This window comes from Saccopteryx leptura, chromosome 3 (genome assembly GCF_036850995.1).
Source record: "Saccopteryx leptura isolate mSacLep1 chromosome 3, mSacLep1_pri_phased_curated, whole genome shotgun sequence".
NCBI lineage: Eukaryota > Metazoa > Chordata > Mammalia > Chiroptera > Emballonuridae > Saccopteryx > Saccopteryx leptura.
Genome location: NC_089505.1, coordinates 329,679,896 through 329,824,074, shown reverse-complemented (window position 1 = coordinate 329,824,074; position 144,179 = coordinate 329,679,896). Strand labels below are relative to the sequence as shown.

At 39.1% G+C, this 144,179-nt stretch overlaps 1 protein-coding gene across 2 annotated transcripts; it reads left to right on the top strand.

The window, feature by feature from the left end:
• Window positions 1-34,071: 34,071 nt before the first annotated feature.
• Window positions 34,072-139,597, top strand: CDH17 (cadherin 17). Of its 2 annotated transcripts, none has more exons than XM_066379136.1 (18): window positions 34,072-34,215; window positions 67,922-67,991; window positions 72,996-73,094; window positions 84,413-84,547; window positions 85,388-85,526; window positions 87,871-88,029; window positions 88,137-88,336; window positions 90,625-90,756; window positions 91,080-91,230; window positions 95,420-95,635; window positions 99,399-99,475; window positions 107,459-107,650; window positions 118,786-119,030; window positions 122,240-122,370; window positions 124,691-124,930; window positions 132,713-132,829; window positions 132,957-133,070; window positions 138,712-139,597. In XM_066379136.1, exons 2-18 carry the CDS (start codon window positions 67,944-67,946, stop codon window positions 138,810-138,812), a joined length of 2,496 nt encoding a protein of 831 aa, XP_066235233.1. In that variant the 5' UTR covers window positions 34,072-34,215; window positions 67,922-67,943; the 3' UTR covers window positions 138,813-139,597. The 2 variants fall into 2 exon arrangements, with proteins under 2 accessions (XP_066235233.1, XP_066235232.1); XM_066379135.1 differs by lacking the exon at window positions 34,072-34,215 and adding an exon at window positions 49,436-49,565.
• The last annotated feature ends 4,582 nt before the right edge of the window (window positions 139,598-144,179 follow it).

The window sequence follows — 144,179 nt, the reverse complement described above, 5'->3', positions numbered from 1 at the left end:
TAATGCTACAATAAACATAGGTGTGCATATACCTTTTCAAATTAATGTTCTTGATCTCTTTAGATAAATTCCAGAAGTGGAATTGCTGAGTCATAAAATAGTTCTATTTTTAATTTTTTGAGGACTTTCTATATTGTTTTGCATAGTGGCTATACCAATTTGCAATCACACCAATAGTGAATAAAGGTTCCCTTTTCCCACATCCTTACCAACATGTTTTTGGATTAATGATAGTCATTCTGACAGGTGTGAGCTGATATCTCAATATGGTTTTAATTTGCATTTCTCTTATGATTAGTGACATTAGCATTCTTTCATATGTTAATGGCCATCTGTCCTCTTTGGAGAAATGTCCATCAGTTCTCTGCCCACTTTTAATTGGATTGTTTGTTTTATTTGTGTTGAGTTGTCTGAGTTCTTTATTAATTTTAGATATTAACCTTTTATCAGATGCATGATTGGCAAATACCTTCTCCCATTTAGTATTGTCTTTTCTTTTTGTTGATGGTTTTCTTTATGAGCAAAATAGTTTTGGTTTAATGTAGTCCCATTTGTTTATTTTATTTTTTGTTTGTTTCTATTGCAGAGGAGATATACCAAAAAAAAATTGCTAAGAGAAATATCAAAGAGTTTGCCTATCATCTCTTTTAGGAATTTTATGGTTTGAGGTCTTACATTTAAGTCTTTAGTTCATTTTGAGTATATTGTTGTATACAGTGTAAGAAGTTTGTCTAGTTTCATTTTTAGCATGTATCTGTCTATTTTCCCAACAATATTGAATAGATTGTCTTTACCTGATTGTATATTCTTGCCTCCTGTGTAATAGATTAATGATCATATAGGCTTGAATTTATTTCTGAACTCTTTATTCTGTCTTATTGGTCTATGCATCTGCTTTTATGCCAGTACCATGTTGTTTTGATTGCTATCATCTTGTAGTATAGTTTGATATCAGGTCGCCTTTTTTTTCTTCTTCCTTAAAATTGATGTGGCTATTTGAGATATTTTATGGTACATATAAATTTTAGAATTATTTGTTCTAGTTCTGTAAAAAATGCCATTGGTATTTTGATAGAACTATCTTGAATTTATATGTTGCTTTGGGTAGTATGAAAATTCTAATGACATTAATTCTATCCATGGATACAGTATATGCTATGCTTCCATTTATTTGTATCTTCTTCAGTTTTTATCTTCTATGTCTTATAATTTTTTGAGTACAGGTCTCTTACCTCCTTGGTTAAATTTATTCCAAGGAATTTTATTTTTTTGATGCAATTGTAAATGAGATTGTGTTCTTGATTTTTTTTTCTGAGAGTTTGTTATTTTTGTATAAAAATGCAACTAATTTCTGAATATTGACTTTGTATTCTGCTACTTTACTGAACTCATTTATTAGTACTCATAGTTTTTGGTGTTTCCTTTGGTTTTTTATATAAAGTTCCATATCATCTGCAAAAAATGACAGTTTTACTTCTTCCTTTTCAATTTGCGTGCTTCTTATTTCTTTTTGTTATATGATTGCTGTGGCTAGGACTTCCACTACTATGTTAAATAAAAGTGGTGAGAGTGGGCAATGTGGTATTGTTTCTAATTTAAAAAATGCTTTTGGCTTTTTTGAATTGAGTATGGTGTTGACTGTGGGTTTGCCATGTATGGCCTTTAATATGTTGAGGTATGATCCGTCCATACCCACCTTGCTGAGAGTTCACCCCAAGGCCTGCCACAGCTTGTCCCCTGCTGGGAAGGTTTAGCCACTGAATAAACCTTAGGCAGTACACAAATTTGCTGATAAAAGGTCTCGGAGAGTCACCAGTGTGAGGTGAGTGATATTCACCAGGTTAATGCAGATTTAGACTTGCCACTGGTGCCAGGCTTGGTACCACTCAGCAAGAGGCACACTGAGAGTATTTAAGAACAATTTCAGTAAGGGCCAAGGCAAGCTGCCTACTATAGAAAGAGCCTTTAGTGGTATACAACTTTGTAGGGTGGGGTCTCAGGGCATCATCAACATGGAGTGATTGGTGTTCACCTGGCTAATGCAGATTCAGATTTTGTTGTGTGGAAACATCGGAAAGATAGCGCTTGCCTGCTGGCTTTGTGGGAGAAGGGCTCAAATTAGTCACAATGGCAGATTTTCCTCCAGCCCTTGCCTTAAAGCCACACAACACAGTTACTCCTTGTATATCACTGGCACCCCCTGAGCCGCTGTCCCTTTGTCAGAGCCCAGGGTGAGTACTTGCAAGTGAGTGAGTCTGTGCGCAGGCCCTTTAAACCTGGGTTTCTAGCAGCCTTGCATCTTACCCAGACAGACAGAAGCCCCATTGATTTCCACAGCCAGACATCCAGGGGGCTCTTTTGCTCAGCACTGGTGTTTTGGGTTGGGGAGCCCACTGTGGGGCTGGGATCCCTCATTCTTAAGTGGGGACCTCTGCAACTTAGATATCTCTTTTGATTCTCAACTGCCATACATGGGGGTATAGCTGTCTCTTTTGTATCACTGCTTCTCCTACAAGCCTGGATGTGGCTGCTTCTGTATATCCTTATATCATAGAACTCTTTGGCTAGTTTTCAGATGGTTCTTCAGGTTACTTGTTTTATAATTCAGTTGTAATTTTGACGTGATCATTAGATGAAGTGAGCACAGCAGTGTTTACCTACTTTTCCATCTTGACTGGAAATACAACTACTTTTCTTCACTAAAAAATTTCCCAGAGCTGTTGATATTGCATTGTAAATCTTGGGCAGAGAGGAATAGAGTATGTAATGTTATCTATATCTATTTGTCCAATATACCTTTATATGCATCATACAAGATTCATGTTCCATAGAATGTGTTTTGAGAAACGCTGTCATAGAAAGAATTTTGTACTTGTTTAATAGCAGGTTCAATCCTGGTTGGCTCTTTTCTTTAATGTGAAAATGAGACTCACCTTACACAAAGAGCAAGTGAAGACAAACACACATACATCCACACATTGAGAAGTGGGTCTACTGAATAGACACTTCTCCCAAGAGAACATATAAATGGCCAACAGATATATGAGAAGATGCTCATCTTCACTAGCTAGTAGAAAAATGCAAATCAAAACTACAATTAGATAATATCTCACACCTGTTAGATTGACTATTATGAACAAGACAGGTAATAATAAATATTGGAGAGGTTATGGGAAAAAAAGGAACCCTCATTAACTGCTGGTGGGAATGCAAATTAGTACAATCATTATGAAAAAAAATGTGGTTCCTCAAAAAATTAAGAAGAGATCTACCATGTGACCCAGCAATCCCTCTACTGGGTATCTACTCTCAAAACTCAAAAACATTGGTACATAAAGACACATGCACCCCCATGTTCATTGCAGTGTTATTCATAGTGGCCAAGACATGGAAACAACCAAAGTGTCTCTCAGTAGAGTATTGGATAAAGAAATCTATACAGCGGAATACTACTCAGCCATAAGAAATGATATATTGCCATTTACAACAACATGGTTGGACCTTGAGAACATTAACTGAGTGAAATAAGTAAATCAGAAAAATCTAAGAATTATATGATTTCACACTTAAGTTGGATATAAAACAAAGAATCATGGGCATAGATAAATGTGGAGTGGTTACCAAGGAGATGGGGATGTGGGCAAGGGAGTTGGGGGAAGGGTGTAAAGAGGGACAAATACATGGTGATAGAAAATGATTTGACTTTGGGTGATAGATATACAACATAATCAACAGTTCAAATGCTATAGAAATGTTTGCCTAAAACCTACATACTCTTATTCATCAATGTCAGTCTGCTAGATTTAATTTTCTAAAAAAAAGAGAGACCAAGAAGTGGGTCTGGACTTCCAAGTTCATACTGGGGAGCTAGAAGTCAGGTTCAAGTAAACCTCTTTCATGAACTCACAGCTTTCATGATGACCTCACATAAGCCAAGCTAAAATGCAGTTCATGATTTTTTGGGGTACAAATATTATCTCTGTGATGGGTACATATTTCTCTGTGACACTAAGATGCAAAAAATGACTCATTTCTTTATTTTTTTAAAGAAAACTAAATCTTAGCCCAGCCCTACCTGAGCAGGAGACTTCTATTCCTTTGAATTAGTCATGACATCATGAGACTTAGAGAATGGTCTCCCTTATCACTATTGTTCTTTTTTTTTTTTTTTTCTGAAGCTGGAAATGGGGAGGCAGTCAAACAGACTCCCGCATGCACCCGACCGGGATCCACCCGGCACGCCCACCAGGGGCGATGCTCTGCCCACCAGGGGGCGATGCTCTGCCCCTCCCGGGGCGTCGCTCTGCCACGACCAGAGCCACTCTAGCGCCTGGGGCAGAGGCCAAGGAGCCATCCCCAGCGCCCGGGGTCATCTTTGCTCAAATGGAGCCTCGGCTGCGGGAGGGGAAGAGAGAGACTGAGAGGAAGGAAAGGGGGAGGGGTGGAGAAGCAGATGGACGCCTCTCCTGTGTGCCCTAGCTGGGAATCGAACCCGGGACTTCCGCACGCCAGGCCGATGCTCGACCACTGAGCCAACCGGCCAGGACCTATTGTTCTTTGTAAAACACAAGTACCCCCCCCCCCCACCGGGTGCTAGTCCACATCATGCATTGAGCATTGATACTCTGGATGGGTTCCTGAGATGCCCCACAGTGCTCTTCTTTCTTGACTTTATGCTCAATGTGGTGTTTTCAGTTTGGCTCTCCAAATCTCTTAGCATCCCCTCTTGGCAGGCACCATGAAACCAAACCTAAACTGAAGTCTTGCCTGTGAGTGGCACACTGGAAGCTTATGACAGCCCTGCAGAAGCTGCTCGCCTCCCCAGGCTCTGGGACTCCAACCACATTTGACATTGAATCATTTCTGTTTCTTTTTTTTTTTTAATTTAAGTGAGAGGAGGAGAGATAGATAGACTCCTGCATGCGCCCCCACGGCCACCGGGCAACCCTGTCAAGGTCCAATGCTGGCAACTGTACTATTTTTAGCTCCTGAGGTAGAGGCTCCACAGAGCCATCCTCAGTGCATGGGGCCAATGCTCTCAATCAACTGAGTGCTCTGGGAGAGAAAGGGGGAGGGGACAAGGGGGGGGGGGGGAAAGCAGACGGTCTCTTCTCCTGTGTGCGCTGACCGGAATAGAACCTGAAACTTCTACATGCTGGGTCCATGCTCTAACACTAAGCCAAACGGCCAGGGCTGAATCATTTCTGTTTCTAACTTCAATGCATCAATGCCTCCATCCCTTCCTCTTTTGGCTCTTAGTGATCCAGAACCAACACTTGGGTGAGGGGAGTGAGGACCAATAATCGAACTTCAGTTCCATGGAAGATAGGGGATGAAGAACCTGGGGCTCTGTCTCCAGAAGTTCTAATTCCGTAGCAGAGCGGGACCCAGAACAAGCTTCTCAGGTGTCTGATACAGTCACTTCTGGCTATGCTTTGATGAGCACTGGCCTAGATATTGGGACAAAGGCCTGATAAGCTTCCTGGGGGTAGAAAGAGCTCAGTCTCTTGAAATGCCATAGCTGGTCTCCCAGCTTCCAAAAATGGGCGGTATACTTCTTCCAAAGTAGCAACAACATAAAACCAATAGACCTGGCCAGGTAGCTCAGTTGGTTAGAGCACTGACCCAATATGCCAAGATTGTGGGTTTGATCTCTGGTCAGGGCACATACAAGAATCAACCAATGGATGCATAAATAAGTGGAATAACAAATTGATTTCTTTTTCAAACAAAAAGTATAAAAATAAACAAAAAACAACCACACACAACCAATATGGTTCAATTTTTCATATCCTCATTAAATTTGCCATGACTCACCCGTAGAGCTGTGTTTTAGAAGTCCCTGTAAACACAGAGGTGAGAGTTTGATTATTGTGGCCTGGCAGGTGTTAGGTACAGACAGAACGAAGTCACAGGAGAGCAATATTGATCAAGAAGAATATTATTTGAGGCTCGTTTGAGCTGCAGGAGGTCGTGTCTTAAGGACCACAATCTCCCTGAGCAAAGGTAGCGGAGAGGTTGAGGTTGAATCGGGGAATGGTTGGTGCAGTTGCTGGTATACAGTTAGTCTTGTTCATCCGTCTAGTGGACCTTCTCTTGGTGGTTCCTTTGTTCCTTTGGGGATGAAGATTCCTTCCAGCCTGAGATTAGAACTAACAGAAACTATCATGATTCATGTCCAGTTAGTTATTTTTACAAACTGGCTGTAACTGGCTTGAGGCTAGGCTATTGTTTTATTAGGGTCAGTTATTTTTGTAATTTTAACTGAAACTGGAAGCTGCTGGCAACAATTTTTAGCTTATACCTAACAGCAGGTATTGGCATGATTTTGGCCAGTTGCCCGGTTTGTTATTAACTCTTGGTGCCTGACAGGCGGCGGGCTTGAAGTGATTACTGGCGGAAGGACATGGGGGCTGGGCAGGGGCCTGAGTTCCTGGGAACGGCTGATCTGCCTCAGGGCACAGTTGGGAATCTGTCATTGATTTGAGGATGTTTTGTGACTTTCAAAATGGGTGCCTTTTTATTTTCTGTAGCCAGCTGCCCCCTCTTTCTGCTTCTCCAAATTTCACTCAGGTAACCGTATTTCTATCGTTTCACAAGTCCTGGTGTTTGAGAAAGGAATGGTAGTCCACCAGGACCGTAGCAACCCCATCAAACCCCATCAACTTCAGGTAAGGTGGGAATGACAATTTTTTAATCCAAAACTTAGGCTCAATTGGCAGGGTGATTTGGGGCTCTCTGAAGACTGGTTTTGGCAGGGAGGAGTTGGGACTTTGCCAGGAGCCTCTTAAAGACTCTGGCTAGCCTTGCTTCTCAGAGGGTCATATTTGGAGATGAATGACCCACACTGAATGCAACAACCTTGGACACAGAAAATGGGCTGTGGTGATGCTCTTGGTACTGAGGATGGCGTTTTCTATAATGAACCAAGAGGTAAGAAACTGAAAACCTGGGACCAGCCTCAGCTCTTCCACAAATGTCTTGTCACCTCATGCTTCCAGACTGTTCCCCCTATTAAGTGCAGAGGGTTGGGCTAGTTCTATTCATTCAAAAATAAACGTTTACTGAGCTTTGATTAGACGGCACTCTCTATCCTAGGGGGATGAGACATTAAATAAAGCCTGCACACGACATTGTGAGGGTGATTTCAAAGGCTGCTTCCAGTCTCGAACATTCTGTGAATCTGTAAAATGCTGCCTGACTTGTGGCAGTCTTTGAACACTGTGCTTTCCCGTGCGTTATTAATGCAGCACTGTGAGAGAGGTTGTCCTTACCACTGTGTGGTGATCAAGTGATTTGTCTAGGACACTTGGCTATTAAGAAACATAACTAGATTTAAATCCAGATTTTCTGATCTCAGTCCTGTGCTCTTTGCTCTGTAGCCTGCTGCTGTCTCTGACTCTGCTTCCTCCTCCCAGATTTTCCCACCCACTAAAATAATAGCTATCATTTTCCAAGCACTTACAGCAATCATGGAATTGCACTGCAATCTCATCAGGTACTACTATTTTTTTTTTTTTTTTTTTCATTTTTCTGAAGCTGGAAATGGGGAGAGACAGTCAGACAGAATCCCGCATGCGCCCGACCGGGATCCACCCGGCACGCCCACCAGGGGCAATGCTCTGCCCACCAGGGGGCGATGCTCTGCCCATCCTGGGCGTCGCCGTATTGCGACCAGAGCCACTCTAGCGCCTGAGGCAGAGGCCACAGAGCCATCCCCAGCACCCGGGCCATCTTTGCTCCAATGGAGCCTTGGCTGCGGGAGGGGAAGAGAGAGACAGAGAGGAAAGCGCGGCGGAGGGGTGGAGAAGCAAATGGGCGCTTCTCCCGTATGCCCTGGCCGGGAATCGAACCCGGGTCCTCCGCACGCTAGGCCGACGCTCTTCCGCTGAGCCAACCGGTCAGGGCCTCAGGTACTACTATTATTGTCACTTTACAGAGGAGAGAACTGTGGTTTAGAGAAGCCTAGTGCCTTGCAGAGAGTTACACAGTGTGCTGGTGGCATTTGATCCAAGGCCTGTGGGGCTGCCATGCTGCACTGCCTTCTGGAATCATTGAGAGAGATGATTGAAAGGACAATGGACCCTGTTCTCTCTTGGAGAGCTGAAGGTCCTGCCTTTGGCAAGGTCCCTATTGAACCCCTGCTGGAGGAAGGGGAGATAGCCAGAGGACTCAGAGGAGCTAGCTGTGAAGAGGCTTTGGCCAGGGCCTGCTACTGGGTTGAAGGCCCTGAGGTTGGAACCTTCATGGGGAGATATGACATACTTCCTTAGACCCCTTAGGCCCAGAGGCCCCAATAGGAGTCAGCTGGAAGGCAGGAGCACCTGTCATTTCCAGAGGGGATGCTGTTGCCTGGCTAGGGAAGTTGCTCTGGAGGTTGAGGCCCTCCTTTGCCCCTGTGCCTGCTGTCCTGGGGTCCTTCTTGCCACAGGCCCCAGAAGGCCTTTCTCCTAAAGTCTGTCTTTGTTGCTTTTTTTTATTATTATTATTTTTATTTATTCATTTTAGAGAGGAGAGAGAGTGAGAGAGAGAAGGTGGGGGAGGAGCAGGAAGCATCAACTCCCATATGTGCCTTGATAGGTAAGTTTGGGTTTTGAACCGGTGACATCTGCATTCCAGGTTAATGCTTTACGCACTGTGCCACCACAGGTCAGAAGCATCCTTCCCAGCATTTGGAAGCTCTGAGAACAATTAATCTCTTGGCCAGGCAGTGCTCCCACCTCGGGGCTTCTGCTTAGCCTTATGCCATAGCGGGAAGGTTGAAAAATAGTGGGGTGTATCCCCACTACATAGATGAGGGGTGTAGGTTTAAAGGTGATAGAACTAGCTCACCTAACTAACTACTGACAGAGGGAGTTGGGCCCGAAGCCTGGCCTTAGTTTGCGAGGGCAGGGTGCAGAGCTGGCTCAGCAACATGGGATAACTGGCACTCATACTTTTAGGCACTTTTTCTCATCTACAACAACCCCATGAGGCAGGCAGTAGGGTCTCCACTTTACAAATGATAATTAGCCCAAGGCCACTAACCTTCCGATCCCTCCAGCGTGTCCACTCTCCCTTCTTTCTCCACTCATGCCCTGTGGTTTTCCAGACTTATAAAGTTCAAAGTGAGGTTGACAGTTCATTGGATGTGAGTGAAGCCCAGATGGTTCTTCACGGTGAGTGGCTGCTAATTGGCGCCTTAATTGCCCTCAGAAAGTTGACCCTCCAAGCCCCGGGTTTTAATTATCTTGCAAGCAGCCATGAAAAGCTTAGTCTCATTTGTTAGCAACAGGAAGTGTGGGGGAGGTGCAGAGGCTCCAAAGGGACTTTGTAAAGTAGCTAGCAGGTTGGGAACAGTTACCTGCGGAGTAAGCAGAGTGACCTGAGAGAAATCCGCAAGCTGTAGGGCCCCAGGAGAGGTAGCTTTGACAGTTGGTGAGGTCACCCTCAGGTGACAGATGCTCCTGGATGAAGGTCACAGCCTCCATAGAGATGGGTGTGAGGCAGACATCTGTGAGTCACTGTGAGAGACTCATAGGCATGCCACAAGCAGTCTCTGTAACTGCCCTCCCATAGAATACATGATTAATTATGATAAACTTCTTACAAATGAGAGGCACCAAACTAGATCAACGTGAAGAGAAGGTGCTTCACATTGAATTAATTTTAAGCTGGCCTGTCCAATCTCCTAAGGCAGGGCTCTGCTCATACTGTAAGGATTAAATTCTCTGCCAGGGCTGGAGGGGACTGCAGCTCAAGATCCTTCCACACTGGAGATTGTATTTGTGAGATGTGCAAACCAAGCAGATGGAGGAGTAATGAGCTTAATTGTCATTCTTCCCATTCCCTGGAGACTAGGGAAGGTAAAATCAAGCCTGCTCTTTTGGCATTTAAAAGAGAAATCAGACGGCACAGCTTTGTTTTGTTTTATTCTCAAGGAAGCGTAATTTTTAAGGAGGGAATTTCCAATGTATACAGATGACTTGGATCCTGCGTTGGCACAGAGAGAGGCAGGAACATGAGCTGCGGACTGGGCTCTTTGGGGTTCCCAACCCTCCCTGCGACCTCCAGCTTTCACAAACTATGTCTTGGCTTTCCCCTCCTGTACAATTACAGAGGAGCAGGCTGGAGTACGTGAGGCTTGCTCTGAGCCTCTCAGCTCAGCACAGGCTCTGGAGAGAAGCACCACAACCTGGGGTGGAATTTGATCAGCTCAGCTCCTGATCTGAGGAGCAGGCTGGAGTATGTGAGGCTTGCTCTGAGCCTCTCAGCTCAGCACAGGCTCTGGAGAGAAGCACCACAACTTGGAGTGGAATTTGATCAGCTCAGCTCCTGATCTGAGGGCTCAGTCCCACCAGGTAGGGGAGGGCAGGGTGGTCATAAGAACACCAAAGCACTGGCTCTTGTTGAAAATGGGATGTACAGGATGAGGAAAGCCCAGGGGATTGGTCATGGGGGTGAAGAGTCTTAGATGGTTAAGATAGAATGGGAGAATTTGGATCCGGGGACTTGCAGTCACTTCATTCAGCCTTCAGATAAGCGCAAGAGGCAGTAAAAGACCACAGCACAGGCCTGGGAGTTTGGAGTTTCAGGAATAAATGTTCAGAGCTCTGACAGCTTAATTAGATTTACTCAGAGAGTTCATTAGTCAGACCCGGTTCCACATCTTCCCTGTTGAGTCATCTTGGGGAGGTTATTGAACTTTGGATTAGAAACGGTTTCTCATTTAAAATATGAGGGTAATAAACACCTCTGTTAGGGCGGATGTGCGGATCAAACGGAACAATGCCAGCGTGCTCAAGGGTCTGCTGCAGGTGTGTTCCTGGGCCCGCCAGCCTAACACAGTCACCTTTTCTTTTCAGATCATGATAAACCTATCCGAGACTCATGCCACATACTGTGGCTTGTCCGATAGCTATCTAAATTTTTGGGAAGACTTTTGTTTCCCTCTTGATAATCTCTCACTATGATTTCCTGCCTCTGTGGAATTTTCAAGTCCCCTCTTCATCTCTTTGTCTATGACTGCCCCTATTGTCCCCCAACCCCTTTATTCACTAGGGAAAATATCACTAACCAAGGTGGTTGTGTTTATTGAAGATGTGAGCTAGTTGGGGTGGTTCAACAGGGTTCACAGCACCAATAAGACAGCAACCTAAAACTGAGTATTAGGTATCACCCTTCTAATGTCACTCAGTCAATCCACAGGCCACTTCACTCGTCATCTGTATCAGTTAGCTATTGCTACATAACAAATCATCCCAAATTTAGTGGTCATAATTCTGTTCATTAATAATTGAGGATGAACTATGCCATTGGAGATCTTTGGTCTCTCTTGGACTTTCTGTATCTCATTCCAGATACTTTCTCCTTGTCCTAGGACTGCCCAGCTCTTCTTCCTATTCAAAGAAGATTCTGAATTCTACTAACTTTATTATGCAGAATATTTATTTTTCTTTGTTGACATTTTTTCCCCTTTCAAGTCATGTTCACATCAAACATGATGTTAAGTGTGTTGATTAAAGTAAATTAGTGGTTCTCAGCCTGCCTGGGCATCAGAGTCACCTGCAAAGCTTTTAAAAATACTAGAAAAGAAAAAATGAAGGCAACTCAAAGTCAGCAGAAGAAAAGAAATAGTAAAAATTAGAGCAGAACTAAATGAAATAGAGAACCAAAAAAAAAAAAAAGACTATAGAAAAAATTAATACAACAATGTACTGGTTCTTTGGAAAGATCAATAAAATTGATAAACCTCAGGCTACACTCACTAAGGGAAAAAGAGAAATGGTTCATATAAGCAAATTCCAGAATAAAAGAAGAGAAATTACCAAAACATCACAGATATACAAAGGCTCCTAATAGAATACTATGAAAGATTGTGTACCACCAAATTCAACAATCTAGAAGAAACAGATAAATTCCTAGGACTATACAATCTTCCTAGACTGAGTCACAAATAAGTGAAAAATCTAAATAGACCCATAAGCATGGAGGAAATAGAAACCATTATTAAAAACCTCTCTAAACCTGACCAGGCAGGATAGAACATTGGCCTGGGCTCTGGGACACTGAGAACCCAGGTTCAAAACCCCAAGGTTGCCGGCTTGAGCATGGGATAATAGACATGATCCCATGGTCGCTGGCTTGAGCCCAAAGATCACTGGCTTGAAGCCCAAAATCACAGGCTTGAGCCCAAGGTTGCTGGCTTAAGCAAGGGGTCACTGGCTTGTCTGGAGGCACCCCGTCAAGGCACATATGAGAAATCAATCAAGGAACAAATAAGGGGCCCCAACTATGAGTTGATGCTTCTCATCTTTCTCCCTTCTTGTCTGTCTGTCTCTCTTGCAAAAAAACCAGAAACAACAAACAAAAAAAGTCCAGGACCAGATGGCTACATTTGTAAATTCTATCAACATTCAAAGAAGATTTAGTACCTATCCTTCTCAAAGTCTTCCAAAAATTAAAAGCAGCAGCAATACTCCTTAACACATTTTATGAGGCCAACATAACCTTGATACCAAAACCTGGCAAGGACAACAAACACAAAAACTATAGACCAATATCTCAAATGAATACAGATGTAAAAATCTTCAACAAAATATTAGCAAATTGAATACAATACATTAAAAAAATAATACATCACAATCAAGTGAGATTCATTCCAGGAGCATAAGGATGGCTCAACATTCCCAAATCAAACAATTTAATACACTGCATCAAGAAAACAGAGGACAAAAATCATATGATTCTATCAATAGATGGAGAAAAGGCATTTGATAAGATAAAACATCCCTTTATGTTTAAAATACTGAATAAAATGGGTATGTAAGGAAAGTACCATATATGACAAAGCAGCAGCCAATACCTTACTAAATGGTTAAAAACTGAAAGCTTTTTTCCTCTAAAATCAAGAACAAGACAAGGCTGCCCACTCTCTCCATTCTTATTCAACATAGTACTGGCAGTCCTAGCTAGAGCAATCAGGCAAGAGAAAGAAATAAAAGGCATCCATACTGAGAAAAAATAAATAAACATGTCATTTTTTTGCAGATGATATGATCCTGTATGCAGAAAACCTCAGAGACTTGACTGAAAAACTATTAGAAACAATAAACAAATACAGTAAAGTTTCAGGATACAAAAATCAATATACAAAAGTCTACTGTTTTCCTATACACCAACAATGGAATCAGAAAATGAATTGATAAAACACTTCCTTTTACAATTGCAACAAAAATTCAAGTACCTAGGAATAAACTAACGAAGGATGTGAAAGACCTATATACTGAAAACTACAAAGCATTTTTAAAAGAAATTGAAAAAGATACCATGAAATAGAAAAATATTCCCTGTTCATGAGTTGGAAGAATCAACATAGTTAAAATGGCCATATGACCCAAAGCAATATATAAATTTAATGCAATCCCCATTAAAATCCTAATGTCATTTTAAAAAGAAATAGAACAAAAAAAAATCACCAAATTTGCATGAAATCATAAAAGACCATGGATAGTCAAAGCAATCCTGAGAAAAAAGAATGGGGCCAGATGTTTCATACTACCTGACTTCAAATTATACTACAGAGCCACAATAATAAAAATAGAATGATATTGGCAGAAAAACAGACATACAAACCAATGAAACACAATTGAGAGCCCAGAAATAATACCACTTATATATGGACAAATAATCTTTGACAAAGGAGCCAAAAACACACAATGGAGAAAAGAAAGTCTCTTTAATAAAGAGTGCTGGGAAAATTGGAAAGCTACATGTGAAAGAATAAAATTTGACTACAGTTTGTCACCATGCAAAAAATTAATTCAAAATGGATCAAAGACCTAAATAGAAGATCTGAAACAATAAATTACACAGAAAAAAAGATAGATACTAAACTTATGGAACTTGGCCATAGAGAATATTTTATGAATTTGACCCCAAAGTCAGGGGAAGTAAAGGCAAAAATAAATGAACGGGACTATATCAAACTAAGAAGCTTCTGCACAGCAATCAAAACCAACAACAACAAAAAATGATAGCCAACCAAATGGGAAATGATATTCACAAACAATAGCTTTGATAAGGGGTTAATATCCAAAATATATAAAGAACACACAAAGCTCAGCAACAATCAAGCAAACAACCCAATCAAAAAATGGGGAGAGGAACTGAACAAATACTTTTCTCAAGAAGGCATATGAATGGCCAACAGATATATGAAAAGATGCTCATCTTCACTAGCTGTTAGAGAAATGCAAATCAAAACTACAATGAGCTACAACCTCCCACCTGTTAGATTGGCTGTTAACAACATGACAGGTAATAACAAGTGTTGGAGAGACTGTGGAGAAAAGGGAATCTTCATTCACTGCTGGTGGAAATGTAAACTGGTTCAGCTTTTATGGAAGACAGTATGGTGGTACCTCAAAAACCTTAGAATAGAATTGCCATATGATCCAGCAATCCTTTTACTGGTTATCTATTTACCCCCAAACTCAAAAACATTGATACACAAAGACACATGCACTCCCATGTTGATTGCAGCATTATTCACAGTGGTCAGGACATAGAAACAACCAAAGTGTCCTTTGATAGAGGATTGGATAGAGAAAGTGTATTATATATATATAGAATGAAATGCTACTTTGTCATAAGAAATGATGATATATTGCCATTTATGACAACATGGATGGACTTTGAGAACATTATATTGAGTAAAGCAAGTAAATCAGAAAAAACTAAGGACTATATTATTTCACACAGAAGTGGGATATAAAACTGAGACTCATGGTCATAGGTAAAAGTGAAGTTGTTACCAGGGGGGAGGATGTTGTAGGGGAGAGGAGTAAGGAAGGACAAGTATGTGGTAACAAATAGTGATTTGACTTTGTGTGATGGGTACACAACACAATCAACAGTTCAAATGCTATAGAGATGTTTACCTGAAACCTATGTTCTCTTAGTGATCAATGTTACCCCATTAAATTTAATTTTTTAAATAAAAACATCTACAAAAAAAATCTAAAAACTACATATATGATTTTACACATAAGTGGAATATAAAACTGAGACTCATGGACATAGGTAAAAGTTAAGTGGTTACAGGGGGAAGGGAATAAAGAGGGACAAATATACAAAGATAGAAAATGATTTGACTTGGAGTATTGGGCACACAACGCAATTAACAGTTCAAATGCTACAGAGATGCTCACCTGAAACCTATATACTCTTATGTTACCCCATTAAATTTAATTTTTTAAAAAAATTACTAATGCCTGGGACCTACCTCCAGATCTGGGGTAGTTTTTTGATATTAATGTTTTTAAAAAGCTCCCTAGGTGGTTTTAATATGTAATTAGATTTGAAAATCACTGAAATAAACAAAAGTACTATGTCTCTCTGAGATTAATTTTGCCCCTTTCTTACAGTATGGCTATCTTAGAAGCTATTTTAAAATTTCATGAGCAAATTTCCTGTTTATATTATGTTTATAACATGCCCAGTGTGTTGCAGGTGCTTATTAAATATAAACTATCATCATGTTACTATTGCTGTCATGGGCAATATAGTGGAAGGATGTGGGTTCCAAAGTCAGACCAGTTCATCTCTCTCTGCCTCAATTTCCTCATCTAGAAAATGAAGATAACTAAAATTCCTACATCATATGCAGTATATCTGCATACCTTGTAGGATTGCTGTGAAGAGTAAATGTCTTAATGATTATACTTAGACACAAAGTAAGTGGTTAGTCAATGGTGGGTAGTATGTAATTATTGTTTTATTCATTCAGTACCCCATAGTTTACTAATCTTATCTTCAATTTGGTTTTAAAAGTGTGATGAGAGTGGATAGAAAAGGGTGGGGGTGCCGTTACACAGGAGCATGTTACGGTAGGAAGAATGCAGAAGAGTGATATTCTTCTCATTGCTTGAGAGAGCCCTCAGCTCCACCAACTCTACACTATTAAAAGTATTAAGAAAATTCTCTGGCAAACTTGGGTATCTTTTTTCTTTTCCAAATTCAGGTTGTTTTTTTTTTTCAGCCCAAACATTCATTTTAATGGAGGCCACCTCAAACTTGTGCAATTACTTGAGTGGTGCATAACTGGCTCATTTCAGATGTCCTAGAGATAATGGATGTGGGCAAGGTTGCAAAAATCTGGCAGGAGCCTGAGCTAGGTCCAAGTGCCAGCCTGTGGTCAGGGCAGAAGCACATGGCATGGAGGTACACAGGACAGAGGACGTCTTGGAATCACAGAGTCAGATTCAATAGGACTCCCCTTTTTTTTCATGTGTTCATTTTCCCCATTGTATTAATTTTTCAGAATTTATTTATTTTAAAATTATTTTTATTCATTTATTCATTTTAGAGAAGAGAGAGAGAGAGAGAGAAGAGCGGAAGAGCAGAAGAGCAGGAAGCATCAACTCCCATATGTGCCTTGACTGGGCAAGCCCAGGGTTTTGAACCGGTGACCACAACTTTCCAGGTCGACACTTGATCCACTGTGCCACTACAGGTCAGGTCTTAATAGACCCTTTGATATCTAGACCCACATACAAAGAAATACAATCCTAGAGAATTAAACATCTCCAGAGTCACATAACTAGTGACTGGTAGAGCTCAGATTAGGGAGAATCATGGGGATTTTAACTATTATTGTGTCCTTTTTATGTCAAGCTTATGGTAGGTTTTTATCTTTACTACCTTAGTAAAAAAGGAGAAATTATTAGCTTCATTTTATAGTTGAGAAAACTGGGGCTTTAAGAAGTTATGATGTCACTCAACTAAGTGAAAAGTTAGGCCATAGCATAACCATGACAACACAAAGACTGTTTAAGACATTGGAATGATGATTAAAAAACTCATAAAATTTCTATTCCCTTTGAAACAAATGTTGAATGAGATTATCTCCATGGTATGAGTTTAGGAAGAACCTGAGTTTAAAAAAAAAAGAAAGAAAAAACTTCAAAAAGTGAAAATCAGAAACCTAATTCTGACATGTGAAAATAAACTAGAGCTCAATTTAAGATTGTAATATCTGATAAAATGAAATCATTCTTGAAAGTAGCTCAAACTTAATGTGACCTGAAGTAGCAACATATCATATAGGGCAGTGGTTCTCAAAGTGTGTGCCAGGGCACACTGGTGCACCCTAGAAGATTTCCAGGTGGACCCTATGGTATTCTAGAGAAATATGTGCCTGTTGGGGACCAAAAAATCAACAGGGTTTTTGGAGTTTAGGTTTTGGGGGACAGAAAAGTGAGAAATTGGCTGTAAACTGACAGTCTGCCCAACCCCCCACCTCACTTGCCTGATTAGGTTGCAAAAGGCTGTTAAGCTGTGGTGCTGGATTGTTTACACTACCCCCCATGTTCCGGGAAAGACTGGAGGCAAGTTTCTTCTATCCTTTTTTTGGTGTAAAGTTAAGATAATATGTATGGTGGGGGTTTTCTATACTTAGTAAAATTCTTGGGTTACCTTGGACACATGATCAGAGACCATTGATTTGCTAATGGTCTCACTTTGCCCTATAAATAAAGCAAGGTGTGGTTTTTGGGTGTGCTTTGTTCTTGCCAGCAGCAATTACAGGGCCCTCCAGACCCTGTATTTTCTTAATTCCGCACCGTTCCCACTCAGGACCTGGAATTACTAGCTGCGCTGGTTCTCGGCATGTGCCCAGATATAAAAATAAATATAATTGCTCTATTATACCATTTCATTACGGAAATACCACTCTTTTTGTTAACACATCATTATTATATTTATTATTAACACATCATTATATTATTTTTAGATAAATACACCCAAATAAAATGGATAGATTTCTCAAAAAGAAGCGTGATATTGAAGAATCTGATCCTGAAAGTAAGCGAAAGTTAAGTGTAAATAAAATAGGACTTGAGGGCTGACTGGCAGAATTTAATTTATAGCATTTTCCATCACTTAACACTGAACAAACGATTGGATTAGAAACCCATTCATGGAAGCTTCAAGTGCTTTTGGTTTAACATTAACAGAAGAAGAAGAACTGGCAGCTGTATCTACTGATCATGGATTGATGATTAAACATAAGGAATTGTCTCTTTTTTTTTTAATTTTTTTTTATTTTAGAGGATACAGAGAGAGAGAGAGAGAGAGAGAGAAGGGGGGAGGAGCAGGAAGCATCAACTCCCATATGTGCCTTGACCAGGCAAGCCCAGGGTTTTGAACCGGCAACCTCAGCGTTTCCAGGTTGACGCTTTATCCACTGCACCACTACAGGTCAGGAATTGTCTCTTGAAGCCTTTTGGATTTCTATAAAAGAACAGTATGTGGCAATATCTAAAAAAGCTTTGAACATTTTACTACAATTTTCAACATCCTATTTATGTGAATTAAGATTTTCTATCCTCAACACAATTAACAGTAAAAAGAGAGAAATTCTTCAATGTATTGATGAGGAAATGAGAGTTTGCCTTTCAAATATATGCTCAAACATTGCAGAAATCACTAGGACACATTGGGCTCATGTTTCTCATAAACACAAGAATGAAAAAACTTAACACATTTGCACCGGGACCTGCCGAATTTACTAAATCTTACTAAGAATGTATCTCTCTCTATATAAAAAGATAACTTTTTTGTAGTTTTTTTAACCCTTCTTTTTTTTTTACAAATTTAAAAAAGCATAACTCAAAAATGTAACATAAAAATGTTTTTTTGTCAGAATATATTTAATTTTTTCATATTTATTTCATTTAATTACCATAAAAGGACACTTGGACTTTATTTTTTCTTTAATATTTGACTTAATTGTTATAACATATTTCTCAGAAATTTATATATAGTGCGCCTACAATTATTTGTAGGATTTTAAATGTGCCCTGACTTCAAAAAGTTTGAGAACCACTGATATAGAGGAATGAACAATGGTATCTCATATTTTAAATAACCCATTTGGGTTAAAATTTAACCAGCCAGTACAAGTCACATATATGAAAATTTCTGGAAGTAAGGCATGGATAAGATCTTATTTGATGAAAAAAAAAATGTTGAAATTACAAAATACAGCAGTCCTTCTTTATTCACAGTTTTGCTTTCCATTGTTTCAGTTACTTATGGCCAACTGTAGTCTGAAAATATTAAGTAAAAAATCTCAGAAATAAATAGTTCATCAGTTTCAAATTGTGCACTCTTCTGAGTAGGATGCGGAAATCATGTGACATCTCATTCTGTTCTTCCTGGGATATGAATCATTCCTTTGTCCAGTGTGTCCACATTCTATTATGTTCCCTGCCTGTTAGTCACGTAGTATCTGTCTCAGTTATCAGATCAACTGTCATGGTATTGCAGCACTTGTGCTCAAGTAACCCTTGTTTTACGTAATAGTGATCTCAAAGCGCAAAAGCAGTGATGCTGGCAATTCAGATATTTCAAAGAGAAGCTACAAAGTGCTTCTTTTAAGTGAAAAAGGTAAGTGTAGTACAATAAGATAATTTGAAAGAGTGAACATTTACATAACTTTTATTATAGTATATTATAATTTATTTTATTGTTAGTTATTGTTAATATCTTAATGTGTCTAATTTATAAATTATTATAGGTATGTATGTATAAGAATAAACACGGTCTATATAGGGTTCGGTATTATCTGTGGTTTCAGGCATCCACTGTGGGTCTAGAAATCCTCTCTGTGAATAAGGGCGGACTACTTATTTAGAAAATATATAATTTTATTATTGTCTCTAATATAAACCAATGTATGTGATATTATTGTGCAAAATAAGGGGGGGGTAAAAATGACAAATTTCAACAGCCCTAAAAAGTCTCATAGCTTTAAAAATTATAAAATTAGAATGCAGAGTGTAGAGTAGTTAAGTTTTAAACTTGGGAGTTAAACTTCCTAGTTTCAAATTCTGGTGGAATTACATAACTAGTTGTGTCACTTTGTGCATGTTTACTTACCTTTTCTGGGCCTGTTTCCTTATCTAGAAAATAGCAATAATGATAGTATGTATGTCTCATTGTATCTGAATGAGATCTGAATGAGTCAATTGTATTATCTTCCTCTTAGTGCAGAATTATTGATATAAGAGTTCTTCGGAACATTACCTTATTGCTAGCAGTATGCTTTTTGAATTAACGCAACCACTTTTCTGGTTTCTGGTCATTATCTGCATTGAACTATTGGGATTACCTCTTATCAGCAATAATATACTATTAGCACATGACTGCCTTTGCTTAAGACTGACTGCTTTTGCATTATTTTTCAGATTAGTCATAATTTTTAGAGCTTGCAAATGTAATGCAATGTAATGGACCACTGTTTGCAGCAAGAGGCACTGTGGAGGGGAAGACAGGCTCTCTGTGTCACTTGCCAGAAGATGGTCATGGCAGATCTGGTTTGTTGTAGATGTGCTTCTTGGGTCATACCCCATGGTTTGGTGTGTAATTTTCATGTATGCATCTGGTATACATGTGGTTCTCTCAAGAACTTACCTTAGTACCCATGACTCAGTTCCCTGGTCCTACTTGGAGATCAGGCACTGCAAAAAAAGCAAGAATAGAGTTGTAAGGGGCACAGACTGCTATTCCAACGCAAACATCAACGCAAACTTTAAAAGCAAATAGCATAAGCCTGACCAGGAGGTGGTACAATGGATGGAGCATCGGACTGGGACACGGAAGACCCAGATTTGAGACTCTGAGGTTGCCAGCTTGAGCGTGGGCTCATCTGGTTTGAGCAAGGTTCACTAGTTTGAGCCCAAGGTCGCTGGTTAGCAAGGGGTCACTTGGTCTGCTGTGGCCTCCTGGTCAAGATACATATGAGAAATCAATCAATGGACAACTAAGGTGCTGCAGCCAAGAATTGATGCTTCTCATCTCTCTTCCTGTCTGTCTGTCCCTCTCTCTGTCTCTCTCTGTATCTGTCACAAAACAAAACAAAACAAAACAAAAACAGCATAAGTGATTCTATTATAATCCCCTTCTAATGTATTTCCAAGTCAGTGTTTCTACCCCAGGACACCAAGCCATGAACAAGGATGGTTCTGAGCATGAGGCAAAGACATGGTTTCCCAAGGGAATTTCTGCCGTGGATCACCCAGGGTGCTAGAAGGGGCCAGCTAGAGATCAAAAAGCAGCCTTACTGCTGGCTCCTTACCACTCAGTAGCTATTTGGAATAGCTCTGCCACAAACTACAAGCAATAATTAGTCTAAGTTTGGGGGCAGAAATAAGAGAACAGGTCATCTGCCTGGATGAGAGCCCTTTGAGGGCTTCAGTAAAAATCTGTCAAAATATGACAATTGTTAAGATGATGTGATGGATTGGAAAATATGCAGATGTCTTGCTACCAATAACATCCTCAAATCTCTTTAGAAGAGGAGATATGGTTTGTAGTCAACAGGCTTAGGTGTATATCTCTGCACGAGTACTCCTTCCCATGATTCCCGTAACCAGAGATTCTATCATGGAACATGTCATACTGCACACTTACCATCACAGTTTTTTTTTTCTGTTATAGCTTTTTTCTGAGCTTTGTATTTCCCTTACTTCTGGGGCAGCATGAAGAGAAATCACAAGTGATATGGACTTTGAAAATTTAGATTCTTCTATCTATTAGCTGATGGATGTTGAGGCAATCACTTAACCAAAAAGAGTTCTGTCTGTGAAATGGGGATATGACAATATTTACCTAAGAGGTTTAAAAAATAGCATATTAGGTAAATAATGCCTGTCTTCTGAATCAACGGACTATTTTTTTTCTCATTAAAGAAGAAGAAATATAATCATACCTTGAACTTGATGTTGTGATGCTCTCGTTAGGCATGTGGCCTCTGGAAGAGTTCGACAATAACCCTGGGCTAGGCATTACCTAGACGATTCTTTTCTCATTCTGTGATGAGTCTTGCTCAAGTGTGTGTATGAAACAGTGAGATAGATTGTAATGGTTAATTTTATGTGTCAACTTGGCTGGGCCATGGAGCTCAGATACTTGGTCAAATATTGTTCTGGATATTTCTGTGAATCTGCATTTAACATTTAAATCGATGGATCTGGGTAAAGCATATTGCCCTCACCAATGTGAGGCCTCCTTTAATCACTTGAAGTCCTGAATAGAACAAAAGACTGGTTCCCTGAAGAAGAAAAAATTCTGTCAGCAGATGGCCTTTGAACTTGAACTGCGATATTGGCTCTTCCTGGTTCCTCAGTCTGCTGGTTCATCCTGCAGATTCTGGACTTGCAGGCTTCCATAACTGCCTAAGCCAGTTCCTTAAAAGAAATTTGTTTCCATATAGATACACCCCTATTGGTCCTGTTTCTCTCCTGATTAATCCTGGTATGGAAAGACAATGAGAACATTGGAATTCTCTGCTACCTTATCTCAGCTGAGAGATTTCACTCCCCAGTAGTGCTCACCGCACTTTTTCCATTTTAGAAATACTCTTTTTGTCTTGTGTCTGCTTTTCATTTATTTGCTTATTTAGGATAAATCAAAAGGATAAAACAGGGAATATCATAGGGATTATTAGATTGTACTATGCTCAAGTGCAAATCTTAATTCAAACTAAAACCAAAGAAACACACCCACTCTTATAAAGACAAAATAAAAGACAACTAAGCCTGTTTCCACGAACATGGTACTATTATAATGACTTACAAGGCAAGGATCATGATGGCAGCAATTATAATAGGCTAATAATAACAATACCTGCTACTTAGGAGCCCTAATCAATTACTGGATATGTAATAGGACTTTACATATATTATTTCCTTAAATACAAAAATACTATAGGCTCCCAAATTGTAGTGCTAAATTTCTCCCTAAAAATGACATAGTTTGAAAGGGATGTCATGATCAATTTCAAATATAGTTGAAACTGGTTCAGTTTTAAGCTTGTCTTCTCCAAAATCTTCACGTGATGGAATAAATATGTATGGCAGAGGTCAGATTTATTTAGATTCATGGCAGTAAAGCCAGCGTGGTCAGATAATTAAATTTTCTGGTTATATAGATTTCTTATAACCATATGCAGCTGGGCAGTTGCCAGATAAATTTAATTCAATAAGATGTATTTAACGCTCTGCCTCTCTGGAATATAATTGCGTTTTGATGAGTCCTAAACCCCTTTAGGCTAGCTCACTGACTTTGGGTCATCTTTACAGTCATTGATTCTCATTGGATTGGATCACTACTTTCTAATCAATAGGATGCTAAATAAACAAAGTTTTATTGCATTATTTGCCATAAGGGAAAAAGGGCTGCTTTGTCTATAAAAATGTCATTCATGATTTCTTTTAAAGTTATGTAAAGTGATGGGGGAAGAGGATCTGTAAAATACACTTCCTCCTTTACACACTGTCCCCCAGCACCTGCTAGGCTTTCTGAATGCTTTTGTCCTGGATTTGCTGACTCCATTAACGATTAAGGCATGAGTTGTCTTTTGAACTCACTTGCCTTCTGTAACAAGGTTTTCATCCTTTCCCAGAAGGTGCTGTTGCCTTTATTTCAAGGGCTAAGATTTTCACCCAGGAAATGCTATGTGTATGACCCCTGCAGTAACACCAACTATTAGTGTCTACAAAGTGCTGCCCAATGGCCTGCCATGCCAAGACAGTGGAGAAAAGGTCTTGGAGAGCGACTTCCTTAGGTTAGAGAGCAAACTAAGTCATTTATCAGCTGTATGACCCTGAAAAGATTACTCAACCTCTCTGAATCTTTTTTCTTATCTGAAAAATTGTGATGTTAATGCCTCTGTCACAGAGAAAGGAAAGAGTGTAGAAGGGTTGTGAAGATTCAATGAGGTGATTAATATAAAATGCTTAGCGTATGGTCTGGAATGAGAATTCACAAATGGCAGTATAACTGCTTGTACTCCCCTCACCAGCTCAGATTTCCCTGAACATTAGATATAGAGAACCCCAAATTATGCTGTAAAAGGCTAAAGACATCCCCATAGTACCTGCAAATTCCTGAAACTTAGTCTTAAGTGGACAATAGAACCCTCTCCCCCCACTCCCCCCTTTCAAATGCATCACTGACTCTTGTGTCTGCATGTGTGTTTTTGTTTCACTGTACCCACCTGGCCACACATCCCAGCTCAGGCATTACATTATTTAGGTGCTAGCAAAGGAGAACAGTTCTTATGTTTCACTAATATTTTAGTACCTTGACCTCCAAATTTACCTTCTAATTCAAGTGTCTTCATTTCAATTTTTTGAAAGGCCACATCTAGAATATGAAATATGAGACTCAGCACATAGCATTATAGTGAATAGTCTGTTGTCAGGCAACGTTCCAATTCAAATGTACTCAGTACTGCTTTAAAGGAATAAATGTCTTGATTGTTTAAACAAAGATTTACCACTCACCCATAATTGACCCAGATTCTCTTCTCAAAAACAAGAACAAGAAGGTAGGGAAAGTCAGGATGGGTGTGTGTGTGACTTGAATTTCTCATTTTAACATTCTGTAATAAAAATTTTCAAACATAAATAAAAGTAAAGAGAATAACAGAATGACCTCTATGTACTATCACTCAGCTTGGCAATGATCAGCTCCTGCTCAGTCTTGTTTCATCTAGGCTTCCCTTTACTCTATATCCCTGCAGTTCACCCGTGATTCTTTCCATATGTTTCTCTAAATGGTAAGGCTGCTCTGAAAACCAAAACCACATAACTATTATCACAGCTAAAAAGGGAAACAGGAAGAGGCTCTGACTGGCCAAAGATGAAAAATTTTGAGGACCAATAAGAGTAATGACTGTAAGGTTCCAAGATGGCAACAGAGTAGGTGGACCGCCCAGACCCAGCACTACTCATAATTATCCAGGTCCTGAAGGAGAACAGTGGGAGATTAAGAAATAAACACAGAAAGAAAAAGGATGGGATGGGGAGGCCTCCTGTAGGCTGATGGTAAACAAGAAGAAAAGGGGCAACCCCCCCATTCAGCTTTATTATATAGTGCAGAGAACAAGTCCATTTTTAGAACAAGGAAGTTTCTGATACAAAGTCACATATCTAAGGTATAAACGGGAATCCTCTTGAGAGTGCACCACCCTCCACCATGCAACAACCAAGGGTGTGGGGAAGAGCTTAGTCTTAAAAGGGTGTGGGGAAGAGCTTAGTCTTAAAAGGGTGTGGGGAAGAGTTTAGTTTTAAAAGGGTGTGGGGAAGAGCTTAGTCTTAAAAGGGTGTGGGAAAGAGCTTAGTTTTAAAAGGTGTGGGGAAGATCTTTGTTTTAAACTAAGCCCTAGGCTGTAAGGACTTGGTCAGTTTACAGTCTGTCTCCCACAGTGGGTGTCCCAAATGCCACCTCCCAGGGCCAAATTAGATTATTACTTAATGTAAGAACAATCAGCCTGACCAGGTGGTGGTGCAGTGGATAGAGTGTTGGACTGGGACACAGAAGACCCAGGTTTGAAACCCCAAGGTTGCCGGCTTGAGTCCGGACTCATCTGGCTTGAGTGTGGGTTCACCTGCTTGAGCACTGGGTTGCTGACTTGAGTGGGGGATCATAGACAGGACCCCATGGTCGCTGGCTTGAGCCCAAAGGTAGCTGGTTTGAGCCCAAGGTCACTGGGTTGAGCAAGGGGTCACTCACTCTGCTGCAGTCTCCCAGTCAAGGCACATCTGAGAAAGCAGTCAATGAACAACTAAGGTGCCACAACAAAAAATTGATGCTTCTCACCTCTCTCTCTTCCTGCCTGTCTGTCCCTATCTGGTCCTCTCTCTGTCTCTCTGTCTGTCTCTAACATGCACACACACACACACACACACACACACACACCATTCATCTTGAAAAACCAACTCTGGACTAAACAAAGAGATGTCTATCACCAAGGATCACAAAAGAAGCCACACCAAGACAGGTAGGAAGGCCAGAGCTGCAAAAAGGGCTTCTGAATCTTTTGATGGAACCCTAGTGGTATAACTTCCTTGCTGCCTGGTATGACAAACGTTTTATACATTTTGTGTGCCAGACCTAGAATCAGCAATTTTCCCAAGAAGGCTTAGTTCCTTTTGTGAAAAACAATATTTAAAGATTACAAGCTGGCTTTAGGGCTGCCCATTGCTTAAGAGTTAGTCATTGTTTCTAGGCTGTTTCAGTGAACAGACTGATAAAAAATGTTTAGGAGAAAATACATCATGAGTTGCTGCTAATATTTTGAATATGAACTTAGTATTGCAGGGTTTTTTATTGTTTGTTTTTAATCTAACTTCTTTTCTTTGGTCAGCTAGCTCAGTTGGTTAAAGCATTGTCCAGAGCACAGAGGTTGTTGGTTTGATCCTCAGAAAACACACAAGATCAGGAACAGATTGATGTCTCTCTTTCTCGCTCTCTGTCCATTTTTCTCTCACTAAAATCAATAAATAAAAATCTAACTTCTTTGATTTTTTATTTGTGTCTCTTCTCTTTTTTGCCTAACACCTTGGTTCCAAACAATATCAATATAATTACTTTTGCTTTACTATCTTTTTTTTTGTTGAAATATTCTAATTCTGTCATTCTAATCAACAATCTTGTTTGTTCTTTTTTTTTTTGTAATAACTAGTGCTGAAAGAATAACCTTATATATACATTTTTGGATAATTTTTGCAGTGTATCCATGGGATATGGTTTTAGAAGTGAGATTCCTAAGATAAAGGATAAATATAATTTTGCTAATGTTGCCAAATTTCCATCGATGTGATTGTATCATTTTGCATTGCCACTAGCAATGTGTGAGAGTAACTTTCCTCACAGCCTCTTTAACAGGACATATAGTTTGGGTTTTTGTTAATCTGATAGGTAAGAAGTAATTTTTAATTTACATTTTTCTTATTATTATGTGGTAAACTCATTTTTTTTTATGTTTTAGGGCCATTTATATTTCTTTTCTATAAACTGTTCAGATTTCTTGCCCATTTTTATACTTAAAATTTTTATTTAGTCTCTCCTGACCAATGGTGGCACAGTGGAGAGAAAGAAAGTCAACCTGGGATGCTGAGGTTCCAGGTTTGAAACCCTGAGGTCACCAGCTTGAGCCTGGACACACGAGCTTGAGCATAGGGTCGCTGGCTTGATCAAGGGGTCACTGGCTCAGCTGGAGCCCTTTGGCCAAAGCACATATGACAAAACAATCAATGAACAACTAAAGTGCCGCAACTACAAGTTGATACTTCTCATCTCTTTCCCTTCCTGTCTCTCTCTCTCTTTAAAAAAAAAAATAAAGCTAAAAAAAAAAAAAAGCTGAAAAAAAGAAAAAGAAAAAAATTGTTTGGTCTTTTTTAAAGATTCTATTTTTAGAAGTTCCTTTGCATTAACTATATCAACTGTTTCTCTGTTTTATGTTACATTTGACTTTTTCTAGTCTACCAATTGTTTTTACTTTGCTCCTAGCAAAGTTGATCAGAGGACTGCTTCCAGACAAGACCACTATTTTTTTCTCCTTATGAAGCCAATTTGGTTACTCCGTGAGAAGAGGTACTATGGTACAGTGGAACATAACTGCTGAAGCTGGGTGATGGTACATGAAAGTCATTACATCATTTTATTCTCTATACTTCTGTTTATGTTTGAAAGTTTTTCTATTACAAAATGTTGAAATGGAAAATTCAAGTCACATACTCAGCCTAAAGCATTTGGTATCTGATCACAGATAACACTGGAGAACAATTTATTTTTCATTTTCTGTTACATGAGGTTTTAGAACTGTTTCTATATATTTCTGCATCGCTGATTCCAAATCTGAAATTCGTTTCTTGGTGCATGCTCTAGTTTTTATGCAATTTTAATTTCCTTTTGTTACAGTTAATGGCATGCATTGGTTTTTAAATTGGAGTTAAAGGGCAATGACTCTTGGATTGAACATAACCACAAGGCAATTAATGTTTTACAAACATCACTTTTACATAATTGTAGTTGTTTTTAAATGTAAAATTATTATCTGATAAAAACACCCTCTTATTTTGTTTTAAGATTGAATCATAGCTTCTTCGAGTAGGCATAAATGTAAGAATAGTCCTGATACTTTCTGTTATATATGTGGCTGTTACACACTTCAATGTCAAAGGCGCAATATTTCATCATTTGTGACATGTGCATATATTGCCTATTTTCAAGTTCCCTTTGGAGATCAAGACAAGAATTGAGCTCTTCATATTGTGTGTCATAATTGTGAGGAAATGCTTTGTGACTGGACAAAAGAAAAATGCAAAGGGATGCCTTTTGGAATTCCCATGGTTTGGCGTGAACCTAAGGACCACAGCAGTGACTGTTATTTCTTGCTGATGCAAGAAAAAATGGCATATGATTGCATATTCTAATATTTTTTCAGCAATATGACCTATCCCACACTCTGAGACACTCCCAGTTCTAGTTTTCAATGGTTTTATTTCTTCTAAGGATGAAGAAAGTGAACATGGTGATCAAGTGTATTTTGATAAGATGCATGAGGAAATGGTTGTAGAAACTGAAGGGTCTTCTTCTGATGCCAAGCATTCATTAACCCCTCAGCAGTTTAGCTAACCCGAATTGAATGACTTAGTAAGAGATTTGGGCCTATCAAAGAAAGCAGCTAAATTATTAGCCTCCAGACTTCAAGAAAAGAATGTACTTCACCAGTCAGCTAAGGTATCCCATTTCAGGAAGCGTGAACAAATTTTTGTGGACTTTTTTTCCAAAGACAAACACTTTGTTTACTGTCATGATATCAGTAATCTTCTCAGCCAGCTAGGTGTTACTACTTACAATGCAACAGAATGGTGGCTATTTCTTGACAGCTCTAAACAGAGTCTGAAATGTGTTCTCCTATACAATGGTAATGTTTATGCAGTGGTTCCAATTGGTTATTCAACTCATCTGCGAGAAGATTATAATGACATAAAAATTGTCCTTGACTTTCTGAAGTATGAGGAGCATAACTGGATCATTTGTGTGGATCTTAAAATGGTAAATTTCCTGCTAGGACAACACAATACTTTCACAAAGTATCCTTGCTTTCTGTGTTTGTGGGACAACCGAGCTTGGGAGAAACACTGGACACAGAAGGAGTGGCCAAAACGTGAAGCTCTGGAAGTAGGGATGCAAAATATTGTGAATGAACCTGTAGTTAATTGAGACAGGATCATTTTCATCCCACTTCACATCAAACTTGGCTTAATGAAGCAGCTTGTTCAGGCTTTGAATAGAAAATGTACAGTGTGTCCGTAAAGTCATGGTGCACTTTTGACAGGTCACAGGAAAACAACAAAAGATGATAGAAATGTGAAATCTGTACCAAATAAAAGGAAAACCCTCCCAGTTCAGTGTGTTCTGTGGCTCGCTAAATTCGAATCCATGACCAAAGTGCAATGTGAATATTAGTGCATTTATAACGAAGCGCTACCACATAGGAATAACATTACTTGGTGGGATAAGCAGTTGAAGGAAACCGGCAGTTTGGTGGAGAAACCCCATTCTGGTAGGCCATCAGTCAGTGATGAGTCTGTAGAGGCTATATGAGATAGCTACCTAAGGAGCCCTAAAAAATCTGTGCATGAGCCCACATCAAACTACACTGAATAGGTATGAAACTGGGAGAGTTTTCCTTTTATTTGGTGCAGATTACACATTTCTATTGTCTTTTGTTGCTTTTCTGTGACTGGTCAAAAGTGCACCATGACTTTACAGACATACTGTAAATGCTTTCAACATATTATTTCTGCTTTTCCTGCCTTGTCTTTTAAGAAGATAAAAGCAGGTGTATTCGATTGACCTCAAATTTGAACCCTCATAGTGATGAAGAATTTTCCAGGAAGATGAATAATGAGGAGAAAGCAGCATGGCAGTCTTTTGTGACAGTTACAAAGAACTTCCTTGGCAACAAAAAAGCAAAAAACTATGAACTCCTGGTTCAAAGGATTCTGTTGGCTTTCCACGACATTGGATGTAACATGAGTGTTAAAATTCACTTTCTGAACAGTCAACTTGATAAGTTTCCCAAAAATCTTGGAGCTGTTAGTGATGAGCAGACTACTGCTGGAGCATCAAATTGTCCTCAACACGTACACAAATGCAAGAGCTACAAATGAAAATTTTTGCCTGAATAGAATTTAAATAAGTTTTGCGGAAATATTATGATTAAAATAAGTGTTTTATTATGTTCTATTTTGAAATTGTAGACAAATTCTGATGCAATCATATCTTTTAGAGTGTTTTTTTTTTTTTTTTTTTTGTATTTTTCCGAAGCTGGAAATGGGGAGAGACAGTCAGACAGACTCCCGCATGCGCCCGGCCGGGATCCACCCGGCACGCCCACCAGGGGTGACGCTCTGCCCACCAGGGGGCGATGCTCTGCCCCTCCGGGGTGTCGCTCTGCCGTGACTAGAGCCACTCTAGTGCCTGGGGCAGAGGCCAAGGAGCCATCCCCAGCGCCTGGGCCATCTTTGCTCCAATGGAGCCTTGGCTGCGGGAGGGGAAGAGAGAGACAGAGAGGAAGGGGGGGGTGGAGAAGCAAATGGGCGCTTCTCCTATGTGCCCTGGCTGGGAATCGAACCCGTGTCCCCCCGCATGCCAGGCCGACACTCTACCGCTGAGCCAACCGGCCAGGGCCATATCTTTTAGAGTATTAGTGTATTTACTGCATTATATAACTTACTATATTTTCACAAAGATGATTCCCAAGAAGACATTCTACTTCATTATGTTAAACTAAATGTTGAAAATTTTACAAGATGAAAACCTAAACTCTTGAATTGCAAAAAAAACTGTAGCTTACAGAGAAAAACTAGTGTCAGATTTGAGATCAGCACACTCGAATTAAGTAAGAACAAGTGTTTTTGTGGATGCAACAAAAATTTTGTTTCCCAGTGTAATCTTCTGGGCCTTTTATATCTATCCATGCATCAAATTAATTACCAGCAGAAAGCTATTCCTCAGTGGACTAACCACATTAACCTAACGCTCTGTAGAAGAGTCTTGATTAAGTTACCCTTTATCCTTTGCTTTTTTATCAATGTGGATGTAAAAGATGTCCTTAGAGAATGATTTCAGGATCTTCTGTAAAATCACTGCAAAGAGATTTTCTCTTGTTAGATTTACCCTCTTAGAATCAGAAGTTGGATCTGGCTCATATACTGAGGGAGGAAGGGCTCAAAGGGCTGACTGAGGTGTTTGAAAAGTAACAAACCACAGCTGTGCAGTCTCTTTATCAGCTCCCTGAAATAACTGGCAAACACAAGCAAGAAAAACGAGATATGTGAATAGTCCAGGACAAATAGTTCAAACCTCCTCTCAGACCCCTCCTCTCCCCTCCCAGAGATATGAAAGTCATGTAAGTCTGCAGACAAGGAAGTCAAAGAAAGCTAAAGCACTTGTCATGTGAAAGCTAAAGCTATAAAGGTATATAAGACTCAGAAAAGCAGTGTGCCTTTTTGGTCAAACTGCTCAGCCGGCTAATAAGACCCCCTTCCTTCAGCACTTGTCTGAGCATCTTTGTCCTCTGGGAGTTGCTTCCTTTGTTTCCTGCAACAGTACAATTCTTTTCAACAAGAATCCTGCAGAAGTAGTATTGCATACTTGTATCAGGAAGCGCATTGTGACCAGTGTCTATTTGTGATACGGCAACCGTTGATGGTGTTCGCCTAGATTCATTTCAGTGAGGGCTCACTGAATGGTAATATTTGAATTCTATCATGCTCACTTTATTTATTTATAGAAACACTTCTATCAGAGAAACTTTCTTGTGACCCTAGACCTCCTCTCTACAGAAAACAGCAGAGCTGATTAAAAACTAGAACATTGTTAAGGGAAGCCACCACCAGTTGCCTTCCTCAACCTCAGGAGAACCCAGTTAACCTAGGAAGCTTCTGAAATGAACAGCATTGCATTTGTACAGAACAGTCTGAATGAGTTTATATAAGTATGCCTTGGAGGGAACATAGAAACATATGAAAAATAAAGCTGGTATAACATTAACTACGCGAACATTTGAGAGTTTGTCCAAAGCAACAATTTTAGTTTTGGCGTAAATTCTGCAAAGCTTTGTGAAAAAGTCTTGTAAAAAAGAGTTGGTTATATACTAAAGCCTTTTCTGGTTGGTGGCAATGAAGCCACCAAAGTCAAGTGAGCAGAGAAAAGGTGTGGTCATGGTGTCCAGGGTAGGAGCTATGACTAGGAAATCTCTATAAACCAGGAGCAGTGTACACAGTGGCAAAAACCTTGAGTCAGTACATCTGAGTTCAAATCCTGGCTCTATAATCTACCAAGTAGTGGCCTTGAGCTAGATCATTGACTTTTCTGGGTATCAGTTTCTCAATTTTAAATGAGACCTGTAGATTGTGATCTACCTTTCAGACTGGTATACATTAGAGGTAACATCAACCAAATACTTAGCCCAGGACCTGGCCTAGAACAAACATTCACTATGATCATCAAAATAACTGTTTAATCAGAGTAAATGTAATAGTTAAGCGCAAATTGGGCCCATCCCTAAATCTAGTAGATAAACACTTCAGGTGGCAAAATAACTTCTGGAGCAATTAGATAGGCTACGTTTGAAAACTGTGCTGGGAGAGTTGTAAGCTCCACAAAATATGAAAACACAGTTACAGGTCTATAAAGTCAAGGCAGCTATCTAGTCAGCTATCAGTAGAAATCAGTTCTCGTCATACTTTCAGAAGTTATTTGGCCAGAAATGATACATTCATATCACGCTCATTATGATGTCTGATGGCTCATTTCAAGCTTTCTCATTGATATTTGCTATTTTTTAGTTTTTTAAATAGAAACCTGTACAAGGATTTGAGCTTAAGTGTTTGTGGTTTCCTTTGTATATGATTTGAAGTGTTACTGATTTAATTTTAGTTTTCTTTTTTTTTTTTTTTTTTATTCATTTTAGAGAGGAGAGGGAGAGACAGAGAGAGAGAGAGAGAGAGAGAGAGAGAGAGGAGAGACAGAGAGAGAGAAGGGGGAGGAGCTAGAAGGGGGAGGAGCTAGAACTCCCATATGTGCCTTGACCAGGCAAGCCCAGGGTTTTGAACCAGCGACCTCAGCATTTCCAGGTCGACGCTTTATCCACTGTGCCACCACAGGTCTAATTTTAGTTTTCTAGTGGCCTTTGTAATAACCTGAGATAGGGTGACCAGCTCCCTAATTGCTTAGGCTTGTGACATAGGAGGCTAATTGCTGTTTGTTTCTGGTCTGAGTGTGATTGGGGGGCCCATGGGAAAGTACTCTTAAGAAGGGCAGAGTAGAATTGAAAGGCATTTTAGAAAAGTAGTTAATGAAAAATGTTGGAATCTCCTCTTTCCACTTCCAATATACACTTAAATATCTTGGGGGTACCATTTTTTGACAGAGCTCAGAGCTTCCTAAGGAAGATCCCTAACTCACCTGTTTTTTTTTAACCCTTTGATTAGGCCATTGAAGTTATGAGCACAGAGTAGGGGCTGTGATACTGAAGGTCTGGTCTAAGATTTCCATATCTTTGTTGGTGAGACATATAGAAGTAAAAAAAAATAGTGTTGGGATTGAGATTAAGAGTCCAATTTGTCCATTTCCAAAATATGGTCTAAACACTTTGCTTTAAAGAATAGTAGTAGACTAAAATTTGTTAGATATCTGAATGAAGATGTGAGAAATGAGTTCTCATTGCTTGTGTCAGGCTCTGGAAATATGCCATTGACACTGAGACCCCTGGACTGGCTCCCTGGTAATTCTCCCTACATTCCTTTGCTTCATGACCAGAAAAGAAAAGGACCAAAGAGCTCTGTATTCCAAAGATAGAAGAAAATAAATGTTTAGAGTAAAAGGTCCTTATAAATCAATGTTAAATTCCAGAACAAAGGTCAATAATTCAGCATTGTTTTATTGAGAACCATATGATACCCCAGTAATAGAATGTTCTGTCACGGGAAGGGGTACATTTTAGAAAGCCCACTGAGTCAGGAATTATTCAGTTATTGCTGGGGGCAAGGTGCACTTGGCATTGTTGAACAATATTGGTCATTAGGCCTGGCTTGTCTGAGCTGAGCTGCAGTAAAGCTAACCACTTCTTTTTTTTAGCTCTGGGAGACGGTGAACTTCCTCCAGACCAGCTGAAAGATACTGATTAGATATTTGTCAGCCAAGTGATATTATTGCTCCATGACAAAGGAGGTCAGGAAGAAATCTAGGAGGATATCAGCTGGAGAGAAGATTTGTTCCTGGGACAGAGTGGTTGGTATTGTCAGTTCATGGCAATCTACCTGGGCAGGTTTATCAAGATTCCCAGCGATGGAACTCACAGAAAAGGTGAAGTGGGAGGAATTGCTGGTGGGAATGTTACTGGGGTAGAAGTATTGATATTTTAGCTGTGGATCTGAGAGCTGATCAGTCTGCTTAGGGGACTTGAGCCACCCCTGTCTGCTTGCTGTTCCTTGTAGGTAAGTAGAGTGATGCAGAGACATGCTCAGTGGGCTGTTACTGGAGCTCAGCTGAGGGTAGCTGGTAAGTGCTTTGATTTTAAAAAAAGTTCAGACCTAGAGTCAAACCTTGGAGAATATACTTTTATCTTCTTTGTTTTTCAATTTCCTTATTTGTAAGGTAATAATAATTACCCACAGGGTTGTTGTGAAGATAAAATAAGATACTATGGAGAGTGCCTGGGAAAGGGTCAACATGAACCAGGAGGTTCTCTACCTCAGCTGTTGGCACTGAGGAGAACCTTAAAAATGATTGTTGTCAGGTCTCACCAAAGACCAATCAATCACAATCCCTATGATTCCATGCAGCCAGGGTTAAGAACCCTGGTACTAAAAACTTATTATTTGTATTCAGAAAACTCTTTCAGGGAATAGGAAACAGTGGTAGATTTTGGTTAACTTTTAGTCAAGTCCTGTGTTGTTAACTGTTATTGGTTTTCTTGTATATAGTTGTAATTTAGAGAAGATATAGCCACCTGTCATGTACATTTATTTGTATATAATGCTGTGTAATGCCAGTGGCTGAGGCCACATGGTAGAGGAACTGCGGAGCCAGAAAGCACTGGTCCATTCCTGTTTAATAGAGTCTGGCAATGATGGATGAGCAAACAGGCAGGGGAAAACCTCTTCTCAGGCAAATGAACTACTCACAGTGGCGGGCAGGCAGGGCAAGCACCCATAACCTTACATAGACGCTGACACATGCTCATGCACTAATCAGGCAAAGTACAAGTGAGCAAGCCTAACACGCTGTTTTCCCAACAATCCACCCCACACAGTTTATTTGACAGGTATCTTCTGTGATGGTCCCTGTGTGAGAAGTGAGGTACATTACCTAAACAGAAACAGTATAGACGGCAGCAACCAAATTACAAAGGCATAAGCTAGACCAAAAATGACAATTACAAAGGTGCCTTTCACAATGTCTCCCTGAGCACTCTGCCCAGGGAGTTAACTGGAGACCCACTTCTAGCCCTTTACACCATGGTGCCAACAAGGCCACCCATCATAGGGGGGGTGCCTGTAGAGTCCAGGGCTATGTCTATTGAAACCATAAATTGTCATTGGATGGGAGCAGCTTTCCTGTGCAAGAGGGCCTCCCCAGGTGCTGCCGCTCCCCCCCCCCCCCGCATCAGGGTCTCTCATACAGGGGGTCCTTGGGTTACGATAGTCTTGCAATACGATGTTTCCAGTTTATGACACTCACATCCATAAAAACTTTAAATAATTGAGATGTGAGTGTTTCAGCTTACACCATTAGTGTTATACTTATGGACTACATTGTACTTACAGACTAGCCTGGAATAATTCTTTAAGAAGGTAGAGAGGCCTGCAACAGATCCTGTACCCTCTACATCAGCTGCTTCTCAAGATGAAACACCTGTAGCACAGGTAGAATCCTCTCCAGCATCTCCTGCATGTTCCTTAGGCAATCCTGATTCTCCTGACCCAGTATCTGCAGGTTCTCCTGCCTCTCCAGCTTCCTCCTCCCAATAAGTCACTCTCTCCCACCTTGCAATGCCCCTTCCAGTGTGCAAGCCAACCACAGGAATAAAGGGTAAGGGATTTTTTTTACATTTATTTTTTTTTGTTACTACAGTACAGTATATTTATGTTTTCTTTTTTCTGTAGTTTAGTTGTGTTTTTATGTTCTAGATTATGATTTTTCAACAGTGTTAGGATAGGTAATTTACTTAGGCTAGGGGAATTACACCAGAATTTGGGTTATATCACTGTCATAGGAATGGAACTGTGTCATAACCTGAGGATCCCCTATACTGTCCACAAGCGGCATATCCATCCCACAAGGGAGCCAGTGGCCCCCTCTCATCACAGTCCCTGCTTCAAGAGTCCATTACACCATTCAATGATCAGTCCATGATAGACAGCCCAGCTGTTTGTGAGAATCACCAAAGTCAAGGTCCATTACAGGCAACTAACCATAGAGCTCCTTGATAACAGACCTCAGCACTTTTCCATAAGCACTCTGTCCATTGCCTCAAGCCCCATCCAAACTCCTCAGGTCCAAGCTCACAGGGCCTGGCGGAGTCAAACACACTCAAGGTCTGTGTCACCTTGAGAGTTCTTTTGCTGCTGCTGCTGCTGCAGCAGCAAAAAAACACCTGCTATTTTCTAATGCCAACACCTGCTGCACATTAGAAGGGGACCAGTGGATTGCTAATTCCACATGGGGCCTTAGCACCCCCTCACTCATCCAATTAGGTGGGTTTTTCAGTCTTTCCCCTATTCAAACTGGGAGAAAGAGTCTTGGGGGACCCTCCTCTCCCACAGCTGTTTCCAACAAGTAATACTACGACCATACAGCCTGAATGCCAGCCATTTTCTTGGCAGCTGCCAGGGCTGCCCGCTGTCCCTGCTTTTTCAGTGGCTGGAACTTTTAGACCAATTCAAGCTGCCACCAAAGCTCTAACAGGACTTTATTAGACCTGCCATCTAACTTCTCCCTATCTTCCCCAGCCACAGTCAAATCTACCCACATCTGTGTTCGGGTGACCTTTACAGGATGGTTTCTCCTGTTAGTTGGTGGGGAGGGAGGCAGCACAGACAGCAGCCCTCGACTTTATGATTCCATGCTGTCTCCATCTCACCCAAGTCTGCCACTGTCTGTGTAACTGCATTGGCAGACTTCCCCCCATAGGGGCTCAAAATAGCCATTAGTGACCCAAAAAGGGCTGACAGGTCACTACAGAGAATAAGGTTCCTCATCTCTGCCATAACCACTTCCTCATCTGGCCCACAGGACCTCAGGTTGAAAATAGCATTTCTCATACCTAGTACCTGGAGGACCTGCTTCAGCTCAGAATATTACTGCCTCTGACTCACTGCCCCTGGCAAGTCTCCAGCATTCTGCCAGACTGTAGAAAAGCAGCCATCACCCATTCTAATACAGTACAGTTTCCTGGGTTGTCATGATAGTTCTGAAAGTGCTGCCTCAAAAAAGAGTGCATAGTAATGTTGGCCAATTTCTCCATCTCTGTTCCAGAGAGCATGATGCCACCCACCCCCTATGTCCCACAACCATAGCAACCAGGCTGTCAGGCGCTCAGTGGGTTTCTGCCCAAATTTCTCAGCTCTGCCTGGGTGTAGGTCCAGACCACAGAGTGCTCAACTACCTATAGAGGGGGTTGTGTTTGCCCTTGAGGACTCTTGGCTGCTGGGTTTTTACCTTCTGGGTGACCACCGGTCAGGTTCTGATTCTGTGGACAGCAGTTTCAGCCTGAACTTCCTCCTCAGAAGAGGAGAAGTTGGAAATGCCTACTCCCATCAACTCCAAGCCACTCCACCGGCACAGATGCAGTGCCCACTTCAGCTCTTGCAGCTGCTGGCTCTTGCCTTGAAGCTTAAGCTCGAGCTCTTGAACCTGCAGTTGTTTCTCTAACAACTTTCTTTGCCAACATTCACCTTCTAGGGCAAATTGCAGCTCACAAACCTGTAATTCCTTCTCTAGCAATTGTTCCAGTTCCAGGCACTGTTGGTGCTCCGCTTGCACTTCACACTATAGCCCTGAGAGCAATCAGACTCCTTCTCCAGCAACTGCTGCAATTCAAGCCGCTGTTGGAGCTCAGTCTACATCTCATCCTGGAGCTTTTGACTTCAGATGGCCTCTCATACAGAGCTTTCGGTTTGTGTTCACAGGGCTGTAAGACACACCCAGCCCAACAGGACAGCCACAGGGAACCATATGCTGGAGAACAATGACCACTCCTCTATCCTAACCTTAAAGGGTGTTGGTGGCTTTATGTCGATCTGATCCAAATCCTACCCACTACACCAGATGTAATGCTGGTGGTTGAGGCCAGGCAGGTTCACGCTGGGTTTGGGTAGACCATAGAGGAACTGTGGAGCAGGAAAGTGTTGGGCCATTCTTGTTTAATAGAGTTTCGCAATGGCATACAAGCAAACAGGCAGTGAACACCTCTTCTCAGGCAAATGAACAGCAAAATGGCCCCTCACAATGGTGGGCAGGCAATCCACAATCTTCCCTGAGGGCAAGCACCCATAGCCTTACATAGACTATACACATGTGGTGTTGCCAAGTGCTCATGCACTAATCAGGCAAAGTACAATTGAACAAACCTAACACAACTGTTTTCCCAACATACTGGTTCTAGGCTAATCCCCTTGTTTCTCAGGCTTAGGGAGCTGGATTTGGAAGATGTGGGAATAAAAAACAAAACAAAACAAAACAAAACAAAAATAGTCCCTCTGGAATTCTGTATTTGTGAAACACTGGTCAATCTAATCAGGTTCAAACCAGGAAGGAGCAGGTGAGGCAAGTGGGACCCCATTTATTTAATTAAGTCTGCTCTGCTGGGCCTCCTCTAGGCCTTGTTATAGGGAGGCTGGCAGACTGTAAGCACTCACGGCTGGTAAACTGTACTTTCCTTATTCCTCTGTGTTGCGAGCTCTCCTGAGGATAGGTTTAGGCAGTGGAATTGAGTGGATTGTAGATGTGAGATATTATCGTGTAGCACAAGGAAAATCACAGGCTTAAGATAACAAGGCTTTTCCAGAAATTCTCCTGGGTTGTTACTAGAACTAGGCTTACCGTTATTCTGAGTGGAAAGATTTGTAAGGGGGAAAATTTTGGCCCATTTCTTGAATTACATGTAGAAAAATAGTCTTCTTGTTGGGGTGAGAAGTGAGTTGAAAGTTTATCTGGCGTTGAAGTTCCTGAGCTGAAACAGGGAGAGAGGCTGAAGGGCCCTATGGTTCACCTTATTTTCTCCTTTCTTCTCTACTCAGGGCAAAGACAGTCTTCATGTACTGAAACGTTCTAACTCACATTTTAAAAAGTAGAACATAAAAGGGAAGATCAAATAATAAGCAAAATTGAATGTATTTAAATGAAAAGAGGGAATTGTGGGGAGGTGAGTAAAACGTGACAAATACACAGTGATGGAAAATGACTTGACTTTGGGTGATGGGCACACAACATAATCAACAGTTGAAATGCTATAGAGATGTTTGCTTGGAACCTAGGTACTCTTACTGATCAGTGTCATCCCATTATATTTAATTTTCTAAATAAAATAAAAAAATAATAAATGAAATAAAATGATGAAAAACTTTGAAACATTCATGTTAATGAAACAAAAATAACCTGTTCTGAAGTGACTGGTTTGAGGTGACTGAAAATGTTTAGCCCATGTCTTGTGTATTCATGTCAGGGTGGATTGGTTGTAGGAAATACAGCTTCCTTTTTCTTGGTAACATCTTTATTGAGATGAATTTCACATACCATAAAATTTATTCATTTAAGTGAATTAAACTGTTTTTAGCATTTTCACAGAGTTGTGGAACCATCACTACAATAAATTTTAGAACGTTTTCATCGCCTCAAAAAGAAACCCGTATCTGTCACCCACCAAACACACTTCCTGACCCCAGGCAGCTATTAATTTACTTTCTATCTTTATAAAGTTGCCTATTCTAGGTATTTCATAAGAATAGAATCATATAGTATTTGGCCTTTTCCATCTGGCTTCTTTTACTCAGCATGATGTTTTCAATGTCCATTTATGTTTTAGTATGTATAAGTATTTTATTCCTTTTTATGGCTGAATAATATTATATTATATGAATAAAGCACATTTTATTCATCAGCTGATAAACATTTGTGTTGTTTTAATTTTTGGCTATTAAGAATAATGCTGCCATGAACACTCATGTACAAGTTTTTGTATAAAAATATATTTTTATGTCTTTTGGATAGATACTTAGAAGTGAAATCACTGGATCAAATAATAACTATATGTATTTATGTCTTTGAGGAAACTATCAGACTGTTCTCCAAAGTGGCTGAACCATTTTACATTTCCATTAGAAGTGTATAAAAATTCTGATTCCTCTATATCTTGTTCAATACTTATTATATTTTTTTTCCTCCTAAAGATTATATTTATTGGCTTTAGAGAGAGGAGAGAGAGTGAGAGCAAGGCATCATGGAGGTGGAGAGCAGGAAGCATCATAGTACTTGCTTCTCATATGTATCTTGACCTTGCAAGCCCGGGGTTTTGAACCAGTGATTTCAGCATTCTAGGTGGATGTTCTATCCACTGCACCACTATAGGTCAGACATCCAATATTTATTATCTTTTTTATTATAGCTATCCTAGTGGATGTATCTTAATAGGTATGAAGTCATATCTTATTGTGATTTTGCTTTGCATTTTGCTTATGCCTAATTATGTTAAGCATCTTTTTATGTATTTGTTGGTTATTTGTATACTTTATTTTAAAAATTTCTATTCAGATCATTTGTCCATTTTTCACTGGGTTTTTGTCTATTTATTATTGAACTGTAACATTTCTTCATATATTCTAGATACAATTCTCTTCTCAGATATGTAATTTGTAATATTTTCTCCCATTCTGTGTGTTGTCTTTTTACCTTTTTCTTTTTTAAATTATGGAAGCAGAAAAGCCTGTTTTATTTTTAATTATAGTTAATATTCAATATTATTTTACATTAGTTTCAGGTGTACAGTATAGTGATTAGACACATAATTTATAAAATTATCCTTCTGATAATTCCAGAACACATCTGGCATTATATTTAATTATTATAATATTCACTATATTCCTTATGCTGTACTTTACATCTCCATGAATTTTGTAACTACCAATCTGTAGTGCCTGAGCTGCTGTGGCTATTCTGGGTCTTTTGTGGTTCCATATAAATTTTAGGATTATTTGTTCTAGTTCTGTGAAATTTTTCATTGATATTTAGATAGGTATTGAATTGAATCTATAGGTTGCTTTGGGTAGTATGGACATATTAGTGATATTAATTCTTCCTATTTGTGAGCATGGTATATATTTCCATTTCTTAGTATCTTCTTCAATTTATTTCTTTAATGTCATATATATATATACATATATATATATATTTTTTTTTAATCAAGTGAGAAGTAGGGAGGCAGAGAAACAGACTCCCACATGTACCTCAACTGGGATCCACTCGGTAACCCCTGTCTGGGGCTAATGTTCTTCTTATCTGGGACCACTGCTTTGTTGCTCAACAACTGAGCTGTTTTAGTGCCTGAGGCGACACTGTGGAGCCATCCTCAGCACCCTAGATCAACTTGTTTGAGCCATGGCTGTGGGAGGGGAAGAGAGAGGGTGGGGGTTTAGAAGCAGATGGTCACTTCTGTGTGCCCTAACTGGAAATCAAACCCGAGACTTCCACACACGTGGTGATGCTTTACTGCTGAGCCAACCAGCCAGGATCTAATGTCGTATAATTTTATGAGACTTTTATCTTCATGGTTAAATTTACTCCTTGGTGTTTCATTTTTTTTTTTATGTAGTTGGAAATGAAATTTGTTTTTTAAACTTTCCTTTCTGACGGTTCATTATTGGTATATAAATATGCAACTAATTTCTTAATATTAATTTTGTATCCTGCCAGTTTACTAAATTAATTTATTAGTGCTAGTGGTTTATTAATTTTTAGTGTTCACTCTGCATGATACAGTATTATGTCCTCTGCAAATAATGTCAGCTTTACTTCTTTTCAATTTGGATACCTTTTATTCTATTTTCTTGTCTGATTGCCATGGCTAGACTTCCACTACTATGTTGAGTAAAAGTGGTGAAAATGGACAACCTTGTCTTGTTTCTGATCTAAAAATATGCTTTTAGTTTTTCCCTAGTGAGTATTATATTAGCTGTGGTTTTGTCCTAATGGCCTTTATTATGTTGAGATATGTTGAGGTATGTTCCCTCTGTTCCCACTTTGTTGAGAGTTTTTTATCATTAATAGATGCTAGATTTTGTCAAAAGCTTTTTATTTTATTTTTTGCATCTATTGATATGATCATATGATTTTTGACCTTCATTTTGTTTATGTGGTATATCATGTTAATTGATTTGCATATATTGTACAAACCTTGCATTCCAGGAATAAATGCTACTTGATCATGGTGTATGATCTTTTTAATGTATAGCTGAATTTGGTTTGCTAGTGTTTTGTTGAGGATTTTTGCATCTATGTTTATCAGGAATATTAGCCTATAATTTCCTTTATTTTTTAGTAATGTCTTTGTCTGGTTTTGCAGTCAGGGTAATCTTGGCCTCTTAAAATGAGTTTGGGAGCCTTCTCTCCTCTTGAATTTTTGGAATAGTTGGAGAAGCATAGGTGTTAATTCTTCTTAGGTTGGTAAAATTCTCCTGGGAAGCCATCTGACTTAGGACTTTTGTTTGCTCAGAGTTTTTAAATTACTGATTCAATTTTGTTGGTGATAATTGGTCTGTTTAGATTTTCTGCTTTCTTCGTGATGTAATCTTGGAAAATTGTATCTGTCTAGGAATTTCTCTATTTCTTCCAGGTTGTTCATTTTTTTAATTTGCATATAATTGTTCATAGTATTTTGTGGTAATCCTTTGTATTTCTGTGGTGTCCATGTCACTTCTATTTTATTTCTAATTTTATTTATTTGGGTCCTCTCTCTATTGTAAGTCTGGTTAAAAGTTTATCGTTTTGTTTATCTTCTCAGAAAACAGCTCTTGGTTTCACTGATCTTTTCCTTTCTTAATTGTGTTCTTTGAAGAACAAAAGTTCTTAATTTTGATGAAATCTAATTTGTTTTTTGTCTATTGTTGTTTATGATTTTGAAATTACAATTAAGAAACCATTGCCAAATCCAACATCACAAAGATTTACTTTCTTGCTGCTACATTGAGAACTTTGATCCATTTTGAGTTGTTTTTTCCTGAATGGTATGGGATAGGAGTCTAACTTCATTCCTTTGCACATGGATGTGTAGTTGTTTCATTACTATTTATTGAAAATACTATTTTTTTTTGCAAGGAAATACTTCTTAAGGACATTACTAGAGTCAATCCCTCTGGTGTTTTATGATAGACTCACAAGCAGAGAAGGGAAATTGATATTTATTGAGCTCCTAGTATCCAAGTCACAGAAGTCCTAGGCAAGGTGGGGGGAATCCCAGGCATATGCATTGCTAGTCTCCTATTTGTACCCATGACAGGAATTACTAATCAATCACAGCATACTCTCTGACTAAGCCTTGATGACTGCCAGGATTAACATGTAGGGGTGGTATCCTAGGAAGATCAGTTTGGGAGGAATTAAAATTATAAGGTTAATTTTGGGTATGTTCAGTTTGTTGTGCATATGGGACATGTAGGTAGAGCTGTGGCAATAAGTACTTGGATATGAAAGACTAGAGCTCAAAATAAGTGAGAGATCTGGAATAGAGAGAGAAACTTTAGACGTTGGAGCAGATCAGCCTTCCAGAGTGGGTGACAAGACATCTCGTGAGCCCACACAAAAGACTGTTATAGGACTGGCAGAGAAGGTGAAGAAAAACCAGGCATATTGGCAAGGAATCAAGGGTAAAGGGAGATTCAGGGAGAGCTATTGATAGTATCAAGTATCATGAGAAGTCCGGTAAAGTGCAGACTGGAGAGTGTCTTTGGATATCATGGGGAGGTTGTTGTTCACCTTGAGAGTGAAGCTTTAGTGGGAAAGTGAAGGTGGAAGCCAATGCAGGGGTCTGAACAGTGAGCTGGATGTGAGCAAAGACTCATGTTGGTGAGATCTGATGAGAGAGACAGAGCTAAGTTTCAGAATACCAACAAGATTATTGTGTTTTCTTAGAATTTAAGGAATATCTGAGGTCAAATAAAAAGTTCTTCCTGGCTGGTTGACTCAATGGATAGAGCATTGGCTTGGCATGCAGACGTCCCAGGTTTGATTCCCAGGCAGGTCACACAAGAGAAGTGACCATCTGCTTCTCTTCCCCTCCCGCTCCCCCTTCTCTCCCTCTTCCACTCTCACAGCCAGTGGCTCAATTGGTTCAAGCGTTGGCCCAGGTGCTGAAATAGCTTGGTTGGTCCAAGCATCAGTCTCAGGCACTGAAGATAGGTCAGTTGATTCAAGCATTGACCCCAGATAGGATTGCTGGGTGGATCCCGGTTGGGGCACATATGAGAGTCTGTCTCTCTATTTCTCTTCCTCTCACTTAATAAAATAAATTTAAAAATTAAAAATAAAAAGTTCAGTAGATTGTAGCCCTGGCCGGTTGGCTCAGTGGTAGAGTGTTGGCCTGGTGTGCAGGAGTCCTGGGTTCAATTCCCGGCCAGGGCACACAGGAGAAGCACCCATCTGCTTCTCCACCCCTCCCCCTCTCCTTCCTCTCTGTCTCTCTCTTCCCCTCCCGCAGCCCAGGCTCCATTGGAGCAAGGATGGCCCGAGCGCTAAGGATGGCTCCGTGGCCTCTGCCTCAGGTGCTAGAATGGCTCTGGTTGCAAAAGAGCGACGCCCCAGATGGGCAGAGCATTGCTCCCTGGTGGGCATGCCGGGTGGATCCCAGTCGGGCACGTGTGGGAGTCTGTCTGACTGCCTCCCTGTTTCCAGCTTCAGAAAAAAAAAAAAAAAAAAAAAAGTTCAGTAGATTGTGAGAAAAATGTCTGAGGGGAATGAACATATTTGTGTCTACCAGTTCCAGCCTATATGTACAACACCAAATCAACTGCATCATTGTCTGAGACATTCCTGCAGAAATGAACCCTAAATGGTACGGTAAAATTAAACTCAGGTATGGGCCTTGCTACATAAAGCACAGACTCTCTAAGCTAGTGTTTCTTATAAAATGGTCCCTGTGATCACCTGGTTCAGGAACCCAGAGTACTTTGAAATGTTGATTCCTGGGATGCATCCCATACCTACTGGACCAGGACCTCATGGTATTATTTAAAGCCCAGGTTTAATAAACTCTCCAGGTTTAGAAAGCCCTGGAAGGCATTTGTTAATGTATGGCTCATGATGTGAATATTTACTAACCATTCCATTTATAGAATTTTCCAGCAGTTTCATGACACGGGTAACTAGAGCCATATTAAGAACCCCCTTAGCCACTGGGCAGTTGCCTGGAACAACCATATACAGATAGAGTTAAAATATTTCTGTAATAAGCCACTGTAAACTGGGTCTCCTTCTGTCAAAATAGATAATAGGGGGCAAAAATCCTTTATTAGTTTCAACTATCTTTCATGGATATTTTTAGGTGGCTGTCAGCTAAGATTTTGCAACAACATTATGTATGGTTCTAGTGATTTATTTTGTTAACTAAATCTTAAGTCATTTAATGATCCTTTAAAGAGTTCTGGTTTGGAAAATTGCCCCCAACTTCCTGAAAACACAAACTCAAACAGATTCAGAGACAAATGTGAGTTACATGAAAGTGGAAGCTGTTTTGTTTAAATTGATCAGAAAATGGACTCTGTCCTGGACATTGAAAAGTAATTAGGGAAAATTCTGCTTCAGCCTAAAATGTTCACTAGACAAAGTTATTTTCAGCTCATTCCACTAAATAAATATGAAACAAAAGTTGTAAAATGTTGTTTTGAGAAGGTGTACAATCATTCACCTGTTTGGGTTCCTGTCATCCTTAGTTAACCCTGCATATAATTCTAACTATTTGGAATTAATTAATATTTAATTAATATTAACTGAAAGGAATTCAATTCTAAAAAAGTATTTACTGAGTGCTAATAGAAGACATAATTTCTGCCATTAAGTTAACAAGATTAAGACAGATATTAAATGTTATTAAAATATTATTATGCTCTGTTAGGTGAGGTTTGAGTATTGATAGACTCATGATAAATGATCTCAAAATACATGATATATAGCACACAAATAAAGTGTACATTAATATTGCAAGTACGCCCTGGCTGGTTGGCTCAGCGGTAGAGCGTCGGCCTGGCGTGCGGGGGACCTGGGTTCGATTCCGGCCAGGGCACATAGGAGAAGTGCCCATTTGCTTCTCCACCCCCCTCTCCTTCCTCTCTGTCTCTCTCTTCCCCTCCTGCAGCGGAGGCTCCATTGGAGCAAAGATGGCCCAGGCACTAGGGATGGCTCCTTGGCCTCTGTCCCAGGCGCTAGAGTGGCTCTGGTCACAGCAGAGCGACACCCAGGAGGGGCAGAGCATCGCCCCCTGGTGGGCAGAGCGTCGCCCCTGGTGGGCGTGCCGGGTGGATCCCTGTTGAGCGCATGCGGGAGTCTGTCTGTCTCTCCCCGTTTCCAGCTTCAGAAAAAAAAAAATATTACAAGTACATGGAAAATGGAAAGTTTAGCTTTTATAGATTCTATTTGCTTTTTAGTTTTAAAGAACAACAATATTAACTTTTCCTTATTATTCCTATTATTACTGAATCAGAATTAAACTTTTGAACTACAGTGGTCCCTCATTTATTATGGGGATTAGGTTCCAGAACCCCCCGCGATAGGAGAAAATTCGCAAAGCAGCAAACTTATATTTATTTTATTATTTATATATATTTAAGGCTTTATTTCAAGTTAATATTCTTTTAATATGTTTTAATTAATATTTTTTATATTATTTTGTTTTTAATTTTTTAGGCTAGAAAATGCTTATTTTACCGCAAAAATAATTAAAACAGTAAATATATAAAAATACCTATATACTTCAAAATCCCGCAATATAGTGAAAAATCTGCGATACAAAATTAGATATATACAACTTAAAAATCCATGATACAGTGAGACTGTGAAAAGTGAACCGTGATATGGCAAAGGAAACTGTACCATTAAAATGGATTCCTAAAATGCAGTGGTGTTCACCCTGAAACATAGGGCAGAATATGTATGCATTTAATCTTTGGATTTAAACCAGAAGAATGTATAAACAATGAGACACAGCTCTCAGAGCCATATTAACCTGTATCCTGGCTAGCACAGGAAAAGCATTTTAATTCAGAGATGCTATCACCTGTTAATTTCTCTGATAGGTGGCTTTGGCCTTTTTAGAGTTAATCTATCTGATTATCTAACTGGGAAGCAAGAGGCTATAAGTAGCGTGAAATGTACAAGGGAGCCCAGTTTAGGAACTTGGTCATCTCCCATTAGGAATGAGCTCACTCAGAGGGATTTCTGTCTATGGATTTTTTATTACTCACACGGAGCTGGGAGGAAAATAACCGGGCAGATTCTATAGTTGTGACCACCAAGTTGGGCTTTGAATCAGACAGACCAGGGTTGAAGTCCTGATTCTGAAATCACAGTCTGTGTGACTTGGGCAAGAATTAAACCATCTTTGTGCCTCTGTTTTCTATCTGTAATGTGGACTCTACTTCATGAATATGTTGTAAAGTTTAAATGAGAAAACACATTTTTTAAACCAATTTTCCAGTATGCCATGAACATAATTATATAATATTGCTGAGAAACAATGCCTAAAAGTGATACATATATACAATTAAACACTTTCCTTATTTAAAAGCACTTTTTATAAACATTATTGAAAAGTTTCCAAACAAAAACTTTTAGAGCAATGCTACGAGATGTTTGCCAATGTTTCCAGGATGTGAAACACACAGGTAGAAGCTATTTGATTTTATTGAACAAGGTCATTTTAGTTGGCCAATGGGAAGAAAGAGATGTTAAGAATTTGAGAATTGCTTAGCCTTACTGTCCACATTTCCCTAAACATAGTTATGTTGGCAGTAAGACAAAGGAAGAAGGGTCCTTTCTGGACCTGCTGGTTCATGGGGTGTGCTGACCGCTGGCATGTGACTAGATGGTTTCACTTTCAGTATCCCCAATATAAACGAGGCTTGGAGCAATCATGAAGTCTTCTCAAGGGATCCGGGAAGGAGGAAGCCCATCTAGAGGGTGGACTGTGTTCCTGTGCTTTCATTGTGCCAGATGTACACCTTGAGACAAATGGGAAACACAACACAGCTCAAGAGAAGCCCAGAAATGAATATCAGAAGGTCAACAGAAACATGGAAAGTGTAACATATGTGACACAAAAATATCTTTTCATCTTCAGTATAGATTAGCAAAGTGACTGAGGGGTGTGGATCAGATATCAATCTGAAAGAGGCCTTGACTTAATAAATCTGAAGCTATTTATTGTTTATTTGGAAATCTCATTTTGAGTGGAAAAAATAATTTGCTGTTAGGTAAATCCATTATCAGAATTATGAGGAAAAGGATATTTGTACACGCAGACTTGGGGGAAAAGTCCTGAGACTGAAAATTTATCTCTGTAAGCAGAAAGCAGGGAAAGACCGAAGAAAGGCTGTCCAGCCTAGTGATTAATAGAGTTGATAAAGGAAACTTACATATGTAAGGCATGTCATGGGTGGTTGCAAGATGAAACGGATCCCTGCATAGCTTGGCACGTGTCAAAGAATTATATAGGGGAAAGTAGGGAATAATCATGGGTACTAGTATGTTAATGCTACCATGTATGATAAATTACTTTACATGATTGACCAGGTTAGGACAACAACCTGTTCCAAGAACCAGCATATAGCAGGAGGAAAGGGAGGAGAGCTGATCAATATCAGAATGAATATCAATTACAATCAAATAGTCTCTAAAGGAGTTTTGCTGAAAACAACCCCTCTTCTGGCCTGAGTCCAGCTTGTAAGATAGTTAGTGGTCATGTCATGGAACAGTCTCTCCTCCACAAAGGACTTGGTTTATGTTTTAAGTGAAGGCTACTTCTGGCTATTTCATGCAGACTTTGAAGGGAACCCTAGGATCTCAGAAACAGGTGCAGCCAGATTGTGTCGTTGGTTGTACCCTCTGAGTCATTTCCTATGTCTCTTGTGGCTGGTTATCAATGAACTGCGTCATTGCTCAGACATGGCACCCTGCATTCTGTGTTTGAAATGGAATCTACTCAAATATTTGTCAATTGAGTTTTCTGTTCCAACACTGCTAAGTTTTGTGGTGATGGTGTGGAATATGGATGAAACTCTTGTCTTTGATGCCCTGAAGCTCACTCATACTCAAGAGATAGTTGAGTATACAGAAATTTTTTGCACTTTAACTTTTCCTTGTCTTCTAATTTACTTCTCTACATTAAAAAATTCTGTGTTGAGATGTATGAATTGCAAATTAACTTTTTTTGGGGTACAAACCCATTTCTTTCCTGGAGTAAATGTAATAATACCTTTTATGACATCTATGGTTGCTGAAGATCAATAAAATTAGTCAGTGGTTAATGTTTGACTGAGGTGAAGGGAGAGGCTTCTGGGGAAGCAGAGCATACAGAGTGTTCTCTGGGGAGATACTCTACTGCCAGCAAGAGCCTCAACAGCTGAATGAAAGAAAATAACTTCTAACAAATTTTGGTATTTACTTATAGAAAGGTAAGTGTTGATACATCTTAACTATGTTGATAACACATTCCTTAGAATGACAAAATAGATGGTGGAAGGGGTACTTAAGAAGTCTCTGGACAAATGTATTCCTTGAGGGGTGCTATGTAGTATTGCTGGGAAGGAAACTTTATTTGTGGTATGACAAGTTTTGCTTGCAGAGCATAATTCCTTAAATAGTTTCTTTTTATTCGTCTACTATGTCTTTCACACATTCATTTGATGAAGTGGCTTTGGTTGAATCAAACTTGATAGTAGAATTAAGGAAAAGTTGAGTTTTTATATGTTTAAATGATTACTACCTATTCTCTGTGATTAAAATATGAGAGTGTCTAGTCTTAAGATGTCTGGCTCTTGTATGCTAGAATTGATGTTGGAATCTCATTCTCTTTCTTACAATGTCTTTTCTTAGATGTGGTCTTCAAAACTTGAACATTCTAACTATTTCTCAGAGAATGAGATTCAACTTGGAATTCTTAGGACTGTCTGGGATACCTCAGGGGAGGAGAAATGCATGAGAGCAAAGAAATTTTTCTTAAAAGCACTAAACTAACAATGGAAAACAGAGTGACAGACCTGCTTTCACAATTGAGAAAACAAGGCTTGGTGTGTGTGTGTGTGTATGTTGGTTTCTGGTACTTCTTCCATTTGACTGGTGATTATACCATTTGCTAATGAGTGATTATTTTGAGATGTCAAGTCACATACTGCCTGTAAGTGCTTTCAAAGATTCAGTCCCTACCTCTGTTCCAGTTTTTCTTTATTATGGTGACTTTCTAGGGACCGATGCCCTCTGTGATGGGGATGTGGAGTAGGAAATTGGAAGGACAATATATTCTCTGATATTTGCTTGTCTTTATTTTTCTTCAGAAACTAAGCAAGTGAGAAATATACTGTAAGCAGTATAGTTTAAAAGAAAAAAGTACATGCTTTGATGACAAAGGAAATGGATGCATTCAGCTCTCATCAGGAAACAAAATGAGTCTTGTACTGAGTGAGAGTTTATCATGGTTTATAGGCTATATATAGTTTATGAGTCTTCAGGGTTGGGCCGTGGGTTAGACCAGTTTTATTATTTGCCAGTCGGCAGGTACTAAGCGAGCAGATTGCTTGAACTCTCTGATCATTAATTTTCTCATCCATAAAATGGAGATACTTGCCTAACTATGTAGTTTGAGGGCAAATTGGATAAGCATGTAAAGAACTCCATGCTATTAGTACTCTTTTCCATTAGAAAGTTCAAGTAGGTGACTTAGGTTGAATTGAGAAGTTACTCTTTCATTCTCTAAGGGGGAAAACCCCATAATGCTGCAACAATTTTATATCTTTTATTATGCAAGACATCAACTAATTCTATACTAAGGAAGTGGGGTTTAACAATTCCCCACTTGGGAATTGTTAAATGATAAAACAATTGGGATTTACTTTTTTAAAGTATTTAAAAGCCTCTTATGTTTCATATTTAAGTCTTTTAGTGAGATGTGGGTGTGGCATCGTTTAGAACTTGGTAAGATGAACCCTTGAAAAGTCATTGTTGTTCAAGGTGAAGGTTTCATTTTTGGTACTTCCTGTCTCTCTTTTTTTATAAAAGGCAAAATATGTCCTATGAGCAACTCAACTTCCTGTTCTATTGTCAGAAGCACTCTCTGGAAAGGAGAGTGTGCTCACACTTTACTTTCAGGTCAAGAGATGACTCAGAATGAAAGCTGACCACCATCTTGCTCCTTTCTTCAAAGCCCACACATTAGTGCCTTTATAGGTGGTAGTTTACACGGATAGAAATATATAGATTTATTCATTGGCATAAAATTGCATTTGGTTAGAAATCTCTGGTGTCAAATTTAGAATGTGGCTTGTTGTTCTGGAGCCTATTCATTGATTAAGGAAGGAAAGAGGTCCTGAAGTTTGTTAGAGGAATATCTGTTTACCAAGGTTAACTGTGTGAACAAACAGGAATGTCTACATTAGGTAAAGAGATATTAATAAAAACAATCACTCAGTGGTTGAGATATTAATTATACTAAAGTTGACTTTTCACTTAAGTGTATGCAACAGTCCAAGCTATATTTGTTTATTATGTATATGGCACAAAGAAAACAATTTCTCTTAAAATATTCTATAAAATTGGCCCTGGCCGGTTGGCTCAGCGGTAGAGCGTCGGCCTAGCGTGCGGAGGACCCGGGTTCGATTCCCGGCCAGGGCACACAGGAGAAGCGCCCATTTGCTTCTCCACCCCTCCGCCGCACTTTCCTCTCTGTCTCTCTCTTCCCCTCCCGCAGCCAAGGCTCCATTGGAGCAAAGATGGCCCGGGCGCTGGGGATGGCTCTGTGGCCTCTGCCCCAGGCGCTAGAGTGGCTCTGGTCACAATATGGCGACGCCCAGGATGGGCAGAGCATCACCCCCTGGTGGGCAGAGCGTCGCCCCATGGTGGGCGTGCCGGGTGGATCCCGGTCGGGCGCATGCGGGAGTCTGTCTGACTGTCTCTCCCCGTTTCCAGCTTCAGAAAAATACAAAAAAAGAAAAAGAAAAAAAAAAAAAAAAAAAAAAAAGGAAAAAAAAAAAAATATTCTATAAAATTGACATATTATATTTCCATATTCATGATATTCTGAATCAATAATTTCTTTCCATATTTTAATTAATTTTAAATATTAGGACCTATACAGTTCTTGATGAAGAAACAAAGAAATGAAAATGATAGATTTGTGCTCTTAAAGAATGTTTAAACTGAAGATGAATACGTCTTCCTCACACAGAGAGTCCGTGCTTGGTCTTGGCATTCAGATCTTCCTTGCCTCTCTGCGCTTGCTTTCCTGCCCCGGAGGATGACAGCAGGACCTACTCTAGAGAATTGTGATACTTAAATGAAATAAGTTGTCCAAAGTGCTTAACTTAGTAAATGCTCACAAAATTCTACCTAGTTTTGCAGTTTGAATTATAAAAAACTAACTTGAGTGAGATTTCATATGGTATGGTATTTCTTAATAAACTAGAATTAAACTTATTTTTTCCTTCCTGTCTTGCCCATCCCAGTTGTTAATTATGATTTCATTACAAAAGTCAGAGAGTTAACCTGTCATACTTGAGCATGATTACACATTTTTGTCCATAGAATCTTTTTTTTTTTTTAGAGAGAGAGAGAAAGGAAGGGAGAGAGATGAGAAACATCAATGTGTAGCTGCAGCACCTTAGTTGTTCATTGATTGCTTTCTCATATGTGCCTTGACTGGGTGAGGGTAGCTCCAGCTGAGCCAGTGACTCCTTACTCAAGCCAGCGACCTTGAGCTCAAGACAGCAACCATAGGATCATGTCAGTTATCCCACGTTCAAGCTGGTGACCCCGCACTCAAGCTGGTGAGCCTGCACTCAAGTGGCAACCTTGGGGTTTCAAACCTGGGACCTCAATGTCCCAGGTCGACACTCTATCCACTGCATCAACACCAGTCAGCCTCCTTAGAATCTTGCCTCAAGGTCACCTTATAAAGGAACTAGTATTATAGAAAGTGGTCCCCCCCCATCAAATCTTAATGTTTAAATCCAATGGGATGAGATCTAATCTGGATTTACCTCATACTGAATTTCTAAGGCTAGAATGTGTGATGTTATTATCTTTAAAAAATACTGATCTATATACTTTATAATACACAAAGAAGTATTGTACAATACATGAAGAAACACACTGTCAAACATAATTATGTCACCTTTCATGAGAAACAGTGATTCTTACACTCCTCTTTAGCCCCTGTGATGTTCTGCTAGATAAGGAAGGAAGCAAGTTCTTTGCCTGCCTGCCTCTGCCTGTCTCCTTGGGTTTCTGTGGTACAAGCCTGCACGTTTCAGGGAATTCAATGCTGACGTCCTTACTGGCAACCTGCTTAGGCCGTCAGGGAAGTACCATGGTGGAACAGACTTGTGTTGTATCCATGTATCCACGTGGGTGATTCCCTTCCACCTAGTTTGGATGATACTTCCATCCAGTGCTGGGTTGCTCTGTGTGAGTTTGAGGAAAGGGCTCCTCACCCCAGCTGCCCCTTCCTTCGCTGCCTCTGCGGAGTGTCAGGTAGGAAACAAACCAGTCAGGAATAAACGTTCCTTAGAACTCATTATCCTTTTCTTTGATAAGAATGATTATGCCAATAGTTTATGTTTAAGTTGATCATATAAATTTAAAACATTTTAAGCCTTGAAGGGGAGCCACCTATCCTCCCAAGAACCCATTTACCCAACCATGAATCTAATGATAAAACAAATAATCACCCCCACTTTTATGTATTTGTAAATCCAGATTTTTTATATACTGAAAGACTGGCATGTCTATATTGTTAAGTTTAGCGAGAGAAAAGAAGTGCTGACTTTTATCTGTGTGTGTGCAGAGTGGGGGGGACACCCTCATCTCCTTTTCCTCCTTCCTCCCTCCCTCGCAATCAGCCTGGAGTACTAGGCAGGAGCCCTGATTTTATGACTGTTTATTTCTAGCTTATTAATGGCCGCTTTCCTTGGGTCCCCAATTTGTCAAGAGTGGCAATTGGTCTGATCCTCTGTGGTTTTTCTAAACTTAAAATGATATAATTATGCCAGAGATTTGTGAGTGGGACCAATGGGGGCATGACGATCTGAGCGTTACTTGATGACCAATGGGTTAGTGAGCATTCCATCTGGTCTTTATGCATCTCTGGCCTTGTTTTGTCATTTATTCTGCTCCTAAGCAGTTTACAATGCAGAGGTGAAATAAATGGCACGCAGGATATTTGTGCTGTTTGGTATCGATGAATTCATCACATCCTTTCACCTATGGCATTTGAAAACAAATTTTGGAGTCCTCTCCTTCTGTACCTTCTTTGTTCTTTAGAAATTCATGATTCAACTTTAGAACAGGATAAACTAAATAAATTCCGAGCCCTTAATGGATTTTTTTTTTAAAACAAAAAGGATGAGAGATAACTGACTCTATTTAAGGCTTGCCTATCACTTAGCTTTTTTTAAGGGGAAAAATATCAATGCTTACATATTGAGTTATAAGTTTTGAGACCTGGGACACAGGGATTTCCTGTCCTTACTCAGACATACAGGGAAATGCCAGGACTGTCTAAAAATGCCTCTTGGGAGTGTTGGAGCCCAGCGGAAGGTTCAGTCCGCCTTTAGGTGAACCCTCTGTGATGCTGTAGGTGCTGCATGTATAATAGCTGAATAAAGCTCCATTGAGACTCCTCTGTCCTGGGATGGCAGCACCTTTCTCAATGAAAATTAGAGTTTCCTGACATATTAATTTGCTAGGGCTGCTGTAACAAAGTACCATAGATGAAGTGGTTTAAACAATGGAAACTTATTGTCTCACAGATCTGGAGGCTCAAAGTCCCAAATCAAGGTGTCAGCAGGTTGGTTCCTTCCGGGGACATGAGGGTCTTTCTCAGGCTTGCAGATGGCCATCTTCCCCTACGTCTCTTTGCATCATCTTCACTCTACGTCTTTTTCCATATCCAAATTTTCCCTTTTATATGAGGACACCAGTCATATTGGATTAAGGACAATGACCCAATTTTAACTTTATTACCTTGGTGAAGACCCTATCTCCAAATAAGATCATATTCTGAGATACTTGGGAGATAGAACTCCACCATATGAGCTTTTTTTGGGGGGGAGTGGGAGACACTATTTACCCTAAAACACTTGGCTTGATTAAAATATTGGAGATCACTGAGGTGAAGTTCAGAGGGAAATGAGGAGAGATGATACAACAGAGAAATATATGTGCTGCAGGAGCTTAACCTTCTGGGTGATATTCCTCTGAGAAGGGGAGTCTTGTCAACATCTGCAGAGGAAGGGCAGCCATTGAATAAAAAATGGTAACTCCTTTGAATTTTTGTAACAAATGAAAGGGTACCTGTTGGTCAAATAAGTTTGTAAATATGATATATATGTTTGCTCGCTTGTGATTTTTATTGGGTGTGGGGGACGGGCTGTGGGCAGGCTGGGTTGTTGTGGCCTGAGGTTTGGTTTTAGGACTGAGCTTTTCCCCACACCCTTGACTGATTGTATGATCTGGGTGGTGCACTCTCATGAGGAATCCAATTATGCCTTGGATAAGTGACTTTGTATCGGAGACTTCCTTGTTTGTATATTGGATTAAGGGTTTTGGTTTTCTACTCTATAAAGTGGGACGGACCAGGAGCTGGCTCACTCAGTTCCTGCTGTCATGTTTGCAGGGGCTTCCCTGATCCCTTGCCCTTCATGGGAAAAGCTGGTTTTCTGCTTTTCCCTTGCCTTCTTTTGTGGTTTGCCTGTCTTGGTGAGACACCAATAAATAGGATGGCCCACCATCCTCCGACTCCGCCGTTTCTTTACCATCTGCCCGAATCCAATGGGAACCTGCATGGGCCAGGCGGCTGCTTTGATAGTAACAGCCATGGCTCCTGGCCATACAGTACCAGATGGTAATATGAAGATATTTGTGTCTTTGAAGGGAGATTAATATATGAATAAAAAGCATAGGTGTGGATTAGCCAGGCAGGGTGATCTTGGGCAAGTCTGACTGTTTTTAACCCTCATCTTTTAATTTTTAATCTTTAAAAGGTAAATTTTAATATTACCTGCTTCAAAGGGTTCTTATGAGAATCAATAAGATAATTCATATAGAAGTCTCAGCATGTATGTGGCAAGTTGTTTTCAGTAAATGTTAGCTGCTTTTGTAACCTGCCTGAACACAAATTTAAGACATGGAGGAATTTCAGTGTTCTGAAGGCTGTAGTGAATTAAACAAAAGCATCAGCCTTTGGCAGCAAGACCAATAACTTGATTTCATATTTGTTGGTTGTCCATTGTTAAAACAAGCGGTGGTGCTTTTCAAAACTCCCTTCCCCCCCTAAAAACCTTTGACCTGGGTTGCTAAGGATGTGCTTCTCCTCTCAGATAGTTGCCATAGAAACTGTCTGAATTTAATCTTTGAGTCTGAGGGAAACCCTGACAAATAGCAATATTTCCAAGCAGATGATTGTATCAACTATTTCAGGTAGCTGAGATAAATTATCACTGAATTTTCTGAAAAGCTACTCTAGTCCTTTTCCAAGTAGTGTTTGTGGGGAAATCTATCAAATATGTACGGTGTGATGATTTTAGGCAATTTCAATTATAAATATGGTTTCCTGCCAGCATCCTTATGATACAGGATGTGATATTCATTAGTAGAATCATGTCCATACAAAGAGGAAATATAGGTAAGACTTGTTTAAGAGGTCAAAGTCCTCTTCTGGCATAATTCTCCCTTTGAAATAGTTGGCAGTGGGGATGTTGTTGTGAAGGCTGCTTCTTGAATATTCTCATTATCTGGGCCACAGAAAGCTGGGGATTGAGAATGGAGATGCCTGTAGACAATGTTTAAGGTTGTGACTAAGCAAACTTGGGTGACAGAATGAATTTTTATTTGGCAAACACCATTAGAAATGTGAATTCACTGAGGCCCTGGCCGGTTGGCTCAGCGGTAGAGCGTCGGCCTGGCGTGTGGGGGGACCTGCCTGGGTTCGATTCCCGGCCAGGGCACATAGGAGAAGCGCCCATTTGCTTCTCCACCCCCACCCCCTCCTTCCTCTCTGTCTCTCTCTTCCCCTCCCGCAGCCAAGGCTCCATTGGAGCAAGATGGCCTGGGCGCTTGGGATGGCTCCTTGGCCTCTGCTCCAGGCGCTAGAGTGGCTCTGGTCGCGGCAGAGCATCGCCCCTGGTGGGCATGCCGGGTGGATCCCGGTCGGGCGCATGCGGGAGTCTGTCTGACTGTCTCTCCCCGTTTCCAGCTTCAGAAAAATACAAAAAAAAAAAAAAAAAAAAAAAAAAAAAGAAATGTTAATTCAGTCAATATGAAGCCCATAACTCTCAAAGGTAGAAATTATCATCATCCTTGCTTTTCAGATGAATAGACATGAGTCAGCGGAGGAGTCAGGATCCAAACCAGCCAGTCTAACATCAGGGTTTGCACTCCTAACAACTGCATCATTCTGTGGGAGATTCATCTGCAAATAAATCATGAAACTTAGGCACCAGAGTGGAGAATAATGACTTCTATTTTTCACTGGAAACCTCCTGTGAGGGATAAGAATAAATGTAAATGACAAAAGAAAGGATAAAGGCATTGCTACTTTTACTTTTTAGATTCCATTCCAATTGGTGGCCTGTCAGAATACAAGCTTTTATTTTACATTTAGTTGCTTTTCTATTGTTCATTTTATTTGTATTTGGAAAATTAAAAGTGCTGAAAAAAAAAATCAGTTCGAGATGGTAAGATATATATTAACCAGTTCTTAACCTATTTACCAAGCAGATATTTGTTAGCATATATAAAAATAAAATGATCCTTTTACAACAATTCATTACTTTGCATCAAAATAAATCTCAAATTAGTTTCCTTTAACACTTTATGTTCATTCTAAAATCTATTCTCTTCTAACTTGGACAAATTAATAGGGTATCAATATTAGACAATCACGCTTTATAAATCATTGTATAATTGAATTTAACAAACATCTGTTGAGGGCTTAATATATGAAAGGCATAGTGTGAAGAGCTATAAGAGGTTAAGAAATAACAGTTTTTAAAAAATCAAGGCTTTGCCTTGAAGGATTTTATTTTCTGGTAGGGGCAATAACACGGACATGTAAATAAACAATGAAAAATAAGATGTGGGCAGGAGGGGCTTGGAAAGGAAGGTAATTCAGGCTGGAAATCAGGGATGAGTTCATGAAGAAAGTAGAATTTCCGTTTCAGCTGCATGAAGGCAGACACGGTACTGCTTATTTTGGCATCCCAATTTTTAGCGCAGGATCTGGAACTCATAGAAGCTTTTAATAACAATTCAGTGCTTTTAAAATAAACGAGTACTTTGGACCTAGGTGGGACCTAGGTGGTGAGATATGAGAAGCAGACGTAGAGGTGAGGAAGGATACTCTTAATCCAACTTCATAAAGCAATTATCAATCGTCGATTGATTCCAGGCACAGCCTCGGGCCAGGTGGGGAGAACAGCAAGTGCCAAAGCATAGAGACAGGAAAGCTCAGGGCACGAAGTCCATCCGGGTAGATGGCTTACTGGGTGTGGGAAGGGCGTGGGAGATAAGACCGAAAGAGTACCGGCAAGTTAGGACCCGCATTGGAAAAATTCCTGAGGAGTTTGAAGAGAAAGATTGCCAAATGTGTTGTTATTGTCTACATTTTTACTTCCTTAAGCAAATATTGGTGATGCTGATCATGTTCATTTTGCCAATATAAAAAAATCGGACTTACACTTAAGAATAGAAACTTATTCCTTTACCTATATTTTATATTGCAATACGCTAGAATCTGGGATTGTTATTTGTTTCTATGCATTTCCAAACCACATAAGCAATCTAAACCAGTAGAAATATATTTCCTTTGTGTTTAAAATGACACAATTCTACAGTGATGTTTGGACACATAAACCAAATTAATTCTGAGGCAAAAGCTAATTTTTAAATATTAAAAGAATTTGTCCATAAGGGTTTTAGTCCAAGCTCTTCCTTAAAATAGCTATAGAATCTTAGGGCAAGCTACTTAATTTATAAAGCGTGTATAAACAATAGATACATTTTATGTATCTCTGCCTCTCAATGCCTATATCTACTTCTCTGCAGCTATCATGCCATATAGAGTAAAGGAGGAGTCAAAAGAGTGTTTGGACTTTGGAATCTGACAGATCTGATTGGAAGAATGGCAGTGTCACTTCCTAGCTATGTCTCAGTAGGTGAATTGCTTAACTTTGAACCTCAATTTCCTCATATATATATAATAAGAATAACAATTCCTCACTCATTTTGCCTGTGAAAAACTCCTAACAGCCCACATTTATTATTGAGTAATTGCTATATATTTTCCATCTGAAGAAACAGTCACAGAGATATTAAGTAGCATACCCATGGCCACACAGCTAATAAAAAGCAGGGCTGGGTTAGGACCAGTAGCCGCGGCCACCGTCACAGCTGCCTAGCCCTTGCAGGTTCACATTTAACTGGGGCAGATGGTAATGAAATAGCGCAGTCGGAGGATGGTGGGCCATTTCCCTTTATTCTAGACTTGTACTGGCCAATGAGTAAAAACAAACACAGGGGCACCAAAACCCATTCTTTCCAGTTTTTCTCTAGAATCAAAGGCTCCTTTAGCCTCAGCTACTTCCTTTTCCCCATCTGCATGCCTCTATCTTGCTGGCTGCCTCCTCCCTTGCGACCACGTGGTCTCCTCCCTTCTCTGTAACAAAGTGGTCTCTTCTCTCAAAATGGCCTCCTAGCTCCTCCTCTTTTTAAAACTTTTCAGTGCGAAAGTCCTCCCCCAACATACATTAACATAACCAAGCCCCTTCCCGAGCAGAAAGGCAGTTAACTGTATCATGTGAGAGCATCATCACATGAGCAGCAGTCATTTTTAACAATAAGAGTGAGCAAACCCAGAAAATATACATTTTGTAACTCATTTGCCCAACAGCTGGGTTTCCAGTTCAAGCTTCTGATTCAGAGTCTTCTTCTGCACCACTGTTACTGTGTTTGTAAAGAAACTTCTGTAAGTCTCTGACATAGATGATGATTAGTAAATACTCATTTCTTTCTTTAACTCCCAGGGCATCTGGGAGGCTACAATGGAATAGTACCGGTGGTGGGAGTCAGCCGGTTTGCACTGGTTCGGCAGAACTAACATCTAATTTTTTGTTGAGTTTGGTGAACCAGTTATTAAAATGGCACTTGTAATCAAGATTCTCTCTAAGGTGGGTGCCTAGGCAGCCACCCAATGTGGAAATCACAAATTTACATTTCTTACTATTTTTTAATGTTCATCTGTGCAACAGTGTATTCTAAGCGCCTGTAGTAATATTCATTCTGTCCATAGGTGAAAAAAATTTGATTGAACTATGCTTGTAGTATTTATTCATTTCATAAAACTCATTGTTCCTTTGATGAAATACTACATTTTAATTCCCTCGCATTTGTTACTTCAGTAAACAAACATATAACAGAAAGAGAAAAAATGCCAAACAACCAGGGGTGACAAGCTGTTGTTGGAAACATCTTAAATAACAGTTTTATTGTTTTTTGTCTGGTATTATTTAATGTTTCTCATTAATATTTTTAAACTCTTTCTTATAACATAACCTAGTTTTGTGTACCTCTTTTATTGTTCTTATTTAAGTATTAAATACATGAAATAATAAACTACCTTTTGGTATATCTTTTTTTATACTTATAAGGGTCATAAGGACAGAGAACCAGTTGTTAAATTATTTGAATCCCAAACTGGATAGTACTTTTACCTTTTAAAAGTTCAAATATAAACTACCTAAATGTAAGGCATTTAAAAATTTCAGGGTCTGAGTTTTTAAAGTGGTTAGAATTTATAATAATTTTATTTTTTTAATAAAGTGGTTAGAATTTAATAACCATTTTCTATGCTGAGTATATTAATGATAAGTTCAATGTAGAAAAACTTAAAAAAATAAATTAAAGATGAAGTGAACTAAGATCATCCATAATGCGCCTGGACTGCAGTGGCACAGTGGATAAAGTATTGGCCTGGAATGCTGAGATTGCTTTTTTGAAACCCTGGGCTTGACCAGTCAAGGCATATACAACAAACAATGAACAACTAAAGTGAAGCAACTATGAGTTGATACTTCTCACCCCCCTGTAAAATCAGTAAATAAAATTAAAACAACAACAAAGATCATTCATAATCCCTAAAGGTAATAAAGTAATTAAAATGTTAGTAAAATGAATGCATTTTTAAAAATTGAGATAAATTGTTATATAACATTATATTAATTTCAGGTATACAACATTAAATAATTTGGTATTTGTATATATTACATAGTGATTACCACAATAAGTCTAATTAGCATTTGTTACCATACAGTTATCCTCCTTCACTCTTTTCTTTTTAAAAAAATTTTATTTGGCCCTGGCCAGATGGCTCAATGAATAGTGTCAGCTCAACGTATGGACGCCCCGGATTTGATTCCTCATCTGGGCACACAAGAGAAGCGACCATCTGCCTCTCTCTCCCTTCTTCTCTCCCTTCTTTTCCTTTTCCTCTCCCATGGCCAGTGGCTCGATTGGCTCTAGCAATGGCCCTGGGCACTGAGGATAGCTCGGTTGGTCCAAGCACATCAGCCTCAGGTGCTGAGGATAGCTCAGTTGATTTGAGCATTGGCCCCAGACAGAAGTTGCAGGGTGGATCCTGATTGGGGTGCATGCAGGAATCTGTCTCACTATCTCCCTTCCTCTCACATAAATTAAAAAAAAAGATTTTATTTATTGATTTTAGAGAGAGAGGAGAGAGAAAGAGAGAAGGTGGGGAAGAGCAAGAAGCATCAACTCATAGTAGTTGTTTTTCATATGTGCCTTGACAAGGCAAGACCAGGATTTCGAACCCAGAACCTTAGCATTCCAGGTTGACACGCTATCTATCCACTGCGCCACCACAGGTCAGGTATCCCTTCACTCTTTCTGCCTACCTCTGACTCTCCTTCCCTCTGAAAACCATCAGTCTGATCTCTATATCTATGCATTCTTTTTTGTTTTGTTTTGCTTCTTTTGTTTTTTAGATTCCATGTATAAGTGAAATCATATGGTATTTGTCTTTTTCTGACTTATTTTACACAGCAGAATACCCTCAAGATCCATTCATATTTTCACAAATGGCAAATTTTTCCTTTTTATGGCTGAGTTGTATTCCATTCTGTATGTATGTCTGTGTGTATTACAGTTTTTTTTTTTATCTATTCATCAGTCAATGAACACTTAGGTTGTATCATATCTTGATTATTGTGAATAATGCTTCAATGAGCATAGGAGTGTGTATACCTTTTCAAATTAGTTTTTAAACAATAAATAATCAGAAGTGGAAAAGCTGATTTTGCATCTATGTTCATTTTTTGGGTGTCTTTGGCAGAATTTGTCATCAGAGTATTGCTTATCTTATGAAATGAGTTTGTAAGCATTACTTCTACTACAACTTTATTGTGGAAGGATTTGAGAAGGGTAGGTATTAACTTTTCTGTGAATGTTTGGTGGAATTCACTGGTGAAGACTTCTGGTTCTGGACTTTTGTATGTTGAGAGGTTTTTATTACTGATTCAACATCCTTACTATTAATTGGTCTATTTTATTATTTATTTGTTTATTTATTTATTTATTTTCTATTCAGTGAGAGGAAGGGAGACAGAGACAGACTCCCACATGTGCCCTGACCAAGATGCATGCAGCAAGCCCAATCGAGGGTGATGCTTGCCCATCTGGGGTATTGCTCCATTGCTCAGCAACTGAGCTCTTATTAGTGACTAAAATGGAAGACATGAAGCCATCCTCAGCACCTGGGGCTAATTTACTCCAATTGAACCATGGCTGCAGGAGCTGCAGGAGGGAAAGAGAGAGAGAGAGAGAAGTTAGAGGGGTAGGTGTGGAGAAGCAGATGGACACTTCTCCTGTGTGCCCTGACAGGGAATCAAATCCAAGACATACACACACCAGGCTGATGCTCTACCATTGAGTCAATTGGCCAGGGCCTCAGATTTTCTATTTCTCCCTGATCCCTTCTTTTTTTGGAAAATGGTATATTTCTTTTTTTTTTTTAAACAAATCTTTTTTTTTTAATTTTTATTTTATTTATTCATTTTAGAGAGGAGAGAGACAGAGAGAGAGAGAGAGAGAGAGAGAGAGAGAGAGAGAGAGAGGAGATAGAGACAGGGGGAAGGAGCTGGAAGCATCAACTCCCATATGTGCCCTGACCAGGCAAGCCCAGGGTTTCGAACTGGCGACCTCAGCATTTCCAGGTCGATGCTTTATCCACTGCGCCACCACAGGCCAGGCGAAAATGGTATATTTCTTGAGATTTATTCTTTTTTTCTTAGGTTGTCCTATTTATTGGCATATAATTATTCATAGTTTCTCTTATAATCTTTGCTGGTCAGTATCCCTATCGAACACAAATGAAAAAATCCAAATAACTCTTTCATTTCTGATTTTATTTATATATTGAGCTCTCTTTCTTTTTATCACTGTGAGTCTAGCTGAAAGGTTTGTCAATTTTGTTTATCTTTTTAAAGAATGAGTGAGTAATTGCATTGATTTTTTTCTATTGTTTTTGTTTCTATTTTATTTATTTCTTTCCTTCTACTAACTTTGATCTTCATTGGTTCTTTTCTAATTCCCTCAGGTATAAAACTAAAACTAGATTTTTTATATAAGATTTTTTTTCTTGTTTCTTGAGGTAAGCTTATATCATTATAAACTTCCTTCTTAGACTACTTTGCTGCATCCCATAAATTTTGGACTATTGTATTTCTATTTTCACTTGTTTCAACTCCTTTGATTGCTTTATTACCATTTGGTTGTTCAGTATCACGTTGTTTAATCACATTCATGATTTTTTTAGTTTTCTTTCTGTAAAATTATAAAGAAACAATAATTTAAAATGGCACATTAAACCATATGAACTTAATAGGCATATACAGAACATTTCATCTAAAAGCAACAGAGTATACACTTTTCTCAACTGCACATGGAACATTTTCCGGAACAGATTACATGTTAAGCCAAAATACAGTTTAAATAAATTTAAGATTGAATATTATCAAGCATCTTTTCTGACCACAATGGTCTAAAATTACTTCATAGTCCTATGGGGGTTCCCTTGCACTTAATGAATTGTTTTTCTCTTGCTGCTTTTAAGATTCTCTATTTACTTTAAACTTTTGACATTTTAATTACAATGTGCCTTGGTGTGGAATTTTGGGTTCATCTTTGAAACTCTCTGTGCTTTCTGGATCAGGATGTTTGTTTTGTTTCCCAGGTTAAGAATGTTTTCTGCCACTATTTTTACTTATTATTATTTTTTATTAAGGAGGTAGAGAGACAGACTCCCACACTTGCCCTGATGGGATCCCCCACCCCTCCCCCACAAGCAATGCTCTGCCCCCCTGGGGCCACTGCACTGTTGCTCACAACGAAGCCATTTCAGTGCCTGAGGCGAGGCAGTGGAGCTGTCCTCAGTACCCAGTGCCCAACTGCTCGAACCATTCCAGTCACGCTGCGGGAGGGGAGAGGGACAGAGGGGGAGAGAGAGAAAGAGAGAGAGAGAGAGACCGAGAGAGAGGGGGGGGGTAGGGATGAAGAAGCAGATGATCACTTCTCCTGTGTGCTCTGACCAGGAATCAAACCCAGGACTTCCATACTCCTGGCCATTGCTCTACCACTGAACCAACCAGCCAGGGCTCTGCTATTATTTCTTCAAATAAGTTGGCTACCCCTTGCTCTCGCTCTACTCCTTTTGGCACCTCTATAATGTTATTCTGCTTGATCTTGTCTCATAGGTCTCTTAAGCTATCTTCATTAATTAAAAAAAATTTGCTGCTCTGTTTGGGTGAGTTTCACTACTTTGTCTTCCACATTGCTGATTTGTTCTTCTACTTCATCTAATATGCTTTTGAACCTCTCTAGTATATTTTTCAGTTCAGTTATTACATCTTTCATCTTTGTGACTTCTGTTTTGTACTTTCATATATTGCTATCTCTTTGTTGAAGTTTTCATTTACTCTTCTCCTCAGTTCAGTGAGCATCTTTATGACCATTACTTGAACTCTAATAGGTAGTTTACTTATATCTATTTCTTCTTTTTTTTAAATTTTAAGTTAAAGGAGGGGAAATAGAGAGACAGACTCCCACATGCACCTCGACCAGGATCCACCTGTCAACCCCCATCTGGGGCTGATGCTCAAATCAACTGAGCTATCCTTAGCACCTGGGGCCAATGCTTGAACTAATCGAGCCTCTTGCTGTGAGAGGGGAAGAGAATAAGAAGGGGGAGAAGGAGGTAAAGAGAAGCAGGTGGTAACTTCTCCTGTGTGCCCTGTCTGGGGATCAAACCCAGGACATCCATATACAGGGCTGATGCTCTATTTACTGAGCCAACTGGCCAGGGCCTACTTATATCTATTTCATTAAGGATTTTTCTTATTCTTTCATTTGGAACATATTTTATTATTTCTTAATTTTACCCAACTCTCTGTGTTTGTTTCTATGTATCAAGAGGAAGAGCTTTCTCTCCCAGTCTTGAAAGAATAACCCTGTGGCCCCTGCCTGGGTGACTTAGTGTATTGAGCATCATCCCAGTGTACCAAGGTCATGGGTTCAACCCCTGGTCAAGGCATGTGTAAGAGGCTATCAGTGAATGTACAAGTAAATGGAACAGCTAAGGGGAACAATGAGTTGATGCTTCTCTTTCTCTCTCTCAAATTAATGGAATTTTTTTTTTTTTTAAAGAATAGCCTGTGTAGAAGATGAAACTATTGCTCAGTCTCTTGGTTGTCTCTCTAACATTTGTTGTGAGAAGCCTGGTTCATTCTTGATAGGTTCCAGTTTTTGAAGGTGTGGCAAGACCTGTAAGTGTTCCAGAGGGAGGGATTTCAGTGAGCTCTTAGTTTCAAGCTGAATGGTAGCTAGACCATTGGCACCAGCTTTTTAGGCAGGTATGTTTATACAGTATTGTGGGACCACAACTGTGAACCCTGTTGGCCTCCTGACCGGGCGATCTAGGGGTTTCCCCTTGGTGGCAGTTGCAAAAATCAGGGCTCCCCACAAGTGTATGAGCTCTTTTCTGGGAGGTACTTGTGAGCTGTAGGAAAGGAAGGGAGAGAGCAAAGATGATATCCTCCAGCCTATGTTCCCTGAGGACACTTCCATGTCTTCTAGCTGGGTGGTATACTTGAAGCCTGCCCTGTAGGCTGAAGCTTCAAGATAAGTAAAAAAGTCTTTTTTATAGGAAGACTGAGAATATGTTTTAGTCTGCTGTCTCTAGTGCCCAGGGTATGGTAACCTGCCACCAACTGTCTTTCTGATTGTTTCAGATATGTGGGACTCAGAAATGTAATTCTATCTGGCCACCAGAGCACGCATTCAAGAGGCATTGCCTGTGTGGGCTGCATGCATCTGCAAGGCAATGGGAATGATTGCTGGGGCCATGGGTGTGGCACTGGCTCTAGCAGGGTAGGGGTAGAATGTAAAAATGGTGCTTGCCAGTGCTAAAAAGGTTGAGGGAGAATATAAAAATGATCCTCACCAGCACCCCTGTTCCTGGAGCGGGTTCCAACAAGCTCCTGTACTTCTGGTAGATACTTCAAGATTAGCAAATGAATTTCCTTCATAGATGGTCTACTAGGTGCTTTTCAACTTACTGCCTTTGCACTGGGTCCCCGGGTGAGTGAATCTGCTTGCAAGCCCTTTAACAGTGAAATCTTCACTCCCAATAGCCTTATGATTCTCTTGGACATAAACCCATTGATTTTCAAAGCCAGGCATTTTGGGGACTATGTCTCTGGTGCAGGTCCCAAAGGTTGGGATGCCTCATGTTTTGCACAAGCCCCTCATTCTTCAGGGAGAAGCTCTCTTGTCTGTGTGCTGCCATGCCAGAGATGGCAAGATCATATCTCTTCTACCCATCTCAATGTCGCCCTTTTATCTGTTGTTGGGAGGAGCTGTTCAGCTAGTCTTCAGGTCCTTCCCAGAGGGAATTGATCTGTATGTAGCTACAGATTTGTGTCTACGGGAGGAAGTGAGTTCAGGATTTTCTTATGCTGCCATCTCGAACTTCCTCTGAATGTGTTATTTGTTTGTTTTAATACAACATGAAGGGCAACAACCCTGCTTTCCAGGCCATGTGGCAAATTTACCTCAGATCTTAAAATCTGTTAGTCACAATATGTCAGGGTGAAAAGTATAATTTCTGTGAAATGTCAAGCCATGGAAGAAAAGAAAAAATAATATTGAACAGAAAAGAATAAGGGCAGAATTTGGATTTTTATTTAGTAGATTGAGGAGAAATAAGAAGTACCTGTTTCCTGTAAGTATATTGCAAAGTTAACATCAATGTTTAGAAAACCAAAGAGGCAAAGGGTAAGGTCCTTGAATGAAAGATTATGAACATTCTTGGTTCTTTCTGCTTGAGGAATTTCATATACTTGTAGCTTTGAATCAGAACTCTAAAATTTTACCATCTAGTTACATTGGCATTTGCTAAAAACATAGCTTTCCCATTTATATAATAAGAGTGAAAATTATACATATTGCTTATCATTGAAGACCCTTACATTGCATTATAATAAAGCAGAGTGGTTAAAGAAATGGAAGAAGCATGAGCTTGATTTATGATGTTGACTTGACTGCATTCTTCCATATAGAGTCAAGACTGGCCTCTAAGGATCACATTCTACTATGTTTGTAACTGGATATCATCCAATTATCTTTTCTGGTTGGAAAGACATGATTTTAACATCCTGGTAGCTAATCATTTTTATCTCTGGTTTATTCACAGGAGATTGAATAAAAGAAAACAAATGGCACAAGCCCAACTGCCCTGCTTGTGTCTCCTCACACTTTATTTGGTAAGAAAAGTGGGTGCTCTTTATTTACTAATTTTTTTTCTCTGCCATCTTTCTACCTCATACCAGGGAAACAATGGTTATCATTTATAAATAAAGTTTGTCAAAATTAAATTGTATACAGAGGACACATAGTTTGCCCCAATGTGATATTTTTGATGAAATGATTACAAGTTATGCGTCAGTACTTTCTCCTCAGCTCTTAAAAGCCAATTGCACTCGGATAAGGTTTAAAATGTATCTAACCACTCAGGTTTAGACATCCATGCATAGCTTGGGGAATCTGGAAATAAAAGCATACTGATACATGCCCCTTAATCATGACTTTTTTCACTTTGACCATGAAAAATTCCCACTGAAACACACAAAAAGTTATTTTCTCTATTTTCAATCCTGCTCTGGTCTGTATTTTTCTTCCCATATATATTTTGGAGTTTTCTAGTTAAATTTGTCTTTAGAAATCTGTTGAGCTAACCATATTGAATGACAGGCTTCTAGAGATTGGATCTGGGTGAAACCTGGAGAAATATAAACCTTGAGTTCTGGTAGATAATAAGGTGCTATCCTGATTTTAGTCATGGGACTCATAAATGTCACGCATTTGCCAATTTGTTGTATTATGAAATGAGATATTGGGGAAGCCTTTGGTTTTTCTTTATAAGAAAGCTTCTAGATGCTCACACCTCAAATCTTGGTTCCTTTCTTCTGTGATCCAAAAATAACATGTCAAATTTCAAGACTCAGAGAGTTTCCTAGTTTTTCTAGTTTTCTTAGTTTTAAAATATTTATGGAGTGAAATAGAACTAAACTTGTAAAACTGTCAGAGCCTTACTCCCAGGGTGAGATGTGGAGAAGCAGATAACCTGCAGTTTAAACTTTAAAGACCAGGGATTCAAAGCTTATTGCTTGGATTGCTTAAAGACTGGATCAAACATTCCCATTTAACTCCTGTCTCCTTCCTACGCTCTTAAATGTCATTTGCTATTTATTTTATCATAAGGTTGTGTTGAAGTTAGACTTAGGTTCAAACTTAGCTTCGTGACTTACTAGTGAAAAGAACTTGGGTTACTTAAATGTTGAACCTCAGTTTTCTGCCCTGTGAAATGGGCAGAAAAGAGTACTTCCCTTTAGAATGTTGTGGCAACTAAATGAGATGATGTATTTTTAAAGTCCTCAGATCAGTGCAGGCTAAGTACTCAATAAATATCAGCTATTATTGTTACTACAGCATTTTAAATATTCAGTGTATACCCTCATATGAATGCAGACCTTCATGATGAAGAGATTGTATTTTAGTCATCCTTGCACCCTCAGCACACAACACAGTTCTAGAAATAAGGTAGAAATCAAATATCATGGGCTTATATTAGGAAACAATAATGAGATCAAAGAGAGAGAGAAGATTCTATCACCATAATTTGATATTAGTGGGTTCATCTGCTTTTTGTCTAAGAAGCAGACATGCATTTCTCTTCCTGGATAAAAGCTGAAAGTAAGTTTTTCTTTTCTCTTCTCTCATTCCACTGGGATTTCTACCTATAGTAAGAAATACTGCTTAAACACTGCTGACAGCAAGAGCCTTGCCCAGGAGACAGCCACAAGCACAGCTGTCTCTGCTTGAAGGAGGAAATTACTACCTGTGTGGAGCATTGGGTGGAACACACTTGTCTCCTGCCTTCACTCACCTTTACTCCCAGAACTTTTCTTACGAGGAACGGAAGTTCATTTGACACTTCTTACCTTTAGCATAAGGTTTTCTTCAGCAGAGATGGTAATTTAAAATGGTTGCCAGTCATATATTCTATACTTCAAACGGCTCTCTTGTTATTTTCTGAGAACTGGTTTTCATAAGGGGGCTAAAATCACTGCATGAGTATATTGCAAGGACACTGAAGAGAGAGCAAGTAAGTAATCCATGTTTTGGAAAAGGGTGCTGAATAGGGAGGGAGGCAGAGAAATCAAGGAGAAGCAACCTATTTTAGTTTTGCTTGGTTCTATGCTTCTTCCAGAAGGAAGAATAACTTGGCATTAATACTGTATAATCAATGCAGAGAACTCTTACTGGAAAGTGCAATAAGGGCAGCTACCAGGCAGGCAGACCTGGCACTTCCTCATGTCTTTTGATGGCCTGGAAGGTAGTGAGGCAGCATGGTTCAGAGATGCATCTTCAATTGCAACAGGGCTGGCTTTATTTCACTGTAGCAGTATCAGTGTCTCTGCTGTGGGACTTCTCAGGAGTTAGTCTCCTAATATTGTTGAGGACCAGAGGAAATGATGCATGTGGAGGGTCTAGTTCCATAGCTGCCACACAGAAAACACTCAAAAATGTCAGTTCCATTCTTTTCCCTTCTTTTCTAACTCCTGCATAAATCCTCTGGTCCTTTCATGTATTTCCACTGCACTGTCCTTATCAATTCTGGCAGTATGGCCTGATGACTCATGTGTGCACATGGATTTTGAAATCTTTATAGCCCAAATAGTTATGTTAAAGGGCAGAAAGAAAGATTTGTTGCCCTGATATAAAAACTCAACTTTGAACCTTGCACTGAGATGTATCCTCCTTCCCTGATAGGTAAGCCAGCTTATCCACATAGGAAAAATGCAGGCTGGTTTGTGAGGTTTGTAGTTTTCCTCTGGATACCATCACTGGTGCGATCAACTGACCGTTTGCTGATGTGAGTGGAAAATTGATAAAGGCAGTTTTCTGTTAAGCAGAAGCTCTACAGAAATCACTTCTTTGGTCTTGTAACAAACATAGTGGCACCTGGCCATCAGCACTCAGCTCTTTGTGCCCCACCTTCCAGTGAAGTTAATGGAGCTGGTGAAGATGTAGAAAAGGAGCAAAGGTGATGAAAAACCCCCAGAAGACAATAAACTTAGAAAGGAAGAAATGAACTAGATAGAAGTCTATAGAATCATTGTGTTGGTACAGAATATTTTTAGAGGTCTTCAATAAATAGGGGTTTATTTTCCTTAGATAACAAAAAGCCTGAAGCAGCAATCCAAGGCAGGTATAGCAGATCTGTGATATTATCAGAGACTTGGCTTTCTTTGTGTTTGTTCCATCATTTTCTGAGCTAATTTGTCCCCTCATGGTTTCATGATGGCTGCCATAGCTACAGATACAGGTCCATTGTCTGAGCAAGAACAGAGAAGTGTGAAGGGCAATGCCTGCCATGTCTGTCTTTTTTTTCATCAGGAAAACAAAACCTTGACCAGAATACCCCAGCAGACTTTCCCTTTTGTTTCATGAACCAGAACTGGTTCAATTGGCCACCTTCCTAGCTGCAAGGGAGTCAGGGAAAGAGAGCACTTGACTTCCCAAGGGAGAGAGGTTGACAATGCTGGGGAGAGCTAATCCAAGAGCCTCTCACAACACTGAAGGAGAAGAGACCAAATTCCAAATCCCTCTGCATTCTTCTTTGTTATTGTTCCTTTACTAGACACTCAGTATCGACTTAAGATTCAATGAACCAAGGGATATAGTATAAGATCATTTTTCCCATCACTCTCTTGCTAATTTTTCTTGAGTTATTCTCAGTATTTCCATGGCAAGAATATACTTTCTCTCCTTAAAGAAGTGGAAAACAAATTTTCTCCCGTTCGCACCCACTTCTTACATTTTTCATTTCACCTGTCTTGCTCTTAAACCACTAACTTGCCCTATGCTTCTGATTTTAACTTATTTCACCCCTGATTTCTGCACAAGTAGGAGGTATGAAGAACCATGTAAGGAATAAGAGGAAACCAGCATTGGATATGGAGGCTAAATCCCTCCTCCCAGAGGTTGCCTCTACATGGGTGGGTTTTTGGATGGCTGTCACTTCCTGTGTGCCACCTGCTTCACTCTGCCTTGCATGTCCTCTCAAAGGTGCAGTAATTCTAAGAACAAAGGGATGGAATAAGGGCATATGTTGAATGCTCCCCATTTTTTTCTGGTTAAAAATGGTGGGAGTTACACCCTCCCACATACCCTGGATGCGACTGGCTTTCTGCCAGGTTGTCTATGCTGCTTTTGCTTCCTGTGGCAGGTAGTGGGCATATAGTGGCTAAGAGAGCCAGTTTCAGAATTGTAGGTTTGAATCCTGCTTCCTGCCATGACCTGGGCAAATTACTTAACCTGTCTGCATCTGAGTCATATTACCTGTAAAATGGAGCTAATGATAATAATTTATAGGATTGACTCTGTTTAGGACAGAGCTCAGCACATACTTACTTAAGTGAGCTCTTTTTACTGTTCCAGCCTCCACTTACTACAATTTCAGCCTCATTTTGGGCATCTGCACAGGGTTGTTTGCCTTTCAGGTTCAGGGTCTTTGGATTTTAGAACAGTTGTGGGGCTACAGCTTGAAGTAAACATTTGTGCTTTTATTTGTTTCTAAATGAATATAGGTTGTTAGTCAAATGTTAAAACAGTAAGCTTTTCTTAAAGTTACGGTAAAAATTCAGATCAAATTTGACTAAAATTTACTGTTACTAGTGTCAAGCAAGCATTGTAGTAAACACATCTGCATATTCTTTTCTTTCCTTATAAATTCATTCATCCCTGGGGAGACTTTGAACTCCAGAGTGTTATGAATTTTCTTATAAGCGAATAGAAGTGAAAGGAGGTGTTTTAAGGAGCTGGTGTAAAACCATCTAGAATTTAAAGTGTGAGAAGATCACGCACTTTTGTTCAGTTAGTTCCACGTGTATGTGCTGTGTCAGTGAGCAAGTATCTTAACCTCTCTGAACCTCATTTGTAACACGGGAGTTACTATTCCATTCAAGTAGTGGCTTAAATGGTTAAATGAGTAAAGCAATGCAAAGCTCATAGCAAGCTTCTTGACATAGTAGAGCCTCAACAAATATTAGATGTCATTCTACCTGTTTTGACTAGATTTTATATTGCTTTGAGACAGGTTAAAGTTTTATGTTTCATTTATCAGTCCTGGAAGCCATAATAAGATTAGCAAGTAATATATTCATAATAGATAGTGATGCTAATTTTCTTATCTTTTTAAACAGACAACTGGATCTGGCCAAGAGGGGAGGTTTAGTGGACCCCTGAAACCCATGACATTTTCTATTTTCGAAGGCCAAGAACCAAGTCAAATCATATTCCAGGTAATGACGACTTTCGATCACTGTCATTTTGATTTCTCATGCTCTCTCAGACTTTTACTCTTACCTACTGTGCAGCAGAAAATAAAATAGTCTTGGCAGATCTCATTATCAAGAACAATTTCAGAAGCTAAATTAAACAGAGAGATAGGTGGCCTCAGTCTTGTAAGGCATTGTATCTAACTAACATCCTCTCTTGGACCTCTTTAATTGTGTCTGGGGGGGAGTTCTTCCACCTTGGGAGTGGGGATCTTGGTGCTTATAAGCTCTGCCTCCCCCACAAGGATGGGATGAGAACAAGTTTTGGGAGTGGGATGGCCCTGACCATCAAGGTCTCTGTTCAATTCAGTTGCTACTTGAAGTGTTTGAAAATGTGGGTTCTCTGGAGTAGCGCTGAAATGGCATCTCTGTCTGGCCAAAGGCCCGCTTTTCCTTACTAAGTACTCTGAGCCCAGTCCTGGACCTTTGCCTATGGGATGGCCAAGGCACCCTGAGAAGCTGTCATCTCCATTAGTCATTGGATCTAATATGATAAATCAGATACTTTATCATAAGTAACTGATAAAGATACTGGATTGAGGTGTGGCCTGCAGGGGTGAGTGACAGACTTCAGCTATTAAGGGCTCTGATAGAATCCTGGAAATGTAATGGAGAGGGAGAAAAACATGCTACTTCATTTACCAGAAATCCCCTGGGGAAACCTGCTTGTACTTAGAAGAGTTGAGGATGTTTTGATAAGCTTCTACACTCCCCCATATACCAGGAAATCAAAAGATGGTTGCTAAAACACCTTCTATGGTAGATCTTCCATTGTTTTGTTGGACTGTTTTGTCCACAGAGAGGCTGAAAGCTGCCTCATGCCCTTTCTCTCATTTCATATTGGTGCAGATTCATGCAGAGGGCCCCAGACTATGGCTGGCGGGGGTGCATGTGTCTCTGTCCAGCCCTGCTGTGCAGGCAGTTACAGAGGCCTTACCCTATCCAGTAGGGGAAGTCAGGCAGGGAGGGTGAAGCAAACACTTTGGGAGTCAAAGGCTGAAAGAAATGCACTTGGAGAGGAAGGGAGAGAAAAGTATTCCAGCCAAGGCACAGCATGGATGCCAGCAAGACCAGCACACTGCAAGGGCTGGCCCGAGGCCAGTGCAACCAGGGGGCGGAGAGCGAGGAGAAGAAGGGGGGAGAAGAGGCCGCAGAGACAGGCCGCACTGACTCCTAAGGCTCTTAGGTTTTCTCCTAAAAACAATGGGCCCAAATCAAGTTCCCGTTCAGGAAATACTGCTCTGCTACAAACAGGAAGGAAAGAGGATACATGGCTGGGAGGCTATGGCGGGAGCTCACACAAGAGAGACCATCTTGTTTGCTTACTTTCTCTGCCTTGCTTAGGGGACACTTAGTTATAAATTCTCTCACATTTTTTATCCCTTCCATTTATGTATTTTATGCTTCATAAGCAGGTAAGAACTTTGTGGCCCAGGCACACATTCATGTTCTTTTATTAGCTGTGTATGAAGTGGCTACCGTGTGCAAGGCACTGGGCGGGGCATGGGAATACAGGATGACTTCCAAACCATCCTGCCCCCGCGTACTCACAGGGTGGGAGAAGAAGACTAACAAGCATGCAAGCACATGCAATGAAGGGTTCTCACTGGAGTCTGTTGGATGCAGAGGGGCAAAAGGGAGGGGAGGGAAGCGTGACCAGCTTTAAATGATGACGGTAGTGGGTGAACAAAAAGGCTTCACGGACCCCTAAATTGAGCATTCAAAGATGAGCAGGCCCTCACAAATTGAAAGCAGTTCCTGAGTGTAGCACCAGGAAAAGCGTGTGGGTGTGCCTTTAGCAAGAAAATGAAAGATGATAGGTTGTCCAGGGGCTTAGGGCAGTCAGAGGTGAGGCTGTGGAGGTCAGCGGGGGCTGGGCTGGCCCTTTACCCTGTGGTAGGCTGCGAGGCTCCACTGGAGCAGTCAAACAAGGAGTGCAGAAATTAGATCTGTGCTTCTACAGACTTACTCAATGGCCATTCGAGATTGAGTTGAAGAGGCTGAGCCTAGAGGTAGAAAGGCTTGTGGGAAACTGTAGTGGAAGTGATGGAGACCTGTTCTAAGTAAGTCCAAAGGGGGACGGGAGAGAAAGAGATAAGGAACAATGTGAGGAAGTCACACCTGTGGGAATTGGATGAGTGTGAGCTGAGTGAATGTGTGGGGTGAAAGGACCCAGAGGTATTTAGGATAATTTTTAGGTTTCTTCTGGCTTGCTTGACTGAATGGTTTGTGATGTTAGTGTGTATGTGTGACAGTGGTGGGGGGTAGGTTTTTGGAAAAGTTAATAAGTTTTAAGCTTATTGAGTTTTAAGGTTATCTGTGGGGCAGCTAGCTGGAGAAGTTCAGGAGGCACTGGTTATATGAAACCAGAGATACAAAGTGGGGAATCCGTCTCATACAGGGCTGATCCAGTCCTTGGTGCAACTGAAAGCCTGTCTTTAATGAAATATCTCAACTGCCACAGGGCCAAGCAAGTGATGAATGAAGCTATCTGGGGATAAGAAAAACAATAGCAAAAAATAGATACAGGGAAAAACCCAACTGAGCAAATGTGAAACTCACTTCAACATGTGGAACTTTAGGGAGTTGTGAAGACTGTGGCAAATTGAGAGTACATCAAGAGGGATAGGATGAATTGAACTCCAGACAGTTTTTACAAGTGAGAATTTGGGTACAATATTTTGGGATTTTATGATTTTTTAAAGAAAAATCAAAAATTTAAATTTATGTAAAATTTCTTAACTTAAGAATATTGGCACAGTGTATGTATGGTCAATAGCCGCAGCCACCATCACAGCTGCCTGGCCTGTGCAGGTTCGCATTTGATTCCAACAGATGGTAATGAAACAACGGAGCCAAGAACTGGTGGGCCATTACCTTTAATCCTAGCTCACACCTGGCGGGCAAGAAAATGCACCCAGTGGGAAAACACTTCCCTTTCCATTCAGGGCTCCCAAAGCCACTGACTTATCTGAGTATTCCTAGAATCAAAGACCCCACCAGCCTTATTCACCTCTGTCCTCATCTCCTCTCTGAACAAACTCTGCACAAACTGGCTTCTCCTTCAGCACTCCACCATCTTGGCTGCCTCTCCTCTGCAATGCTGATATCTAAGCGAGAGTGCCCTCGATCTGCCTCATTTAAAAGTGTAGAAATTAAAGCTTTTAAGCCAATATACAAATAAGGAAGTTTCTGATACAAAGCCACTCATCTGAGGCATAAATGGGATTCCTCATAAGAGTGCACCACCCCACATCATGCAACAGTCAAGGGTGTGAGGAAAAGCTCAGTTTTGAGAAGATCTTAGTATTAAAAGGGTGGGAAAGGCTTAATTTTAAAACCAAATCTTAGGCTATAAGGACCTTGCCAACCTACAGCCTGTCTCCCACACCCAATGCAAATTATAAGTGAGTAAACATATATATCATATTTATAAACTTATTTGACTAACACATAGCTTAAAAAAATTATCACATAAGCTAAACAAACATATTTGTGAGTCAGAGAGTCTGTGGTTACTTCTGAATGAGGAGACTCAAGACAGAAGAAGAGAGTAGGTGTTCTGTGAATACAGGCCCACATTCCATGGAATGAAATCAGGATGGTGCGTAGAGGCAATCCCTGATTTACAAACACCACAGGCTAGAAACTGCTTGATAGGATCATTTGATAGTCTCAGAACATTTATTTTTGTGTTCTTTTTTGCTTTAGCCATGCTACAAAGTTTATCTTTTCTTGGCAAAAAAAAAAAAAAAATTGGTAGGGTAGTTGTCATGGCTGAATGTTTCTTTTTATGGATGTGTGTGTATTGGAGTGGAAGAGTAGGAGATGAAGGTGATTTCCTTCCTAGGATCACAAAATCTTTGTGCTGGAAAAGACTTCAGAGACTTCTAATACCAACTGGTTGTTTTACAAACAGGGATACTGAGGTTTAAATAAGTTAATGGCAGAGCTGAGACTAGAAAACAGTCAACTTCTAGTCAAATATACCATCTTTGTATGTGGAGATAATACAGCAAATAACAAGCAGAACATATATATCAATAACAAGGAGATAACAAACATGTGTTAGTACTTCATTACCTTTTTATGGCTAAATAATATTCCACTGTATGGATATATGGATATACTACAATTTGAATATTTACTTATCGATTGATGGATATTTATGGTTATTATAAATACTGCTATCAATGGCCATTCATATATAACTTTTTGAAAAGATGTATGTTTTTAATTCTCCTGTATATATACCTAGGTGTGAAACTGCTGAGTCATAGTTTAACTTTTTGAGAAACTACAAAACTGTTCTCCATTCTCAAAACTATTTTACATTCTCATTAGCATTGTATAAGGGTCCTGATTTCTCCACTTCCTTGCTAACACTTGTTATTATAACTATCCTAATATCTTAATGTCCTATATGCTAATAGGAGTGAAGGGTATTTCTTTGTAATTTGGGTTTGCATTTCCTTAATGACTAATGATGTTGAGTATCTTTTCATGTGCTTATTAGCTATTTATATATCTTCTCTGGAGAAATGTCTATTCAAAACCTTTGTCTATTTTTAAATTGCATTATTTGTCTTTTAACTGAATGTAAGGGCTCTTTATATTTTCTTCATACAAGTTCCTTATCAGATAGGCGATTTGCAAATATTTTCTCATATTCTATAGTTTATCTTTTCACTTTCTAGATAGTGTAATTTGAAGCATAAAAGCTTTTAATTTGATGAAGGTCAAACTTTTTCTTTTGTTTATGCTTTTGATATCATATCTAATAAACTATTATCTCATCCAGAGTCCTGAAGATTATGTCTGTTTATTATTCTCAGAGTTTTACAGTTTTAGCATTTACATTTAGGCATTTGATGTATTTTTAGTTAATTTTACTGTATGGTGTGAGGTAGGGATCCAACTTCATTTTTTTGCACATGGATATTCAGTTATTCCACTACCATTTGTTGAAAACCCTATTCTTTCCCCATTGAATTTTCTTGGCACTTCCATTAGAAATTAATTGACCATAGATGTAAAAGTTTATTTTAGAATTACTAATTTCATGTTATTGATGTATATTATATCCATCTTTCTGCTCAAAAGAGTACTACACTATTTTGAATACTGTAGCTTTGTAGTAACTTTTAAAATCAGGCAGTTTCAAGTGCTCCAAATTTGTTCTTCTTTTTCAATGTTGTTCTGTCTATTCTGGGTCTCTTCTATTTTTATATAAATTTTAGGATCAGCCTGTCAATTCTATAAACAAGAAAAGTATAATTTTGATAGGGATTGTGTTGAATCAGTGTCTCAACTTGGGGAGTATGATCATCTTAACAACATTAAGTTTTTTAATCCTTGAACATGAGATGATTTTTTATTTATTAGATCTTTAATTTCTTAAGAACAACAAATGTTTCATAGTTTTCAGTTTATAGATCTTTTATTTCTTCAGTTAAATTTCTTATTAAGTATGCTTTTTAAAATCTTATTGTAAATAGAATTTTCTTAATACCATTATTAGATTGCTATTTTCTATTGTATACAAATACAACTGATTTTTGTATATTGATCTTTTATCCTGCAAACTTACTAGACTTGTTTATTAGCTATAATAAATTTTTGAAAACTTTAGAATTTTCCATATGTAAGAGAATGTCATCTGCAAATAGAAATAGTTTTACTTCTTTCTAATCTGGTTGCCTTTTATTTCTTTTTCCTCCCCTCTGAGGACCTCAAGTACAATGTTATTTAAATGGCAAGATTGGGCAAACTTTTCTTCTTTCTGATTTTATGGGGAAAATTTTCAGTGTCTCACTATTAAGTATAATGTTACTGTTAGTTTTTCTTAGGTGCCCTTTAACAGGTTGATAAAGTTACCTTCTATTCCTACTTACTGAGTATTTCTTATCATGAAAGGATGTTGGATTTTTGTTAAATGATGTTCTTTCTGCTTTTAATTAATTAATCCAACACTAAATCAATTAATTTTTATATATTGAAGTAGCTGTATTCTGGGATAAATTCCACTTGGTCATGGTATATAATCTTTTTATATGGTACCAGATTCAGTTTGCTAGTATTTTGTTGAAGACTTTTGCATTTATATTTCATATGAGATATAGGTTTGTAATTTTGTTGCATTGTCTTTTCTGATTTGTGTATCAGGATGATATTGACTTCATGGAATGATTTGGGAAGAATTTCTTACTCTTCTAGTTTTTGGAAGCATTTTTTTCTTACGTATTAGGTAGAATTCACCAATAAAACCACCTGGTCCTGAGCTTTCCTTTGTGAGAACTTTGTTGATTACTAATTCAATCTCTTTACTAGTTATAGTTCTATTCAGATTTTCTGTTTATTCTTTAGAAGGTCTTGGTAGTTTTTGTCTGTATAGGAATTTATCCATTTTACTTAGGTTGTGTAATTTATGAAAAACAATGATAGTATTTATTTATTTATTTTTGAGAGGCAAGGGAAAGAGAGAGAGAAAGAGAGAGAAGAGAGAGAGAGAGAGAGAGAGAGAGAGAGAGAGAGAGAGGAACATTGAATTTTTCCTGTATCTGCCCTGACTGGGGAATCAAACGGACAACTTCTGTGCTCTGGGACAATGCTCCAACCAACCATACTATGCAGCAAGGCCAATAGTATTTTCTTAAATTTTTTAAAAATCTCTGTAAGGTTAGTAATGATGTTCCCTCTTACATTCTTGACTTAAAAAAAAAAATTTCTGAAGTTAGAAGCGGGGAGGCAGTCAGACAGACTCCTGCATGCGCCCGACCGGGATCCACCCGGCATGTCCACCAGGGGGCGATGCTCTGCCCATATGGGGCATTGCTCCGTTGCCACTGGAGCCATTTTAGCACCTGAGGTGGAAGCCACAGAGCCGTCCTTAGCGCCCGGGCCAACTTTGCTCCAATGGAGCCTTGGCTGTGGGAGGTGAAGAGAGAGATAGAGAGGAAGAAGAGGGGGAAGGGTGGAGAAGCAGATGGGTGCTTCTCCTGTGTGCTCTGGCCGGAAATTGAACCTGGAACTTCCACATGCTGGGGCGACACTCTACTGCTGAGCCAATCAGCCAGGGCCTTGACTTTTGTTATTTGAATTTTGTCTCTTTTTTTCTTGGTAAATCCAAATGAGGAGTTCTCAATTTTGCTGATCTTTTCAAAAAATCAATTTTTGGTTTTGTTGATTTTTTTCCTTTGCTTTTTTATTTTCCACTTTAGTAATTTGTACTCTAATCTTCATTTTTTCTACTTGCTTTGGCATTAGTTTATTCACCTCTCCCCTCACCCCTGTTTCTTAAGGTGGAAGATTATTTATTTTAGACCATTTTTCTTTTATAAGCATTTACAGCTACAGCTTGGAGATATTGCATGTTGAGTTCCAGGACCACTACAATTAAAGTAAATATTGCAATAAAGCATGTCACATGAATTTTTTGGTTTTCCAGTGCATGTATGTTTATATATATGCATATATGTTTACACTATATTGCAGTCTGTTAAGTATGCAATAGCATTTTCTAAATATGTGCATACCTTAATTTAAAAATATTTTATTGCTAAATATACTAACAAGCTCGTGAATCTTTAGTCAGACATAATATTTTGCTGGTGGAGTGTCTTGTCTCAATGTTGATAGCTGCTGACTGATCAGGGTGATGGTTGCTGAAAGTTAGGGTGGCTATAGCAATTTTAAAAAAATAAGACAACAATGAAACTTGTGCATAGGTTGACTCTTTTCATTTAAACACTTACAGGTTATTGAAGTGTTACTAACTGGCCTAATGATAATATTGGTGTGTCTCAGAGAATAGAGAGACTTGAGGAGAGGGAGAGAGATAATAGAATGGCCAGTAAGTGGAGCATTCAGAACACAAACAACATTTATTAATTAAGTTTACCATCTTACATGGGCATGGTTCATGGTGCCCTCCCCCCCAAATGACAATAGTAACATCAAAAATCATTGGTCACAGACCACTATAACAAATATAATAATGAAAAAGATTGAAACATTGAAAGAATTACCAAAATGTAACACAGAGACATGAAGTGATCAAATGCTGTTGGAAAAATGGTGCTTGCTAGATTAGGATGGTCACACACTTTCAATTTGTAAAAAACACAAATAAAGTTAAACTCAAAGCACAATAAAGTTAAACTCAATAAAATGAGATATACTTGTATAAATACTGCTTAATCTGCATCCCATAAGATTTGGTCTGCTGTATTTTCACTTTCATTCATCTGATCATATATTCTAGTTTCCTTTTTAATTTCCCCTTTGACCAGTTAGTTATTAGACTGTGTTATTTCCACATATTTGTGATTTCCTCCAATTTCTGTAATATTCTATTTGTTATATACATTATTGAAAGTGAAGTTTTGAAGCCACCAACTATATTTTCCCTTTAATTCTGTTTTTGCTTCATATATTTTAGGGTCTTGGTAAGTACATATATGTTTATAATACTTATAGTTTCTTGATAAATTGACCCTTATAGAATGTTTTTTTGGTCTCTGATATGAATTTTTGTTTTAAATTGCTATTATTTTAAAGTTTGTTTTTCTTCTAATATTACAGATTAATTTCACCCTCATTTTGAAGGATAATGTTGTTAGATATACAACTGGGAGTCATTTTCTTTCAGCACTTTTGTTATATTGTTTCATTGCCTTCCTGCCTCCATGAGAAATCTGCTGTTCTGTTTATTGAAGATCTTTTGTATATAATAAATCTTTGCAAGGTTCTTTCCTTGTTTTTCATATGTTTGATTATGATATATCTAAATTTGGGTCTCTTTAAATTTATTTTATTTGGAATTTATTCAACTTCTTGGATATGAAGATTAATGCTTTTTCTCAAATCTGGGAAGTTTTTGTTACTCTTCCTTCAAATAATCTATATGTTCTTTTACTCTTTCCTTCTATGAATCACATTATGCATGTGTTTGCTTGATGGTATTCCATTGTGTCTAGAATTCTGTTAATTGTATTTCTTCATCGTTTTTTAACATTCTTCAAAGTGGATAATCCAAGTGATCTATTAAGCTCACTGATACTTCTACTCACTCAGATCAGAGCTCTTTCTAATGAATTTTCTTTTCAGTTATTATAAACTCCAAAATTTCTGTTTTTTTAAAAATCATTTCTATGTCTTATTGATAGTCTCTATTTGGTGAAACAGTACTCTCATACTTTCTTTTAGATATTTAGAAATGCTTTCTGACTCTAAAAAATAGACAACATAAAGTTTTTATCTAGTAAGTTTAACATCTGGGCTTTCTCAAGGCAATTTCTATTGCCTGCTTCTTTTTCTGTATATGAGCCTGTTTCTTAAAATTTTCATGGCTCAGAATCACTTGTTGAAAACTGAATATTATAAAAACTATGATGTGGCAGCTTTAGAAATCATAGCCCCTCCTCTTCCCAATGATTTACAGGTCTTTTACTTAAAATGAAAAATAATAACACTTTTATTTATTATATAAACAAAATAATATCAATAAGCAAACAATAACAAAAAAACTCCCCACATTCCTACCCCCTTTAAAACTGTTTTTTAAAATTCCATTTCTTGCCCACTGACATGAATACTTTTGATACTGTTATAATTATAATCTACGTTTATGCTTATATTCTCTTTTGTTACTTTACATCATAACATTGTTTCTTAAGCTGCTTCATAATTTGTAGAATGAACATTTTAATGATTAAAATTTTGTCAACTTTATGTGCTCTAATAATTTTATCATCTTTCTTTTGGACCATTTATGCATTGTCAACTTTACTGGTATTATAAATAAATCTACTCACACAACAAATGTGTAGTTTACTGTTTAAAAATTATTTTCTTAAAATAAATTTTGTTTAGTAATGTTTGCTATCAAAGGCTACAAACACTTTATTTACTGCCTCAAGTTATTTCCAAAAGGATTATACAAATTTATATTTCCATCAGTAATATATGTTTCTTTATATCCTTTCTACAATCCTGAAACCTTGGCTATTTTTAATTTTTAAATTTGTTAATAAAAATAAATAAAATATACTAAATATTATTACTGAGGTTGAACAATGTTTAAGTCTGCTTTATTTTATGGAAATTTTCTATTCTTGTGGTCTTAAAAGTACTATAACTTTTCAATAATATTGTGATAACTATGTATGGTGCCAGTTGGGTACTGGAAATATCAGGAGGAACCCTTTGTAAAGTATGTGACTATCTAACCAATATGCTATAGACCTAAAATCAATACAATTAATGTTGATAAAATTAATTGATAGTAATAACAATTCAAAAATAACATTGAAAGTAATTTAAAAATAAAATTTTAGCTTTGTCTATAGTTGATCTTTTCTTCACTTCTAAAAGGTAATTAAGAGATTGTCATATAGAATACTATCAAGTTAAAGCCACTTTTAAATTGTTTTCTTTAATACTAAGTATTTCTCAGTCATTGTCACAATGTTTAGAAGTACTAAATGACAACATTTGTTATCCTACCAATAAAGCCACACTTTTAAATATTTCTTGGAAGTTAGTAATGATTTAGCTTTCATATATTCCCAGACAAATCTCACCTAGCTCTAGTTACAATTTAGAGCATCAGTTGACTTTTGTCAATATATTAAAGTAGGGCCCTGGCCGGTTGGCTCAGCGGTAGAGCGTCGGCCTAGCGTGCGGAGGACCCGGGTTCGATTCCCGGCCAGGGCACATAGGAGAAGCGCCCATTTGCTTCTCCACCCCTCCGCCGCGCTTTCCTCTCTGTCTCTCTCTTCCCCTCCCGCAGCCAAGGCTCCATTGGAGCAAAGATGGCCCGGGCGCTGGGGATGGCTCTGTGGCCTCTGCCTCAGGCGCTAGAGTGGCTCTGGTCGCAATATGGCGACGCCCAGGATGGGCAGAGCATCGCCCCCTGGGGGGCAGAGCACCGCCCCTGGTGGGCGTGCCGGGTGGATCCCGGTCGGGCGCATGCGGGAGTCTGTCTGACTGTCTATCCCCGTTTCCAGCCTCAGAAAAATGAAAAAAAAAAAAAAAAAAAAAAAAAAAAAAAAAAAATATATATATATATATTAAAGTATATTATACATTGTTTTTTTAAGGAATTGTAGTTTGAATGTTAGTTAATTCTCAAGCAAACATTTAGAATATATTATTTTAAAAGTCTAGAGCTTCCTAGTTAGTGATTGTACAATAAAAATGTTACCTGAAATTGGTGACTTTCTACAAATTCCATAACATTGTTTTTTCTTACAAACTCATCTAACTTTTGCTTTTCCCAGTTTAAGGCCAATCCTCCTGCTGTGACTTTCAAACTAGCTGGGGAGACAGATGGAATATTTCAAATACAACCAGATGGACTTTTGTATCACATCAGAGCTCTGGACAGGGAAACAAGGGCTTTCCACAAACTCCAGGTGAATTGAGACCAGAAAATGTCACCTAACTCCAATCTTTCTGAGCATCCTTTGTTCTGGAAGTATCACTGGCACCTTCACCCCTTGCATGGAATCCTGTTGGGGTTCTCCTAACATTAATGGCATGCTTTGTAAACACCATTTGTCCATTGTTTTTACCAACTACTAAAGGGTATGGCAAAAGTGCCTTCTTCCTTAGGCTCCTTAGCATAGCAATGCCCTCTGATGGCATTATATTAAAGTATGGCATGCTCAGGTACCTGGATCAAGACTAAGCCAACACTTGTTTTTCACTGGTATCTGCCTGTGTCTGTTGGGTGGGCTCTGGATCCACAATAAAGGCAGCATTAGTGCTGGTATGGAGCTTCTTTGGACCTTGCAAGAAGCAGTTTTTATGTTTAGTATGTTTAGTATCTGAATGCGCAGGCATAATGCATTCCCCAATCGTGGGGAAAAAGAGCAAGCCAAAAGCTTTTTGTTTGGTAACTTCTACTGTTAAATCTTCGGGGTGACCATTGAAATGCCTCTGTAAGAGGACATCACAGTACTTCCATAGCCTCAGGGTCAAAGTGCTCTTATTTCACTGGCTCCAGCTATTTAGAAAAGAAGCATGTCTAGTGTCTAGCTTACCCCACTACTGGAAAAAGTCCTAATAATCCAGGTTTAACTGATAGTGCCCCTATTTTAGCAGGTCCCAATTTAGGTTTTTATGGTTGTCTTTCTCCCATATAGTTACCAGGTATTGGTTCTTAGAGCTCTAATTTCCCCCAAGTGACTTTTTTTGTGTGTGATTTGAAGTCCAGAGTCACCAAGCTGGTTTCCTTTTCCTTTCTACATCAGGTCTCAGCCCTGGATGCTCACGGGACTACAGTGGAAGGCCCAGTCCCTATCACAATAGAAGTAAAGGACATCAATGATAATCGGCCCACATTTCTCCAGTCAAAATATGAAGGCTCAGTAAGGCAGAATTCTCGCCCAGGTAATAGGCAGGAGCCTGGAGGTATTTGAGGAAAGATGGAAGGGTATCAGGCAGAAGGGGAAGAGTTGTTTGGCTACAGGCTGGAGCTGTCACTCATTAAGCACTTACTTTCTTAAATTTCACAGCAATCCTCTGGGAGTTGTTTTATTATTCTTTTTGTTCTAGGGTACAGTTTCTCAAACCTTGGCACCATGGACACCTTGGGCCTGATAACCCTTTTACTTTTTGGTCAGGTGCTGTCATATGCATTGTAGGATGTTAAGCAGCATCCCTGACATCTACAACAGATGCCAGAAGCAACACCTACCCGTAAATTGTGACAACAAAGATGTCTTTAGACATTGCGAAATGTTCTCTGGGAGGATGAAAACTCACCCCTAGTTGAGAACTACTGTTCTAGAGTGAGCTTGAGAGAATATCTTAGAGCTATATGACACTTTAGAATATTCTGGAAAGGTGAGCTCACTTTCCCACATTTTCCCAGGAATCTCACTTTCTCATGGTCACTGTTGGCTCCCATTTCTTTTTCTTCTCTTACTTCCAAACCTAGCTGTGACTTATCCATTCACTATGTTCCTACCCTTCATTTCCAGAAAAGCCCCTCATCAAAGCATAAGTGTGTGCCACAGGCATTACTGAAGATTTAGGGGGATGAAGGAGCATTACATCATAACAGTACACAAAATAACCATAAATATTAGATTTCTGAGTTCTCAGAAACATTCTTGGCCCTGTCTGTCAACTCAGTCTCAAGCTTCCCTCTACATTAAATTTATCTCTTTCTTTAATTCCAATCTGCACCTGACCAGGTGGTGGCACAGTGTATAAAGCATTGTTCTGGGATGCTCAGGACCCAGGTTTGAAACCCCAAGATCACCGGCTTGAGCGTCGGCTTACATCTTGAGTGCAGGATCACTAGCTTGAGCATGGGGTCATAAAAAACATCTCATGGTTGCTGGCTTGAGCCCAAAAGTTGCTGGCTTGAAGCCCAAGGTTGCTGGCTTGAGCGATGGATCATTGGCTCGGCTGGACCTCCCCAACCCCCATCAGGGCACATATGAGAAGCGATCAATGAACAACTAAATTGCCACAACTATAAGTTGATTCTTCTTATCATCTCTCCCTTTCTGTCTGTCTGTGTCTGTCTGTCTATCTGTCTCTTTCTGGCAAAGAAGATAATTCCAACTTGTAATTACTCAGGAAAAGTATTCTTTCTACTTTATTATGTGGAGCAATTTCACTGTCTTTGTCTATGAATCTGCTAAATAAGATTATTTCATTTTTTCCTTTTCTCTCTTCATCAATAGTATCTTCTAGATTAGTGATTCTCAAACTTTTGGCCTCCGAACTCTTGTATTCCCTTAAAAATTATTAAGGACTCCAAAGAACTTTTGGATATATCCAATTATATTACATGTGGGTTATATCCAGAGGAATGCTGGTAAATGTTTAATAGCCTGTCTCTGGGGGGAGGGAGGGGAGGAAGCCCTGCTTGTAACATTTACCAATTTCTGTGGTAAAAATATTTCTACCATGCCTATTTTAAGTTACTAATGATGTTAATAATTTACTCACAAAACTTCTGGGAATTCAACAATTGGTTCTCATAAGCTGGTTCCTCTATATCACTAGTTATATCTACTAATATTTATCATATTAGAAATTAAAACCTAGAAACTTCAAGATATTTATTAATTCTTTTAAAATAATGAACATTTTAATGAAAACTATATTTTTCAAAGGCAAAAAGAATTATTAAGAATAATGGCATTATTTTAATCTTTAATGTCTGAATTAATTGAAAAGAATTAGACTCTTCTGTCTGTTTCTGCAGTCTTTCTGTTGTTTTATGCTGTTTTAGTTGAAGCACATGAAGAAAAACTTGCTGTACACAGATATGCAGTTGGAAAAAGGAAGAATATTGTAATAGCATTTTCAGATAACTATGGATATTCTTTGATACTATACCTTAACAAGTGATGCTTTGTTAAAGGCTGGTTACGATGTGGAATCTGAAACCATATCAATGTCTTTATTTTAGTACTCCCTTACACTTAAATCCATTGAATTAACTTGTGCTTTGAGTGGATCTTTTTTTACATGTACATAAGTTGACCCTATTGACCCTAAAAAACAATCTAAAAGATCTTTAGAGGTCCCTGGACCATACTTCAAGAAACCCCATTCTAAGTAAAGGAAGCAAATAAAGATTTCTTTCCTTACTGATATGAATTAAGACATCTTCCTCCATTCTATCTCTGCCTCTTCGAAGGCAAAAGTGGGTATGGTTGGTTTGGCTTTTAATTAATATCTTTTTTTTTTCTGGGTACATTTCATTAAATAGGAAAGCCTTTCATGTATGTCAATGCTACAGACCTGGATGATCCAGCCACTCCCAATGCCCAGCTTATTTATCAGATTGTCATGCAGCTACCCAAGGTCAATGATGTCATGTACTTTCAGATAAACGACAAAACAGGGGCAATATCACTTACCCATGAAGGTAAGTCAAATGACACCCTCAGAGAACTGGCTGAGTCAGAAAAAGGGGCATAGATCTGTGTCAGCTTCAGAGACATTTCCTTTTCTGTTCTTTCCTACTTTGCTTAGGATCTCGAGAATTGGATCCCATTAAGAATTCTTTCTATAATCTGGTGGTCTCAGTGAAGGACATGGGAGGCCAGATTGAGAATTCCTTCAGTGACAGTGCATCTGTGGATATTACAGTGATGGAGAATATTTGGAAAGCACCAGAACCAGTGGAGATTGTAGAAAACTCGACTGATCCTCACCCTATCAAAATCACTCAGGTAGTGCCAAAGGAATGATTATAGCCCACTAAAGAAATGGCATCACTTTGTATAAACCCACTTTCATGGTCTTCACTGATACATTCAGTATATACATTTTTATGTAACATAATTATAAAGCAAACTAAATAAGCAAAGTCTCTGGCCCCAAGAGTCTGGAATTTACCCTCAGGGATAAAGTCTTGGCTTCACCAAATTGAATTCAGATATATATATATATCTTTGAAAGAAAATTTCGTCCAAGATTCCAAAGATACCATTGATGTTTGTTGATCCCTGTCAGTAGTCTGGGATATAGCTACACTAGAGTGGGTTTTATATGGTACACAAATCATGTACATGTAAATGATTTGAATATTGAAAGGCTGCTTCTTATTCTTGTGGGATAAATCTCTGTCCAGTAAATTCATCCCATCATAGGCTGAGGGCCATAGACAAGACTGGCCAAGAGTAAGAGTTGAGTAGGCAACCGTTACTATCGGAGACCACCCTTCCCCAACTTCATCTCATCTGTGTGCCTCTCCTCTCCATTAACATGCTCCCCCTCCCACCTCTGTGGCTGGTAATCCCACCCTAAGTCCCTTACTTCCTTAGCTCTTATAAATATACTGTGGGCTCCACCAAAATCTGATCTTTTCTGGAAGATCAAGATGTTCCTTGGCATGAAAGCTGTGGGTTAGTGAGAGCACTGGCTTGGGAAGCCGATGACCAAAACCATGTTCTTGCTCTATTACTTTAATGATTGATCATAGAATAAGTCACTTAACTATTCTGAGTCCCAATCTGTCAACAGTAAAATGTGGTTAATAACACCTCTCCTGGTTATGGAGATCATGTTTATGAAAGTAGATAAAAGGTATTAATGTTATGAGTGAGCCCCAGTCTGTTTTTCTCCTATGATTGTTTAAAATGACACTGTTGTTGTTAAGGGGCCCTGGAATGGTCCATTTTATGTACTGTGTATAGCCTAAAAGAATTTTTTTTATTTAATGTTGAATTAATAAACTTCACCATTAGGGAAAAACAAAAGAATGAAAGCAAGAGTTATTCTGCTTTGCCAGCTAAGAAGGTGTTAAAGTGTAAATATCATGACAATTGCAGAGTTAGGGCTTTTACTCAAGTCTTCCTATTTATTATTTTACATGATCCCCATAAAGATTTGTAAATGCTAAAAAAATTGCATATGCTTGTTTGCTAGGGGGACTGTCAAAGAAAAGAAATTTGGGGGTGCCACACCTAACACCCAGGCCTGGGGAAAGTGCTTTGGGTATTTTGAAACCCAAGAAGAAGACTGGAGGGGAAAGCTCAAGAGAAATCTCAGACTGAATTTTTAGGGCAGAAGAAGTACTCACCTAGACTCAGAAATGTGGTTTTTGGCTTGGCAGAGGGTGGTGCTAAAACAACTAGCAAGGGACGATGCTGCTTCTCTGATACATCTCCAAGTTGGTCTGAGAGAGTAGTTTAGTGTGACAATTCCAAATAGCCGTAGGACCTTGGGAAAATCACTTCAACTATTTGTTCCCCGTTTTCCTCACTTATAGAATGGGGAAACAGTAGTCTCTACTTCATAAGACTTTTGAGAATTTAATGAAATAATAGATAAAAGTATTTGGAATTGTGTTGGGCATGTGGTAAACCCTCAATAAGTGTTATTGATGTTAGAACATCATAGAAGCCAAGCTCTGTCTGTAGCAAGTAGACCAGCCTTATAATTGACTTTATTTACTGGTTTTGCCAAGGGGTTTACAGAACAGCACAAGGAGTTGGCAATTATTCTTATCCCCGAAGTCTTTAAAACTAAATATTTAGGGAAGGAATGTGTCTTATTTATATATCATTTGTCTTAAATAATAGTATGGAGAAAAGTTTAAAGTATCTCCTTTGCTAGTCTGGTGAATTTTCGAAGCTCATCCTACATCACGGCCTAGTCCTCAGATAATGGCAGCTACAGAGTACATTTTGTATCTTAGATTGATGTTTTATGGATAGGAGGCCTCCATGGTCAGACCAAAATAATGACCTACAAACTCTTGAGAAGGTTTTTAAAAGATTGCTTTAGAGAAGAAAAATACCCCTTTTGTGCTTTTTTTGGAACAACATAACTTGGTAAAAAAAAAAAGCTTATTTTAGGTTGAAAAAATAAAATATGTAATTCAGTAGTCATAAGAAACCATGCACATACAAACATGGTTGTCAGAAGTTTTAAACTGAGAACCAGAAAATGGTCCCTTTCCTTGTTCTCCTGGTCCAGATGTGTCTTCCCTCACTGGTCACTTTGGGCCCTGCAGGTGCGGTGGAACGAGCCAGGTGCTCGATATTTCCTAGTTGAGAAGGAGAAGCTGCCAAGATTCCCATTTTCAATTGACCAGGAAGGAGATGTTTATGTGACTCAGCCTTTGGACAGAGAAGAAAAGGATTCAGTGAGTAAAACGGGGAGAAGTTTCACAGAAGTAACAAGACCAAATCCTGTGCTCACAGGGAGCCAAGAGCAGAAATGATTTTACTTTAAAGCAGTTATAAAAAATCTGGAACTTCTGTGTTCTGAATCCCGGTACATTACTGCTCTCAAAGTCATGATAATGTCCACACAAATCCGGTCCATTTCATTTTTTTTCTCCTCATTTCCCAGTTCTATGTAAATTGTAAATAAGGGAGTAAATGAAATCGAATCGAAACAGTCATTTTCTCTGCATTTTAAAGGCAGTGATGAAGTCGTGTCGTAACTCTGATCTTCCTGTTGTAGTATGTTTTCTATGCGGTTGCAAAGGACGAGCTTGGAAAACCACTTGCATTCCCACTGCAAATTCATGTCAAAGTTAAAGACATTAATGATAATCCACCTACGTGTCCATCTACAGAGACTATATTTGAGGTCCAGGAGAACGAAAGAATAGGTAAGAAACAAGAACTGTTCAAAGCTGCGGAAGTGTCATTCTTATGTTAACTCTGCAATCCCTTTTGTCCTTTCTGTCTTGTACAAGGTGGGGAGGTAAACCTGACTGGTGATCAGGTGTCTATGCCTAACACACTATAGAGGTTGAATGCACCTTGAAACTCACATAGGTACAAAATTCTGGCTCACTTTCTGTTTGGGTAGTGTTCTTAAACTGGAACTTTTATGGGTACCTCACCACCACTACCACTATTGCTGCTGCTGCTGCCACCCTCACCGCTAGCACTAACACCATAGCCCCTTACACCACTATTCTGTGTTCATATATAAGGTTATCTTATTTGCAAAAAATTTTTTTACACAGCTTCTTATTTGCCCTCTAACAAAGTCAGTAACAGAAAAAACCTCATCAAATTTGCTAAATAATTTAAATCAGCATTTACACCCAAGGCCTAATACCCTGCAATAAGTAAGCATGGCAATTGGAAATAGACTTTTGACCCTTGATGCTCCCTCTCTAGGAAGCTGATAATACAGTTCAGGAGGCTGGTGGGTAAAATTCAAGTCCTATCCATTTCTGTCCTTTTGTTCTTGACTTGTTTTGTTTTCTTTTACTGTGTCTCGTGACAGGTTTAGTTTTGTACTGGAATGACTACTAGGAGAACATTATGATTTCTGGGAGATTTATGACTTCTCTGGATTTGGGAAATCTCTTATCTATTACTCCTTGGCATTGAGCCCACTGGCCTCTGGCCTGAGAAGGCTGGCTTTTCTTGCAATATTTTTGTCTGTTGTTTTCTGTAAGTTTCAGAGATTTTACAAGGTGAGCACTGTCTTATGACTACCATGCCTGAGGCTTTTTCCCCCTTCTGGGCAGATCCTCACAAGCCTGTGGACCTTCTCATCATTTTCTCTTGATCTCTCTATTCTTCTTGGCACACACTTTTGACACATTAGGTGATGTCCTGGTGGCTTAGTGGGCACTGCTTGCATGACTTGTTTGCTCAATGCTTATATTTTTTTTCTTGCTCTCAGGAGTTATGCATACGCTGTCTATTGTCAGTATGTTTTGCTTAACTCTTCTCCTTTTCATTTATTTTAATTCTTGCTGCAATGGGAAGTATTAGATGACAAGTTGAAAGATTTTAATTAATTATAGGAGAGAACCTTCTAAAAGTGACAGTTGTGTAACAATGTAATGTGTGACAATAGCCAACAAACAGTTTGGAAACTTGGGATGGCCTGTAGTGCTGAATGAAGGCACAAACCCTGGAGGACCATTCCAGAGGATGCCTCAGGACTCTTTGTATATATAAGCCCTAACATTTGGTGTATTAGTTATTTATTGCTGCATAACAAATTGCTACCAAATTTAGCAGCTTAAAATGATAAATATTTATTATCTCACAGTTTCTATGAGTCAGAAATGGGCTAGGAATTCTTATAAATCAACCCATATTGAGCTATTCTATATATGTAGGCTAAAGAGATATAAAATGATACCCCTGCTTTTTGGGGGGTTTACTGCTTAGCTCAATAAAATATGAAAATACTCCATTATAAGTCTGTATTCTCCTGTTTGGTGTTTTATATTAGCACCAGAATCTTGTGAGGCTCATGTCTCCAAGTCTTAGTTAACAATGCCTATATTAATTTTGGAATCCCACTTGCTACTAAGTGTTATGTGAAATTCATACAGAAATTTAGCCTTTCATAAAAGCACCACTTCTCTACAGTATTTCTGAGTGCTCAAAGAGTCATTTTGATTTGTTACTTGCTCCTGGCCTTTGTCACTCAGAGACACGGCACTCCTTTCACTACTGGCTCATCCACCAAATACTATACTCACACTGAGTGGCACCCTCTGCTGGACTTTCCCTGGTCACTTATGTCAACAGTCTCATGATGCCTCTGACAGCTAGGGTTTTCTGTGGAGTGAGAAAAGAACAGTGTCTTCTGTGTTAGGCTCACTTGTTTTGGGGAAAGGTCCAAAGCTGGACTGCTTAGACATCAAAGGATCATAGAATTTAGTAAGATACTTTTTCATTCCTGCACACAGATACTTTTTTTTTTTTTAACAAGAACTGATGTATGCCACAAAGCTGACTTGGCTGTGATGGATTCAGAAATAGCAACTGATACTATCAACTGCTACTATACTAAATATGTATTTTCCTCTGCTCTATTGCTTGTGATACATCTGCATGTGTCCAGCTGCATTATAGACATACATAATGTTTCCTCCCAAATAAAAATCCTTCATATTTCCATATAAGTCAGTAGATGCCAATTGATAAGAGACAGGGGGTAAAAATTAGCTCCACGAATGGGATATTTTCAAGTTTTAGCCCCACAGTGGCATTGTAGAAAAATACATAATTCCCATTTCATAGAGCAAGATGAGTCAGAACCTATCAGACCTCACCCAGATCTGGGTGAAGTACTGAGTCATAGCGTCTGACATTTGGAACTCTCTGGACTGAAACAGTCACAGAAATAAATATTTACGGCCATAAACTGCAGTGAGGGAGAGAGGATGCATGCCTGTTTTTTGCCCTGTGTTATCTTTGGAGTCGAGTCAGCTTCTGCAATTGTTTCATAAAGTTTCTGAGAAGTGACCCACTGTTGGCTTGACCTTTTTTAGTTATACCATTTGCCTTGGATATTAGTGTCCAAGGGTGGTTGTAACAAAGCACCATAAAGTTGGTAGCTTAACAAAACAGAAATGTATTCTCTCACAGTTCTGAAGACTTGAGTCTGAAATCAAGGAGCCCGCCAGGGGAGAATTCTTCCCTGACTCTTCAGCTTCTGGTGGCTCTTGGCAATCCCAGGTGCTTGTGACAACATGACCCTAGTCTCTGCTTCCTCAACACGGCCTCTACTGTTGTGTGTGTCACTTTGTGTCTTTTCTTCTTCTAAAAACACTGATCACTAGATTCAGGGCCCACTCTAAATCCAGTATAACTTTATCTCAAGATCTTTAATTAACCACATCTGCAAAGATCCTATTTCCAAATAAAATTGCATTAAGGTTTTAAGTGAACCTAAATTTTTGTGGGACACTAGTTGTTATTGGCCAAATTATAACGCCTCCCTCAAATTCATACGGTAAGGTTCTAAGTACCTCAAAAGGTGACTTATTTAGAGATAGGGTTTTTAGGTTTTTTTTTCAAGTGAGGGGAGGGGAGATAGTAAGACAGATTTCCTCATATGCCCTGACCAGGATCCACATGGCAACCCCCATCTGGGGCCAATACTTGAATCAACCAAGCTATCCTCAATGCCCAGGGCTGTTGCTCAAACCAATCGAGCCACTGGCTGTGAGATGGGAAAGGAGAGAGAAGGGGGAGAGGGAGGGGAAGTGAAGCAGATGGTCACTTCTCATGTATGCCTGGGAATTGAACTTGGGACTTCTGTACACTGGGCCAACACTCTATCCACTGAGCCAACCATCAAGGACTGAGATAGGGTCTTTAAATAAATAAAGTTGAAATGATGTCATTAGTGTAGGTCTTAATTCAATATGAATTAATATTGGTATTGCTAAGACTTGAGGACATGAGTCCAAGAAGATTTAGGCTAATATAAGATACCAAACTGGAGACTATAGAATAATACTAGTTATATCATTTGCCTTGGATAATAATAAAGGAATAATTTAGTATTTTATTGAGCTAGACCACAAGCCCCTCAAGTGGCAGGGCCATTGTTTTATACCTCTTTTAACCTACATATATAGAATAGACTCAACACAACATACTGAATCCATCCCTAATATGGTGTTCTTCTAAGAAAAGAAAATCTGGACACAGACATGTACAGAGGAATGATCATGTGAAGAGGCGTGGAGATGGCAGCTATGTACAAGCCAAAGAGATAAGTCTCAAAAGAAACCAACCTTTCTGACATTTTGATTTCAGACCTGTAGCTTCCAGACATTGTGAGAAAATAATTTCTGTTGTTAAACCTACCCAGAATGCAGTATTTTGTGATGGTGACCCTATCAAGCTAGTAAACTACTCAACTAGGGAGAGGGTTAGAAGAACCAAAATAAATCTAAGAACTTTAATCAGCTATTCAATGTTATTTACAAATCTTTCTAGGAACCTGCTTATCCAGTGGAACCATTTTAAATAGGTCAAATAGAGCCTGTAATCAATGGATGAATTTTCTTCTTTTCTTCTTTATAGGGAGCGACATTGGGACTCTTATTGCCCAGGACATGGATGAAGCAAATACTGTCAACAGTGTTTTACAATACAAAATTGTGGATCAAATCCCTAAGTCTCCCAGAGAAGGACTTTTCCTTGTCCAGACCTACAGTGGGGTGTTCCAGTTAGCTAGGCAGTCCTTGAAGAAGCAAGACGCTCCTCAGTACCACTTGACAGTAGAGGTGTCTGACAAAGGTTAGTATCACATTTGCTGTCCTTTTAGTTGTTTTCTTCAGTTGTGATTTGTTAGGCTGTTCTAATGCCTGGGTATATTATAGAAGGATGCTGTTTAAGAGTTTTTGCTTCTTATGTGAAATACACATGCAGCCCAGAGGCAGCTGGCCCAAGTTACAGTTCAGGCAACATATTATGTTGGTCCTCCAAGAAAAAGATGCCAAGAGGGGGTTAAAAATACAATGATTTTATTAGGGGAAATGCCTATGAGAAAAAAATGGGAGCTTTACAGAGAAGGCTGGGAGAACCATCAGACTGTAATACAAGCCTGACTCTGAGTGAAGCAGACAGGGAAAAAAGGCTGGTGGGAGTATCACAGACCACTGAGCAGTCATAAACAAGTTTGGCAAGGTCATTGGGGAGTCCAAAATTGGATGCTGAAGGAGTCCATGATTTTCAAGAATGGACCTACCTTCGCGCACCTTCTTCTTCAGTCACTGGCTTGGGGCAGCCATGGGATACAGGCCTCTATGCAAATGTAATAATGGATTTCAGAGTGCAGCAGTGGGGCCATTGTCATTTAATATCCCTGTTGTTGGAGGTTCGCAAGGCACATTGTAATGACCACCATAATCATAAACAAAAGAAGTAATTGTATTTTCCAATTTTCTTTTTGGACTCAAAAGATTTACTATACGAAAATGGAGGAAAAATGCATTTAGGAGGAAGTTCTGTCTTCTCCTATTAGCTTCTAGTTGGCCATTTGACAATATCAGGAGATATTCTTTCTTATTCCTTATACAATTACAAAGGCAGTGGTTCTTGATTTTTGTTGAGTCTCAAGACCCTTTCAGAATCTGATGAAAACTATGCACTTAAACAAATACACTCATTCTCAGACAAATGTGTAGACACAGAAAATACATGTATTCAGAGACAGACTTATTGTAGGGACACACATATTCTTTGGTTAAGAATCTTCCTTTGAGTTAGGACTGAATCTTAGATTAACAAATAGTTCAGTAAGTGTTATGCTAAGAGTTCTAGGAGGCACAGATTATATAGGTATGGAGAATAAAAGGCATCATATATATTTTTTTTACTTTACACTGATGTTAAATAGAACTGGGTTTGACAGGCCCCCAATGCAGAATGTTCAAAACTTAGTAATTTGGCAAATATTGGGGGCCTAACATTTGTTTAGCATTATGTTAAAAGGTATAACAAAGGTGATAATGAATATAATAAACCATGGTGAATTAACAGTCTCACACTAACAGCCATCCATTCTTTTAGCAAATAGTTATTAAGCATTTGCCTTGTTTGAAGCACCTTTAAGGAATTGAGTATACATCTGTGATTAAGGTCCATTGTCTGGCCTCAAGAAACACTCATGATAGAGAAGATGGACGAGTGAACAAATAAATTTTATTTAAAATAAATATGTATAAGGTGGCTTGTGAAAGAAATGAGTGACTCAGTGGGAGAGAGAAAGGGTAAGGCTTTCTGAGAGAAGTGAAAGAGATCTGCTATGCAAATGAAAGAGAAACTGAAGCAATTCAATGCTCTAAGTGCATAAAGTGAAAATCAGATTACATATTGTTTATATACATGAATACATCTATAGGAAATACATACAATAAAATATGTTCATGCATAAATATACAGTATATGTGTATGTATGTTGATGAAATTAAACATTCAAGTGTACACTACAGAAAATTAGAGACTAGCCTGACCAGGCAGTGGTACAGTGGTTAGAGCATCAACCTGGGACGCGGAGGACCCAAGTTTGAAACCTTGAGGTCACTGGCTTAAGTGTGGGGGTCACTGGCTTGAATGTGAGTTATAGACATGACCCCAAGGTCACTGGCTTGAGTCCAAGATTGCTGGCTTGAGCAAGGGGTCACTGGCTCAGCTGGAATCCTCCCCCCCCCCATCAAGGCACAGAAAAAAAAAGAAAGAAAATTATAGTAGGTTGTAATTGACATAATTTTACATAAAATCAGGGATAGCTTATTACCCTGGAGAACCCCTGCTGGCCCTAATGAGGTTTGTACAGAACAGGGAGCCAGTGAGTGCAGGTCCTGGGACCCTTCAATCTTTAGCCATTCTTGTTGTCTCCAAATGTTCTGGGGCCTAGCCCCAGTTTTAATGAGTATTTACTTATTTATACTTCAATTATTATTAGATTATATGCTCAGGGCATTGAGCAGGAGCTCTGGAGTAAGAATGCCTGAGTATATTCATAAGGATCCTAGCAGGAAATAGAGGGGCCTCCTCAAAAGGAGTAACCAGAAAGAGTTTTAAAGAAGGGATTATTTGTAAAGGTGTGGACAAGGTGAAGAAAACCAACACATGAAACTCAGAGGACAGGATTGAGGGAAGAGAGCGTTTTCGGAAGTGGCAGACCCTGTGCCTGTGGCTATGCACAGGCTGCTGGCAATGGGGAACTCCACCAGACCTTTCACCTCCTGCCCTTTCTCCCACTTCCTTCAAGTGTTCCTATTGGCAGAACCCAACTGCTACCCAAAGGGCCAGAGTGTCCACTGATGCAGTTCATAAGGTGGGCCTCCCAGACACAGAGCAGGTAGGAGAGTGGGGAGCAGATGTAGAGGACAAAGGAAGCACATGGATTTAAATTGTGGCTCAATCACTAGTTGGTTGTGTGACCTTAGTCAGGTTACCTAATTTCCCTATACCTTGGCTTCCTCATTTGTGAACTAAATGAGAATTATAACAGAACTTATGTCATGAAGTTAGTATGAAGATAGAATGACTAATGGAGGCAAAGTACTTAGTGGAATGCCTGGTACCTACAGTGTGCTAATAATTATTATTATGTCAAGAACCTCAGTTCTTTTGTTATCTAAATCTCATGCAAAACTGACTGAGGCACAGAGACTTCGAGTGATATCATCAAGCTCTCTCACACCTGATGAGTGGCAGAGCAAGAATTTAAACAGTGGGATTCCAGAGGCCAGATTCTTGATCTTTGTATAATATAGCACATCATAGTTATTAAGAGAATGGTGATCCCAATAAAGAACATATCATGTTGTTTCTTATTCTCTGTATTTCCCTGGGTGCCCCAGTTCCCACCCAACCTCCATGCTCATCTTGGACCCAGGTTGACCCTGCTGTCTCTGAGTTGGTCTTTGAATTGTCAAACCCATCCTCAAAGCCTGCCATTTCTCCCGGGTTCCACGAGCCACCTCTGTCTGCACTTCTCTTGCCTCTAGCAAACTGGGAAGTCAGGCCAGGGGACTAATTGTACCACTTCCTCCCTTACTTGAAGGAAAGGGAACAGGTACCCTGACCCTTCCCGCCACAGGGAGAGAGGAGATGTAGGATGGTAAGTGCTGGGTATTCAGAGAAGGAAGGAGCTAGCTGGCTGGGATGCTCAGGGAATGTTTCCTGGGAGCATAGTTTTGCACTGGGTTTTGAAGGATACATAACTTTCACTAGTTAAAAAAACCCACAAGGTTGCTTCACAGAAAAGGAACAGTCTTGCTCAAGGACAAGCCTTACTGTGGAGAAGGCAGGTGAAGGCAAATGGGAAGCCCAGGGAAACATCTTTCGGGACATTCTTCAACCTCCTGTCGTGACCTGCTTGTGGGTGCAGGTGGGGAGAAGTGAATACCATTTCCACATAAATTGCATTTCAACAGCAAAATTGTGACTATGGATGTCACTTCACTTGCCAATGTTTTCCTTGTGGGTTTCTGATATTAATGCATAATTTTTCAGTGAAAAAATTTTGTGATATGACTTTGATTTTCAGATTTCAAGACCCTCTGTAATGTGCAGATCAACGTTATTGATATCAATGATCAGATCCCCATCTTTGAAATATCAGATGTGAGTAGTTGCCACCTTCTGTGTTTTCTCTACTTTGTTCATATTACTTGATCCCTACTTCTGGAATAAAAACACAGACAGTAGTTAGGGAAAATGCCAGACTTCACAGGTAATCTTAGTCAATACATGGTAACAAACCCAGACATCTTCTTCAGTGAAATTTTTGAGGGAACAATAACATTCACTGTTATAGTATCTGGAACAATCTGTTTATAAATTTCTGCCAATGGCTCATTTATTCCAAGGGCTGCTTTAAAGCTGCAACCACAATCTTTGCCAAATTGAAAGGAGTTGAATGGCTACTTGCAGTTTGTCATTATACATTTGGTGTGTAGGACAGTACATGAATTAATGCTAGATTTCAAATAAGTATCTTTAGTAAAAAGTTTAATATTTGGAATATTGGCAATTTAAACTCATTTTACAACATTTGAGTAATAGCAAAGGAAAAGAAAAAACTAATCTCTGGTGTAAGCCAAAGAAAAGTGTGCTCAAGACATTTGCAATAGTTAGAAACATTGGGAAGAAAAAGCAGGAGAGAAAGATCAGTTGAGTGCATCAAGAGAAATGTTTACCTTATTGCTGGTGTGGGTTTTAAACTTAGGGCTAGTTCTATCACTGTTCCCCTTAGAATGGATGTCTCTGTTTATTTATTCTGGAGCAGAGAGAAGCCCATTTAACTAGTTTGTTTGAAGTTAGTTATGAGTCAACCCAGAGCCCTGTGATGATGCTTATAAATCAAAATAGAAAGAAGACCATGACAAAGAAGGGCAGTTGACTTATGAGAGTGTTCGGGGTTGTAAGAGGTGTGATTGAACATAACTTGTGTAACAGGCACTGATATAAAGCAAACTTGAGATAGAACCACTTGCTTCTCAGCTTCCATGCTCCTCCCTTCGTTGTGTTGTGAGTTCCTTGTATTACATCTAGACAGTGATTTTAAATTGAAGGTGAGAATCCAGCACTGAGATTTTAGAGGTTGGAAATGCAAACTAGGCTCTAGAGAATGAGTCTGGCGCTTTCACTGCTGTGGTCTTCTCCTGGGCCCTGCTCTTTCCATCTTTAAGATGATGATAGCCAGAAGAGATGACCGGATTCTCAGCAGAGGAGCAGGAGATGGTCTGGGGTAGTGTTTAAGAACACTGACTTTAGAATTAGACAAACATGGGTATGAATTCTTTTTTTTTTTTTTTTTGGATTTTTCTGAAGTTAGAAATGGGAAGGCAGTCAGACTCCTGCATGTGCCCGACCGGGACCCACCTGGCATGCCCACTAGGGGGCGATGCTCTGCCCATCTGGGGCATTGCTCCATTGCTGCCAGAGCCACTCTAGTGCCTGAGGTGGAGGCCACAGAGCCATCCTCAATGCCTGGGCCAACTTTGCTCCAATGGAGCCTTGGCTGCAGGAGAGGAAGAGAGAGATAGGAAGGAGAGGGGGAAGGGTGGAGAAGCAGATGGGTGCTTCTCCTGTGTGCCCTGACCAGGAATTGAACCCAGGACTTCCACACATTGGGCCAATGTACTACTGCTGAGCCAACCAGCCAGGGCGTGGGTATGAATCTTAATTCTTTGTGGTCTTGAGTGAGTTTTACCTTCTAATTCCTTGCTCCTCTGTCAAATGGAAATGATGATAGAGCTATTCAGTAGGGCTGTTGCTTATCTTGATTGAGTACAGACTTACTATGTGCCAGGCATCAGGGGCTTGACATGCATTATCTTTCAATCCTCCCAGCAAACACAATGCAGTTATGTTATTATTATCTCCATTAGACAGATGATGAAATTGAGACTTAATATGTTAGGTAACTTGCTTCAAGTCATTCTGCTAAGAAGTGGCAAGCCTAGGCTATATACCAAGGCTGTTTGACTCTTTGATTCCAAAGTTCAGGCTCTTAACTACTATTCCTTGATTGATTATGGACTAATTAAAATAATGTATGTAAAGTCCCTGCCACATTATAAATACTCAATATATAGTGTTTATATCATCAGTGATATAATAATTACAGTTATTAAATGTATTGGATGTGAGAGTAATGAATCTGTTTAAGAATCCTACCAGTAGCTCTCTGAGATGTTGTGTTTCTTGGTATGAATGATATCAATCTATGAGTATTACTGATGTCAAAACCAACTGCAACATATTTATCAATAGAAAAACATGCTTGTTGTTTGTTATAATTCACAGTCCACCACAAGATTTTATCAAGAAAGAGGGGAGAGGAGAGGAGAGGAAAAAAGGAGGGGGGGAATAATTTCCTTTTTTTTTTTTTTTTTTTTTTTTTTAATTTTTCTTTTATTTTATTTTTCTTTATTTCATTATTAATTTTTTTTTTTTAAAAAAACAACTTTTTTTCGATTTTTTTTTATTTTTTATTTTTTTAAACTTTTTATTCTTTATTAAATCTCATTAATACTATCAACAAAACCACCCTCAGATGCCATTAAGGAAGAGAAAATCGAATATCATGGATACAAAAGAAAGAGAGGTAACACAGCTAGATGAGGAAAAATCTATGGAGAAAAAATTTAATATATTGGAAACCTTGGAGCTAAATGACAGAGAATTCAAGATAGAAATCCTAAAAATCCTCCGAGATATACAAGAAAACACAGAAAGGCAATTTAGGGAGCTCAGAAAACAACTCAATGAACACAAAGAATATATGTCCAAGGAAATTGAAACTATAAAAACAAATCAAACAGAGATGAAAAACTCAATTCACGAGCTGAAAAACGAAGTAACAAGCTTAGCTAATAGAACAGGTCAGATAGAAGAGAGGATTAGTGAAATAGAAGACAAGCAACTTGAGGCACAACAGAGAGAAGAAGAAAGAGACTCAAAAATTAAAAAAAATGAGATAGCCCTACAAGAATTATCTGACTCCATCAAAAAGAATAACATAAGAATAATAGGTATATCAGAGGGAGAAGAGAGAGAAAATGGAATGGAGAACATACTCAAACAAATAATAGATGAGAACTTCCCAAGCCTGTGGAAAGAACTAAAGCCTCAAGTTCAAGAAGCAAACAGAACTCCAAGTTTTCTTAACCCCAACAAACCTAATCCAAGGCATATCATAATGAAATTGACACAAACCAACAGCAAAGAAAAAATTCTCAAGGCAGCCAGGGAAAAGAAGAATACAACATATAAAGGAAGGCCCATTAGATTATCATCAGATTTCTCAGCAGAAACTCTACAAGCTAGAAGAGATGGACCCCAATATTTAAAGTCCTGAAAGAGAGGAACTTTCAGCCACGAATACTATACCCATCAAAGCTATCCTTCAAATATGAAGGAGAAATAAAAACATTCACAGATACAGAAAAGATGAGGGAATTTATCATCAGAAAACCCCCACTCCAGGAATTACTAAAGGGGGTTCTCCAATCAGATACAAAGAACAAAAAAAAACAGAGCCACAAGTAAAAGCTCCAAGAAGAACACAATAAAACCAAATTTAAACTGTGACAACAACAAAAAGAAAGAGGGGGAGAAGATGGAGATTAACAGTAGCAAAGGACGATGGAGTGCAAAAGTACTCACAAAATAGTTCGCTACAATGAACAGGGTAGGGACCCTTTTCATTATTCAAAGGTAACCACCATTGAAAAAACCACCACAGAAGCACATGAGATAAAAAAGATAGCAACAGTGGAAAGATGTATGGAATACAACCAAATAAAAACAAAAGATAGAAAAACAAAAGAGAAGGATCAAACAAGACACAAAACTAACAGAAAGCAAGATATAAAATGGCAATAGGGAACCCACAAGTATCAATAATTACACTAAATGTAAACGGATTAAACTCACCAATAAAAAGGCACAGAGTAGCAGAATGGATTAAAAAAGAAAATCCAACTGTATGCTGCCTACAGGAAACTCATCTAAGTAACAAGGATAAAAACAAATTCAAGGTGAAAGGTTGGAAAACAATACTCCAAGCAAATAACATCCAAAAAAAAGCAGGTGTAGCAATACTCATATCGGATAATGCTGACTACAAGACAGGAAAAGTACTCAGAGACAAAAATGGCCATTTCATAATGGCTAAGGGGACACTGAATCAAGAAGACATAACAATTCTTAATATATATGCACCAAACCAAGGAGCACCAAAATATATAAGACAGCTACTTATTGATCTTAAAACAAAAACTGACAAAAACACAATCATACTTGGAGACCTCAATACACCGCTGACGGCTCTAGATCGGTCATCCAAACAGAGAATCAACAAAGACATAGTGGCCTTAAACAAAACACTAGAGCACCTGGATATGATAGACATCTACAGGACATTTCATCCCAAAGTGACTGAGTATACATTTTTCTCCAGTGTACATGGATCATTCTCAAGAATTGACCATATGTTGGGCCACAAAAACAACATCAGCAAATTCAGAAAAATTGAAGTTGTACCAAGCATATTTTCTGATCATAAAGCCTTGAAACTAGAATTCAACTGCAAAAAAGAGGAAAAAAATCCCACAAAAATGTGGAAACTAAACAACATACTTTTAAAAAATGAATGGGTCAAAGAAGAAATAAGTGCAGAGATCAAAAGATATATACAGACTAATGAAAATGACAATACGACATATCAGAATCTATGGGATGCAGCAAAAGCAGTGATAAGAGGGAAGTTCATATCACTTCAGGCATATATGAACAAACAAGAGAGAGCCCAAGTGAACCACTTAACTTCCCACCTTAAGGAACTAGAAAAAGAAGAACAAAGACAACCCAAAACCAGCCGAAGAAAGGAGATAATAAAAATCAGAGCAGAAATAAATGAATTAGAGAACAGAAAAACTATAGAAAAAATTAATAGAACAAGGAGCTGGTTCTTTGAAAAGATCAACAAAATTGACAAACCCTTGGCAAGACTTACCAAGGAAAAAAGAGAAAGAACTCATATAAACAAAATCCAAAATGAAAGAGGAGAAATCACCACGGACACCGTAGATATACAAAGAATTATTGTAGAATACTATGAAAAACTTTATGCCACTAAATTCAACAACCTAGAAGAAATGGATAAATTCCTAGAAAAATACAACCTTCCTAGACTGAGTCAAGAAGAAGCAGAAAGCCTAAACAGACCTATCAGTAGAGAAGAAATAGAAAAAACCATTAAAAACCTCCCCAAAAATAAAAGTCCAGGCCCTGACGGCTATACCAGCGAATTTTATCAAACATTCAAAGAAGACTTGGTTCCTATTCTACTCAAAGTCTTCCAAAAAATTGAAGAAGAAGCAATACTTCCAAACACATTTTACGAAGCCAACATAACCCTCATACCAAAACCAGGCAAGGATGGCACAAAAAAAGAAAACTACAGACCAATATCTCTAATGAATACAGATGCTAAAATACTAAACAAAATACTAGCAAATCGAATACAACAACATATTAAAAAAATAATACATCATGATCAAGTGGGATTCATCCCAGAATCTCAAGGATGGTTCAACATACGTAAAACGGTTAATGTAATACACCATATCAACAAAACAAAGAACAAAAACCACATGATCTTATCAATAGACGCAGAAAAGGCTTTCGATAAAATACAACACAATTTTATGTTTAAGACTCTCAACAAAATGGGTGTAGAAGGAAAATATCTCAACATGATAAAGGCCATATATGATAAACCATCAGCTAACATCATATTAAATGGCACTAAACTGAAGGCTTTCCCCCTTAAATCAGGAACAAGACAGGGTTGTCCACTCTCTCCACTCTTATTTAATGTGGTACTAGAAGTTCTAGCCAGAGCAATCAGACAAGACAAAGAAATAAAAGGCATCCATATCGGAAAAGAAGAAGTAAAGGTATCACTTTTTGCAGATGATATGATACTATACATCGAAAACCCCAAAGAATCCACAAAAAGACTACTAGAAACAATAAGCCAATACAGTAAGGTCGCAGGATACAAAATTAACATACAGAAGTCAATAGCCTTTCTATATGCCAACAATGAAACAACTGAGAAGGAAGTCAAAAGAACAATCCCCTTCACGATTGCAACAAAAAAAATAAAATACTTAGGAATAAACATAACAAAGAATGTAAAGGACTTATATAATGAAAACTATAAACCATTGTTAAGGGAAATCGAAAAAGATATAATGAGATGGAAGAATATACCTTGTTCTTGGCTAGGAAGAATAAATATAATCAAGATGGCTATATTACCCAAAGCAATATACAAATTTAATGCAATTCCCATCAAACTTCCAATGACATTTTTTAAAGAAATAGAGCAAAAAATCATCAGATTTATATGGAACTATAAAAAACCCCGAATAGCCAAAGAAATCCTAAAGAAAAAGAATGAAGCTGGGGGCATTTCAATACCTGACTTCAAACTCTATTATAGGGCCACGACAATCAAAACAGCATGGTATTGGCAGAAAAATAGACACTCAGACCAATGGAACAGAATAGAAAGTCCAGAAATAAAACCACATATATATAGTCAAATAATTTTTGATAAAGGGGCCAACAACACACAATGGAGAAAAGAAAGCCTCTTCAATAAATGGTGCTGGGAAAACTGGAAAGCCACATGCAAAAGAATGAAACTGGACTACAGTCTCTCCCCCTGTACAAAAATTAACTCAAAATGGATCAAAGATCTAAACATAAGACCTGAAACAATTAAGTACATAGAAGAAGACATAGGTACTCAACTCAGGGACCTGGGTTTTAAAGAGCATTTTATGAATTTGACTCCAATGGCAAGAGAAGTGAAGGCAAAAATTAATGAATGGGACTACATCAGACTAAGAAGTTTTTGCTCAGCAAGAGAAACTGATAACAAAATAAACAGAAAGCCAACTAAATGGGAAATGATTTTTTCAAACGACAGCTCAGATAAGGGCCTAATATCCAAAATATACAAAGAACTCATAAAACTCAACAACAAACAAACAAACAATCCAATAAAAAAATGGGAAGAGGATATGAATAGACACTTCTCCCAGGAAGAAATACAAATGGCCAACAGATATATGAAAAGATGCTCATCTTCTTTAGCTATTAGAGAAATGCAAATCAAAACGGCAATGAGATACCACCTCACACCTGTTCGATTAGCTGTTATTAGCAAGTCAGGTAACAGCAAATGTTGGAGAGGCTGTGGAGAAAAAGGAACCCTCATACACTGTTGGTGGGAATGTAAAGTAGTACAACCATTATGGAAGAAAGTATGGTGGTTCCTCAAAAAACTGAAAATAGAACTACCTTATGACCCAGCAATCCCTCTACTGGGTATATTTCCCCAAAACTCAGAAACATTGATACGTAAAGACACATGCAGCCCCATGTTTATTGCAGCATTGTTCACAGTGGCCAGGACATGGAAACAACCAAAAAGCCCATCAATAGATGACTGGATAAAGAAGATGTGGCACATATACACTATGGAACACTACTCAGCCATAAGAAATGATGACATCAGAACATTTACAGCAAAATGGTGTGATCTTGATAACATGATACGAAGCGAAATAAGTAAATCAGAAAAAAACAGGAACTGTATTATTCCATACGTAGGTGGGACATAATAGTGAAACTAAGAGACATTTATAAGAGTGTGGTGGTTACGGGGGGGGGGAAGGGGGAATGGGAGAGGGATAGGGGGTGGGGAGGGGCACAAAGAAAACAGGATAGAAGGTGACAGAGGACAATCTGACTTTGGGTGGTGGGTATGCAACATAATTGAACGACAAGATAACCTGGAATTGTTATCTTTGAATATATGTATCCTGATTTATTGATGTCACCCCATTAAAAAAATAAAATTATATATATAATAAAAAAAAAAAAAAAAAAAAAAAAAAAAGAAAAACATGCTTGGTGAATACTGATGCAAATTATGACTTGTGTCTATTCTGAAGCTAAAGTGACAAGTTACCCCTTTGGCAATTATTCTTGATGACAATCTCATTTTTTTCTTTTTAGTACGGAAACCTAACTCTTCCTGAAGACACAGTCATTGGGTCCACCATCTTAACCATCCAGGCCACAGATGATGATGAGCCACTTACTGGGAGTTCTAAAATCCTGTATCGAATTACACAGGGAGACGATGAGGGGCGACTGGAGATTTTCACAGATCCCCAAACCAACGCTGGATATGTCATAATTAAAAAGGTAAATGGCCCTTTAATGGAATTTGTCTTTTTCACTGATTATTTACTTATGACCATGCAAGGACCTATAGGCAGAAGCCATGTATTTGCAGTGACCTCTCAGGCATGGCAATGGATCCTGGCCTACTCTCAATCATTCCTATCCTCCTGTAAGACAAAATGCCAGGAATCTAGTTCTGAGTCTGTCATTAACTGACCAAGTAAGCTTTGTGGGGGGAGGTAGGATTGCCATATAAAATACATAAAATGCATGATAAACAATTTTTAGTATATGTATGTCCTGTGTATATTTGGGGCATACTTATATTAAAAACTATTTGTTGTTTATCTGAAATTCAAATTTAATGAGGTCTTCTATATTTTTATTTGCTAAATTTGGGTGGGGTGTGTGTGCTTAGGGCTTTACTTCTCCCTTTGCAAATGTGGGGTGTTAGAATAGATGCACTCTGTGAGTCATTTAGACTGTAGACCTTTTATTCTAAAATACCAGCCATACATTCCTCTTTAGAAATGACTGGAAATTGGTAGATACCCTTTCAAGTTTTAATAAACAAGTTTATCTTTTTATTGCTTCTCTGTCTGCCCCTTGCTTTGATCTTTTATCATATTGCCAAGCTCACTGGCTCTTACTTTGTCTCTCTCTCTGTAAGGACTAGATAGACTGAAGCCAAAGTCTGGCTTACCATAGTACTTCCTTCTTTGTAGAATATCTTTCCATTGCTCCCTTAATCTACTCATATCCCCACTGTGTACACCTAAATCTTAACCCTTTTCTGTGTGGCTGCCTTATCTATACATTTGATCATAGAGATGGTTTACCAAATGGCTTGATAGGAAGCAGAACTCAATGTCATTCAATATATTTAGAATTAAAAGGGGTCAGTTATAGCAAAAGAGATTCTGCAAGTCTGCAAGCATAGTTGAATGCTGAAGCTTTGCAGTGTATTGTACTGGAGGCTGAAAAGGAAAAAAAAGCTCTGGACAAAAGTGTGAATCAGAATAAGGTAAAATGAAGTAAAGGTTTTTCTTTAAGACAAAAGAAAATAATTTCACAGGAAGTGGATAGATGCACTGGAAGAAGAGGGCTAGTCCTGAAGCAAGCCCTGGGCCAGTGTCAGAATTCTGATCCCATTATCACCTCTGACAGAGTGTCTCACTGGGTTTCAGCAGCGAGATGTGTGTGTGGACCAACTCAAACCATTAGCATTCTGTGTCAGTCTGACATTTGGAAAAGATGGCACTCCAACTTCCCCTTTGGCTCAGCTTGTATACATGAAGAAAAAGAACCATAGATGAAAGAATAAAGGAAAGGGCATTTTTCCCTGGAGAGTTGGCTCAGTGGATAGAGGGTTGGCTTGTGGACATCCCAGGTTTGATCACCAGTCAAGGCACACATGAGAAGTGACCATCTGCTTCGCTCCCCTTTCTCTCCCCCTTCCCCTTTCACAGCCAGTGCTTGATTGGTTCGAGCATTGGTCCCAGGCACTGAGGATAGCTCATTTGGTCCAAGCATCAGCCTTAGGCACTGAGGATGGCTCAGCTGATTTGAGCATCAGCCCCAGACAGGGGTTGTGGATGGATCCTGGTCAGGGCACATGTGGGAATTGTCTTACTATCTCCCTTCCTCTCACTTAAAAAAAAAAAAAGAAAAGAAAAAGAAAAAATAAAGAAAGGAAACGGTATTTTTCAAAGTTTGCCTTTGGTGCTCCTAACAGCGTATGTTCCATCCTCCCTCTAGGGATCTACAAGAAGATAGAGTCCTGTCCATCTCAGTAAGAATGATTCCCATGTCAACATTTTTTCATGGTGGCTTGTTGGGAACCAGCTTAATTTTAGTAGTTGTGGCTAATGGGCACCTCCAGGGAGATGTTGGTAACCTCAGTATGGTTAGGTGAGAGCTGCAATTATCCTCCCATAGAACTTTGAGGACATATGTTACAATAGAGCAGGCCTCTGACCAAAATGTTTATTACATTATTATTTTGTTTTTGGTGGTATTCCAAAGTGTCCAGCACATATAGTAGAGGTTTAATAAATATTAGTTGACTAAGTAATTGAATTCCCTCCCATATATAAGTGTTAACAAGCAGGCACAAAAAATGATCATCTAATTTGTGTTTAGGGCTTGTGAAGTCCTGCTCTCTGTCCCTCAGGCACTGTGATAATAGCATTCTAGTGAGAAGATTGGTCTGACTGTCCATAGAAAGGTGACCCTAGACAGAACAGGAGTCCTGGAACTCTGGAAGTTACAAGCAGCTAGCCTACCCAGATTCTTACACTCATGTTCATGTGATTACAGAGATATTTTCAACCAAACTGCATGTCTTGAATACCATTAATGTCCCAAAAGTTCTTTGTAAGATAATTTTGCTGAATAACAAACTTCCTAGTGCTGCTTGGGAGAGTGCTAACTTAAGACCTAGAGTCAGTGGTGGGATTCAAATAATTTAACAACTGATTCTCTGCCTTAATAACCATTTTATTTATTTATTTATTTAGTGAGAGAAGAAGAGGCAGAGACAAACTCCATATATGCCCTGATTGGGATCCACCTGGTAAACCCACTAGGGGGGAGATGCTCTGCCCATCTGGGGCCCTTGCTCTGTTACAACTGGAGCCATTTTTTAGCACCTGAGGCAGAGGCCATGGAGCCATCCTCAGTGCCCGAGGCCAACTCGCTCTAACCAAGCCTTGGTTGCAGGAGGAAGGAAGAGAGAGAGAGAGAGAAAGAGGAAGATAGAGAGAAGTAAGAAGGGGAGGGATGGAGAAGCAGATGGGTGCTTCTCCTGTGTGCCTTGACTGGGAATTGAACCTGGGAAATCCACACGCTGGGCTGATGCTCTACCACTGAGCCAACTAGCCAGGGCCCTAATGACAATTTTAAATATAAAAAACAATATACCTAAAGGTAGTTTATTATTTTATGCATTTAATATTTAAGTACAATAAAAGAGGTATGCAAAACTAGGTTATAAGAGTTTTAATAGACGACTGGATAAAGAAGATGTGGCACATATACACTATGGAATACTACTCAGCCATAAGAAATGATGACATTGGATCATTTACAGCAAAATGGTGAGATCTTGATAACATTATACGAAGTGAAATAAGTAAATCAGAAAAAACCAGGAACTGCATTATTCCATACGTAGGTGGGACATAAAAGTGAAACTAAGAGACATTGATAAAAGTGTGGTGGTTACGGGGGGAGGGGGGAAAGGGAGAGGGAAAGGGGGAGGGGGAGGGGCACAAAGAAAACTAGATAGAAGGTGACAGAGGACAATCTGACTTTGGGTGATGGGTATGCAACATAATTGAAAGACAAGATAACCTGGACTTGTTGATCTTTGAATATATGTAACCTGATTTATTGATGTCACCCCATTAAAAAAATAAAATTATAATAAAAAAAGAAAAAAAAAGAGTTTTAAAATATTAATGAAAAAATATTAAATAATACCTGACAAAATAAACCCCAATAAAACTGTTATTTAAGATATTTTCATATTACTTCTTGATTGGCGTTCTCACTTGCAATTTTCTTCACCTATGGACAGAATGAACATTACTACAGGCACTTAGAATACACTGTTGCACAGATGAATGTTAAAAAAGAGTAAGGAATGTAAATTTGTGATTTCCACATTGGGCAGCTGCCCAGGTGCCCACCTTAGTGAGAACCTTGATTACAAGTGCCATTTTGCCGACCAGTTCACTAAACTCAACAAAAAATTAGGTATTGGTTCTATCGAACTGGTATAAACCAGCTAAATTCTACCACTACCTGTAGTAGCTGCTTCTGGTGTGAATCTCTGATTAGGATTTTTCAAATGCTAAGCAACAACCACCCTTGAGGTATGAATTAGAATACACCAACTGCCCCTAGGTTATATGTATTTGCTATTTTTTTGGTGTTTTAAATAAATTTGAATGATAATGTGATTTCTTGTATATGACTTAGGCTTACTTCTAATTCCCTATCCATTTAGCTATAAGGGGACTACTATTGATTCTAAACCAACATGTTAATCATTTTTAGTGAGAGAGAGAGAGAGAGGGAGAGAGAGAAAGAGAGAGACAGATAGACAGATAGGGATCAGGCAGACAGTAAGGGAGAGAGATGAGAAGTATCAATTCTTTGTTGCGGCATCTTAGTTCATACATTTTAAAATGTTTAAACTACATTTTAAAAAATTGTGGTAAAAAAACATAACATGAAACTACCCTCTTACATTTTATAGTGTACAGTACACCATTGTTAATTATATGCACATTGTTGTATATCAGATCTCTAGAACTCTTTTACCTTACACAAATAAAACTTAATGAATTTTGAACAAGTAACTGTCTATTTCTCCCTCTTTCCAGCTCCTGCAATCACCACTCTACATTGTTTTTCTATACGTTTGACTATTCCAGGTGCCTCATATAAGTGCAATTATAAAATATTTGTCCTTCTCTGACTGGCTTATTTCACTAAACATAATGTCCACAGGTTTTTCTATGTTGTAGTATATGACAGAATTTCCTTTTTTCTTTTGTAAAGGCTAATTTTCCATTGTATGTATATACCACATTTTATTTATCCATTCATCTATCACTGAACATTTTAGTTGCGTTTACCTCTTGGTTATTGTGAATAATGCTGTAATAAACATGAGAGTGCAGATATTCTGTTTTCAGTTCTTTGGGATACAAGTGGAACTGCTATAGTACTACAGTAGTTCTAGTTTTAATTTTTGAGGAAACGTCATGCTGTTTTCCATCGGAGATGCACCATTTTACATTCCTATCAAAGTGAGTAAGGGTTCTAATTTCTCCACACTCTCACCAACACCTTTTATTTTCTTTCTTTTTTAAAAAAATTATGGCCCTGGCTGGTGGCTCAGTGGATAGCATGTTGGCCCTGTGTATGGACATCCCAGATTTGATTCCCGGTCAGGGCACACAGGAAAAGCGATCATCAGCTTCTCTACCCCTTCCTCTTCTCCTCTCTCCCTGTTCCCTTCCCACAGCCAGCTTGATTGGTTCAAGTCTGGTCCTGGGCACTGAGGATAGCTCAGTTGGTCCCTGTGTACCAGCCTCAGGCACTAAAAATAACCCGGTACTTGGGCATCGGTCACAGACAAAGTTGCTGGGTGGATCCTGGCCAGGGCGCCTGTGGGAGACTGCCTCACTATCTCCCCTCTTTCACCTAAAATATATATATAACAGCTATCCTAACAGTTGTGATTTTGATTTGTATTTCCCTGATGATTAGTACTGTTGAGTATCTTTTAATATACCTGTCAGCTAGTTGTATGTCTTCATTGAAAAAATGTTGATTGAAGTCCTTTGCCCATTTTTAAATCAGGTTATTTGATTTTTTCTAGTAATTGTAGAAGTTTCTTTATATTTTGCATGTTAACCCCTTGTCCCACACCTGATTTGTAGATATTTCACCCATTCTGTAGGTTGCCCTTTCATGCTGCTGATTCTTTCCTTTGTTGTGCAGAAGCTTTTTAGTTTGATATAGTCCTGCTATTGTGTTTTTTGCTTTTGTTGCCTTTGTTTTTGGTATCACATTCAGAAACGAAGTCTCTTAATCACAATTCTATCAGCAACTGTTCACCTAAATTACAAATGTGCTAATTGTAGGTAAAATTCACTGAGAACCCATACCCCCAGCTGTAGCTCATTTTACTGTACGAAGCACTTCTGCATATGCTCTCCTTTTCTTTGCACACTGATTATGAGGGAAGCAGAAACAAGTCCCAGGTATGGATGGGGTGCAGGCCCACGGCAAGATACAGTCAGGTCCCCCGTGATGGCAGAGCTGGGATCTTGACCCCGGGCTTCTGGTTTTCCTAGGAAATGATTTCTGTTGAGGCCTGGTGTTGTCCTTACTCGCTCTGTGACCTTGACCAAATGATGCAATCTCTCAAGACTCAGTTTTCTGATTGGTAAAAATGGTTAAAATGGTAGCACCTTCTTCATAAGGTTGTTGGAAGATTAAATCTGAAAATAGGAAACACATATATTGCTCTTAACATAGCACCCAGCAGATAGTAAACCGAAATATTCAGCGTTATTTTAATTCTGATCATTTAGAACTAGGGCTGAAGCCAGGGTTCTACCTGTGGAAAGATGTGCTTTTCCCTCTTGCTAAGGGAGCCAAATCTGTTTAATCCAAGAGAATTCAAATAGTACCCATTGGGGACTGCTGACTCAGCCTCTCCCAAGAAGGGCCTGGAAATCAGTAATTTTAAAAGACTCCTGCAAAGGGGAAAAGAAAACACCTTTGTTTTTCTCTTTTACTTTCGTACTACTCCCACAATGCATTTTTCTTTTGAAACCTGAAGTGTGGGTTTTCCACACACCAAGCAATTCTCTGACACCAGCCTGATGCACTGCAATTCAGCTCAATTCTGAAACTTATCTATTTGGAAACAGCACAGAACCCACAGGTTAAGGGCTCAGTTCCACAAGACTGCCCCTAATTCAGAAGCCAATTGCAAACCCAGGTTGTCACCAATACTTCTGACTGACTGGTTATATATCAGAGGTTCCTATGAATCCGTCCTCAGGTTCTATCATTTGCTAGAACAGCTCATAGAACTCAGAGAAACACTAACATTCACTAGTTTATTATATGTTAAAGGATATGATAAAGGGTACAGGTGAACAGCCAGATAGATACAGAGGACAAGGTCTGGAATGGTCCTGAGTGCAGGAGCTTCTGTCCCTATGGAGCCAGGATGTACCATTCTCCTAACACATGGGCGTGTTCATCAACCTAGAAGCTCTCCAGACATCATACTTATGGGATTTTTATAGAAGTTTCATCATGTAGACAGAATTGGTTATTAACTTGACCTCTAGCTTCTCTTCCCTTTCCTGGAAGGGGTGGTGAGGTGGGACTGAAAGTTCCAAGCTTCTAATCCGGGCTTGGTTTTTCTGGTGACTAGACCCCATCCAGGAACTCACCAAGAGTTGCCTCATTAGACCAAAAGACATTCCTATTACTCAGAAAACTCCAAGGAATTTAGAAGCTTAGTCTCAAGAACTGAGGTCAAAGGCCAAGCATTAGAACAGAAGATGCTCTTAGTGCTGTTATCACTTAGAAAATTTCAAGGATTTTAGGAGCTTCTGTGCCAGGCACTGGGGACAGAGACCAGTATATGTATTTTCTATTATGTCACATGCTTGAAGTGATGCTTAGGATTAAACAAATTTTGGAAATGCTGTCCTACTCAATATTAATTACTACCCAAATCTCTGGCCTGTTATATGGTTGTGGTAGATCATGATACTTTTGAGGCCAAGTATGTGTCCAGAGCAGGAAAGCCATTTTTTTGAAGGCTGCCAGTTTATCAACTCTCCTGGGACACCCTTGCTTGAAATTCAGATTTTTGTTTCAGTTTTAATTTTTTAAAATGCAAAGATTAGCCTGACCAGGTGGTGGTGTGGTAGATAGAGCATTGACCTGGGACACTGAGGTCCTGTGTTCGAAACCCCGATGTCACCAGCTTGAGCACAGGGTTGCCAGCTTGAGCATGGGACCATTGACATAACCCTATGGTTGATGGCTTAAGCCCAAGGTCACTGGCTTGAAACCCAAGGTCGCTGGGTTGAGCCCTAGGTCTCTGGCTTGAGCAAGGGATCACTGGCTTAGCTGGAGCCCCCTGGTCAAGTCACATATGAGAAGCAACCAATGAACAGCTAAAGTGCTGCAACTGCATATTGATTCTTCTCATCTCTCTCCTTTCCTGTTTCTCTGTCTCTCAGAAAAAATGCAAATTTTGTCACGTCTCCATTAAGCTAGTTGTTTTGAATTCTCAGTACATGACTTTTTTTTTTTAATCAACCCCAGTGTCATTTGGAAAACTAATGTACACACTCTCTTATCACAATCATTAGTAATAATGTTAAATATCTCCCATTGTAACTCCTCTTCCTCAGCACTTGTATCTCGGCCTTCAGGCTGAATCTAAATCACTCAGTTTGACTTTTCAAGCAATTATATGCAGAAGAGGAACTGCTGCGTGAGCATATTTTTTCAGCTTATTTAATGACTGTGTCTCCCAGACAAGATCTCAGACCATCCCAGCAGCCATGATGGGTCCCTTGACTTGGCTTTGTGGGTGCATCCCTGTATTATGAAAGATGATATACATGGTTTGACAATACTTGTCCTTGATTCAGTTCTGCTGATTATCATTAGCTGATTTGGTAGCTTTCATTTCTAATTTTTTCCCTGGAAGATTTGGCTCTGTTTTTCCTGGTGTGAAAGTTAAGCAAACTGATCAATGGCAAACTGTTCCTTTTTTTCCATTCAGTAAGTGTTTAAGAGGCACTGACACCTTTTCTGAGTGGTCTCCCTGTCTGCATCTGGATCGTCTGAGATCCACCCCTCACATGGCTGCTCCCAGAGTTGTCGTTCTAAAATACTAATCTGACTCTGTCAGTCTGGTGCTCAACACCTCTCTCTGCTCCTCAAAGACAAAGTGTTTGAAACCCCAAGGTTTAGCTTGCTGTACATGGTCTTTTCCATCACCTCTTTCTACTCGACCTCACATGTTCTGTTCTGGTAACACATGTTACTTCTCATTTGTAGACATACCATCTCATTTCTTTATCCTTCACTTCTGGGGCCCACAGTGCTGGGATGGAAACCCAGGGAGGAGATTAGAAGCTGTTTGGTGGTGAGGATAGGATGCAGCTCTTCTGCCTGAGCACAAAGATAGCTATGCTGCCTGAGTCTGGGAGTGGCTGGACCATGTGGGAACAGAATCCTCTGTCATCATTTTGGGCTTACTCTGGGACTGCTGCTTTTCTGTTCTATCTGCCAAGATTTCTTCATTTGATGCCTCTGCCTTCCTCCCCTGAGATGAAAAGTAGGCCTTTGAGAGTCTGCCTTTATCCCCTGAGATAAGGAGTGGGTCTCTGGGAGTCAGAAGCTCCAGCTTGCCCCCAACTCCCACCCTCAGGAGAGAAGCCCTATTAGAACATGTAGTAGTGATCAAGAGGTCTTCATGGGGCCATACCTTTTAGACAGCGGGTGCTTATATCTGTGAACATCCTCTCTTTAATCTCAGCTGGTTTACAACATTTTATATCTTGTATTTTTATATTCTGTCAATTGCTTCTTATTTTCTATCTCAAACGACTTTATATCTTCACAATAATTCTTCCTCTTTCATAGGGGCAGTCTTTCTATTGTACTTTCTGTTGAACTATAAATTGGGCTGTAATGTTGTGTGTTTGTGTATATGGAGGAAAGGGGTTTCTGGAAAGTAGAGATCTTCTCTGAACTCCTTTCCACCGGAGCCCTCAAAGGCTCAAAGAAGATCAAGGCTTTCTCTTCTTTATGTTTTCTAACTGATATATTATGGGTACTCGGTGCTCTTTGTCAAGAAAGAGATGAGAAACAATGATGAATATAACACAATTCCTCCTCCCAGAGAGCTTATAGTTGGCAAGAATCTAAATAGATAATTAAACAATCATACTCCTGGGTCAGGTCCTTTGAGATTGCAGAAGATGCGGAGTTCGTCTATGGGGATGGAGTGTAAGGATTAGGGAAGCCAATCTGGGAGATTGCAGAAGACGCGGAGTTCATCTATGGGGATGGAGTGTAAGGATTAGGGAAGCCAATCTGGGAGATTGCAGAAGATGCGGAGTTCGTCTATGGGGATGGAGTGTAAGGATTAGGGAAGCCAATCTGGGAGATTGCAGAAGACGCGGAGTTCATCTATGGGGATGGAGTGTAAGGATTAGGGAAGCCAATCTGGGAGATTGCAGAAGACGTGGAGTTCGTCTATGGGGATGGAGTGTAAGGATTAGGGAAGCCAATCTGGGAGATTGCAGAAGACGTGGAGTTCGTCTATGGGGATGGAGTGTAAGGATTAGGGAAGCCAATCTGGGAGATTGCAGAAGACGCGGAGTTCGTCTATGGGGATGGAGTGTAAGGATTAGGGAAGCCAATCTGGGAGATTGCAGAAGATGCGGAGTTCGTCTATGGGGATGGAGTGTAAGGATTAGGGAAGCCAATCTGGGGAGGACAGCATTGAGCCAACTTCTGACTCAGGGGGAGAATTTGTTTTTTCCAGATGTTAAGGAAGTGCAAGCTGAGCTAATGCAATCATGTGTCAAATCCTCCATGAGTTTTTCTCTTCACAAATGGATATTACCATTCTGTTTAATCAATTATATAAATGGATATAAACTAAAGTTAAAGAACAGACAGCTCATCAAGAGGTGTTGGGTATCTATCCCTGAGACTCTAACAAGGCTATATATCCTCTCTCTAGAACAAAGTTCACATACATACAGTATTTAGATTTTGGTTTCTAGGGTATCATAGATCCCTGGAAGCCCTTTAATTCCAGTTAAGAAGCCCAACTTTAGGGGTTATTTCACTCTTTGGGATTAGGAATTTTCCCCCACAGAAACATGGACTCTATGCCTTGAGGAAAATCTTAAATGTCCCATAGAACCAATTGTTTAAATGATATTTAAGTCCTTTCTATGCTAGCCTGTCACGTGTTGTTTAAGTCTATTTTTCAAAACTTTCTAGAGTTGACAACTTATTGTTTTAGAAGTAACTCTCTCTTGGTAGCCCTAACTATTAAATTATTCTTCACACTAAAACAAAATTGGTTTCTTGCCCTGTCTGGAATGACCTGGAACAAGAACAGGTCATCTATCTTTTGATTATCTCTTCTAACTTCTACCTCCCATGAATTTAAGGACTTTTTTGGGGGGTTTGGATCCTCAGGTTCCCAGAAAATTATTCTCTGTATAACGTGGAAATCTCTATCTAAGCGTTTCCCATACTGTCTTCTTCTTTTGAGAGAATCAATAAGTTTCTGCTGAATGAATAAACAAACTGTCCCAGGGTTAAATAAATTTGAGGAGCATTGTGTTGATTTGCTCTTCTAGGAGAGCATTAAAACTTCTGATTAGCCCATTAAAACTTCTGATAAATCCTGTAGCACAGACTTTTTCATGGTTCTGTTATCATTATGAGAAGTAGGTGCTGGTTGGCACTGACTTGAAAACTGTAAGTTTTTAAAGGAGAATAAGGAATGGGTCTTTAAAGAGAGTTAGTCGCCCCCAAACTAATTTTCTTTTTCTTTTTTCCCTACACAGCCTCTTGATTTTGAAACAGCAGCCGTTCACAACATTGTGTTCCAAGCAGAAAATCCTGAGCCTCTGGTGCCTGGTGTACAGTACAATGCCAGCTCATTTGCCACATTCAGTCTTTTTGTGACAGATGTGAATGAAGCACCTCAATTTTCCCAGCGTGTATTCCAAGCAAAAGTCAGTGAAGATGTGGCTATAGGCACTAAAGTGGGCAACGTGACTGCCAAGGATCCAGAAGGTCTGGACATAAGGTAGAAAGCAGGGCTGGGCAAGCCTAGCTGTGCTGTGACCAAGGCCAGTGGGAAGGAGGAAGGGCTGGCAGGGGCAGAGGAGCTGGCCTTACTCCAGGGCTCTCTCCTCAAGGAGCAGCCAGTGGTCTGAAGCCATAGCCAGTACACATGGTGAACTTGACCGTGGTTCTTGCAGGGGTCAGTAGCCTGGGTGGAGAGGAGAGAAAACTCAGGCTCAGGGAAGTGGGAAGCATGTCAGGTTCCATCTGGGCACTCACTGCAGGTCCCCCTGAGAGCTGGGAAGTTCAGCAGATCGGGTCTAGAGACAGGGCTGCCCAAAGCCAGGTCTGAAACAATCCCAGGGGCCCAGGTTTGGGGAAGAGTTCCAGCCCAGCCCCTAAAGCGGACTGGAGGTCTAGACCGAGAGTGAAGCAAAAGTCCAACTGGACAGACTCAGCCACCTGGCAAGGTTAAGAAAATCTTCTGGATGCAATGTGTCTAGGTTCCTGGGCTCTCCAGAGAGCAGATCTGGAGCAACAGACTTATTCCAGGGCTCATCCCTGGGGAGGCCGATGCTCAGGCTGAGGCGGTTAAACAAACGTATAAATCCTTCATCTTAGCAAGTCTCAGTCATTTTTTTTTTTTTTTTTTTTTTTTCATTTTTTTGAAGCTGGAAACAGGGAGAGACAGTCAGACAGACTCCCGCATGCGCCCGACCGGGATCCACCCGGCACGCCCACCATGGGGCGACGCTCTGCCCACCAGGGGGCGATGCTCTGCCCATCCTGGGTGTCGCCATGTTGCGACCAGAGCCACTCTAGCGCTTGGGGCAGAGGCCACAGAGCCATCCCCAGCGCCCGGGCCATCTTTGCTCCAATGGAGCCTTGGCTGCGGGAGGGGAAGAGAGAGACAGAGAGGAAAGCGCGGCGGAGGGGTGGAGAAGCAAATGGGCGCTTCTCCTGTGTGCCCTGGCCGGGAATCGAACCCGGGTCCTCCGCACGCTAGGCCGACGCTCTACCGCTGAGCCAACCGGCCAGGGCCTCAGTCATTTTTTTTAGTGCAGTAGGATTCACACAGTTTTGCCTTAAAAATGTACAATGAGAATTGATATCCCCAAGAAATATATGTAGAGATATATATCTCTATCTGTATCAGTATCTATCACCTCTTTTTTTTTTTTAATTCAGTGAGAGGAAGGGAGGCAGAGACAGACTCCCACATGCGCTCTGAATGAGATCCACCTGGCACACCCACTAGGGGATGATGCTCTGCCAATCTGGGGCATTGCTCTGTTGCTCAACAACCAAGCTCTTCTTAGCACCTAAGGCAGAGGCCATGGAGCCATCCTCAGTGCCCAGGACCAATTCACTCCAATCGAGCCATGGCTGCAGGAAAGGAAGCAAGGGGTTGGTGGTGGTGAGAGGGGGAGGGGTGGGTGCTTCTCCTGTGTGCCCTGACTGGGAATTGAACAAAGGACATCCACACGCCGGCTGACGCTCTACTACTGAGCTAGCCAGCCAAGGCCTCTATAACCTCTTTGAGGTCACATACTTAATGAGCACATAGACTCAACTTGAACCGAGATCTTTTACTTTTATTGTATAACAGCCCTACTGTCTCAGCTATGACAAATAGTTCAGCATGACTTAAACCAAAATATGTGGTTTTGATGACAATACCTTAAGTTTCTGTAAACATTTGAAGGGAGTCTTGCCTTCCAAAGAGCTATCATTTAAGCCCTTGGAATAAATTCGAAGACGTTTTTCTGATTGTCAAAAATAAAGTTCTCATCTACTGTTTTACTCTGTTTACCCCTTCTCTAGTTCTTTAAAGAAGGAAAGACCCGTGGGGGCCATACTATGATTTAGCAGTCATAAATTCTGATGGGAGGACACATGTTTATAATTTCACAGCCATTTATTGTTCATTACCTGTACACAGAGCCTAACACTGTACTTTGCATATTAAATATGCTAATATTGGAGAAAAATAATTTGATGAACTAATACATCATAACTTTTTTTGTATCTTTTTTTAAATTGAGGTGGCACTGGTTAACAAAATTATATAGGTTTCACATAACTTTTTAATCATTATCTTTTCCTGGACATGTAAGTTGTTTCCAGTTATTATTATTATTATATCAAATGTTTTGAATATATGTATACATATAATTCTTTTAAGTTGCTTTTTTTATTTAGGGAAAATTTCCAGAGGTGGAATTCTTTGTTCTAAAGAAATGAATATCCTTATGGCTATGATATGTTGCTTCCCAAAGGGCTGTACTGATTGGTTTTCCTGTGGTTCTAGTTTTGTCTCTCTCAAATTCATCTAACACGTACCAATGAATTCCTCTGAGCACAAATATGACTATGTCACCTTCTTGCTTAACACCATTCCATGGCTGCCCACTGCTTCCCGTGATGTGTCTCTTTCTCGTCTCTCTGGCTTCAACTTTTCCATCCACCGCTTCCCATTTTTATCCCAGCGCTGCTGGATTGTCTGACTCTCCCACACTGCAAGCTATTCCTAGGCCTCTCTGCATTAGCTTGTGCAGTCCCTTCTGCTTAAAGCAGCCTCCTTTTTCTTACCTTAGTTAATAACATCTACTCCTTCAGAAAGACTGCTCTGATTTCCCATGAATTTCTCTGGGATTCCATAGGGTCCTTTCAATTGCATTTACCACATTTCACTGGTATTGTCTTTCCCTGGGTCTGTCTCCTCTACTGGCCTAAGAGCCCATTTTTGTAATCTCCTGTCTTGGTCCACTGCCTGATATTTTCTCAGCACTCTATAGATGTTTGCTGAATGAGAGAATTCACTGGGCTACCAGCAGCCTCTGAGTATCTACCCCTTCACACATCTCCACCATTGGGTGTTCAAGTTTTCTTAGAAGGGTGGTTTGCTAATCAGTTTTATAAGATACTTCCAGGTTGTTTTTATTGGAATTGATTGCCAGAAAAGTTTAACTGCTTTCCCCCCAGAGTTTGTGACTATATCTTTTCTAATAAAACAAGTATAGCTACCACTTTGTAAAGATTAGTAAATCCTCGTTTTGAAGAAAAACAGTATGCAAACAAAACATTAACATTAAATAATGATATTTTAAATGTGTGGTAAATAATATGCCATAGATACTGTTGACATAATAGCATAGTGATACATAAACTATCTTCATATTTTCATGTAAAGTAATTTGGGCTTTCTTTTGTTCTTTTCACTGTATGAAGTTATTCACTGAGAGGCAACATGAGAGGTTGGCTTAAAATTGACCCTGTCACTGGTGAGATCTTTAGCGCGGCTTTGCTGGACAGGGAAACAGAAAGTCTGTATCGGGTACAAGTGGTGGCAACTGAAGTAGGTAAGCAAAAAAAAAAAAAAGGTGACGTAAATGATTGGGACACATCAATAGCAAGAGGAGGAAGGGAGAGTGGATGGGAAAGTTTACTGGATCAGCTTGTCAGAATATCTTATAGTGGAAAGACAAGAAGGGTACAGAAATGGAGGGAACTACTTCCTGGTTTTGTACAAGGTGAGAACTACCTGTGCCCTGATCATCGGCAGGGCTGTTTCTACCAGCGGCGTAGAGTTCATGGGTGCTGCCCACTCTCGTTTTCTGAAGGAACTACAGCTCTAGGAAGGTTGCTGTGTGCTCACTCAACTACCTGCTTTCTCCAAAGTGGTTGAGGGTTTCTCCTGGAAGTCAGGTCAACCATTGCCTGGTTGACTCACACCATTACTTTCTTCTTTAGACTAAAAATTGCAACACCTCAAGTCTCATTCTTTTTGAAATAAAATGTTTTATGCAGTGTTCTCACCTGATTTGTGCCAGGATCACCTGAGAAAATTGTTCAGTACAAACACAAGTTGTTCACACACTGATTCTGATTCAGTAGGTTTGGGTGGCCCTGGTTGTCTGTGTTTTGATGAAATAGAGTGAACTTTGGAAAGAGTTATTATTTAGATAAGCCAAGGATGTTTGAATCATCCTTATGTAAACTTCGCATCTCATTTAATTCAGTTGTAATGATGTATATCACCCGCTGGTTCTGAATGTGGAGTCTTAGGGAATTTAAAAAATTAAAATTGAAATAACTTCACAGAAATAGTATGCTTACCAGTGATAAGACTGGTGATTAAAACATTGCATTTCTTTGCATTTAAATGGAATTTTTCAACTTAGAGTAAGAATTCTGTTCATCTTATGCTGATTAGAGCCTCTAATTAGATAGTAAATATATCTGCTTGGTTCACCAAAAAACGAGATTTGAACAAATTATGATTAAATAAATGCAGTCTTAAACCAAAAATTAAACTTTTAAAATGGGAGGTCTAGGTTTGGAAGCTGGAATAGGGAACGTTTCAGTAGGTGGGAATCATAAAAATGTTCCCATATGTGAAGAGATTAATGAAAACAAAAGTATTGCAGTCAAGTGGAACCAACGAGGATAGAAATGCAGTGTGCTGAATTTGGAAGTGGTGTGTGTGAACGGAGGAGCTTTGCTGAGACAGGTCGGGCACTGGCTCTCTTTCTCATTTGTTTCTAGTTAAGCACATTCTATATACTATCACATTTTATACTGGTACATTTTAGACTCTTGATTTAACAGCTCCCAATTAATCAGGAGGCAGTTTCTGACTGGGCCTTCATGCTGTACATTCTGCTACAACATACTCTGGTGTCAATACTACACTTTGCATAAAAGGCCTCTCACAATTTAGCAGATTTATAAATCAAAACCAGGGGTTCAAAAACCCTGCTCCATTTTGCAGTTGTGAACCCTGAAACGATCTAATAGATGAAGTGACCTCACGAGCACTGTGGTGTTTCCTCTCTTAGTGAAGTGTAGTCAGGGACATAGAAGACAGAAAGAAAAGCGGTTCCAGGGTTCATTGGAACTGGAGCAGGTTTGAGCCAGAAATGGTAGAAACAGTATCTGTGATTGAAGTTAGGAAGAATGAGAACAGTCCGTGTTTTTACATTGAACTGACAGCCATGTTTTAAGCACTCAGTATAATGTTATTCCTGATACAACACTTATTGATCATATTTTACGGATGAGGAAACCAAGGCAATAGCAATTGAGTAACGTGCTCACAATCACACAGCTACCAACCTTTCAGGCTACAGAATCCAAATGTTTTACCAGTCTACCATAGTTAATAACAACTGTGTAGCCCTGCACTATTTTCTAAGAACACTAGAAAATAGTGGCTTTGGGATCCTCACAAAGCCACACGTATTACATATAGCTGAAGAAATGAGGCTTAGAAAACTTAACGAGCATGCCCAAGTCAGTGTTGAGGAACAACGGGAGGTGTGGGCTCTCCTATCAGACCTCCTGGGTTGGAAGCGTCTCTTGCTGTATGATCTTGGGCAAGTCACACAACTTCTCTGACTCTCAGTCTTCTATCTGTAAATGTAAATTAGAAATATTTTGAAGTAATGTATATAAATATTAGCACATACATCTTAGTTATTATTATCATTATGATTTTTTAACCAGGAAATGAAAACATGTCTGATTCTAAATTTGTTTTCTCTCTACTACCTCAATATACCCAACTATTTAAATTGTATATTTTAAAAAAAGAAAGAAAGAAAGAAAAAGAAAATATTCTTTCTTGTTAAGGGGAAATAAAGAAAGCTGACACTCTGTTTCAATCACTCAATTCCTTAGGTGGATCCTCCTTGAGCACCACGGCGGATTTCCACCTGACCCTTACAGATGTGAACGACAATCCCCCGCGGCTGGTGAAGGAGTACACAGGCCTGTTCTTCTGCTATCCCCTCAGACAACCCGGAAGTCTCATTTTTGAAGCTACTGATGATGATCAGCAGTCATTTCGGGGTCCACACTTTACATTTTCCCTTGGCAGTGAAAGCTTACAGAACGATTGGGAAGTTTCCAAAATCAATGGTGAGTTGTCAAAAGTACATGGAGGAAAACTCTTATGGATGATGAAGTCAGTTTTTATTTGCCTTGTTGTGTTTGCTAACACTTAACACAAAGCTTTTCCCCAAGCTCCAGGAAGGAACTTCATGCTTTAGAAACCTGCACAGGGAAGCTTTATAGAGAGGAAAAAGCCTTGGCTTTGGAGGAAGGAAAGATTGTTTACACCGAGCCATTGCCCTTAGTTTATGTAGATGGACAGTTGGACAATCGGAGCAGCATTTGCAAAATTTCCATTGACAGTTGAGAAACAGATTTCATAATGATTTTTAAAAACAGCTTTATTAAAATATATTAACATATAATAAACAGCACATATTTAAAGCATACAATATTATGAAAATTGACATATGTATACAACATTGAATGCAGTCAGCACAAGATAAGAATATTTTCACCACGCCCAAAAGTTTTAAATGCCTGTTACAATCCCTTGCCCCTCCTCCATCCTTATGTAACCGCTGATCTGCTTTCTGTCCACTGTAGATTAGTTTGCATTTTCAAGGATTTTATCAAAATAAAATTATACAATATGTAATCTCCCTTGACTAGCTAATTTCTCCTAGCATACTTATTTTGGATCTTAGCCATGTTGTTGTATGTGTCCATACTTCATTCCTTTTTATTGCAGAGTAGTATTCTATTATGTGACTATCTCATAGTTTGTTATCCATTCACTTATTGTCATTTAGGTTGCTTCCAATTTTTGCTGTTACAAATGAAACTGCTATAAACATTTGTGAATAAGTATTTTGTTGGAACATATGCTTTCATTTCCTTGGTTAAATATCTAGAAGTGGAGTGGCTGAGTCAGATGGTAGCTGCATGGTTCAATTTTAAAGAAAATGTCAAATTGCTTTCCAAATAGTTTGTAACATTTTATATTCCCACCAGTGTATGAGAGTCCTCAGCATTCTCCTCAATACTTGCTATGCTCAATCTTTTTATTTTTTATTAAAATTTTTTTCCATTGATTTGCAAGAGGGAGAGAGAGAGAGAGAGAGAGAGAGAGAGAGAGAGAGAGAAAAGGGAGTGGGATATTAAGAGAGAGAGAGAGAGAGAGAGAGAGAGAGAAAGAGAAGCATCAACTTGTTCCACTTAGTTGTTCCATTTAGTTGTGTACTCATTGGTTGCTTCTCATATGTGCTGTGCCTGGGGATCGAATCCATGACCTTGGAGCATGGAGATGATGCTTTATCCACTGAGCTCTATCTACTGAACTTCCTGGCCAGGCTTATACTGTCTTTTCAATGTTAACCATTCTAGTTGGAATATAATAATATTTCACTATGGTTTTAATTTCTATTTCCCTAATGACTAGTGATGTTGAGCATCTTTTCATGTGCTTCTTTGCCATTTATATATCTTCATTGGTGAAGTATCTGGTCAGATATTGTACCCACTTAAGAAAACCTGCTGTTTGGCTTCTATCATTGGGTCATAAGCATTCTTTGTACAGTAAAGATGCAAGCTCTCTGTCAGCCAGGTTTACAAATGTTTTCTCTCAAGCTGTGGCTTGCATTTTCATTTTTAACAGTAACTTTGGCAGAACAAATTTAAATTTTTTGATGATACCTGACTTACTTTTTTTCTCGTTTCTTTTTTGTGTGATGTTTAAGAAATTTTTGCCATTCTCAAGGTCTGTAAAATTTTCTGATTTTTTTCCCCAAGAGTTTTTATAATTTTAGCTTTTACATGTAGTTTTATGATCCATTTCAAGTTTATTTTAGGATATGGTGTGTGGTAAAGGTCCAGGTTCATTGTTTTCTTAACATGGCTATTTAATTGTTCTAACACTATTGAAAATATCCCTTTCACATTGAATTGCCTTGGCAGCTTTGTCAAAAATCAATGACCATACACACATATATATGGATATATTTCTGGATTTTCTTTTCTGTTTAATTGATCTCTCTTTCTTTCTTTCTTTCTCTCTCTTTCTCTCTTTCTTTCTCTCTTTCTCTCTCTCTCTCTCTCTCTCTCTCTCTCTCTTTCTTTCTTTCTTTCTTTCTCTCTTTCTTTCTTTCTTTCTTTCTCTCTCTCTCTCTCTCTCTCTCTCTTTCTTTCTCTCTCTCTCTCTCTCTCTCTCTTTCTTTCTTTCTTTCTTTCCTTTCTTTGTATTTTTCTGAAGCTGGAAACGGGGAGACAGACTCCCGCATGCGCCCGACCGGGATCCACCGGGCACGCCCACCAGGGGCGATTCTCTGCCCCCCAGGGGGCAATGCTCTGCCCCTCTGGGGCGTCACTCTGCCACGACCAGAGCCACTCTAGCGCCTGGGGCAGAGGCCAAGGAGCCATCCCCAGCACCCGAGCCATCTTTGCTCCAGTGGAGCCTTGGCTGCGGGAGGGGAAGAGAGAGACAGAGAGGAAGGAGGGGTGGGGGTGGAGAAGCAAATGGGTGCTTCTCCTATGTGCCCTGGCGGGGAATCGAACTCGGGTTCCCCGCACGCCAGGCTGATGCTCTACCGCTGAGCAAACCGGCCAGGGCCTCTTTATGTTTCTTATACTAATACTACACTGTTTTTTTTTTTTACTCTAGTTCTATAATAAGTCCTAAAATTAAGTAGTATAATTTTTCCAACTTTGTTCTTTTTTGAGATTATTTCATCTGTTGTAGGTCTTTCACGTTACTATATACATTTTAAAATCTAGCTTATCCATTTCTACCAAAAAAGCTTATGGAGTTTACAATGGGGATTGTATGAATCTGTAGTGAATTTGGGAGAGAATTAACATCTTAACAGCATTGAATCTTTTAACCCATGAACATGACATATGTCTTCATTATTTAGGTCTTTCTTAATTTCTCTGAGCAATGTGGTTTAATTTTCAGTGTGTAATTCTTGCAAAATTTCCATTAAGCATTTCACATTTCCCCCTAAGCATCGTATTTAAAATTTTTTAATTTTTAAGTAATGTCAGGCTATCGGAATATAATTGATGATTGTTATGTATTGGTTTTGTATCCTTATAACATTGCTGACCTCATTATCAGTTCTTTCTCTTTTTTAAGATTCCATAAATGTTCTACATAGACAATCATGTTATCTGTGAATAACAATTTTATTTCTTTTTCAATCTGAATGTCTTTATTTCTTTGGCTTTATTACTGGCTAAAACCTTACATAGAATGTTGAATGAAGGTAGTGAGAGAAGAAATAACCTGGCTTGTTCCTGATCTTAGGAAGAAAGCATTCCATCTTTCACCATTAAGTATAAAGTTAGCTGTAAGTTTTTGTAGACAACCTTTATCAGGTTGAGGACTTTATCATTTATTCCTAACTTGCTGAGAGATGTGTTTCCTTTTATAAATTTAAGATTGGATGTTAAAATTTTCAAGTGCTTTTTCTGCATCTATTAAAATGATTTGTTGATTTGTGGGGGTTTTTGTCTATTAATTGGTGAATTATATCAATCAACTTTGGGTCTTAAACCAGTCTTCTGTTCTTGGGATAAAGCCTACTTGAAATATTAGCACTTTTATATTGTTGGATTTGATTTGATATAATTTTAAAAAGTTTTGCATCTATATTCATTCACAAGGCACATTATTCTACACTTTTTTGTAGTGTCTTTGTTTGTTTTGATGTTAGAATACTGCTAGCCTCATAAAATGAGTGAGGAAGTGCTCTACCTATTCAATTATCTGGAATAGTTGTGTAAAATGGTTTGAAAGTTTGGTAGTGAAGCCATGTAGGCCTGGAGTTTTCGTTTTAGGAAGTTTTATCTACAAATACAACTTTTAAAATTGATACAATGATATTCAAGTTATGGATCTCTTCTTCATTGAGCTTGTAGTTTGTATCTTTCAAATAATCTGTCTATTTAATTTGATTTTGTCTAATATATTGGCACAAGTTATTTATAATACTATTTTATTATTCTCTTAATATCTGCAGACTAGCTAGTGATGTGACCTTATTCTGATGTTGGAAAATAATATTTCTTTTTTTCCCCAGGTCAGTCTGGATAGAGGTTATTAATTTTATTGATATTCTCAGAGAACCAACTTTTCATTCCATTGATTTTTCTCTATTGTGTTTTTGTTTTGTATTTGATTGCTCAGATGTATAGTATTTTCTTTATCTTTCTTATGCTACATTTCATTTTTTCTTGTTCTAATTTCATTATGGTATAAGCTGAGGTAATTAAGAGCTTCTTTCTTTGTTAACATAAGCATTTAGTATTATCAATTTATCTTTAATTCCAGTTTAACTGCATTCTAATTTCATTATGGTATAAGCTGAGGTAATTAAGAGCTTCTTTCTTTGTTAACATAAGCATTTAGTATTATCAATTTATCTTTAATTCCAGTTTAACTGCATTCCACAAAGTTAGATGTATTTTGTTTTCATTTTTATTTAGTTCAAAATACTTTCTAATTTTTCTTTAGATATCTTCTGTGACCCATGAGTTACTCAGCAGTGTGTTATTTAGTCTCCAAATATTTGAGTTTTTCCTATATCTTTCTGAATACTGATTTCTAATTTAATTCCATAATGACCGTATTCCAACATTTGACCGTATTCCAACATAATTCCATAATGACCGTATTTCAATTTATTGAGCCTTTTATTTCAGTACTCAAAAGATATGTCTCCACAATATTATAGACTGCATTTTTTCCTTTTTGTTCCCTGAAAATGTGTCCTTTTTGCTAGGCACTTTTTTAAAAATTGTTTTTTATTTATCAGTTACAGTAGATATATAATATTATATTAGTTTCATGAAGAGGTGGATTAAGGTCGGCTGAGGCACAGAAGAAAATATTGGGGCTCTTAAAAAAAAAGAGAGAGACAGGGAAAATAAAAATACATGTTAACCATATTTTTAAATAAATAAAAAATACTATGTATTATTAATGTTAAAATTGCACATATGAAACCAAACTTGGTGTCATTAGAAAAAAGTGTAAAGTTGGGGTTTTGTGGGGCCCTTCAGAAGTCGTGGCCCAGGGCATGTGCCCATTGTACCCGCTGTTAAATCTGCCTCTGGTTTCATGTGTACAACTCAGTGATTAGATTTATATAACTTACTAAGTGATCATCCTGACAAGTTTCACAACTATCTGATACCATACCTAGTTATTAGAACACTACTATTTTCCCTATGCTGTATTTTACATCCATCCACATGACTATTCTGTGATGACCCATTTGTACTGCTTAATCCCTTTCACCCCTCCTCCCCAATCCCTTCCCATCTGGCAATAGTAAACATGTTCTCTGTGTCTATGAGTCTGTTTCAGTTCTGTCTTTAACCTCTTACATTTTAATTATGATGTGTCTTGGTGTATGCCTCTTTAGATTCATTTTGTTTGGAATTCTCTGTGCTTCCTGGATTTTTACGTCTGTTCACCAGGTTAGGGAAGTTTCTCATCATTATTTTTTTGTTTTTAAATAGGTGTTTAATTTCTTGCTCTCTCTCTTCTGCCATCCCCATGATGTGAATGTTGGTACACTTGAAGTTGTGTCAGAGGTTCCTTACACTAGCCTCATTTTTTAAAAATCTTTTTTGTTGTTTTGATTGGGTTTTTTTTTGTTTTGTTTTAGTGTGTGTGTGTGTGTGTGTGTGTGTGTGTGTGTGTGTGTGTGTGTGTGTTGCTTCCTTATATTCCAAAATGCTGATTTGATTCTTGGCTTCCTCTACTCTACTGTTGATTCCCTGAAAGTTATTCTTCATTTCAGTTCGTAGATCCTTCATTTCTGACTGGTTCTTTTTTATGGTTTCTATCTCTTAGCTAAGTTCCTTGAGCATCCTTATAACCATTGTTTTGAACTCTGTATCTCACAGCTTGCTTGCCTCCATTTTGTTAAGTATTTTTTTCTGAAGATTTCTCCTGTTCTTTCATTTGGAACATTTTTCTTTGTCTTTGCGTTTTGGCTGCTTCCCTGTTTGTTTCTATGTATTAAGTAGAGCTGTTATGTCTTCTAGACTTGGTGGGGTGGCCTATGTAAGTAAGTGTCCTGTAGGGTCCAGTGGCACAGCCTCCCCTGTCACTCAAGCTGGGTGCTCCAGGGACACCCCAGGTGGTCTGTGTGTACTGTCATGTGGCAGATGAGCCTTGTTGGTTGTTGGTGTCACTAGGAAAGATTGACCCCCAAGTTAATCAGCTTTGAGGATTGGCTGCAAGTACAGCAGACAAGCTGTTATATAGGAGTTGGCCCTTTGGAGCACTCTTGCTTTGTTGGGGCTTTGGTACTCACCAAGTCTTCTCTTGGAGTGTATTGCTTGTGGAGCTAGTAGGGTTGTACTCCAACATGGTCTGAAACTGTCCATGGGTATACTGGCTATGGAGCCTCACAGGAGGTTCAAAGTCAGCCTGCCTGTACTCTGCCAGGGCTACGCAGCATGAGTTACAGAGCGATGTGCAGATGGCTACTGCCTGCTCTGGGCTTGAGGTAGGCCAAACTGTGAGTCAAGGCCAGTTGCCGCTAGTGTCAGGCCTGTGGCCACTTTACAAGAGGTGTGTGGTACACACAAGCATGATGCTGCGTGTTTGAGACATTTTAGGAGAGTCCAAAACATGAGCCAACACAGGTCATTTGTATAGAAAAGCCCCTGAAAACATCTTGGGTAACCCGCAGTTTAGGTGGGGCAGGGTCTTAAGGAATCACCTAAGTGTGTGTGTGTGGGGGGGGGGTACAGTGAGAGCCAGGTTGATGGAAACTAACATATGGCAGCTTGGGATTAGGGGGTCTCAGAAAAGGAACAATGATCCCTGCCAGCACTCTTGTCTGGCAGAAAGCTGCCCCCCCAGCTCCTATCTTGATGCCCAACAATCCAGTTCCTCCCATATGTTCCTGCTTCCTTTTAAGCTGCTGCCCCAATGCTGGACCTCAGAGGGAGTGAGTTCAAGTAAGTTCATGCATGGTCCTTTAAGAGGAACTTCTTAGGATTCTTGTAGCTCTCTGTCTTACTCAGCCACAATCCCCACTGGTTTTTACAGCCAGAGGCTGTGGGAACTTCTCTTCCTGGCTCTAGAAATCTGAGCTGGGGGTCCTGGTGTGAGGCTGGAACCCTTGCTCCTCAGAGGGAACCTCCACAGCCAAGATATCCGTCCAGATTTTAAACTGGCACACATGGGTATGGTACCAGCCTGTTCTGTGCCTCTGCTCCTTCTACCAGTCTTGATGTGGCTTCTTCTTTAATTTTCTTGTTGTAGGGCTTCCACTCAGCTGGATTTCAGGCTGTTCTAAATGACGGTGGTTCTGTAGTTTAGTTTTAATTTTGATGTGGTTGTGGGAGGATGCGAGTACCATGTTTACCTCGGCCACCATCTTGACCAGAAATATTCTCTCTGGATGCTTTAAAGATTTTCTCTTTATTACTAGCTGTAAGCTATTTGATTATTATGTGCTTTGTCTTAGTTCTATTTTCTTTTTCCTGAGATTTGCTAATCTTCTTGGATTAAGGATTTAGTTTTTATTAAATTTAGTGGGTAAATTAGCAATTACTTCTTCAAGTAGTTTTTCTTTCTAATTTCGTGTTTATGGCAACTTTATAGAACATTACTGCTGAAAATAATGATAACTGACTATATTTAGTATTTGTTTCTACAGTGTTTTAGCCCTTTCTGACATTATGGAAGGTATATGTGGAGTGGTGATACTTTGCGTATTCTAACTCATACTTACAATTCACCATTTCCCAGTCACCCTTAGTATGTGATACAAAGATGAGCTTTATGCCTGCTGATCCAGGGTCTAAAGATGTTCCTTGTTATTTATTTTACCCCTGTTCTGACAGGAACTCATGCCAGACTCTCCACCAAACACACAAACTTTGAGGAGAGAGTTTATAACATCCCAATCCGCATCAATGACGGTGGCCGGCCACCCATGGAAGGGACTGTCTCTTTACCAGGTAGGTATTTTGCTGTAGGCAAGCTGGGATAATGCCTGTTACCATGGTAGTTTGAAGTAATTCTTGTCTTTGATATGAAATTCTGCACTTGAGAATTTAAACCACCAAATACTGTTCTGCTTTTTAGTTACTTTCTGCACATGTATGGAAGGAAGGTGTTTCCAGCCAGCAGGTCATCATTCTGGGATGCCTACTCTGGGCATGGCACTTGGCATACTCCTGGCCACTTTTGTGGTCATTGGTGAGTATAATATCTCAGATTCAGGTATTTCTGTCCTGTCCTCAGAAACATTAGCTCACCTAAACGTCTGTCTTAATGGGCTGCTCTTGTGGCTGCTCAAATGGCAATCTAAGCAATAGCCAAGAATAGAGATAACCAGTAAACCATATCACACTTTCTTGTTTGGGAGATGCTGTTTTAGTACCATTCTCTATCTATCATTGCCTTGTTGGTTACTTTGGGAAATATAAGAAGCTTTAGAGAATAAGTGGTTATATTTTATGCTTAGTTACTAAGACATTCCTATCTTATTCTTGATCTTAAGGGAAACACTTGTAGTTTTTGCCCACTGAATATGATGTTGACTGTGGGTTTGTCATATATGACCTTTATCACATTGAGGCATATCACCTCTATTCCCGCTTTATTTAGAGTTTTTATCTTGAATGTGTGCTGAATTTTATCAAATGCTTTTCTTTTTTTAAATCTATTGATAAGAACATGTGATTTTTATCCATCATTTTATGTGCTGTATCACGTTTGTTGATTTGCAGCGATTATACTCTGTGCATTCCAAGAATAAATCCCATTTGATCATTATGCATGATCTTTTCAACATACTGCCAGATCCAATTTGTCAATATTTTGTTGAGTTTAGCATTTATGTTCATCAGGGATACTGGCCTACAATTTTCTTTCTTTGTAGTGTCTTTATCTGGTTTTATAATTAGGATAGTGCTGGCCTTGTAAAATGAGCTTGAGAGTCTTCTCATCTCTTGAATTTTTTGGAATGGTTTAGAAGGGTAGGTATTAGTTCTTTGGCTGTTTGACTAAATTCACCTGTAAAGCCATCTAGTTCAAAAGCTTTGTTTGTTGGGATATTTTTTATTACTGGTCAGTTTCACTAGCTGTAATCTGTCTATTCAAATTCTCTGATTCTTCCTGATTCAGTTTTGGAAGATTGCATGTTTCTAGGAATTTTTCCATTTCATCTGGTATGGATGTTTATAATATTTTCTTACAATCCTTTGAATTTCTTTGGTGTTTGATTTTACTTCTCTTTCATTTCTGGATCTCTATTATTTCCTTACTCTTACTCACTTTTGCCTTTGTTTGTTGCTCTTTTTTCAAGTTCCTATAAGTGTAAAGTTAGGTTCTTTATTTGAGATCTCTTTAGTTTCTTGAGATAGGCCTGTAATGGTATGAATTTCCTTCTTAAGACTGCTTTTACTGTGTCCCATAGATTTTGGGTTGTCTTCTCATTTTCATTTGTCTCAAGGTATCTTTTGATTTTTTTTTCCTTGATCTCACTGTTATCCAAGTCATTGTTTAGCATCATGTTATTTGACCACCATGTCTTGTGTGTTTTCTGTTTGTTTGTTTTTTTTATGTGATTGATTTCTAGTTTCATACCATTATGGTCAGAGAAAATGCTTGATATGATTTCAATCTTATTAAATTTATTGAGATAATTTTGTGTCCTAACATGCATCTATTGTAGAAAATACCCCATTTGCACTTGAAAAGATTGTATATTGTGCTGCTTTAGGGTATAATGCTTTTAATACATCAATTAAATTCATCTGATATAGTGTGTCATTTAAGGCCAAGGGTTCCTTCTTGATTTTCTGTCTGGAAGATCTATCCATTGATGTCAATGGGGTGTTCAAATCCCCTACTATCACCTCCTACTATGACTGTATTGCTGTCAATCTCTCCTTTTATGTCCATCAGTATTTGCTTTACATATTTAGGTGCTCTTAGGTTGTGTGTATAAATGTTTACAAGGGTTATATCTTGTTGTTGGATTACTCCCTTTATCATTATGTAGCGTCTTTCTTTGTCTCTTATTACAGCCTTATTTTAAAGTCTGTTTTGTCAGATATAAGTATGCTATCCCAGTTTCTTTTTCCCATTTTTATGAAATATCTTTTTTAATCCTTTTTCTTTTATTCTGTGTGTATTTTTCATTCTGAGGTGGACCTCTTGTAGACAGCATATATATATAGGTCTTGCTTTCTTATCCCTTCAGCTACCCCATGTCTTGCAACTGGAGCATTTAAGCCATAGACATTTAAAGTGATTATTGATAGGTACATATTTATTGCCATTTATTCTTTTAATTGTGTTCCTCTGTGTTTTTTCTCCTCTTCTTCCTTCTTCTTTTGTTTTTTCTTCTTAAAGCAGGACCTTTAACATTTCTTGTAATACTGGTTTGTTGGTAACAAAGTCCTTTAGCTTTTTCTTGTCTGGGAAGCTCTTTATTTCTCCTTCAATTTTAAATAATAGCCTTGCTGGGTCAAGTAATCTTGGTTGTAGGTCCTTGTTTTTGTTATTTTTTATCACTTGACTATTTCATGCCAATTCCTTCTGGCCTGGCCTGAAATGTTTCTGTTGAGAAATTAGCTGACAGATAGTCTTTTTTTTTCTTTTTTCTTTTTTTAGTGAGAGGAGGAGAGGCAGAGAGACAGATTCCTGCATGCACCCCGACCGGGATCCACCCGGCAAATCTAGGGGGCAATATTCTGCCTATCTGGGGCCGTTGCTCCATTTCAACTGGAGCTATTTTTTAACAGCTGAGGTGAAGGCCAACTCACTCGAGCTAATCAAGCTATGGCTGTGGGAGAGGAAGAGAGAGAAAGAGAGAGAGAGAGAAGGGAGGGGCAGCAGATAATCACTTCTCCTGTGAGCCCTGACAAGGAATCAAACCCAGGACATCCACACACCGGGCCTACACTCTACCACTGAACCAACCGGCCTGTGTTGAGACAGTCTTATGGGAGATACCTTATAGGTAACTGTCTTTCTCTTGTTGCTTTTAAGATTCTTTCTTTGTCTTTAACCTTTGCAACTTTAATTATGATGTGTCTTGGTGTGGGCCTCTTTGGGTCTATCTTGTTTGGAACTCTCAGTTCCTTCTTTTTCTCCTGCTTTTATCCCTTGTGATTTGATGAGGATTTTTTTAGTGTTATATTTATATTTCTTTCTCTCTTTATTGTGAATATATTACAGGTTTTTGGTAGTGGTTACCATGAGCTTTATATATAACAACCTATGTATTATATTTAACAGCCTTTTTTAAAGTTGATGATTGTGTAAATTCAAATGCATTCTAAAAGCACCGCATTTCTACACTTGAATCCGTTTATATTTTTGACATTATGTATCTTTGTGTGTTTATGTTTGTATCTCTTACCTAATTATTGTTGATATAAATTATTTTACTTGTTTTTTATCAATTAAATTTAATGGGGTGATATTGATCAATCAGAGTACATAGGCTTTAGGTGAACATTTGAACTGTTGATTGCATTGTGTGCCCATCACCCAAAGTCAAATCATTTTCCATCTCTGTATATTTGTCCCTCTTTGCTCCCCTCCCCATCTCTCACCTTCCCCAGGTAACCATTTCATTTTGACATATGTCCATGAATCTCAGTTATGTCTTCAGTTTTTAATCTTCATTTTACCTTTAAAAGTGGTTGATCCACTACAGTTATTACACATTTGCCTTTGCCAGTGAGATTTTTTCTTTCACATATTTTCTCATACCTAGATTAGGCCTTTTCTTTCCTGCTCAATAGTTTTTTTAATATTTCTTGTAATGCTGGTTTAGTGGTGATGAACTCTTTTAGCTTTTGCTTGTCTGAGAAACTCATTGTCTTTTCTTTAATTCTGAAGGATAACATTACCTAGTAGAGTATTCTTGGTTGTAGGTTTTTCTTTTAGTCACTTTAAATATATTGTGTCACTACCTTCTAGCCTTCAAAGTTTCTGCTAAAAAATTAACCAATTGTTTTATACGGGTTCCCTTGTATGTAACTTTTTTTCTCTAGCTACTTTTAAGATTTCCTCTTTGCCTTTAACTTTTGGCATTTTAATTATGATGTTTCTTGGTGTGGGTTTCTTTGGGTTCATCATGTTAGAACTCTCTATGCTTCCTGTACTTGTGTATCTGTTTCCATTGCCAGGTTAGCGAATTTTCAGCCATTATTTCTTTATGTAACTTTTCTGTCCTTTAGTTCTTCCTCTGGGAACCCTAAAATGCAAATGGTAGTAAACTTGATGTTGTCCCACAGATCTCTCTTACACTCTCCTAATACTTTTTTGATTTTCTTTTGTTGTTGCTGTTTTGATTGGGTCATTTTCATTACTCTGTCTTTCATATCATATATCTGTTCTTTTGCATTAGCTAATCTGCTGTTGATTTCATCTAGTGTATTTTTCATTTCTGTTATTGTATTCCTCAGTTCTAATTGGTTCTCTTTTATTTTTTTCTTTTTGTTGAAGTTCTTTCTATGTTCATTTATATTTCTCCTGAGTTCAGTGAGCATCCTAATATTCATTACTTTGAACTATTTATCAGATAGATTGTTTATCTCCATTTCATTTCATTTAGTTCTTTTTCTAGGATTTTTATCTTGTACTTTCATTTGGAACAGAGTTCTCTGTCTTCTCATTTTGCCTAAGTCTCTGTATTTGTTCTACATATTAGGTAGATCAGTCATGTCTTGAAATATTGAGAGTGCCTTTATGTTGAAAGTGTCCTGTGAGGCCCAGTGGCACAATTCTTCCTGTTCACCAGAGCCAGGGACTCCAGGAATATCACATGTGGGCTGCATGCACTCTCCTGTTGTGGTTGTGCCACAATTGTTGTGGCCATGCTGTTGGACAGTGCAGGCCACTGGCCTTGCTGGCTGCAAGGCCCTGCCACAATTGTCATGATTGCACTGGTATATGGGACAGACCCCTGGCTTAGCTGACTGGGGTGTTCAGCCACAGCTGCTGCTGATTCACTGATATGCCATCTGGACCTCTAGTATGGTGGCTGTGAGGTCCAGCCTCTGCTTTTGTGGGTGCATTGATATGTGGGAACTAGCCCTCTGGTTTGGAGCACTGCTTTAGAGGGGCTCCAGGGTCACCAGGGGCCACCTACCAGGATCCTTTAAGTTTCTTAATGGGTCTCTGAGCATCTAGTCTTTTCTGTCATCATTCCTCCCATGAACTTACTTCCACATTAATTAAAAAAAACAAAACACCACTCCTTTTTCCATATTGGTCTCTGATTTTATAGTACACATTTAGTGCTAAAATGTATAATATAATTTTATAGGATTTCAGAGATGAGGGAAATATGAAAGGTTAGGTAGTCTACTCAAACTGTAGTCATGAAGAAGATGCCAAAGAAAATGTGATATGGACACAGTGAAAGCAGACTTTAGGTTGGTGAACAGATTTGAGAACAGCTTTCTGGTTATTCTGATTGGACCATTTCTTCTACAGAAAGGGGTGAAGAACTGGAATCAAAATTTATTGACTATGGATAAGGTTTAGAAACTTATCAGATGCTTATACACTTAGCTTTCAGAGTAGTGCAGGCATTAAGTTCTATATTCCCTGATAGAGACCAAGCAATAGCCACCATCTTAGATAGGATTTATGACTTGGTGCATACTTACTGACAACAAGATAAGTGATAAGCTTATCCAAGAAGGCCAAGGCCTAGAATCCATTATTCACCAGGACAATGAAACTTTGTTGTATCACAAACAAAAATGAAGTTGAATGAGTCATTTTTTTCCTACTAAGGTACTACTTTATAAATTAATGTGACAGTGTATATTAAGATTCCATCTATTTGACCCTAAGTTTTTTCTTTCAGGTATAATTTTAACAGTTGTATTTCTCCAAATGAAGAAAAATAAAGGCAAAGAGAATGTTGAAAATGCTCAAGCATCTGAAGCCAAACCTCTGAGAAACTGAATTTAAATATTTGAGTTTATGTACCAAGTGCCATTTCAGTAACACAACCATTTAATCCCATAATTTTGCTTTTCATCCAAAATGTGCACTATAATTTTTTTACAGATATAACTTCTTGCCTTTAATATTTTATTGCTTTTCATTATTTTGTGTACTCTAGACATTACAGATATTTTCCATTTTCTCATGACACTGTTCCCCTCTGCAAAAAAAAATCTTCACTATTTATTCCAAAACAAAATGTATGTGTTTTTCCCTTTTAGGGAAAAATGGGATGATGAAATAGTCTGTACATTTTTGCTGCATCAAGGAGATTTATCAGTCTTCCTGGATTCCATTTATGCTTTTTATCCATCCTGTGTCTCCTTCTTATCTCCTTTAGTATTTTAGTAATTTAAAAACATTTGTTGGAAAAAAGGCAAAGTGAAGTTTTATTAAAAATGAAAAGAAAAGCCTCATCCCTTAGTTTAAACAGAAACCCTCTGATGTTATCAGCCCTCTTTAGTTCAGTGTGGCTTATGCTGCTCTTCATTTGAGGTCTTTCCACTTGGGAATGTCGCAAGCCCACTACGGGCCACGTAAAGGCCCACTGCAGAAACTAACCACTGGCCGGGTTTACTTACTACCTACTCCTCGTACATGCTGCGCATGGTTCCCTTTATGTGTATATTAATGAAGTTTTGGTTACTGTATATTTAACGTGTGTGGGGAGATAAGGAAGCATGAAAGAAGTAGTGACAAAAATCAAGAATAAATGTTGGATGTGGTTGTTTTTGTTTCCTGAATCTCTGGCTCTGCTTCCTTGTTCTTTGCATTTATTGGAAAAGGTCTGGATAACAACACTCACCTATTGTTTATCAAAATTGCCTTCTATGTAGAATTATCCCAAGAGGAGGGGGTCTATAATGAAATACAAATTCACTGTTCTCATGACCATGGGTTGAAAGGTTTAAGGCAGATATGCTAGGAATTTAAAAAATTTAAATGAGAACCTTAGAGATTTGGAAGCATTTCTAGACCCAGAGCTGTTGTCAACACCTGATTTGAGCTTGAAAGCATCAACATTACACTACCACTCAAAATTTTCAAGAATTTTCTGAGAGGAACAATAATGGCTGAAGCAGGCCACAGAGTTGTGTTTTTCATAAATAATCCTCTGTGGGCTTCAATTTTTAAAGTAAAAAAAGTAAAACAAAAGAAAATATTCAAACTCGGTTTCTAAGACATCAGTATTGCTTTCTTTTATCCTGTGCTTCAAACTATTTTGCCGTTTTTTGTTTTTGTTTTTCACATGAGGCCGTTGGGAGTCTCATAAGGGTAAGATTCTTTCTTGTATTAACACACATTAAAATTCAAAACAAAAGAAAACAAAATACAAGAGCACCAAAAGCAAATTTACTTCACAAATTATACCCCAACTGTTGGGCGGATAAAATGTATTATGCTCACTTTGTTAAAGATGCCATCGCCCAGGTGATATTAATGTGTGTTGGAGGCAGACAGGATCTTTGTAGCCTGGGGCTTGGTTTTGGGATTAAGCCTCTCCCACCCGTCTTGATGTGGGGTGGTACAATCCTATCATGCCTCAGAGAAGTGACTTTGTATTAAGAGACTTCCCTATTATGTATATTGGATTAAGGGTTTGGATTTCTACACTATAAAATGGGGGCAAAACGGGACTTGGCTCTTGGTTCCTGAGATTAGCATGAGAGAGCAGAGAAAGTAGAGCCAGCAGCGGAAGGCGGCCACGTGGAGGAGGCCAGGAAAAGCAGCCAAGATGGTGGAGTGCTGAGTGAGATGCCAGTTTGTACAGAGTTTGTATCTGGGATAAGGCAGGAGATGGGGAACTGAGGAGAAGAAGGCTGGTGAGCTAGAAACCTTTGATTCTAGGAAACTCGGATAAGTCAGTGGCTTTGTGAGCACTGAGTGTGACTGGGTTTTGGAGCCCAGTGTGTATTTTTACTTGCCTGCCGGGTGCAAGGTAGGATTAAAGGTTATGGCCCACCAGTTTTTGGCTCCATGGTTTCTTTACCGACTGTCCGAATCCAATGCGAACCTGCATGTGAATGGCCACGATGGCGGCTCCTGGCCTTACACCAACCTACAGAATAATCTAAAATCATAGCAACTTTTATAGTTATTTTACTTGTGTGTTATTGACCAAGAGTGACTGTGACCTAACAGTTGGGACACTTAAAATTGCATTATTGCTTGTCTTGTTTATTTTCAAGGAATCATATTATTATTACCTAAAGATCAAGGCAGTTTCAAGACAAATCTGCTTGAGGTGGGCTCAGGGAGTCTCTCCTGCCTCAACTTAATGTCCTTTCTGGAACAACTTGTATCACTTTATAGACTGATCACATAGAATCTTTACATCTAAAATCATTGATTAATATTCATATTTCTTGTGCTGTTTCTTCCTTGGATGGGCCCCTTCTCTCAACCTTCTCTTCTTTCCATAATCAGATCTTACCGATTCTTAAGGTCAAAAAGACCACTTAAATATTTATTGGTCTCTCTAGGAAGCCTTCTCTGATTTCCCATAGAAGACCACTCCACTGCCTCATCTAAAATTGCACATTGTAGTGAGAAAATCTGTCAGGTCAGGATTCATTTTCTCTTCTGGGAAGAGCACTTATATTTTTCACTGGAAAACATTTCTTTGCCACCTAACCAATCTATGTAGTTTGGGTAGAGCCACATACTGTTTTTCTCTATTCCTCCTGCTTTAGAGATTAGTACTTTATCTCAGTGAGACTCACTTCTAGAATTTTAGTTGCAACTTTAGGGAAAGAGCTCCCTTTATATTGAATTTGCTAAACTAGTAGGAAGTAAACTTAGAGCAATCTGGTAACCACAAGAGGTGAGCCTATCTCAGCTGAATGAGGACCACAGAGAGTCAGGATATTACAGGAGAGTTATTTAAGAGGACCCGGATTCAACTGTGTCTGGACTTTTCCATCCTGTGAGCTGTTACTTTCTCTTTTTTTTACTTAAAGCTCAATGAATTTATGCTCCTTGCAACAAAAAGAGTGGATATTTTTACCTTGCTTATGGCCCTTCTCATGTTCTGTAATTAGTGCCCATTTACTCTCCCCAACTGGTCTGGGACTTCTCAGAATCATCTCAGTGTGAGTTATGGTTAGGGAGAGAGTTAGGATTAAGGTTGAGTTTATGATGAAGGTTAGGGTTAGAGTAGAGTTAGCTTTGAAGTTAGGTTTGGGGTTTAAATTTGGGCAGTGTTAAGGTTAGTGTTAGCTTAAGAGGTAAAGATAAGATTAGGGTTAGGGTTAAGTTAGGGTTAGGTTTTAAGTTAGGTTTAGGCTTAGGGTTAGAATTAGATTTAGGTCTAGTGTTAGGGTTAGGGTTGAGCTTATAAGAGTTAGGGTTAATGGTAGAGCTAGAGTATCTTTAAGGTTGGGGTTTGGGTTTAAATTAGTGTTACTGTTAGAAGTAGTTTAAAGAATAAGGTTAGGATTGGTTTTACATTTTGAGTTTGAATTATTTTTAGGGTTAGGGTTAGAGTTAATAAGGTTGGGGTTAAGGTTAGGGTTGTGGAATAAAAGAATTCTCTCAATGCCAATATGACAAATTTGGACTCATATTGGCTCCCACATAATTTTTTGAAGAATGGATAAAAGAAATAGTTAACCTGTTTTGGTCAATATGCTGTTGTCATTGAAGTGTTACCCATTAGACAAGATTGTTGGTAATTCTTTGTGTTTACTTAAATTATATTCAAAGATTTCTTAAACTCCTACTTCACTGTATTACTTTCTCTATATACAAACCTGATACTTCATTCAAACATCTTCAGAGCTATCTGTAGTGGCAAATGAGTCTTATGAATTATAATGCCCCCAAGAATTTTTAGATAGTTAAAAAATAGCTATGAGATTGAAAGTGTCTCAGTGGTAGGGTTGAGAGGTATAGGTGGGAACACTTGGAAGAAACTATATAAAAAGTCTCAGGGGTTTTAGGGGAGCAGTAAATTAAGAATGGAGACCTCAGGGTATTTGTCTTGGCATAGGAGGTAACCTATAGGCAGGAAGTTGAGGCTACCTCTGAGATATCTAGTGCAAAAGGGAAATGAAATGATTTGTTTCCAGCATTTAGTATAATGCTATATGCATCATGGAAGCTTGTTAAACTTAGAACCCTAAAAGTTACCCAAAAAGAAAGGATTCCAAGATGGTGATGGAGTAGATGGACGTTCCAACTGTCATTTCACAGACCAAATTGTATTACAACTAAATATAAGAACAATTATATTGAAAAACCAACTTTGGACTAAATGAAGAGGATTACATAACCAAGGAGTCACAGAAGTCACAGCAAGACTGGTAAGAAAGGCAAAGATGCAGAAAGGGTGACCCTGCTCCCAGAAGTGAGTGGCAGCTGAGGATCCAGAGGGATTCCCAGCTGTGGGGAGGTTGACCCTGAGAGGTGAGGGTCCTAAGCCCCAGGCTGGTGCCCAAGACTAGAGCTCCATAGCCTAGAAGAGGTACACATAGCATTTGGCAGTGAAAAGAGCTGAGATTTCTGTCTGTGAGAAAGAGATGAGAGCTCTCAAAGATACAGTCACCATCTTAAAGGGCCCATACAAAGATCTCATTCATAGCCACTTACCCAGGGCTCTGGTGGAGGGAGGGCTGAGAGGACTAGACTTACATGGGAAAAGTATGAAGTTGGCCCAGGAAGAGACACTGTGGGAGATGGCCACCTGAACCACTGTGCTGAGTCATTCTCCAATACAGGGCGTCCTCAGGTTATGACAGCCTTGACATATGCCATTTCAAGTTTATGCCATTCACTCCCATAAAAACTTTAAAGAGTTGAGACATGAGTGTTTCAGCTTATACTGTTAGCATCATACTTACAGACTACATTGGTGAGCTAGTTCGGTTGCACATGACAGAGAAATACACAGTAATGTGGCGTATGAGTGAGGGAGTTGACATCCCCCCAGTAAGCTTGATTACGCTATTTTGGACTATTAAAAGCGCAAATGTTCCATTTATGTTGCTTTGGCAACTTTCTAGACCTTATCATGGCTTCTAAACTGTGTTAAGATAGGTAAGTGACTTAGGCTAGGGTGTGTTTCAACTACAACAAAATTCAGGTTACGTCACTGTTGTAGGAACAGAATTGTGTTGTAACCCAAGGATCCCCTGTACTGCAGTCACCATCGTTCTTGGGTGGAGTAGTCCTTTCCTTGAGGCATCAGCCTGGGAGAAAGCAACTGCCCCACCCTCGGGAACCTCTCTTGCCCCACCCTATGGAGACTGGGCCATTCTGAGAAGTAAGCCAGGAAGCAGGGGGTGTATCAGTGACTCAGTTTTCTGGTGTGGAGACTGGAGATTC

What these genes read in the sequence shown, in the direction of transcription:
- CDH17 (XM_066379136.1), top strand. Translation starts at nt 67,944, where the DNA reads ATGGCACAAGCCCAACTGCCCTGCTTGTGTCTCCTCACACTTTATTTG. An exon ending in AGGGACTGTCTCTTTACCAG is followed by an intron (nt 132,830 to 132,956) that starts GTAGGTATTTTG and finishes TCTGCTTTTTAG; the next exon opens with TTACTTTCTGCACATGTATG. An exon ending in GGCCACTTTTGTGGTCATTG is followed by an intron (nt 133,071 to 138,711) that starts GTGAGTATAATA and finishes TTTTTCTTTCAG; the next exon opens with GTATAATTTTAACAGTTGTA.